At 33.0% G+C, this 111,634-nt stretch overlaps 6 protein-coding genes and 5 long non-coding RNA genes across 12 annotated transcripts; 4 read left to right on the plus strand and 7 right to left on the minus strand.

The window, feature by feature from the left end:
* Positions 1–3,443: 3,443 nt before the first annotated feature.
* Positions 3,444–7,657, minus strand: LOC105341063 (F-box/SPRY domain-containing protein 1). The gene is made up of 3 exons (XM_011447359.4): positions 7,030–7,657; positions 6,189–6,264; positions 3,444–5,832 (listed from the first exon to the last, which is right to left on the minus strand). The coding sequence occupies exons 1-3, from the start codon at positions 7,600–7,602 to the stop codon at positions 5,723–5,725; spliced, it is 759 nt and encodes a 252-aa protein (XP_011445661.1). The 5' UTR covers positions 7,603–7,657; the 3' UTR covers positions 3,444–5,722.
* A 160-nt stretch (positions 7,658–7,817) lies between these two features.
* LOC105341064 (mitochondrial intermediate peptidase) lies at positions 7,818–21,282 on the plus strand. Its single transcript, XM_066068514.1, has 20 exons — positions 7,818–7,957; positions 8,229–8,393; positions 8,768–8,941; positions 9,214–9,302; positions 9,727–9,877; positions 12,614–12,732; positions 13,546–13,609; positions 13,963–14,119; positions 14,317–14,365; positions 14,582–14,645; positions 15,825–15,877; positions 16,160–16,313; positions 16,818–16,895; positions 17,295–17,499; positions 17,835–17,905; positions 18,018–18,116; positions 18,848–18,982; positions 19,248–19,369; positions 19,716–19,789; positions 20,256–21,282. The coding sequence occupies exons 2-20, from the start codon at positions 8,241–8,243 to the stop codon at positions 20,321–20,323; spliced, it is 2,079 nt and encodes a 692-aa protein (XP_065924586.1). The 5' UTR covers positions 7,818–7,957; positions 8,229–8,240; the 3' UTR covers positions 20,324–21,282.
* Positions 21,283–21,868: 586 nt separating this feature from the next.
* Positions 21,869–25,798, plus strand: LOC117690254 (uncharacterized). Its single transcript, XM_066068515.1, has one exon. The coding sequence runs from the start codon at positions 22,979–22,981 to the stop codon at positions 24,980–24,982; it is 2,004 nt and encodes a 667-aa protein (XP_065924587.1). The 5' UTR covers positions 21,869–22,978; the 3' UTR covers positions 24,983–25,798.
* A 576-nt stretch (positions 25,799–26,374) lies between these two features.
* Positions 26,375–27,018, minus strand: LOC136270874 (uncharacterized). The gene is made up of 2 exons (XR_010708752.1): positions 26,756–27,018; positions 26,375–26,411 (listed from the first exon to the last, which is right to left on the minus strand). It is a non-coding gene; the product is annotated as an uncharacterized lncRNA (long non-coding RNA).
* A 13,144-nt stretch (positions 27,019–40,162) lies between these two features.
* LOC136270568 (uncharacterized) lies at positions 40,163–41,787 on the minus strand. The gene is made up of 5 exons (XR_010708360.1): positions 41,647–41,787; positions 41,396–41,492; positions 41,127–41,261; positions 40,928–40,992; positions 40,163–40,759 (listed from the first exon to the last, which is right to left on the minus strand). It is a non-coding gene; the product is annotated as an uncharacterized lncRNA (long non-coding RNA).
* A 10,569-nt stretch (positions 41,788–52,356) lies between these two features.
* On the minus strand, positions 52,357–54,573 carry LOC136270567 (uncharacterized). The gene is made up of 3 exons (XR_010708359.1): positions 54,415–54,573; positions 53,952–53,997; positions 52,357–53,647 (listed from the first exon to the last, which is right to left on the minus strand). It is a non-coding gene; the product is annotated as an uncharacterized lncRNA (long non-coding RNA).
* A 12,787-nt stretch (positions 54,574–67,360) lies between these two features.
* LOC136270809 (uncharacterized) lies at positions 67,361–71,270 on the minus strand. The gene is made up of 5 exons (XR_010708668.1): positions 71,205–71,270; positions 70,801–70,866; positions 70,299–70,395; positions 69,613–69,744; positions 67,361–67,535 (listed from the first exon to the last, which is right to left on the minus strand). It is a non-coding gene; the product is annotated as an uncharacterized lncRNA (long non-coding RNA).
* A 905-nt stretch (positions 71,271–72,175) lies between these two features.
* On the plus strand, positions 72,176–74,688 carry LOC136270566 (mitochondrial intermediate peptidase-like). The gene is made up of 6 exons (XM_066068516.1): positions 72,176–72,406; positions 72,516–72,614; positions 72,941–73,075; positions 73,343–73,464; positions 73,813–73,886; positions 74,348–74,688. Exons 1-6 carry the CDS (start codon positions 72,380–72,382, stop codon positions 74,413–74,415), a joined length of 525 nt encoding a protein of 174 aa, XP_065924588.1. The 5' UTR covers positions 72,176–72,379; the 3' UTR covers positions 74,416–74,688.
* Positions 74,689–83,447: 8,759 nt separating this feature from the next.
* Positions 83,448–85,165, minus strand: LOC117690256 (uncharacterized). Its single transcript, XM_066068518.1, has 4 exons — positions 85,047–85,165; positions 84,147–84,278; positions 83,954–84,018; positions 83,448–83,779 (listed from the first exon to the last, which is right to left on the minus strand). The coding sequence occupies exons 2-4, from the start codon at positions 84,238–84,240 to the stop codon at positions 83,561–83,563; spliced, it is 378 nt and encodes a 125-aa protein (XP_065924590.1). The 5' UTR covers positions 84,241–84,278; positions 85,047–85,165; the 3' UTR covers positions 83,448–83,560.
* A 7,388-nt stretch (positions 85,166–92,553) lies between these two features.
* Positions 92,554–106,548, minus strand: LOC105331686 (alkaline ceramidase 3). 2 transcript variants are annotated; one of them, XM_066068519.1, is made up of 12 exons: positions 106,180–106,548; positions 104,467–104,556; positions 104,036–104,146; positions 100,689–100,741; positions 100,470–100,522; positions 99,647–99,728; positions 99,481–99,516; positions 98,760–98,815; positions 98,505–98,606; positions 93,553–93,657; positions 93,046–93,091; positions 92,554–92,747 (listed from the first exon to the last, which is right to left on the minus strand). In XM_066068519.1, exons 1-12 carry the CDS (start codon positions 106,271–106,273, stop codon positions 92,694–92,696), a joined length of 882 nt encoding a protein of 293 aa, XP_065924591.1. In that variant the 5' UTR covers positions 106,274–106,548; the 3' UTR covers positions 92,554–92,693. The 2 variants fall into 2 exon arrangements, with proteins under 2 accessions (XP_065924591.1, XP_065924592.1); XM_066068520.1 differs by lacking the exon at positions 104,467–104,556 and having other exon boundaries at positions 92,560–92,747.
* A 113-nt stretch (positions 106,549–106,661) lies between these two features.
* LOC117690258 (uncharacterized) lies at positions 106,662–108,676 on the plus strand. The gene is made up of 2 exons (XR_004602353.2): positions 106,662–106,842; positions 108,190–108,676. It is a non-coding gene; the product is annotated as an uncharacterized lncRNA (long non-coding RNA).
* The last annotated feature ends 2,958 nt before the right edge of the window (positions 108,677–111,634 follow it).

Raw genomic sequence — 111,634 nt, forward strand, 5'->3', positions numbered from 1 at the left:
AATGACAATATTCGAGCTTTGTTTACAAAACAAAGAATTATGAACTCTGCATCTTGCTTATAACGTGATATTTGACTTTCAAATTTTGACAAAGCATTAAAAACTTCTATATTTATCAGTATAATGATTGAAAATGGAAAAATAAAATTTGAAAATTTTAAGTCAAATCGTGTCCAAGTCCCTTTTTAAAAGCCATTGACAACTGTTTGCATACAATATTCCTTCTTTCTGGAGATCAGTTAGATAATGAGTGGTCAGTCTTTGCTTTTAGATCCGCCAGTGGAAAGTCAATACAAGAAAAATGTAATCACCTCATTGTGATTCTAGGTGATGATGAGAATGTGGACACAATGGGGGAAGAGGTACGGGCGTACGCGAAGACACACGTTTCTCTTAAAGTGAGTGAGTAGGGTTTTATCAAACGTTTTTCTGAATGCCCTTCCTGATATCGACAACCACGAGTTGTACATCAAACATGACAACAATAATTTTTTGGAATTTGAAAACAAAAACTTTCACAATACGAAGATAAAAAGCAGACATAGCAGGATAGTTGCCGATGTGTTTTCAAATGAGGAAAAGAAAAATGGACATGTGCAAATAAATGGTCATGTTGAATTATTAGATTCATTACTTGAATCCAACTTTTTAGAAATGATGCAATCGATATTGGTGAAAATGAAAGGAAGAAAATGTGATATGAGATGTACAAAATATGATTTCATGTTGTATATTTCAAGTTTGTATGTCTACATTTTATCGGGCACTTTTTGTTTACCGAATCGAATAATTTAAGGTATTCGATGTTAACGACCATATTTTGTCCCTAATAAATGAATGGTCCAATATTCTTAATCATGATATTGTGCATTAAGGTGTTTTCAAATTAAAATACTCAACCAAAAGAATTTTCAAAATTTTGATTATGGTCCAACTAATTACACCTTGAATTTTGCATGGAAGTATATGGGCAACGTATGTTTTATAATAAAGAAATTATAAAAAGTAACTTAAAATTCGTAAAACTCTCTTGGTTAATACATGCATAAACGTTTTCTTTATTAGAATATGAAATAAATTGAATCATTTACCGCAGATATTTTGACGAAATCAATTTGTTCTTTTTTTCATCAAGGGGAGATAACTCTTTTAAAAAAATTAAGGTGCAAAATGACCGGCTTCATATATGTTGTCAGGCATGTGAATTTGGTTTATTTCACTTTCATTGTTATCTAGCAATTCATATTTAACTAGTTTAAAATGATTCAAATTTTTTAATATCCCTTCATTATACATTGAATACCATCAAATTGTATTTTATTTCTTTTGTCAGATTTGACTTTTCAAGAGAGTGCGCTTGTTTTGAAATGTTCAAAAGCTTGTAAACAGAATTTTGACATTATGCAGTATTTATTATGACGTCATATAAACTCTGTGCATTGCTTGTTGATTATTGTGTACTTCCTCTCTACCTCTTATTTTGTTTTTGATACTTTACCGTCTAAACCCTAGAAAAATACCTCTTTTGTTATTTATGACCATGAATTGTAAAATGATAGAAAAAAAATAGCGGTCAGGGGGGGGGGGGGGGGGGCGAGTTGTAGAGCGTCTGATCATTTACTTTGTGGCAATTCTGTTTGATTTTAAGTTGGATGGAGTTGCCTTCTTGTTTTATATTTTAATTTTTTAATAATTTGTCATCGCCTGAAATATATTAAATAGTTTTACAATTATATGTGTGGCGTGTATCATGCTTCACACGTTATGATTGTATTAGTATATACAAAATTAAAAAAAAACATCTTTTGTTTTTACATAATGTTTATTGTTACATTTTCAAAATATGATATGTTTCGGACTTTTTTTTAACATATCTTAGTATCGCGTTTATAATACAATCGATTATATGATGTACATTTTACCTGTTATTTACAGGAATAAAAAGAAGAAACTAATCAAATGACAAAGTCATGTTCCTTCTTGTACTCAGTTAGAGTATATTACTGATAAATACATTTGTAAATGAACGAAGTTTGTTTCTTTGGACAAAAAAAACCCCACCAAGTATTCAGTGCATTAATTTGAAAAACGCTAAGAATGCTTTATAGAGGACATGTTTAAAAATATCAAATCTGTTCATAAATTCTATATGATCAGTTTACATTAATAAATGATTAAACCTGGTTCAATTCGGCTTTGTCAATGGCATGTACGAATAATTTCGGATTTCTTTAAAAATAGCGGAGAAAATACTCCGTTGATGTGAAAATGAATTGTTATTTTTTTTAATAAAACACCCCTCCCATGCCTGTGGTAAGTTTTATATATATGAATAAATATATTATAATAATGACTTCTAAGGAAGGTTGAGTAGTCAAAATATTACCCATCAGCTCTACCTGATAATTTAAGATATGATAATTCTAAACATAAAGTATTATAAAGTAGAGAGTATTTTCATATACCTATATAAAGCTCTTCTTCAAAAAGAGATCAATATGGTCTAAAAATAGTTACGGCCATCGAGCCCTCTTAAAATGTGGAAATTTGTGCTGAAGTATAACAGAGACGTAAGGAAGTAGCTCATCTTTATGACCCAACATTATCATTTATAACATCACAGGATTTATACAATATCCTGTCACACAGATTTTACATTTGGACAAAACCAGTCAATCTGAAAGATCTCGGTTATACCCACAATCACAATTTGAAAATTAAAAAAATATGCTAGAACCATTTTAGCAAGAGCTTGGACTTTGTGTACATGTAGTTGTGTTAAACAGCAATGTGACGTAGGCCTGTCTATTTCATTGACAGCTACTTAGCCATGGCTCCCTGAAATTAACAAGATTTGATTTGTATGGCTTTTGAGCCAAGACTATATACGCAATCGGTGAATATTTCGTTTGAAACCGCATCATTTTTAACTTGTGTTGATGCAAGAAATAGATAGCTACGTCCTACTGAAAGTCCAAGGTCTTATTAAAATGGTTCTATGAGAGCTCGATGGTCGTGGCCATTTTTCAACTATATTGGTCTCCTGAAGAAGAATAGCTCTGTATTAATTCAGATTTTAAGCTAAAATACATGAAATGTTTCTTTCCTAAATAATTATTTATGGCTTAAAAAATCATATCTAAAAATTCAAGGTAGATCTTATGGCTAATTGGTTGACAACCCAGCCTCTTTAAGTTAATCATCGAATTGAATTTTTTTTTAAAGTTCCAAAAAGAAAACAAGGTCAATTTCAACACATTCATAAGTTCTTATTTCTCTGTGAAAATATGAATGATTATAGTATCAAAAGTTTCAATATCATAAGGTTTTCCAATCTCACAATATCCCTATTTTGTATACAGTATTACTGTATCAGCTAAGTTACAGGCCTAATTCTTGGTTTCTCATCAGTTCTTCAAAGCTATCGAGTACGAAAATTTCCATTAAAATTTATTGAGAAATTTATTCAAAACTTCATAGAATAGTACAATGTCTTCACATACTGTATACAATACAAAGTTGTACCATTATATGCCTGACATCATTACTTTTACCTGACGTTTATTCCTTCTTTCTAATCATTTATTCTTCCCAATCATCCATCAATTCATTCATATCCACTCATTTAAATTGCTACACACATATACATATATATGCACTGGGCAGTCATCAATTTCTCATTCGCACCGTTTACATATACATGTACATCTATAATTGTTGAGGGCTAAAACATGTAAAAAAAAAAATTACACACATGTTCAGCATATTGACATGATCCAGCACATTTATAAACAAAAATGAAGATCATGTATATAGCACTATAAAATAGCGACCTGAAAGGAAACGAAAATAATAACTCACATGTATGTCTTTCTGAAAATGTAGGGAAGAATATATTAATTTTATGTAATGATTAAAAATTTCTTTTAAAACAACAGTTCAGCTTAGCTGCAAAGTTTGACATGTTTGAGTAAATACAATTTCCTAATGTAAGAAAATGATCTTTATTCTTTAACAATATTTCCTAATGTGTTTTAACATATATGTAAGAAAATGATCTTAAACAGTATCTACTACTTTTTCTATTACAATTCTCCATGCATTTTGTTTTATGAATATTCAAGATTTGCCAGTCCTACTGTCCTACATAAGAAAAGTATCCATTACTGGTAAATATATTTGTGCATATATCAAATATTTTTCAAAAACTTTCTATTTCTTATTCTGTAATAAAAATCTATACATGAAATGTTTTTAAAATTACTTTTTGATAACAACTTTTCCCCACATGCATTTAGCTTTTTTTGCAATGTTTTCTTTCTTGAAAATAAGTGAATAGATTTTCATAAATGTATGAAAAATTAATTGGGGCTGATTTAAATGTCAGTACACAGAGTTGGGACATAGAAAATATGTGTAGAAAAAGGGTGGTAACCAACTTAAACAACAATGCATTTGTGATATTTGAGTGGGATTGAAAAGTTGTGAGATTTAATTTCAGCTTTCCTATTTTCAAATGCAGCAAAACTATCATCAAAACCATTTTTTTTCTTTTAGCATATTTGGTAAAAAACTTATTATTCCTTGTAACAGTGGTCTATTGAAGAAAAATATGGATCCTTACTGGAACAAACCTAATGGCCAGCAACTTATTGTAAATAAAAAATTTCCAAATTTGTTTAGATCTAACAATCACATTTTTTTTTCTACAAAATTAAATTGAATTTTGGAACAAAACAACTATGAATGGGTATTTATAGAATACTTGTACCAGTAATAACTTGTTTTACAAATCATAGAACTTTACAATGTTTACTTATTATAGTATTCAAAAATACCATTTATGTGTAGTTTTTATCAATCATAGCAACATTTTAAATTGTTCCAATGTGCCTTTAAAAAGGACTGAACATCGGGAAGGATAACTCCTTAGGCATTCAAATAGTTGTTTGTTTTTGCTTAATTTTCAAATGAATTTTTTTTCAGACAAGTATTTCACTACAAGCAATTGGAAAAATTTGTTCAGCACTTAAAAAACTTGAAGCAACTGAAAAGAATGCATTATTCTGAAGCAAACTATTATCCTTTCTTTATCTACTGACATGATTATTCTGGGTTTTTTTTTTTAAATCTAAGGTAAGCAACAAGTGATCATAAATCTTTTTTCTTTCTAATTTTTTTTTTTACTGTTTTCCATTTTGCATTATCTTAATAATAAATAAAACATGATTACAGAGTTTGAGCATCAGGATATGAAGGAGATTTTTAAAAATGGATATTGTTTATACTGCTACAACACAGCTCAAAATAACAATCAATTTAAAAAAATCGGTCAAGACACAAAAACACATGCTTATACACTACATATCTACATTTACACACACATACACATGTATTCACACTCAGATTGATGTAAGCACTCATCTGGGTTATTATCCACTCTTTGTTCAGCAGCAATAATGTAAACGCACAGATTGGATAATTATATAATATATTCACTACTTTTGGTCCAGCAAAAGTAACATGGAAATCTCGGTTTAAACTTGCACAATTCTCATCACTACTTCTGACGTAGGCCTCACAGTAATATCCAAGCTACCTATATGATGTTCATGAAATGCACAGCCTCTTTTCAACAGAGACGTGAATCTCCCTGTAGGCCTTGAACAAATCCTTACATCCACTCGCATTGGTTAGTTGTGCTAGGGGGGTGAGGCTAATGTTATCCGTCAAGTGGAGGACCTAGATAAACCATTGAGATCTCGGTATTTCCATAGACTGCTGACACGGAAGGATAAAGGGGGGTGTCGGGTAATCCACGGAAAGCTACACCTACAATAAGAGAAACAGTTACCTCTAATGAATTTCGTAGTAAAATCAAATTAAATAATCGATTATTAAATATCAATACTGAAAGAATGTAATTCTTATTTATGGTTCATAATCTGCAATCTGATAATAGTAAAGCGGAAAGATATTTTAATTTTAATAGTAAAAGTCGAATAGAATATCAAGTCTTTCAATAAATCTTTACTTATTAGATGTTGGGCTCAAAGTGAGTCCACTGGTCTGAGCTAATATTGGACTATTAAATTTCATGCTGATATGACATTATATATATAATTATGATGAATATAGGATTACATTCAATGTATAATCTATATTTACACACTCAGCTTGTCCTTTACCTAAAAATTCATAATTCTTTTCAAATGCTAATGTATTGTCTTCACAGTCCAGTATCACTCGTATTCTTTCTCCAACCTGCAAAGAGAAATAAAACGTATGATTATGTACTTAAACATTTACAATTCAACAACCATGACTGGCATGAGTGATTCCAGAAAGAATAATCTTACTGTGACCAGGCTACGTTCAGGTCACAGTACTAAGAATTCGTCCCATATACTTGCAATGTAGCAGCCGCGAAGCGGATCAGCTTCGCGTCGATTTTAAGTCTGTTAAAAATAATCTGCAGGGGAAAAACACATTTTTATACATTACAAACCTTTTTGAACATGCATATGTAGTTTAGTCCACAAATTATCCATTTAATGAGTCGTACCAAGGCATCTTGTTAAAATACACGTTTGAATTTGCCTGCCATTTTGTCGAAAATTGCATTCGGAATGTCTCGGATTTTATCATTAACATGGCGACCATAAACAACGAATTTTGAAACGTGATGTTAAAAGTGGCAGCGATTTCGTTGTAAAAACAGTTAATGTGGAAATATGGGATTATAAAAGAGCAACATTGTAGGTATTTGAGACTAATCATATGAAAATTTATGCGAGATACAGCCGATATAAATTTTTTATTTGCTACGAAGCGAGTATATTGGATGAATTCTATCGTTAAACCGGGTCCGTAGGACATCTATGATTTTAACGATAGAACATTCTATCTAGAGTGATTCCATAATTGATGTAAATGACTTGACAATTATAAATGAGGAAAGCAATGCACAGTGAAAGAATTGTTCATCGTTGAGAGGATGCTACTGAAGTTGCACATGTGTCCCATCACCTGATATTTTGGTGCATTGTTCACTGTGGGATAATTTCCCTGGCTATCCCCATTGTGTAGTAGGAAATTGTCCACCAAGTTCCATCCCCATGTTTGGTCGTTCCCACCGAGTAATCCTACATATCCATGACAATAAAGAGGAGCATACTTTGTGGCAAGTCCGATCATTGCGATTGTTCCCAGTGGCCCCTCCCACCACACCTCCCAGCAATGCCGGCCCGACCGGAAACCTATTTTACCCCGTGCACCGTCCGTGCTTTGTGCGATGGGGTTCCGATGCACCGAGAACCCATTGGATTTAACGTACATGTTTTTTGAACAATCATTAGGGTTCCAAGCATGGTAAAATGCTCGAAGCTTTGCTTTATACGTTGGAACGTTTTTCAGTAAGTCAGATTTTAATGCCTCCTCGGCTAGTTTTCTCACACAATGAAATCGCCACACATCGTTATCTTCATCGTTTAAATATTTGTACCAGGGTTTACACACAAGTGAACAGTTCCTAAGATCGGATATGCTCAAATATGAAAATATTATTTCTAAAATATCTGATGATAACTTAGCGGCAGCCATCGTCGTTTGTGACAGGTCACCCTCGTGAGTTTTTGCGAGAACTCAGTCGCATAAATTTATTCTGCATCGCGATCTCGATCAATAATATTAAAATCATTCGAATCATTATGATTGCAATTTTTTAATGGATCTACTCATATAAGACACAACATTGAAATTCTTCATAATATGTCACGAGTCCAGACTTCTAAATTTCAAGATATTTATTTATGATATATAAACTATTTGATCGGGCTCTACATTTGAAAAATTAAAAAGAACAAGATGTCTGCGCCCTTGAGTTACAAAATCTGAAATCTTAAGCCGAGACCGGGGACGAGATGAACTTTGTTGCTAAAAGCTCGTGTAGATCCAGGTTTGCAACATTCATTTTCACTTTATTATATTCCAGTTATGACCTTTATTCATTTTAAAATTAGTTCAATACTTTACAGTGAATTCTGATGTGTTTTTTTTTTTATTTTTAAAAGTTATGTGAACTGCATATCAGAGTGTATATGTAGAACTTTGGTAAAACATTTGTGGAACTTTGGTAAAACATTTTTAAAGATGTGCCTTACATTTGCCACGTTACTGTAGTACTTATCATACATACATGTAATTGTTTTGTTAATTTTATTTTACAGATAAAAAGAAAGATGAGGCTATTAAATAAAAGGTCCTTGGCATTAATGGGTGCCTTCGGTGGTGCACAGAAATATGTGTCCACCTTGTCACCACTTGGATCAGTGTTCAACTCCATTCCTGCTCCAAAGAAAACTGACTGGGACTCTACTAGCAAAGAAAATAAGGTAATAATATTTGAATTCTTCCGTTAAAATAAATTACATAAATACGCTAATTATCAATATTGTAAATAAAACTCTTGAGTTGAACACACTGCCACCCCTCAATTTTTTTTTCTTCAAAAATTAGAATTCAGTATTTAAGACATTAATTAATTTCATAGGCATATATTGAAAACAGGAATAACCCAAAATTCTATTCTCAAACACATTAAAAGATAATTTTGAGTTATTCTCCCTTTCAGATTCTCTCATAAAAAAAAAATGGAAAGCCTGCATACTGCATTTTGGTCTCAAAAAATGAAGATTTACTTTATTTTGCCAAACGTAATCACTGAATGTCAATATATTGATTAAACTTGCCGTTTTGATGTTCTCAGGGATTGTTTCTCATACCAGAGCTGACGTCTCAGGTAGGATTTGATTTGTTGAGAAATTCAGTGGAACATGAGGTGGACCGCCTTGTGGTGGAGGCACTATCACCAAACAGAAAGCGAAAAATCGTCACCATATTCGACGAAATGTCAAATACTCTCTGCTGTGTTGCAGATATGGTAAGATTTTGTTTCTCTCTAAGCCATCTGTACAACCATGAACATGATAAAAGGCACAATATACAAAAATGTTATTGCATTTTTACACATTTTATAAGACATACGTGTACATGTATGTAGCTATATGTGATTTGCCTTTTCTTAGCAAGAGTTGACTACTTTATTTCTCAAATCACTGACATGAGATACAAAGATACACCTATTTGCAGTAAATATATAATCTATGAACATGCATGTATGTAGATTTGTGATTGCTGTTTTATCCAATGCAGGCAGAATTTGTGAGAGTATCCCATCCAGACCATGATTTTAGAGTTGCAGCAGAGTATGCGGTAGTTAACTTATCAAACGTTGTAGAGAGGTATGAAACAGACAATTACAGATTATTATAATACATTTTATTACAAAAAGAATGCTAATGAGAAAAATGATTAACAGAATGCAAGTGACGTTTTACTGTGCCAAGATGTCAGTTGTAAATAGCAAGATTAATTTCACTAGTTTGAAGATTACGGTACCAATTGTTTACAATTAACCTAACCTTCTAAAGTACTGTAAATGTATTAAATTAAGCTGTTTAATCTATTTAGCTTTTTTGGGCCAAAAGCAGCTTCCGCTATATAAAGTTCATTGTCAAATTCTATGCTTGCATATGTATAAATATATCAATTTAGAAATGCGCTTAATCAAATCCCCACCGACTTATTGAAAATCCAAATTCTGCAAAATAATTTACACACTAAATGTAATAGGTTTGCTGTACTACTCTTTATTTTTCTGTTAAGTCTGAATACAAACACGGCCATTTATAATGTCCTGAAGGAAGTACTAGAGTCTGGAGAAGATGTAGTCCCAATGGACGCAGTAGACCAACGTGTAGGACACCTATTTAAGTTTGACTTTGACCTGAGTGGTTGTCATCTGTCAGACAGTAAGGTACGTACAGTTATACCATGATAAAGTTAACAATTATACCTCTTGGTCTTAAATAGGCCTAAAAAAAAAATTGTGTGTTTAGGGTAACACTGATGAAAAAATTAGGTTAGGTAGGTAGGGATTTTTTTTTATTTTATCATATTTTTTTGGCATGAATCCTAAGAATGTTTCTTTGTTTCATATTTAAAAACGTATTTTTTAACGGAAATAATATAAAATTCACAATCGGATAAAATCAGACATCTAAAAATGGTAGGATCGGGCCATTTTTGTAGGTTAGGTCGGGTTACCCGAAACACACAACTTTTTTTTTTAGGCCTTATGACTTTATGGGTCATTCTCAAAAAAGGTGGTATTGGGTTGTTCAAGGGCACTAGAAAGTATAATCCTTGATTTTTGCCAAGTTCCACTTTTGTGCTACCTTTGGATATATATTAGCATACATATTGGCACATAAACAGTTAATTCTTACAAAATCTTAAAAATTTAGAAAGTTTATAAGTTGATTTTTTCACATTATTTGACTGTTCCCACTCAGAGTTTGCGACTTTAAATAGGTTTTGTAAGGTAGTAAGACCATTTTTTATTAAAATAATAGGGTCAAGAGATAAAAGGTAAGTAAAATACCTCTCTCAAACAAAAAGACGAAGAAAATATATGAACAATAATTTTCAGCGAGATCAAGTTTGTCTGTACATGTTTTTATGTCCATGGTGTAACGAAACAAAATATTGGTGTGTAAGAGTTGCTATTCTTAGTAATTTGAAAGATAATTGATGCCTCCTTATTCCCATCGTATAGCTATAAACAATGATAGAAGACAAAATAGCTGAAGATGAAATTTACTCAATTTTTTTAATGATAAGTAAGTAGAAATAAATGTGTAACTTTTTATATTGTCTTTGGGCTAACAGGAAATACTTAGGAAAAAGAAATATTTAGACACTCTGGAAAACAGACAAACTGTTGCTATGTGTTGTTGTAGCAGATAATATGCTCTTTTACTCTGAGGGAGCAGTAATTATTTAGCAGAGACAAGTTAATTCATAAATATGTCCTTTGTGTAACAGTCCTTGGTGTAACAAGAACAAAAAGTTACACCATAGACTATCACTGTTATCCCAGAGACTATAATTTACATAATTTATTTTTTTGGGAAAGATATGATGAAATTATTCAATAAATATATCACAATGTATCACATTTGTTAGTTTATGCTTATATATAATGTTGAAGCATCTGTTTGCTGTAGATCTAGATTATTTCTCAATCATGTAATATTTTGTTACTCCAAAGACACATACAATTAACACCAAGGACATATGACCTAAAATATTCATTTTAAAAAAATTCAGCATTGTCAAATCAAATCAAATTTATCAATTCAAGTATAATTAATATTGAATTTGATATTGGACTTACAGCTTAAGACAAATTTTCCCTAAAAAATATTATTTGACTTTAAACAAAATGTGTTACCAAGGACTTTTAATGTTACACAAAAGAGTATTTCAATTCCCATGCATGTATTTCTGATAGAAAAATTAATAAAACAAGTATTGTATAAATACATTTTATGACAGATTATGCAATGTAGTATAATAAAATACTAAAATTATTCATCAACTGGATAAAATGGTGTCCATGGTGTAACATGTTGTGTCTTTTGTATAACAAACTTAAATTTTACGCCTGAACTTGTAGAGAATAACAGAAACATGTATAATATATCCGCTGAAAAGTGCATTTGGTAATTTTGAATTCATTTAAAATACATTCAAGCTTTCAAAACAAATTGAAATATTAAAACTTTGATTCTTATAATAGACAATGTCCATGGTGTAGCATAAGTGTCCTTGGTGAAACATGCTGGAACTAAATTGTGTAAATAATTTGACTTTAGGGGCACTATTATGCACATTGATAATGATTACTGTTAAATATATGCATTCATAAGTTATAGCTATGAAAACATTCAGTTGTCTCTATTTTGAAATCTGATATTTTTGTGTTTAAATAAAGGTTGTCCTTGGTATAACATTTGGACTAACAATAATTGTCCTTAGTGTAACATCCCTTATTTTGTTTTTATTTTCAAAGATTTTTCAAGAAATATTGAGGTTTTTTCACTTAAGATTATTTTTCATATCACTTACAAGTGTCTCCCAAAAAAAAATCAGACATTAAATGGAGAAGAAGTTTTCAGTGTGCAATACAATGTCATGAGATAGATGCATATTTCTCATTCACAAACCAAATATGAAAAATTAAGGAAAATACATTATCAAATTCTTTTTTTATGATTAAGTTCAAGAAAAACTTCAAAAAATATAACTTTAACACCAAACCAAATGCATGAACAATAAGATTTAATGAAATTTATGAATATTTCTTATGCGTTACACCAAAGACTGTTTCCTTTTCATGTGTTTGTAAATATCATATTTTTATAGATTTTCATTTGATGTACTGTTGGCATATTTTAGCAAACAAACATCATGATATGCCCGATACAAACTATGATAAATTCAATCTGGTTGTAAGTACTTTGTTTTTAAACAAGTGGTACTTGAAAAAATCCACCTTTTTTGAGAATGACCCACATGTTCAGAATAAATGAATTTCGCATCAACAAAAGTTATTTCCCTATGCAGCAATTAATGTTAAGAATCTTTGATATATTGTCTATTGCTGATCAATCTTAATGCTTTTTTTGGTTTGTGTTTGCTTTAACAGAAGAAAACCTATGTGAAGTTATCAGAGAATGTTATAATGATGGGGAACATGTTTATGGAGGGGTGCCACGCATCAGTGGAGATCCCCAAGGACCAGCTACCAGACCATCTCAGACACTGGTAGGCACGCCTTACTTAGTATCATTTCTCTTAAGACATTTTAAAGCGTTTTATGTCAAGTCTAGGCATGCACAGTTGCCAATTATTTGTGTAATTGATAGCTTTATGCACAGTTTTTTCATGCACAGTCACCAAATTCATTTGTTTGCAAACATTATTACACATTGGTGTAAAAAGCAGCAAAAAACCATCGATTGCTTGCTATGAATATTTATTGCCATGGTAACTATCGATACTTTGGAGTATGTGAGAAATCCTCCACTTACATTGTAAAAGCTTTGATGTTTTGTCTTATTTTTTCCTTTCATACAATTATGTACATGTATGTGAACACAGGTTTGTGTTATTTGTTATTTGTGGGTCATGTAACTGTATATTAAGCAGAAATATTCGTGGAGGATTTAATTTTGTTATTTTCGTTGGCAGTATAAATCAACAAAATTAAATCCATGGCGAATTTTTAACTCAAGCATTAATAAATACAGAGGTAATACATGATACATTTTAGGGATTACGATATATGACGAAATTAAATGCCATTGAAATTGTATTTGGTTAAAAACAACAAATTCAAATTTTAACCCAACGAAAATATCATCTTTGCTAGCCAAGGGTGATGATCCACTGTGTTTCTCTATTCACCATCTTCGTTAGCCAAGGGTGATGATCCTGGGTGAATAGAGAAACAAAGTGGATCGTCACCCTTGGCTAGCAAAGATGCGTAAATATGTGCTTCTACAGTATTTGAAATTTTGCTTGAAGTCACAGATAGTTATATGTAGGTTCATGCTGTTATTAATTTTCCTGTTACAGCTTTAATCTGGATGGAGATAACGTGGTTGTAAGTGGAGCTCATCTAGACCACTGGAATGATCAGGTATGATTCTTATGAACAAAATGTGTACTGTAAATCAACTTTTATTTTCAGCAACTTTTATAATTTTGAATTTAAACAGTCATAAATATGCTCAGGGTGACTTTATTTTTGTGATCAAACATATCAAACAAGATTGGGAGACAAAAGATGGATTACAGTACATGTATTAAGAGTTGATTCTATTAAATCAAACTGCAAGAAATCAAACTACAATGTACATGTGTGAGAAGATCATGTGCGATGGATACACTGTACATCACACATTACCTTTTCATGTGTTTTAATTCATAAATCCATGAATTTTTGCAACAGAAGATGCCTTTAAGAAAGAAGAACCATTTGTTGTTTTGTAGGTGAGAGAGGCAGCTTACAGAGTGTATCATTATCCCATGGAGAGCCAGGCCAGGCTGTTGGATGCTCTGATTTTGAATCGTCATAAGCTGGCCACACTTGCTGGGTTCCCCTCCTTTGCTCACCGAGCCCTGAAGGGTACACTGGCTGAAACACCAGGTAAATTCTTAATAAAATCAGTAATTAATGAAGGGAATATCTCTAGTTGGACTACGTTCCAACAATTTTACATATATTTATGTATGTGCTTATCATGCTTTAGAAGTTTAAAGCAAACCCATTAAATACCAAAATTATATATGGCTTTCAGTCCAGCACTGTTGTCTTTAAACATGCATCTTCACTTGTGTCTTCAGAAATGGCAGAGGAATTTTTGAATGCTCTCTCAGAAAGGATTAAACCAATGTAAGTACCAGTTGAGATAAACAGTAAATGTCTTATTTATTTGTTTTATAACTACATGTACCTACCGGTAAGTACTTTAGCACTAAGGAGTAAAAGATTGTACACTTATCTTGGCAGGTAGATCTGTATTTTCATAATTATACATACATGTATGGAAAGCATTTTGTCAAAATTATTATCAAATTGCATATGTATATTTCTATGCTTTCCTCTCAGAGCTGAAAAAGAACACAAGCAACTTTTGAAGCTGAAGAAGGAGAAAGCCTCAAGTAACGACAAGGTAACAGCAGAGAGACAATTCATGTACATGTATTTCGCAGCACAGTTAAGGCTGTCAATAAACTCCGTTCAGACAAAAAGTACGGGAAATGTGCATTATGACATCACAGTATATTACAAACCTCGAAAGTACTTATTAATCTATTTATTAGAAAAATTAACTTATACTAATCTTTTATTTAAAAACAACAAATGCTATTACTTACAATTTTGATGTCTGTTATATCGTACACACTGAAAAATAAGCGAGATGTCGTTCTCGCTGTACTACAAAATATGACGTCATATGCTTCAAAATGACGCATTAAGTTAAATCATTGAAGGCTATCGTGCAGTTTTATAGCGAAGAAAAATAAATGTCATACATTAACGGAAAAGTATAAATGAATATTTTGTTTAAAATTATTATTAGTAGAATGCTACCTATATAGTCTTATTTTCATTTTGTTAAAAGTATGCATCGTATAAAGAAGCCACCTCGGTTTTGTATAAAATATCGTATATCTAAAATCTGAGTACCTAAATAAATCACTTAATTGCAAGGGCATACACTTACCTGATCCCGACAAACTTTTACATGTGAATTTGAAATATGCTATGTAACTTAAAAACTTCTACGATCCTTGTAAAATCTTACAAATTAATTATTTTTTAATGAAATTAACCCTGTGACCTTCAAAATTATTCAAAATATGCATTATAAATTACGGTTTCTACTAACAAATATTCTTATCTTAAATAGTTCGCACCGTTTTTCAAAATCTACGATATAACATCAAGTTATTTCATAATTCAGTTGTGAATTTTAACATGATTATGCCCTTGCAATATTGAATTTTTTAAATGACCTCAAAACCACAAATACATCTGCTTGTACCATGCGACTGCCATATCACGTGACCACTATGAACTTAAAATATTGTACTGTTATATATATATTTTAGAAATATATTGCATTTGAGCGACTGTTATTGATTTTAAAAAGGACATGCCAGTTTAACTAAAATATACGTGTTTTCATCACAAAAATTTGCCCATATTTTTATTGACCGCCTTAACTGTACTGCGTTGTTCATAAAAGGATAGGGTTAAAATAAAATACAATGGTTTACAAACCTCTGGCTTGGTTTCTCAATGCAGATTTGTGCATGTTTTCACACAGTACATTGTATTTTTGCAGGTGCTAAGACCATGGGACACTCCATATTACTCCGCCCTTGGGCGACATCTCAAGTCAGTAAAATTTATTTACCATCAAAATACTGTAAACATATTACATTTGGCTGCATGAGGATTTGGTTAGCATTTATTTGGGGGGTAAAATTGCTTCTTCTAAACGCCATGCAATTATTTATGTTGTTAGGTACATTAAAAAATAAAACAATTTGAAATCAGATCTACATGTATCCTATCCTGCTAAAAATCAATTTCTGCCAAATATCATGTATTCTAAACTTTTTGAAGGTAAATTTAGGAGTTACTGATTGACATGCATTGTGGCATTATTCTATTTAGATACAACATAAGCGGTGAGGAGTTTGCGCCCTACTTCTCGCTGGGGAACTGTATGGAGGGGATAAACATTGTGCTGAGGAGTTTGTATGATGTGTCGCTTCAGGCCCTGGAGCCACAGAATGGGGAATTATGGTCCAATGATGTCTATAAACTGGTATATACTGAAGAATTCTTCAAGCTTGTGGTGGCTCAAAATTCATGGATAAGCATTTTCAATGAATTATGAAACCTAATTTATTAATCTGAGAAGTAAATCTACAAAATTATGAGCCCATGTCAGATCCTTTGAAACACTGTCATTCCATTAAAATTGACCCCCACAGATTTTAATGTGATCACTTTAAATTGAACAAGTATACATTTAGCAGTATACATTGATACTGTAAATTCCTAATTAAACACGCGTAATTAATGTCCACGTAAAATCTCACTTTAATTTTTTTTGACAGATGTAAACTATTAAGAAATATATAATAAAAAATTGGTGTTCGCAATTTTATATTCTTTCAATTTGATGCATACCGAAAGAATCATGGAATTAAGTACTCGCATAAAATAAGGAATCTACAGTAGTTGTAGCCAGTATGAAAGTTGCAAGATTTTTATTACTTGTTGTACAATTTAGTTTAAAAGAGATTGTTTTATTGATTTGACACAGGCAGCTGTTCACAGAACAGAGGGAGTGCTGGGCTATATCTACTGTGACCTGTTTGACAGACCTGGAAAACACATGATGGTAAGAGCTTCATATTAATCATCGTCAAGCAAAATGGAAATGATATATCATTTGATTTTGTATTCGCATACTAATTTACTGGATACTAAGGTTTAGTCACTCTAGGCATACGCTTATCATTGAGTACAGTGAAAAAAAATGATGTTCATTTTAGGGGGCCATTTTAGGCCCTTATCAACTATAGTTCTTTTCACATCTACAGATTAGCCTTGATATAGACAAGAAACTTCCATGTTAACTGGTTTCAATCTTGCATTAGCATGTTTTAACATTAGTGGATTATAACAAATCAAAAGACCAGTGCTAATTCAATGTACGTTTATTACAGTACCAATAAAAGGTTTTCCCCACAGTACATATCTAGTACAACTTTTGAGTCTGATTTCTCTCACTCTGTAGGACTGCCACTGTACAATACGTGGCGGGAGAGAACAAGACGACGGAACGTATCAGCTCCCTATCGTGGTTTTGAACTGTAACCTGAACCGGCCCAGCGGTAACATCCCCACACTGCTGACCCCGGGCCTTATGAGGAACCTGTTCCACGAGTTTGGCCATGCCATGCACTCCATGCTGGGCAGAACCAAGTATCAGCATGTCACAGGTTCATCTTTTTTTCATAATTCATTTTATTTCCAACAATTTCAAAAATAAAATTATTAAAAGTAACAATTACAAATTCAATTAATGAAAACAAATACCTTACACATGTTAACTTTACTTTACTTTACTTTACTTTGGCACTGACACATTCAATCATAATATTCAGGTTTATCTATTTATGGTGATATACTTACAGTATGTACCGTTAGATGGTGTAAGATGACTGTGGGGAAAGAGTGCTTGAGTAGAGAAAGTTGGCTTATATATTGTAAAATTTTCCGTTGGGGCTATCCTAATCTTTGTTGCTGAAGTTTTTTGGGGATATTTTATTGACAGGTACAAGGTGTCCGACTGATTTTGCTGAAGTTCCCTCGGAATTTATGGAATTTTTTGCTACAGACCCAAGGGTGAGATTAATCTGTGAATTATTGAACAAACACAATGCATCCGTATGAACTTGATTTTTCCATCATTTTCATTTGTTTGTTTTTATTCTATTTTTTTTTTTCATTTCTTTAGGTAATCAGTTTGTTTGCTAGACATTTTCGAACAGGAGAACTGTTACCCATGGAAGCCATTAAGAAGTATTGTAAAGCAAGCAATATGTTTTCAGCCACTGTAAGTACTATAAATATTTTGATAGAAATAGGCTCGGAAAAGATAGCTGGATATCTAGGAGTTATTTCTTCCTTTATGTTTTCCACCACTATCAGTTCATGCAGTATTTCAATGTTTGGTTGGTTTTTTTAATAAAATCTACATGTTAATTTAAACATTTAATATAAAGATATGTTGCATGTCAACCATTAAATCTGTAGAAAAATAAATTGCCTAAATCTTGGAGACAGAAATTGTGAGACTAGATACTGTACTCCATCCATGCTGTAAGTGATATTCAATAGCACAGTACGCAACCTAACACCAGAGTAAACCCCAACTAAACCCTGGGTTTACTTTTAGGGTTTACTTGGGGTTTACTCTGGGTCTGCTTTTTGAAAGTTTGTGTCCACTTGGGGTTTCCTTTGGGTTTGCTCGTGATTTGCATTTGGGGTCAACTGTACGCACTGAAGTGTCAAGCAGACCCGTCTCTTATCTTACCATCTTACTGCCTGTAATTCCTGCCCCTTGTATATTCCAAATACACATGTAGTGTCTGCTTTCAGGGGTATACTTCTGATCATGGTCTAGTGTGTTCACTCTACATTGGGTTTACTCTGGGTCCACTCTAGTAAACCCAGAATAAACCCTGAAAGTAAACCCAGGCTTTAGTTGGTGTTTGCTTTCTGTTTGATGGGTCTGATCGTTACTGTATGTTGTATCAAGATCAATGACATTTTCCATTTAATAAGGAAATGCAAGTTCAGATAGTGTACTCCATGCTGAGTCAGAAGCTTCATGGGAAGAACCCTCTGGAAAAGTCTACCACTGAGCTATACGCAGAAATCCACAACCAGTACATGGGGGTACCCTACGTGGAAGGCACAGTAAGTGGAAACTACAGTACAGTAAAAACAGTTTAAGCAAGCATGCTTATAACAAAATTCACGCTTACTGGGAAGTCAGTTTTAGTTTTATACCCATAATCTTCTAATGTTCATGTACCATAAACCTATAGGGTTAAAAAAAATTGTTTGTAATGAGTGAATAAATAATTTAAAAGCAAAATGAGAATTTAATATGCCAATATTGATACAAATAAACAAACATATAAATGTTTTTGAAAGATATGATATTTTTTTTAACTTTCAGGCTCCCCACTTGCGCATTGGCCACTTGAATGGTTATGGAGCCCGCTATTACTCCTACCTGATGTCCCGGGCGGTGGCATCAGAAATCTGGCAGCAGTGCTTCAAGGAGGATCCCCTAGACAGGTGGGTGACCATACTTCGGTGTGCATAGTTAGCGGCAATAATTAGACTACCTGACTCACTTTGTTTCAGAAGCGATGTAAATGGTATTAGGATACACAGTTTTGCAGTATCTTCAATATTTTCAGTAAAAAATGCAAATTTCATACAGTTGATACTATTTCTGAAATTTAAAATTGAAATATATATTTTGCACGCCTTCTAGCCGTAGATATCAAAATATACCAGTACACATGCATGAACACACGCATAAATGTATACATGTACATGTCTTTTGACTAACTAACAAAAAGAATTATGTAACAATGAAGTGGATTTTTATAAAATATATTCACAACTTATTTCACAGAGAAATGGGAGAGCGTTTCAGAAGGGAGGTCCTAGCTCACGGAGGAGAGATTCCACCCAAAGATTTAATCAATGGTAAGCACATGTACAAGGATCAAAATCTCAATGTCTTTTTATATGAGTAATTGAAAATCAAGAGGTAACTTCAGCCAGTGCTGCCACAATTATAGTAAATTTTACTACTATGATATCTAAAAATGAAAAGACAAATATTCTATGTATTGAAAGTACACTGTCGGAAAGCCAAATTCAGTTCTAAATGGAAAAAAATCAGGGCAAGCCATTGTGTTTGATATATCTTCACAAAAAAATTTATTTACAGGCATATATCTTTTCCTTTTAAATTTTACTGGAGATAGTCCGATTCTGATTAATATAAGAGCTGAAACAATCCAATATTTGACACTTCTATTAGAATTGTAAAATCTGATTGATATTAATAATTCTCACTAACATCATACAAAGACAAATTCCAAGACTATGATACATGTACAGAGAGATGACTTTACAGCATACATGAATGTTTATATTTCAATTGCAGCAATGCTTCAGAAACCACTGACCATTGATGATATGGTTGACGCTCTGGTGGAAAATATGAATGGTTGAACTAATATGCAGTGTCTAGTGAAGATTGAACAGAGTTTAATCCTTACCAGTGATGCATTGTGCCACAATAAGAAGACTGTGATACAGACCTTGTATATCATTGTCCAACAATCATGATATCCCACAGCTGTGATATATTTCTGGTAGAGAAGCGAGTGGAGAGAACATTTTAAGACAGTGTCAAAGGATGGAATTGATGAACACTCTACATGTACATGAATATTCATAAGTTTATCTTCAAAATGGGTTTAATAATTTATGAACTATTTATTGGATTTATTTAGTTATTATTATGTTATACAGTCTAACTAAAAAGACAGCTGCAAATAGAAGCTGTGAAAACATTGATATAATTATATATTAAAGGAGTTAACAAAGTTATTGAATTGAATAATATGGTTGCTTTTTATTAGGAAAGTTCTTTCAACATACAAGGTTCCAACCTTATATTACAGTCTTTTACTATGGGACACAGAAACATTTGTGTTCGAATATGTCACTACCTTTGTTGAGTGGACACACATTTATTATTCCAATCTTATTTTGACAAGTGTATTTATGTTAAAGGAGTGAATGAAATTGTAATCTCATTGGACAGTGAACAGGTGTTTTTACATTGTTAAAAGTGTAAAAGGTGTTCTTTGATCAAGTACATGCATATTATAAGCTAAAATTTGTTTTGCTGTTTCATAACATGCATTAAAACCTAGCAATGTTCAATTTTCATGTTATAAATAAATACCTGTTACTCTTTAACCATTAATTTCATTAAAATGTGAAATTCTTAAAGTTGAAATAAAATATGGCCTGTAGTAAGTTAAGAAAAACATAAATGTCGGAATTAACGTTTCATTTTGCAGGTACATTATCTTTGAAAAGTGGACCATCATAAACTATTAAAAATGTTTTATGTTCATATTGCTACCTACATTGGTCAATAATATACCTTCTCAAGTCTCTTTGTTTAATAATTTATGCTGTCTTTAATATCTTGAATGATGCCAATCCTAGATGTTTTATAACATTTAGGAAAGGAAGAGATAAGAAAAAAAAATTACCACCACAAGTACCAAAAAAAGCTATATACGCCTAATTTATGATAGTTTTTTTTTAAATATAAGTTGATATTTTTAAATTAAAATTTGTTAAACAATGCATATACATGTAAAAACGTTTTTAAAAATAAGAACAGTAATCAGATTCATAAAGATTTCAGTCTTGTCAGATTCTATATGAACCGTCCAGTAAGCGACTACAGATAACTGATCGTAAAAAAAGGGGCCGTTTACAATTTAGGAAAAGGGCTTCATAGACATCGTAATCATGCATTTGGTTTTTAACCAGGTTTTCCGTAAAAAAGATCCAGCTACTACTAGTAAAGTGATGAAAATGGCAGGCAGGCGGCTGCCAAAAGAGTATCAAGTATATTGTACAGATCTCCAACGGTTTTCAAAAGGGGAGTTTTTGTTTTGCATTCAATTGCATTTATATAGAATTATATCAGAGTTGTGCATATTACTTGGACTTTGATTTTTGATACTTTTTCCGAAAAATACCAGCTGTTTAACGTATTCATTTTTTGATTTTGCATAATATTTTATATAGAGTACCCCTTTTCTCTGGATAGGTTGTTCATCAATTCAGGGTATTTTTGGGATCTACTAGTATATAGTAGAGGAGACTAAAACATTTGTAAAACATGACCATATTGGCCCAACGCTAGGGCCTTAACCCCTTACCCTGGAACCATACATTTCAGTTTAGAAACATGAACATTATACCCATGCATTAGGTTTTTCTCCCACACATATTGCATGCAGAAGTAGCAATTATTTTTTTTTCGAAAACCTGGCGTGTTTTGGATATTTGGTCACGCCCATGAGGCCCCTGACAGGGAAGCTAGGTTTATAAACTTCAAAATTTACCTGCATCTTGCACTACAGAAGCTTAATACCAAAGATGGTTGTAGTGGCCCTGTACATGTATTGAAAAAAAGTTCAAATTGTAACGTTTTGACCTGAATGACACACGACGATGGCTAGAAACCAATGACAAAAGGTCACCTGGGTGAGAATAAAACAAGGTAAAAATTTAATTTTTTACTTTAATAATAGAATTGCCATACTTTAATTTGGATTTTTCTTTACATTGCAGTCTGAACAATTCACAATCTAGTCTGGACAAGTCTAGTCTGAAATTAATTCTTTTCCTTAAACCAAAAAAGGGAAGGACATAACTGTAGGAATATGAATCCTATGGTCAGCTATTACTCTGAAAACCTTTAATTTCTAATTGGAGTTTAGCGGGGTTTTTTTTATTCTTTACATACATGTACATTTATACATTCAATTACATCAAAATTTAATCCAAACATTTTTTATTTCCTTAAATGTCAAACTTCCGTTTTCAAGATAGAGTTGTATATGAACATAACACCATTAATTTCCTCAGATTTTTTATTTCTTTCAACATGGAGTCTTTCCTCCCACAAATGTAAGTGCATTAAATTGTTATCTTAATTAGTTTATAAAAGATTTAAGCAATAGAAGTACTTCTTCCAGTTGATGATTTGTAGATATTTGTGAATAATGTGAATGAAAAACAAAAAAGATAAGTTTCCAATATATACATTTCAATAACGACAGATGTGAGGGAATGCAACACATGTCCAAGTCCGTGTTTGTGGTACTGTGTCAGTTAGTTGGGACATCACAACAAGTGACCATGAGGAGGGAGATGATTGACATCGCGGAGATGATCGATAGACGAATCACGCATCAGAATACGGACATGTTGATGCTGAGTGGAAGCTATAGAGAAGGATTCAGACTGAAGGGATCAGATATTGACACGATGATCTGGCCAAACAGCCACCGAGTAATCATGGACGTGTCTCAGTCTGAGTATTACAACACAGCCAATACAGCCTTGATTCTCTCTGAGAGTTCTGAGAGTCCACCAGGATTCATTTTACTTCAGTTACTGACACCATTTGCAAGCAAAACCGCCAATTCAGCATGTGTCAGAATGAATGGTAGACCTTATATATCTAGTTCTACATACAGAGAGTTAACTTTATCGATCTTATCAGATCGTAATTCTACACTACATGGACCCTGCAGTAGTGGTAACATAGCAGGTGATGAATACGACATTGCTCACTGTTTTGTTAGTGACTTTTGGCCTCCCTCTGTTTCCCTATGGACAGACAGATGTCACTCATGGCCTAATCCTCAAGTTGTTGATGACATTGTCAGAAATGGATGTCATTTTGTAGCAATAGGACACCCATTAGGACCTCATGAAAATGAAGAATGGAGAATTTCTTTTTCTCGTGCAGAATATAAACTTGTGTCGTCAATGAACCACTGTCAGTTTTTGACATATGGGTTGTTAAAACTTTTCTTAAAAGAAGTTCTAAACCAACAATCAGATGAAACCAGTAAACTGCTGTGCTCCTATCACATGAAGACAACAGTTTTCTGGACAATTCAACAAAACACATTACCTTACTGGAGTCCACAAAATCTCCTGGGTGGTTTCTGGCTCTGCTTTAAACTCCTCCTTAAATGGGTGTATGAGGGGATCTGTCCAAACTTTTTCATCCCACAAAACAACCTGTTTCTGACAAAAGTCCATGGCTCAGCACAAAACAGATTGTTCTTACAGTTACATGAATTGTACAAGAAAGGTCTGGCCTGTCTGTTACAGAGTTCCTCTATCAGGTCCTACATCATTGAAGTCCTGTACAATCCTAGACTTTCTATTTGTATGATGATGTCCGAAGCTGCTTATGATGAAGAAGTGGCCTTTGAGTCCTTAAAATGTGTACATGCAATTGTGAATCCATGCCATATTACCAAAAAAATACACATATTAGAACAGTTTGTAGAGTCGCCAATGACACAATATCAAGTTTTGGTCTTACAGAAATTTACATCCTCTGTCCTTCACCGAACCTCTTTTCTCTTACAAAATATGTACACATTCGCAGGTGTCAATAAACAGCTGTATATTGTAGACAAAATTTCCTGTCACATGCTGAAATTAACAGCCAAGTTTGGGTGTATTTCTGATATGTTGTACATTGCCATGTATTATTACAAGACACTCAGATACAGAGAAGCTTTATCTGTTTTAGAGATGACAAAGGTCAAGTTAGCACAGCCATATCTGATGTATAATAGACATGTAGACAGAGAGAGGTATAATGAGTCTGTAGGAGGACAGTCCTGGTCTACAAAGATGAGACAGGCTGTAGCACAGGATATCATACTTAAATCCGAAATCTGTTATATCAATGAACTATTACCAGAGCAAAAGTGTGTACAGAAAGGAGGGAATACATTACAAATTCCAGTGTTTGTAATGTTACATTTCCTAAAGTTTTTGTGTTACAGACACATTGATACGACATTATCACAGGCAGCTCTAGATGAGTTACAGGTCGTAGTCCACAATGATCAGGGGATGTATGTAGATGATCTACTCAGAGACATCTCCTGGGAAATCCTGGGGATCTGTCAACAGATGACAGGGAACCTTCAGGCTGCTCTTTACTCGTATCAACAATCACTCACACAGTATCCACTCCAAAGGATACAAACTGCTACACAGAGGAGAATACATGAGGTGGTCCAGTTAATACTACACCAGTAAATATTTACATTTTCCCGTGTCGTTGTCTTAATAACTACGAATCGATTTTGTAACGTATCGCCCAGTACAGTTATCATTCACGTGGTTCGGGTGCAAGAAGGGGTTTGGATAATTATACAAAATAAAATAAAGTGAAAATGTCAAGTACTTAATATTTGATTGAAAAATATTTTAAATAATATAAATATAGGTAGTATGTAATCATTTTTGAGTATTATAAGGTGATCAAATAACGTTAGGGCGTAATCGAATCTATCATAAAGCCCCTTGGGCTTTATTGGATTTGATCACCCCGGCCTTATTTGATCATCCAAAAATACTTCAAGAATGATTCCTTATTTCTTAAATAAATCAGTAATTTGGGTTATGGATCTGTCATATAGTAAGAATCCATCGACAAAATCAATATGTATATGTAGATTTATGCGTAGATTTCCATGCAGTTACGTTATGTGCAACGTAAAATCCATACAGATATACAGTGTATATAAACATGCATGTACGTAGGAGTGCAGTGCAATTGTTGCCAATGAATTAGAATTAGGTTAAGAAAACGACGTGTTGTTCGACAAGATTTAATACAATGTGATTCGGGGATTTTTTTTGGTTTAGATTTGATGTTCCATTTCTGTGATTTTTCTACAGCCAATTTTTCTCAATTATAAAGCCACGGGTTTATTTAAAAAACGGAGGAAAATCATTACATTTCTGAATAGCTGAATTCTGTCATATATCACAGTGCGTTGCTTTAGTGTGGCTCGACACATCAGTGCATTACATGTATTTGCTAGATTAATTAAGAATCATTTTTGAAAATTTGTTGTCTTTTTTTTTTTTTTTTTTTTTTTTTGTTTTGTTTTGTTTTGTTTTTTTTGGGGGGAGTGGGGTACTTTTTTTTTTATCAGAAACCGGAAACATTGTTTCCAAGTCACTGAATGTTTGAGTAAATGAAATTATTATATATATAGATATCTGTATCATTATGTAGCGTACATTAATCAACACTTCCATTGTATGGATTATACCGAATTTTAACTCTCTTTGAGAACCCATGCGAAAAATACCTGTTGTATGTAAACATAAACACTGTTTGCTAATCAGACTGCCATAATGCCCACAAATCATACAGAAAACCCGCTGGGCAAAAGTTAACCGGCCATGCTGAAACTCTAGCGCCGAAAGTATCGGAGAAAAAATCCTAAAATAACCATTGAACATCTAGGAAGAAAGTGGGTGATTGTAAATTTCCAGTAAAGATCATATAAATTATAATCTAACAGTTAAGAATTTCATGATTGGGGGGGGGGGGGGGTTGGTAGGAAACATTTTTTTGGATAGGTATACTCCCCCCCTATTCTGCCTTTGCCTACAGATAGTTAACCAACACAACAATCCAGTGCTTCGTATTTATTGTGTATGCGGTAAAAAACTGAAACAAAAACAAAGTATGAATTACTCATACGTTCTCAAAAACAATGTACATGTAAAGACAAAATGCATATAATAATAGTTGTAATGAAAGAATAGAAATGAAAAAAATAACAGTATTGAAGATAAGGTCCAAAACAATGAATTTTAACACAAATGGGTTTCCATAGAAAATTGTAACAAACGTACGTTATTTACTTAGATTGACAATGACAATAATGGCGTTCCATACTTTTTAGAGATAATGAGAAATTTACTTATAAACTGCATTTATATAAAATACAAAACAGTAAACATATAAATGAATAGCCGCGTATGTAATATAAATCAACAGAAACTACTTACAGTGTGTGGCAGCATAGGAATACGAAAAACATGTTGGGTGAACTAAGTGTCCTTGTGTGGGTCACACAAACAACAAAACAGGAAGTCAACAATTAGGAAAAGTAACTCTAAATCATATAATGAAAGGATAACTCTAGGTTCAAAAAAGAAAGATAACTGCAGAAAATACATATCAATATGATAATGGAAGATAACTCTAAATGTTTTTAGATAATAATTAAACTTTAGCAAAATACACATTTCAAAATCTTGTAAACAATACACCCCCCCACGCACGGATTAGGATTTTCATAATTTTGGAAAATAGGTTTTCTGTTCGCAATAATTCTGAGGATTAGTCTAGCCCCCCACTTTCAATTTGCTTCCGACGCCAGTGCATGTAGGCTCTTATTATGAGATACAACGTTAACTGTTTTCGGTATACGTCAGAGTTTGATTGATGATGTGTTTGTGAAAAACATTTTTCGCGACAAAGCCAAGTGATGTATACAGTTACTCAATATATTATATATGGCTTATAGTGTTTGATACGAAAGCCGAGAAGGATCATTCGAGATTCGAGATTCAAAATACGAGATTCGAAATACGAGATTCGAGATTCGAAATTCGAGATTCAATATCTAAATTAACCAATCAAATCATGGATCTGAAACCTGTATCCTAGCAACATCAAACTGTTCTAAATAAAGATCATTCGTACATGCTCTTTCCTACAAATAAATGTCTTAATAGCTCTTATATTGTGGTTATAAAATGGTTAAATTAACATTGATAAATTGACCCCACACAGGATAAACAATTAAATTAGTGATAACACTGTGGGCTTTGCAAATCTATGTGATTTTGTTTGTCCTGTATGTATTTTCCCCCCGAACCATATTAACCCGTTGTGTATTCGCCCCAACTGTGTAAAAATCGGCTCGCGAAGAAAGATCTGTTTAATCCAAATAATAAAAACTGAGTGTGGTTTTAGCTATGAAACGAAATTCATTGAAATAATCGACATGTCAAAATATAGGTTATCATAAAGTTTTAAACCATAGAAGATATAATGATTTACAACCTCAACGACAACAATCCAGATAGGAATAGGAATATTTCATGTTTTTTTTATCATTTTCGCTAGCTAATGTAAGACATCACAAATACCCCAAACCCCCTCACGGAAAAGAAAATGCTAGGTGATGCATTCCACACACCACTCATAGTTTCTTTATTTGATGTTCTGTGTGTATGGCGACAGAAAAAATTAGCTACGCTTATGAAGTTCTCTACCATAACCGCATTTTTACACAAAAGGGGTGAATAAACCCGGGTTTTAAACTATTACTGGTGGTGAAATACCCCAGGGTTCAAACGCATCAGGTGGAAATGCACCAGGGCAAACAAAATCACTTAGATCCGCGAAGCATTATTACTAGTCTACTTAGATATTCTGTGTAAAAGAAAATACAAATAATTATTTAGTTAGGTAGGGAGAAGTGAACATAGCATTTATTTGTAGGAAAGAGCATGTACCAATGATCTTTATTTAGAACAGTTTGATGTTGCTAGGATACAGGTTTCAGATCCATGATTTGATTGGTTAATTTAGATATTGAATCTCGAATTTCGAATCTCGAATCTCGTATTTCGAATCTCGTATTTCGAATCTCGTATTTTGAATCTCGAATCTCGAATGATCCTTCTCGGCTTTCGTAGTTTGACGCCTAACATCGTCCTAGATTACGTGAAAATAAAGTCTTGGGTCAAAAGATCTTAACTCTTGGGGTTCGATAGCTATTGTTTTGTTTAGGGACTGTCTGTCTCTTAAATGTTAAAATTTTAATCAATTTATTTCTGTTTTTGCTTGTTCTTGAGCGATGCTAAATGGCTTGCAATTTCTGATTAAATAAACAAATATTAAATGTTTTTATTAAAGAAATAAAATTTTTTTTCACAAGTGTCTCGTTTCTAGCTTGTTCAATACCTTATCTAGTAAATATCATTATATCAGAAATTCCTTTTTAAGTTCCGTTTTCTACGAAAGCTTCATTATCAAAATAAAATGAAAATATCACGTAAAAATATTTTACTTGTTAAATCTTTTTTTTATTTTAAAGATTAAGCCGATTAGACTTTCGTAGTTTTCCCGTTTCGAGTTTTAGCGGCATCCGGTAGATTCCCAGCCATCGCACGGATTTGGAATAAATACTCTTTCGGGAAATGGCATGCTCGATTTTGTGTTCACTATTCTTTAATTAAACTAGACTTTGACCCGTGCGTGCACGGGTAGACATTGTATATGATATCGGACATTTACGAAATAGAAACATTGACACACCGTATTGTTGCCATTTACATAATAAAGCTTTAAGCCTACAATAAAACTATTAATTTTACTAAACTCTGCTTAGTTAGAATAATCTAACTGTGTCTCGGGACACCAGGCTGAAGCTAGCAGCCACTAACAGCAGCCACTAAGCCCGTAGAAGGTAGCAGCCAATAAGGATATTCATCAAAGTACTGAGAGTACTCGAACAGAAAAATATATAATATTTCCTGGTCTCAAATTTGGGCTATAGGGGTACCACCAATTGGCTTCCAGGGGTTCTGGCTCATTTCAGGGGTTTACATCTCACTTACGATTGACCACAAGAACTTGAAAACACTAAGATTAGGTAGAGGACCTCAGGAGGTATTCATAATAAGCGTAAGAGGACACCTATGACCCCTACAAGGGTTCAGTTAGATAGCTCTCCCGAACTTTGTTATATTTTAGCATTTCACAATGATATAGGGGTGAAATGTTAAAAGATGACAAATTTCGGGTGAGATAGTTAAACTTATGTAGGGGTCGTATGTGCCCTATGACGCTTAAAGTGACAACCTCCTGAGGTCCTCTACCTAATCCCAGTGTTTCCAAGTTATTGTGATCAAGCTTAAGTCAGACATAAACCCCTGAAATAAACCAGAACCCCTGGGAGCCACTTGGTTGTAACCCTATTGCATAAATTTGAGACAGGTAAATAACAGCCCCATAGGTCCTCTACACTACCCTGGTATTTGTTTGATGCACACTTCAAAGATAAGGTAGATAATGAACCACTTTTCACCCCTATATCATTGTGAAATGTTAAAAAATGCAAAGTTTTGGTGAGCTAACTGGACTCTTGCAGGGGTCATAGGTGCCCTCTAACGCTTATTATGAATACCTCCTGAGGTCCTCCACCTAATCCCAGTGTTTCCAAGTTATTGGGATGATATGATTTCCGGATTTTTTAAAGGAATTTCCGTTAATTATTAATTAGCGAAGCTTGATTGAGAAAAAATAAAAACAAATTGGTAAACAGATCTTGGTTAGTGCCAATAATGTTTAGAATATATAAATCAAATGACAGTACTCTTCCGATTTCTCGGTATTAAAGCCCAAAAATTCGAGCCTACTATTTTAATATAATAGTACAGATTCTTTGAAAACAATCCTTGATTTATACAAAATTTATGCACACACTGCAAAACTTTATTTTGTTGTTACCTTACATTTGTATCCGCAACAAATAACCCAGGTCTACACTAGCGAGATCAGAAACCATTGCATAACCATTCCGTCATTAAAAAATGAAAGAAAAACATACACTCATACACAGTTAATAATTGAAATTCTCTCTCGAAAAAGATTGTGATAAATAGCAAACAAAAAACATGAAAGTAATATGTTAGTAACTGTTGTGATAATATCAGCAATATTCATTGGTGAAAAACTGTCAATCCTAGAACAACCAACTAGTATATTTCCGTGAAAAAGATTGAGGAGGCAGCAAGCGTAGGAATATTTACATTACGGAGGGGGGGGGGGGGGTATTAAGAAATCGTTAATTTTGTTTTCTTTCATGTAAGACCACACTGATATCATTTTTTGATCGTCGTACCTCGCGCGCTCGTATTTTAATAAAACTGTACATGTAATACAATGTATTATAATCAATTTCCCCTTCCAAGAAATAATGCGGCGATTTCTATATTATATTTCCGGCCTATTTTCGTATTTTCATTAGTTTTTAATTTAGAAATCAGAAACAAGTAGAAAAAAAAAGTGCCGCCTGAAAAATTTTGCCTGACAAAAAAAACCCAACATTTTATCGCTCGCTCGCTCCTACCTTTTTCCATTCAATGTCCGACGAACAAAAAAAATTATATTGCTGTGGCCTAATGCGTGCTCAATCTAAATCGATATTCAAAACACTTTTTTAATGTTGTACCTGATAATTAAGAATGTAACTATATTTTTCTGATCAATTGTGTAAAGAGTAACTATAGTAATATATCTTGAATAGATAGCAAGTATGGTGACATACTTTTGCTCCTTGCACACAGGTCATTGATCTATCAAATATGTCGACATGCAAGAAAAATAAAAACATGCTCAGGTGCAGAAAATGGGAGGGGGTTAGTTGAATGAAATTTATGTATGCATTCGGGGTTCTTTTCACAGGAATAGGAGTGAATAGAGAAGTTAAGAGCAAAGTATTGGAGGATACAGCCTTTGGAATCTCCTGAATTTTTGACATGTTATAGAATAAAATGAAAACTTGGAATTAGCCTCAATATTGGTGTTCCCGTAAAGCATTATTCAAACTGAATGACTCAGCTAGGTGACCTAATAAATCTGAGTTGATAATCTTCTGCTCATAACTCAAAATCTTTATACATACATGTATACTTAAAATAATATTTCTGAGTATATTAACCCATATTGTCTTGTGCAGAAATAAGGACTAGCTCGCAAATGACAAAAAAGCAAGTAAATTAAAGCTTCAAAGATTTTAATAAGAGAAAAAGAATATTTTACATGGATGTTTATTATAAATTAAATGCTGGTCAGAGTACTACATGTAGCAATACATGTATTTTTAATTCAGTTTTAAAACTAAGACTTGATTGATGAATTTTTCGGCGTATACAATTATATCAACAATTTTAATGGTTGTGAAAATGTCAAAGCATTTGTAAGTAGGTATTATCGATTAATGGGACAAAAACAAAAACAGAGAATTTAAGAAAGTTTATCGGTGACTTAAACGCCATTATTGTATATAGAATTATATCAGAGTTGTGCATATTACTTGGGCTTTGATTTTTTATACTTTTTCCGAAAAATACCAGCTGTTTAACGTATTCATTTTTTTTTTAATTTTGCATAAAATTTTATATAGAGTACCCCTTTTATCCTGATAGGTTGTTTATCAATTCAGGGTATTATAGGGATCTACTAGTATATAGTAGAGGAGACTAAAACATTTGTAAAACATGACCAAATTGGCCCCACGCTAGTGCCTAAACCCCTTACCCTGGAACCATAAATTTCACAGTTTAGAAACATGAACATTATACCTATGCATTAGGTTTTTCTCCCACACATGCGGAAGTATAGCGAATATTTTTTTTTTGAAAACCTGGAGTTTTTAGGATATATGGTCACGCCCATGAGGTCCCTGACAGGGAAGCTAGGTTTATAAACTTCGAAATTTACCTGCATCCTGCACTACAGAAGCTCAATACCAAAGATGGTTGCAGTTGGCCCTGTACATGTAGTTTAAAAAGTTCAAATTGTAACGTTGTCACCTGAATGACACGACGATGGATAGAGACCAAAGGCAAAAGGTCACCTGATTGAGAATAAAACAACGTAAATATTGATTACTTTTTCTTTATTAATAGAATTGCCATACTTTAATTTGGATTTTTCATTACATTGCAGTCTGAACAATTCACAATCTAGTCTGAACAGTCTTGTCTGAAATTATTTCATTTCATTAAACCAACAAAAGGAAGGACATAACTGTAGGAATATGAATCCTATGGTCAGCTCTTACTCTAAAAACCATATTTCTAATTGGAGTTTAGCGGGTTTTTATTCTTTACGTACACGTTTATTTATACAGTTACATCAAAATTTAATCCAAACATTTTTTATTTCCTTAAATGTCAAACTTCCGTCTTTAAGACAGAGATGTATATAAAAATAACACGATTAATTTCCTCAGATGTATTAATTTTTTCAACATGGAGTCTTTCCTCCCACAAATGTAAGTGCATTAAGTTTATAAAAGATTTAAGCAATATAAATACTTCTTCCAGTTGATGTTTTGTAGATATTGTGAATAATATGAATGAAAAACAAAAAGATAACTTTCCAATATATACATTTCAATAACGACAGATTTGAGGGAATGCAACACATGTCCGAGTCTGTGTTTGTGGTACTGTGTCAGATAGTTGGGACCGCACAACAAGTGACCATCAGGAGGGAGATGGCGGACATCTCGGAGATGATCGGTAGACGAATCAAACATCACGGTATGTTCATTTCGATGATGAGTGGAAGCAATAGAGAAGGATTTAGACTAAAGGGATCAGATTATGACATTATGTACTGGCCAAACAACCACCGAGTGATCATGGACGTGTCTCAGTCTGAGTATTACAACACAGCCAATACAGCCTTGATTCTCTCTGACAGTTCTAAGAGTCTACCAGGATTCACTTTACTTCGTTTTTTTACACCATTCGCTAACCCATTCGTCATTTCAGCATGTGTCAGAATGAAAAATAGACTCTATATATCTAGTTCTCTTTACAGAGAGTTAACTTGTTCCTCAGTAGTTCCTAATTCTACAGTACATGGACCCTGCAGTAGTGGTAACCTAGCAGGAAAGGAATACGACATTGCTCAGTGTTTTGTTAGTGACTTTTGGCCTCACTCTGTCTCCCAATGGACAAACAGATGTCACTCATGGCCTATTCCTGAGGTTGTTGATGACATTGTCAGTAATGGATGTCACTTTGTAGCAATAGGACACCCATTAGGACCTCATGAAAATGAAGAATGGAGAATTTCTTTTTCTCGTGCAGAATATAAACTTGTGTCGTCAATGAACCACTGTCAGTTTTTGACATATGGGTTGTTAAAACTTTTCTTAAAAGAAGTTCTAAACCAACAATCAGATGAAACCAGTAAACTGCTGTGCTCCTATCACATGAAGACAACAGTTTTCTGGACAATTCAGCAAAACACATTACCTCACTGGAGTCCACAAAATCTCCTGGGTGGTTTCTGGCTCTGCTTTAAACTCCTCCTTAAATGGGTGTATGAGGGGATCTGTCCAAACTTTTTCATCCCACAAAACAACCTGTTTCTGACAAAGGTCAATGGCTCAGCACAAAACATATTGTTCTTACAGTTACATGAATTGTACAAGAAAGGTCTGGCCTGTCTGTTACAGAGTTCCTCTATCAGGTCCTACATCATTTATATCCTGTACAACCCTAGACTTTCAATTTGTACAAATGAGAGTATGATGATGTCTGAAGTTCATTATGATAAAGAAGTGGCCTTGGAGTCCACAGCTTGTTCTTATAGCCTTGCGATTCGTTGCCATATTACCAAAACCATACACATAATAGAACAGTTTGTAGATTCTCCAATGACACAATTACAAGTTGTGGTCTTACAGAGATTTACATCCTATGTCCTTCACAAAATCTCTTTTCTATTACAAAATATGTACACTTTTACAGGTTTCAATAAACAGCTGTATATTGTAGACAAAATATCTTATCATATGTTGAAATTAACAGCCAAGTTCGGGTGTATTTCTGATATGTTGTACATTGCCATATATTATTACAAGACACTCAGATACAGCGAAGCTTTATCTGTTATAGAGATGACAAAGGTCAAGTTAGCTCAGCCTTATCTGATGTATAAGGGAGGTGTACACAGAGAGAGGTATAATGAGTCTGTAGGAGGACGGTCCTGGTCTACAAAGATGAGACAGGCTGTAGCACAGGATATCTTCCTTAATCCCGAAATCTGTTATTTCAGTGAACTATTACCAGAACAACAATCTGCACTAAAGAGCGATTCATATGTGTTAACTATCCCAGTGTTTGTAATGTTACATTTCCTAAAGTTTTTGTGTTACAGACATATTGATACGACATCATCACAAGCAGCTTTAAATGAATTACAGTTCCTAATCCACCATGATCAGGGGATTTATGTAGGTAATCTATACAGAGACATCTCCTGGGAAATCCTGGGGATCTGTCAACAGATGACAGGGAACCTTCAGGCTGCTCTTTACTCGTATCAACAATCACTCGCACAGTATCCATTACACAAGATACAAACTGCTACACAGAGGAGAATACATGATGTGGTCCAGTCAACACTACACCAGTAAATATTTACATTTTCCAGTGTCGTTGTCTGTGATAACACCACGAATCGATTTTGTTATGTATAGCCCAATACAGTTCATCAATCACTCAATCACGTAGTTCGGGTGCAAGAAGGGGTTTGGATAATTATACAAACTAAGATGAAGTGAAAATGTCAATTACTTAATAATTGACTGAAAAATAGTTTAAATAATATAAAAATAGGTAGTAAGGAATCATTTATAAGTATTATAAGGTGATCAAATAACGATTGGGCGTGATCGAATCCATCATGAATGGAACACATGTGATAGTGTAAAACACTTACATTATATTCGAACATTTATTGGATTTGATCACACCGGCCTTATTTGATCATCTTAAAATATTTATTTAAGAATGATTCCTTATTTCTTAAATTAATCAGTAATCTTGGATTATAGATCTGTCATAGTAAAAATCGATTGACAAAATTAATATGTATATGTAGACTTATGCGTAGGTTTCCATGCAGTTAAAATTATGTGCAAAGTAATATCCCTAGTATATATCTCTCCTTAATCATATGTACATGATATACAGTGTATATAAACATACAGACATGTACTTTGGAGCACAGTGCTTCAAATATGGTTTATTGTTTGTATCTGTAATATATTTTTAATGACTTTCTTTCTTTGTAATATATTGAATAAAAGCAGTGTGTCTTCCTTTCCTCAAGTTGTTAATTTAGATTGTAATTGTTGCCAGCGAATTAGAATTAGCTTAAGAAAACGACGTGTAGTTTGACAAGATAAATCAATTTAATACAATTTGATCCGTTTTTATGTTTAATTGGTTTTGATGTTCCATTTCTGTGATTTTTCTATAGCCATTTTATCTCAATTATAAAGCCACGGATCCATTTTTAAAAAAAACGGGGGAAAATCATTTCATTTTTTGAATAGCCGAATTCTGTCAAATATCACAGTGCTTTACTTTAGTGTGGCTCGATACATTAATGCATTATTTGCTAGATTAATAAAGAATCATTTCTGATTTTGTTGTTGTTGTGGGGTTTTTTTGTTTTGTCTTGTTTTTTTTTTTTTGGGGGGGGGGGATACTTTTTTTTTTATCAGAAACCGGAAACATTGTTTCCAAGTCACTGAATGTTTGAGTAAATGAAATTATTATACATATAGATTGCTGTATAATTATGTAGCGTACATTAATCAACAGTTCTATTGTATGGATTATGCCGAATTTTAACTCTCTTTGAGAACCTATGCGAAAAATACCCGTTCTATGTAAAAATAAACACTGTTTGCTAAACAGACTACCATAATGCCTACAAATCATACAGAAAACCCGCTGGGCAAATGTTAACCGGCCATGGTAAAACTCTAGCGCCGAAGAAAGTGTCAAGAAAGTGTGTGATGGTAAATATTCGGTAAAGATCATATTAAATCCTAATTTAACAGTTTAGATTAAACAAAATTAAAAACATTTAAAATAGCAGAGTTCCTTGCAAAGCACGAGTTTTTAAGGTCTTTCGTTGCAGCGTGATGTGACGCATTACAAAGAAATAATCTGGCCACTATCCTATATTAGAGGTTTGTTCATGTAGGCCCTTATTATGAGATAGATTATAGTTTATTACAGTAACTATATGAGATACAATTGTTTTCAGTATATGTCAGAATGTGGTTCATGATGATGTGTTTGTGAAATACAATTTTCGCGACAAAGCCAAGTGATGTATGTATAAACATATACAGTTACTCGATATATTATCGAAATGATGATATTGGACATTTTTGTATTATATAGCTTATAGAGTTTGACGCATAACACCCTTAGGTCAAGAGATCCTAACTGTTGGGGTTCCGATAGCTATTGTTTTGTCTAGGGACTATCTGTCTCTAAAATATTAAACTTTCAATCAATTTATTTCTGTTTGTGCGACTATCTTGTTTTTGAGCGATGCAAAATGGCTTACAATTTCTGATTAAATAAACAAACATTGAAAGTTTTTATGAAAGAAATTAATTTTTTTTTTCACAAGTGTCTCGTTTCTAGCTTGTTGAATACCTTATCTAGTACATGTTAATATCATTATATCAGAAATTCCTTTTTTAAGTTCTGTTTTATACGAAATCTTCATCATCAAAATAAAATGAAAATATCACCTAAAAATATTTTACTTGTTAAATCTTCTTTTTTATTTTAAGATTAAGCCGATTAGACTTTCGTAGTTTTTCCCGTTTCGAGTTTTAGCGGCATCCGGTAGATTCCCAGCAATCACACGGATTTGGAACAAATACTCTTTCGGGAAATGGCATGCCCGATTTTGTATTTACTATTCTTTAATTAAACTAGACTTTGACCCGTGCGTGCACAGGTTGACTTTGTTTATGGCATTTACGAAATCATGAGATACACCGTATTGTTGCCATTTACATAATAAAGCTTTAAGCCTACAATAATGCTATTAATTTCATTAAAGTTTGCTTAGTTAGAATAATCTGTGTCTCGGGACAGGCCTATGCTCACGTTTACCCGTAATATAGCATAAAATTGCAGAATCGCTCCGAAACGATTTTGGAGAAAATTAATGAATCTGCATTGAAAATGACAGTCAAATTATTCATAATAAACCATTTTAATTAAGGCTGTAAATACCTTTCATCTAAAAAAATTAACTCATATTAATGAAGAAATCAACACTTTCTCCAGCAACGTTTTTCACTCGCTGCGAGTTGACATTCGGAACTCTCAGGATTTTGTCATATTAAATGCACTGAGTTAGAGTTATCTCACGTATTTCCTATGATGAACAGAATATATATTATATATATGACAAATTTTCAATGAAAATTTACACGTATTTGTTATATCGTGTCCGAGTTTATCCATGCAATTGTAATATAGTGGAAACAAAACTAAAGGGCCTCCCGTGATTTAGCGTGAATGTAATGCGCATGCGCAAGATTGTAAAATCCGAGAAATCCATATGATTTCCGGATTTTTAAAAGGAATTTTCGTTGTCATTAATTAGCGAAGCTTGATTGAGAAAAAATAAAAACAAATTGGTAATCTTTAAATGCCAATAATGTTTAGAATATAATGATCAAATGACAGTACTCTTCCGATTTCTCGGTATAAAAGCCCAAAAATTCGAGTCTATTATTTTAATATAGTAGTATATATTCTTTGAAAACAAAATTTATGCACACACTGCGAAACTTTTTTGTTGTTATTACTTTACATTTGTATTCGCAACAAATAACCCAGGTCTACACTACCGAGAACAGAAACCGTTGCATAACCATTCCGTCATTAAATCAAAGTACTGAGAGTACTGATAGACGGGGTCTTGAAAGATTGAATTCGTAATTGTACTGGATTTCCTCGAATATGCTTCCAAAATTTATGAGTTTGAATTAGTTGTTACAATCTATGTTAATTCAGAGATTGTCAACTCCGCCATTATAGCGTGTAAATGTTACGGGACCAACATTACTTTGAGAACTACAAGTGCAACAGCAATCTTAATTGTATAAGTCATTAAATTTGAACCTGATAGTGAACATGAACATGAACCTGTAAATATTTTAAGCATTTTTATTTATGAAATATTTACAAAAACTCTTTATTTAGTTTTTAAATTACTTTTTTAAAACTTATCGACTTTTCACAAAGTAATGGTAATGCATTACTTTACTCATGTAATGGTAATGTAATGCATTACTTCAAGAAAATTAAGTAATGGTAATTTAACGCCTAATTCCTGAATTAATGGTATTGTAATGCATTATTTTACAATGTAATTCACCCCAAGCCTGATTCCAACTAAGCCGGAAAACATGAACATTAACATTTAACTTGGTTCTTCAATCGATAAGATTGTATATATAATATGATGTATGAGTCTTTCAAAATGTATAATCTATTATAGATTTTGCTTACAATGCATTGTTTAAAATTTAAATTCAGTTTAATTAACTAAAGAGCTAACGAACGAGAAGGCAAATTCAGACTTGTTTTTATCTTCTTTGTACAAAATTCCTTTAGAGACAATCAGCAGAACAGAAGCCAATGAAACACCTATTTAATTTGTAAAACATCTGTGTATAACCCGTCCCGATTTTAACTTCGACTTTCGCATGAAGTTTGGTAGTATTAAGGTGAAAGATTGTCAAAATAAAATTCACAACTTTTCAAAAATGGCACATTGCGTTTGGGAACTTTAATTCTGATTCCATCATCAACCTCTTCTATTGATTAATGAGCTCGTACATCAACTGAATCGTCAACGTGACCCCGTCTAAAAATGAAAGAAAAACATACACTTATACACAGTAAATAATTGAAATTCTCTCTCGAAAATGATTATGATAAATAACAAACAAAAAACATGAAAGTAATATACTAGTCACTGTTGTGATAATATAAGCAATACTAGTATTCATTTGTGAAAACTTGTCAATCCTAGAATAACCTACTAGAGAAGGCAGCAAGCGTAGGGATATTTACATTTCGGGGGGGGGGGGATTATCAAAAAATCGTATTACGTTAATTTTGTATTCTTAGAAAAAATATAACTGCCTGCAGAATTATTCAAGTACTGCCTACAAAAAAAACAACATTTTATTGCTCGCTCGTACCTTTTTTCATACAATGTCTGACGAACAAAAATTATATTGGTGTGGCCTAATGCATACTCAATATACATCGATATTCTAAACATTTTTTAATTTAGTTGATTTAGTTAATTTAGTTTAATTTAAGTTAGTTGAATGGAATTTATGTATGCATTCGGGGCTCTTTTCACAGTAATAGGGGCCACCTAGAGATGTGAAGAGCAAAGTATGTGAAAGGGGAAGCCTTTGGAATCTCCTGGATTTTTGACATGTTATAGAATAAAATGAAAACTTGGAAACAATATCGGTGTTCCCGTTAATATATTTGTATTAAATAAGTTAAGCATTATTCTAACTGAATGATTCATGTGACCCAATAAATCTGAGTCGATAATCTCCTGCTCATAACTCAAAATCTTTATACATACATGTACATGTACTTAAAATAATATTTCTGAGTATATAAACCCATTGTCTTGTACAGAAATAAGGACCAGCTGGCAAATGACAAAAAAGCAAGTAAATTAAAGCTTCAAAGATTTTAATAAGAGCAAAAAGAATACATTAAATGGACGTTTATTATAAATTAAATGCTGGTCAGAGTACTACATGTAGTAATACATGTATTTTTTAATTCAGTTTTAAAACTAAGACTTGATTGATGAATTTTTCGGCGTATACAAATATATCAACAATTTTAATGGTTGTGAAAATGTCAAAGCATTTGTAAGTAGGTATTATCAATACGGTATTAATAGGACAAAAACAAAAACAGAGAATTTAAAAAAGTTTATTGGTGACTAAAACGCCACAACGATATTCAATAGTATGTTGACTAAAACGCCACAAAGATAATCCACAGTCAGGTGACTAAAACGCCACAACGATATTCCATAGTCAGGTGACTAAAACGCCACAAGTAAGATCCATAGCTAGGTGACTAAAACGCCACATAATTTACTGAATGTCTTGGAACTTCAGCATCAAGAAATCTCTCGGATCTCCGAGACCAAACGGGTATTCTTCAGAGACACTGTAAGTCTCTCAAGGAGTCTGGGTCTTCTGAAGCAAAACGGACTAAATCCAATCTTTGTCACGTGACTTTTGAAGTTTGTTATGTCTTCTGACTTTGGCTCGCTTTTTTCATTCTCTCTAAATTTCGTTGAAATCGTTTGATCTGCAAGATGGAGAAAAATCTAATTATCAAATATATTTTACAATGTTGTTAAAAACTATTAGGTAGGAATGACAAAAAAGCATTGATGTTGACAAAACTTATTTACAACGGAACATTTCGGTTAAGATCTAATTCAAAGTTAGTGAAGTTGAACACTGAAATACTTACGTTAAAAACTGTTTCAATGCTGATATGAAGAATTCTTTCGTATTTCTCAGCTATGTTTGCCTTATCTGTAGGAGTGAAACAAACATGAATGAAAAATGGAGAACAAACTACGTACTAGTATATCTAATAACAATTGTGTTAAATATAACAATCAATATAATGAATGCCAAATAAGAACTATATACATAATGTTGCATACCGCTGTTGACCAGGGACAGGAGGTGCTGCCCCCACATTCTCTGGAGTGTGGTCAAGTCGGTCTCAGTTATCGTGTTTTTCTTCAACGCCTTTTTCTTAAACAGATAGCCATACAAAATGTACTACTTCTGTTTGTCTGAAATTGATATATATATAATTTCAATTAATCAAATAGCCAATCAATTGGAACCACTATATATCATCATTTTAAAAAAAGGTAGCCGATATTTATTCATTGGATTTGAATTTATGCTTTGTACATTTACATACCAGCAACATCTTTGTTCTAAGAGTAAGAGAATCCACCAGTTTCCCTGAAATTCTCTTCTCCGTACAGAAACTTCAACAGCTGCAGGATGTGTTTTCTCTGTAAAACAAACAGTAAAAAATATTGAATTTCATAAACCAACATGTAATTTCATGGAAGTTAATGCAATCACAAAAGCCTGTTTCAGTAGATCGTAGACCAAAAAACTCTACAAATAAAGTAAGAAAAAAGGTAAGAAAAAAAGCAAACACACCACCGGAGTCATTGCCCGTGTGTTTGTGGTGGACACGTATTCCGTCAGGAGAGAACGCAATCGAATCTCGAATCCAACTTTCTCATATTTACAAATCAATCAAGCTTTTTAGACAAGGTTCCAACAAGAGCGTGTGTTTTGGTGTTGTTTGACAACAATAATATCTTGCAACGTTTGTGGCGTCATTATACTATGATGCGTTGCAAGACGACGTCACGAATAAAGAGAGAAAGAAAACCAAAAAGGTCATTTTCGAATTGCAAGTTAATTTTTCATGTTTTCACTAGCGCAGTATGTAATAATTTAACTGGACCTACTGTTGGCTAAAATAATATTTAATTTTTATTGCATTCAATATATCACGAAGTTCAATTTCAAATGCACAGATTGTTTGATCCATCCATTTCTTTAAAGAATGAAACTTCAGCGTCCATAATAATTCATTATCTTCCGTTTTGCGTTTTCGTCAGCAATAAAAAAAGGACACCATATAAAACAACTCTATAAATTTTGAAATAAAGCTTAAATGCGGTATTCAAAGAAATCCATGTTTTTTAATGAATTATCAATCTTTTTTTTATATAAGACTGACGAGAAGGAGAAATTTTTGTGATGTATTCATTTTTTCCCTTAACGAGTATTTAAATTTTAACTTTCTTTAGCTTTCGCTTGTTTTTATTTGTTTACCTTCAACATTAGCCCACAGAGATCTTTTCGTTCGCTTTTAATAAAAAAACCCTCTTCTACCTAAGTTCCAATTAGATTTAAAGTACATGCAAGAAAAAAAATAAATATCTTTAAAAACCTTCCTCCAAATATGCATACAATTTTTAATATACTTGATATCCCTATGGACATTCTATCCCAACAGTGTAGATTCAAATCGGAAAATTTTTTGGTGGTGTCAATTTCATAAATAAACAGCGACGTAAAAAAAAGTTCACTGGAAAATGAACTTGGTTTGTCATGTGATACAATGCGAATGGCTCATGAAAAAGATTAACTAATTTGATGCAAACATGTAAATCAGTGATAAACAATGATCGTTTAAGCTCATATATAAAACATATTCAAAAACGTTTTCAATCAAACTTACTTTTCTTTATTCGAAACAGACGACTGAATTAAAAAATCTTGGATTGTCACGTGCTATTAACCCAAACTATCAGTTTAGCCGATAACTGGTACAGTACCAGTATGCTGAATACACATTACACGGACGTTAATGTTAATATTTAATTTCAAACGGAAATATGCATGTGGATGTACATTACAATCTTACAGATAATGAAAACATCACCAACCATTGTAAATATTATACGTGGTGCAAAATGGTAATTTTGGCAGCAATCTTGAATACCATACAAAGCACTTTGGTTTTATAGGCTATGCGATTTACTATGGATATATTGGAGTATGTTTCAAGGTCAAAGCGGCCACATAGGTCTTTCTTGGTGCTATAATCTTGCAAACAGCCGTCTCTGTTATCAGACTAACTTGTCTTTTGATATTTACTACGCTTAGGCATCTTAGAATTTATTATACCCAACTCCATGTACTTTAAGAGTCCATAATTGATGGTATTAAGAAATATACAAGTGAAAAGCTATCAATGTGACAGCAAACCGGGTTTTCTTTTATGTGAACTGTATCCATAATCCATGTCATCCCGTATCCAGTGAAATGGAGTACCCTATATGCAATATTTTGCTAAAAAATGACTCAGTTCAAAAGCTGGTATTTTTTTCATAAATTATCGGAAATCAAAATCCTAGCAATATGCACACCTCTGATATATGTACAATTGATATGCAAGAGAACAACTTCCTATCTTGAAAACTGTAGGATGAGTTATCCGTACAATGAGGGTACCCTTTTGGCAGCCGCCCACCCGCTGTATATAATGTACGGAATTAAAGGCACCATCAGGCTGAGGAGAAAGTGTGGGGGTGAGAGGGGGGGGATTATTAAGGCCAACGCATGCATTTCTTTTAGTCATAAGGAAATTTATTTCATGAAATAAAAATATAATGTTATACATGTAATTATCACAAAAGCATTTTGTTTTTTTCTTTTAAGAGATACAACTCATAAAATAGTTGCTACAGAAACCAAACAAAACACAAACAAATTATATTTGATTTGATTCGCATTGTTCTGCTACTTTGCACATATTAAGTTGAGCATAAAACAGGAGAGAAATGTACAAGTTTGTAAGTCTGTAATATAATGCCTACTGAACGAAACCTATAACTTTAATTTGCTAATTATATCTGTCCTTTTCTATACAACTTTTGCCCTCTTCAAATTTTACATATTTCCAATAATAATTGCATTACTGAACATCAACATATGCCATCTATAGCTAAATGTAATATCTATGAAACTAGAAGGGTTACAATAAAGATGACTTTGTATTTAAAAAAAAAAGAAATATACAGATAGTGATCTAATTAACCCTTAATTACAACCACTTTATATATGTAATCTAAAATAATCAATAGAAAGACCAAAATTGTTTTAAATAATGCATGAAATCAGAAGAAGATTGAATCCAAACAATGTTATAAATTTTCAAAACAACAAGTAATATTAACCAAAAACAAAAAAACAAACAGAACAAGCAAATGTACACTTCACTATTTTCATGTTTCATGCTTTTAAACATGTTTTCAAGTTTCAAAGCTTTCTAAAATTTTAGGCACGATAAACACAAATATTAATGAAATTGATTTTTAAAAAAAATCAAAACCTATAGACTTATTTAACATTTAATTTCATTTTGTGATATGTTTCTTCATTCACCACTAGTTTTCCTTATTTCAAACAAAATATCAAACTCGATTTGCTTTTCATGTAAGTGAACAACAAAAACAAAACATAAATGTACGTGTAAAGTTAAACATGTACATAAAGCACAGTATGTGTACATTCATAAATTGGAAGCAACAAAATTATAGCTGCATGGTTTAAATAGACGAAAAAATTGGACATAGGCACCAGGTGTATTTTTATTACTAGTACATCTACATGTACATAGCTCTGAATAAATACATATGCATGTGTATATATTCATCCTTTTGATCTTCTTAAGTTTGAAATTAAAATTGAACACATAAGTTCTTTTATATGTATTTTTTTTTCAGCAAAAAGTTATTTTTACATACACGCATAAGCAAATAAAACAAACTAGATTTTAGGTAAGTTAAAAAAAAAAGAAAAGAAGATTTAAACAAATAAGATACAATTCACGTACAGGAGTAGGTCACATGAAGGTTTAATTATACAACTGAATCTGTAAGACTGTCTTGATTACTTTAAGAAGCACATAAAATATACCAATTGCTTGTAACGGTATACATATGCATATTCTGTTTTTCATTTTGATACATAAAAATTTGATACAATTAATTTGATTTTACAAAAAAAAAAAAAAAACATACACATTTTAAGAGCAATTTTTCATTATCAAGAGAAGAAAAACACATGCATGTAGGTGAAATTAAGAACACTTCTTGCATGTGACATTTTACTATGAAATTGTCAAATTTGTCAAATTTATAGGCCTAGATGTGAACTATCTTAGATTTATACCTCCTAAATTCTAATTATCCCCCTTATTCTTAATAATTTAATGTACATGTATGTTTTTACATGTAAAACATGTATGCATACATGTATGAATTTATCTTGGACATATGGTAAAACATGTATTCATACATGTATGAATTTATCTTGGACATATGGTAGTATTATAGGAAAAATATATGGAATGAATGATGAAATAATAACTTTGGCTGAGGTATGACTTCATTCAAACCTGTACAACTGACCCTAGCATTCATCCTCACCCCCCCCCCCCCAACACACACACACACACAATAACACATCAATATCATTTTATTGAATGTCTCTCTTTGCCTGATAAAACATCCATTGACAAAATCATAGCATGCCCTGTCTATGGAAAATGGGTTATTCTGAATGTAACAATTTATTGTCCCCAGCAGGTGACTTTAAAATTCAAAAACTAAGTAGCATTTCAAAATTTTTCAATACATAATATACCTTTTTAAAATATACAATGCAAAATTCAGTTAAATAAAAAGTGAAAAGACCAAGAGTGTTGGAATATATGAAGAGAGTCATAAGATCCCTTACATATACCATGTATACAGCAGTTTACTATTTATAATACAAAAAATTTAAGAATAATACAAAAATACATATAAACATTTCTTTAATCTTACTGCACAAGACTCTAAAAGTGTATTATTTTTTTTATCTTATTTACTTGTATGACTATATGTATACATGTAAAATGAAAAAAAAAGTGTTCTACCTTATTTACTTTTATGTATATATAGATATATATATATAATGTAAAACAAACTAATGTTACGAAATTTATTTCTCACATCCCAATCCACATTCCCTGTTGCAATAAAAGTCCACATACACAATATCAAGAAGTGAATTTCCGTTTAATACATCGTATGATGATCATTCGCTGTGTACTAAGATATTTCATTATTCATGTGTTCTTTGTTTACCAATCAATGTCGAAATTATCGGCGAGAAATTATCCCGAGTTTCCTCGACGATTCATTTGGTCCTATTTATAGTTCCATGCATCGTTTAAACCCTTTCGTTTCAATTAGTTCCTCAATCACAACTCCCTCTATTGCCTTTCGATTATATATATCGTCAAAACGCCGTTATTCACGTGTTTCAGTTCTCCCATCTTGTTTACTGCTTTCCCCATAACGGCGGGTTTGTATAGCATGCGGTATGACGTCATAACGGCCGAGCCCGATGCCTTAAATAACGAGCTCAGCTGTTTGCACGGCAGTTGGTTTGGTCTGCCACGGCAGATCAGACGGTCGAGTCCACATCTGGACAACATCCACACATTGGAAATGACCATGGAAATATCCCGTTGGGTAAATGCTGAATAATTTAGCAGTGGGAGCTGATGCAATAACCTTCTTTTATTAATCAATTTATTATATTTAAGTATATAGGCTACAGGGGAAAGATTGTATAGGAACGGGACTCCCGCACGGTTAAGCGGGATATTTAGAGCTATATTTATTAAGGGTTTTGGCTATTTGTAATATTTGTATTTTAATCCCATCAAGTTGGGAATTAATTTATGTTATATTTACACTCCCAGAGTCTTGAAACTATCCTCGTTTAATAAACTGAAATATCTATATTTTATTTGAATCCTGACTTTGAGTTTTCTTTGGTACCAATATACAGATTTGGGAGACCCACAAGTTGCGTTTCACAACATCCCGGGTTATATATAAAACCCAACTTCAGTAAAATATAATTTATAAGCGGGACAGTTTTAAAAACGCAACATTGGTGTCAGAAGTGGGATATTTTTTTATTCCCAATATATCTGATTGGACAAAGAACATAAACTCAAAATAACATTTTTTTAGTAGTAATTTTTATATAAATTTTTGTGTAAAAATGTCCAGGGAGAATAGTCCATTGGGAGATTCCGGTGAAATAATCTTCAATCCAAGATCAGTTGGGATAAGTGAAGATGCATCTCAAGGGGGAAGTGACTTCAGAAATTCTTGTTCTCCCGATTTATCATCAGCTCCCACAGCATCTGAAAATGTAAATGAATTATTGTTAAAAGCTATTGAAACAATGAATAGGGATGTGGTTTGCATGAAACAAGATTTGGGTGAAGAATTGTCCCACATTAGGGAAACGTCCCGAGGTTTACAAGAGAGAATTGGGATGCTGGAAAACAATGTTAATGGAAATTCCCAGTCAGAGTATGGGAGACATACAGAACATGTAAATCCCAGGCATTTACCATTTGTAGGGGCAGGGGAAAGTTTCCACTGTGACAGAGTCACATACCCCCCGTTTCAAAGGGTCAATAGAAACGAAAATAGTCGTCAAAATATGGTGTTCAATCCAAAACCCACAGTATCTCTAAAACCTCAAACATATGATGGGTCTGAAGATTTTGAAGAATATTTATCCCAATTCAAAATACTGGTTGATTTGCATGGGTGGGATTATTGTACCAAATCCCTTTATCTGGCCAGTAGTCTTACTGGGAGTGCTAGAGCAGTATTGGGAGAGCTAAGTGAAATTCAAATAAGGGACTTTGATTCCCTAGTCAAAGTTCTCAGCATGCGCTATGGGTCAGTGGAAAGATCAGAAATGTTCAGGGCAAAACTGAAAAATAGAGTAATGGGAACCAAAGAATCTCTATCGGAACTATCCCATTCTATTAAAAAGTTAGTCCGTCAAGCCTATCCTACAGGTGACCCAAACTTGTTAAACATTTTGGCACTTGATCATTTTATAGATGCCCTCCCAGATCCTAACATGCGGTTACGGCTCAGAGAATCCCGGGTAAGAGATATAGGGGAGGCCGAAATTATGGCCATAAGATTGGAAACGTACAAAATGGCAGATGCCCAGAGGCAAAGACCAATAAACGTTGTTTCTTCCAATGCCCCAAAAGATGAAAATAAGGAAATTATGTCTCTCCTGAAAAACATTCAGGATACCTTAAGTCAAACAAACCAGAACTCCCAAAATTTTGGTAGACTTCCACAAATGCAGAGAAATCCCGGTTTCAGAAATTGTGACAATGGGAGAAGTTATCAAAATAGGTATAATGGGGGAAATCATCAGTTTAGAAACCATAATATGGGAATCCCTCAGCGGCAAAACCATAGGTTTAATGACAGCTATCACTCTCAAAATAGAGACCAGTCAAACGGTCAAACGTCGGGTTTAAGGGGCGAAAGTCGGCGTCCTATGGGAACAAGCCTCGGAAACAGTCAATAAAGAAAACTAAAGGGGAAGATCCTGTATCAAGAGATAAGAAAACAGAGTGTACAATTGAAAATGAAAGTATTGAGAAGAGTAAAAATAATCCCATCCCTACACTTCCTAAGTCAGTTCCCAAGAGCATAATAGTGGGAGATGTAAAACAAGGCAATGAAGGAATTTTTATAACAGGGAAGATTGGGAATGCTAATACAACAATTTTAGTGGATACCGGATCAAGTGTGACAATTATTAACCCCAAATTATTAAGAGAAGTAGATTTAGAAAATAGATCAGATTTAGTTATAACTGAAAGTAGCCTTAGATTGAAATCAGCTAAGGGAGATGACATCCCAGTAGTGGGAGAGTGTACACTCAGTATTTTTCTTGGAAATATGGAATATTTCCACAATGTAGTCATAGCGGAAATTGAAAATAGTTGTATATTAGGAGTTGACTTTATGTCAAAGTTTGCTTGTGGCATTTGCATGAAGCAGAGATTTTTTAGGATACAGGGAGTAGAGATCCCTTATTTTAGTGACAAATCAGAGATTACGGAATGTAGCAGAATTGTTTTATCAGAGGATTTAGTTGTTCCTCCCAATTGTGAATTTGTAGCACCCGCTAGAGTAGAGAGCCCTAATTTTTATAGAGGGCCAGCTATTGTTGAACCAGTAGAGAAATTTATGGAGAAGAAAAATGTACTTGTGGCAAAGTCATTAGTTAAGGTGTCAGGGAAGAGTGTCCCATTAAGATTTTTGAATTTTAGTTGTGAGAGTTTAAAACTCTACAAAGGGAGTGTGGTAGCTGCAATTGAAAGAGTTGAAGATGTAGATGTAGAAAATGCTGATACAGAAGTAGTTAGGTTAGTGTGTTACAGAGATGAGGGGGATCCCTCGGCTTTACCAGATCATTTAGAACAGATTATTGACAAGGTTCATGAGGGCATAAGTGTGGAAGAGAAGCAAAAATTAGCAAACTTTTTGAAAGAATACCAATCAAGTTTTTCATGTTCATCATCAGATATGGTAAAGACAGACTTAGTTAAACATTCTATCAATACGGGTAATGCAAGACCCATTAAACAACCCCCTAGGCGTATTCCCTTAGCCAAAATGGCCGAAGTGAGAAGGGAGATAGATGATATGTTAGAAAGGGAAGTTATTGAGACATCAGACAGTCCATGGAGTTCTCCCATAGTCCTTGTTAAGAAAAAGGACGGGACAATCCGGTTCTGTATAGACTATAGAAAAATAAATGATGTCACTGTTAAGGATAGTTATCCTATACCTAGAATTGATACTACGTTAGATGCGTTGTCTGGAGCAAAATGGTTCTCCACTATAGATTTAAAGAGTGGGTATTGGCAGGTGGAGATGAAACCTGAAGATAAGCCCAAAACTGCTTTTTCAATCCCAGGGGGTAGTCATTGGCAATTTTTGAAAATGCCATTCGGCTTGTGTAACGCCGGAGTCACTTTTGAGAGATTAATGGAGAGAGTATTGTCTAACCTCTCCTGGAAGGTCTGTTTGGTGTATTTAGATGACATTATTATATTGTCCAAAACTTTGGATGAACATTTAGAGAATCTGACACAAGTTTTTGAGAGGTTAAAGGGTGCAAATTTAAAAATGAACCCAAAGAAATGTATTCTTTTACAAAAAGTGGTATCCTGTTTAGGAGATACTGTTAGTGAGGAAGGGGTTATACATGTAGTAGCTACTGACCCTCCACAAATAGAAGAAATCAAGCATGAGCCTATTCATAGAAGTATTAATGAAGTACCCAGTCATCGAGGTCCTTGCTTGTACCATCGGAACCTTATTGATAAAGCTAGACCACTGTATAACTTGATGGAGAAAAACATTGAATTTGTGTGGAACAAAGACTGTAATAAAGCCTTCGACAAATTCAGGAGAGCCTTGATAAGTTCTCCTTTCAGCATACCCCAAGGAGGAAAAATTGTCTACCCTAGATACGGACCAGTCGTTTAAAAGCGGATTTCAACTGAATAAAGACTGTGTGATAATTTTTCAGAAACAATAAATCCATTTGATATTTTAAGAAATATTACCAGGACTGAAGTATTTGTGAAGTACCATCAGGAAGTGTCTGTCATCACGAACAGCTGAGGATGGATCTTTCAGGAGTTGGAATATTCTGCAAGTGAAATGAAACAATGGTGATATGATATATTACATGTTTATTACCTGTGATACTATTTGTATATGTGTTGATATTATTGATGATTTGTTTTATATGTATTGTTATGTTAAAAACAAGTATAATTACCCTTTTCTACGTTAGGTAAGAAATTCACTTGAGATCAGATGGTTGATTCCATTCAAGGACGAATGCTTTTCAAGGGAGGGAGCTGTGTTACGAAATTTATTTCTCACATCCCAATACACATTCCCTGTTGCAATAAAAGGTCCATATACACCATATCAAGAAGTGAATTTCCGTTTAATACATCGTATGATGATCATCCGCTGTGTACTAAGATATTTTATTATTCATGTATTCTTTGTTTACAATTACCAATCAATGTCGAAATTATCGGCGAGAAATTATCCCGAGTTTCCTCGACGATTCATTTGGTCTTATTTATACTTCCATGATTATTTAAACCCTTTCGTTTCATTAATTCCTCAATCACAACTCCCTCCATTGCCTTTCGATAATAGATATCGTCAAAACGCCGTTATTCACGTGTTTCAGTTCTCCCATCTTGTTTACTGCTTTCCCCATAACGGCGGGTTTGTATAGCATGCGTTATGACGTCATAACGGCCGAGCCCGATGCCTTAAATAACGAGCTCAGCTGTTTGCACGGCAGTTGGTTTGGTCTGCCACGGCAGATCAGACGGTCGAGTCCACATCTGGACAACATCCACACATTGGAAATGACCATGGAAATATCCCGTTGGGTAAATGCTGAATAATTTAGCAGTGGGAGCTGATGCAATAACCTTCTTTTATTAATCAATTTATTATATTTAAGTATATAGGCTACAGGGGAAAGATTGTATAGGAACGGGACTCCCGCACGGTTAAGCGGGATATTTAGAGCTATATTTATTAAGGGTTTTGACTATTTGTAATATTTGTATTTTAATCCCATCAAGTTGGGAATTAATTTATGTTATATTTACACTCCCAGAGTCTTGGGACTATCCTCGTTTAATAAACTGAAATATCTATATTTTATTTGAATCCTGACTTTGAGTTTTCTTTGGTACCAATATACAGATTTGGGAGACCCACAAGTTGCGTTTCACAACATCCCGGGTTATATATAAAACCCAACTTCAGTAAAATATAATTTATAAGCGGGACAGTTTTAAAAACGCAACACTAATATGAACAAAACCTGAGTTACGGGAATTCCTAGTTTCTGCTAGGTACTATAATATATATCAACTGTAAAATCATGAACATTAACAGCAAGAACTTAATATACAAACAATAAACTGATGATAATAAATATAGCACCTAGCAAATAATAGCCCCACAACCAATAAATAAAATAAAATGGATGATGGAAGAGCTCTATGCATGTACATGTGTTTCATACATGTTATCATACACTATAGATGCCTAATAAACGCAAGGAATTAATACCTCCATAAAATCGCAAGAAGCACGTACATGGCGCTATTATTTTTCAGACATATGTAAACTAAACGAAACAAATAATATGATTAAAATTTGGCATTCACAATTTTAGATTCTTACAATTTTATGCAAAATGCTTGAATTGCAAAAACTAAGTTCTTGCATGAAATAAGGCATCAACAGTGCATGTATATCATATGTATTTTTTTTCATATACACATGCATGTCAATATCACATACCACATAAAGACGAAAGAACACTATACTGTAAACGTGTCATATTTGTTGGAAAAATAGTTTTTCAACATGTTCACATGCATATGAATTAGCGTTTTCCTGATGTTTTTGTTTTTGGCATCTAGCCATGTATTTGATTTAGCAGCTAGAAGTCGCATTCTGCCAAATATGCGAAATAGAATACACAGCCAAATATAATGCGCTTACAGTGACTATTAAATCTGAACACTACAGATGGAGCAAGTACACAAAAACAATTTGCATTGGACAGGAGGACAAAATGAAAATTTACAGCACAACATGTAGAGCGTATTCTGAACACATAGACAATGTACCGTACATAACATGCATGTGTCAACGTGGATTATTTTTACAAGTAAATTATCAACTCATGTATTCAATCAACTATTGAACGAATAAACTTGACTCTCGATCTAGTCACCTAAAAAGTTTACAAAACAACAACTAATTTGGAAGTTGGGGATCCACTGATTTTGACTAGATGGAATTAACAAACTCCCCTAATACTATTTTTATTTGTAGGGAATTATCTTCCCCCTCCCCTCCAAAAAAACCCCTGTACAAGTATATAAATGTAACTATCAGTCAGTTTAAAAGTAAGCTTGATTACATTAAGTTTCAGTTTCATCACAGTATTTGCATGCAATTTTACGGATATCAAGACATGTGGTAAAGCCAATTGTGTGTATAGTTTCGTGGAAAGGACTGAATAGGGATATTTGACTTATGATCTAAATCATATTTGACACAAATTTTGATGACAAAAATTGACGTGTACACCCTGATGTTTCATTGATTATTTTTGCTACAATTGAAATATGTCATAAATTAAATCAATAAATAAGATATGCTAAGAATCAAATTGTATGTTTGTGCTAGTAGAACATGTACTATGTGAATATGTCGCGTACATTACCAGTACATTTTATGTGAAGAATTGAACAAATATACAGGTAATACAAAGGGGGAAAACTTGTTTAACACCTTCAGTAATGTAAGGAAAAAAATATGCTTGAAATAAATATTTGAATAAATTAATATTGGAAGGATTTAGTTTCAAATTGGCAGGATAATATAATATAATACCTTACCCACCAAACCCACCCACCCACCCCCCCAAAAAAAAATAAAAAGGAAAATATAAGATTGATTCTTCCCTTCAAAGCTTAGATACCATCAAACAGATGATAAACACAATGCAAGATCTGTCTTGTTCTCTGATTTCAGAGTCTTTTTTAACATTTTGGAATGAATCACTACTCTTTCTTTTGCTTGCGAAGTCTCAGGTATGGCCAGACTTTCATCCAAAACTACAACACAAAAGCACAAATTCTTATACATTAACCTTTATTTATAAATATTGTGAAAAAATAAACCAAGAGAAGCTTCATGGATCTGTGGTCAATAATTGGTCCATATACAATTTAATTTAAAACAACAAAGTGACATTTTGACACAACAAAATGACTTGCATTCCATTTAATAGATTATTGGTTTTCATAATTTCACAAGTTGTCAATAAACCCTCATTAGTTTTGAGGTGAAAGAAATAGTATTGAATGGCCAAAGTCCATTAGTCTCACAGAAAAATTGAAAAGAAGACAATAAACAAACCTTGATTTCTGGTTTCATTCCAAGGTATAGGTATCTTGTATGAGCACTAAAAAGAAAGTAATCTCTTTTTACAATTTCAATTTATGTGTATTCAAACATCCTAATTGTTGACCATGGTGATGTTTATGCAAAAAGAAAATGTTTCTTATCGTATACATTTTTTACTACATGATTGTATAATAATATCTACCATGTGAAAAAAGCTTAGTGATACTAAAGCTTTCAAATATATTTTGCCATTCTTTTTTACTTTCCAAATAGAAACATAGCCTGGTTGATAAAATTAACTGAAAATAAGCGTAGGCAAGGTTTCAATATGCTTAAAGTATTGCTGACACTTACTATGTAGAAATACCTATATCAATCAACAAATATTAATTTTCAAAATCGTTAATTGTCCGAGAGTAAATCCTACTAATATGCTATTTCTCCTAAGCCCTTTAGCACACTGCACTTCTTTTACCTGAATAAGACAGAGAGATATGTCCCAGTCTCTGCTAAGATGTGCCACCAGGCGTGGAGCTGGAAAATAGGGGCGAATACTCCTAGGTACTCTTTTCTGATTAACCTGCAAAACAGACCGAGTTCATTACTATAATTACCAGTCATCACCTCTCAGAAATCAAGCTTGAGATGGAAATACAGATACTAAATGACAGCCGATACATACCGGTACTGAGAAAATATGATTTTTGTGATGGCTCCAATTTTATTGATTAGGTATCATATTGTATATCACAATTAATATCATATCCTCAATGAATTCATCTTCGAAGATGCAATGAATTAGAATTAAAAGTAAATCCTCAAAGTCACACCCCAAAATAATTAGGGTCTTCCGTTTCCAACGGAAGACCCTTTTGTTTTTCTACGGTTTCTTTTTTTTCTTATTCTTATTATTATTATTCTTTTTATTTTTTTTCCAGCTCAAATATTTCAAAAACGCTTGCATCGATTGTTTTCAAATTTACAGCTTTAATGTGTATTTAAAAGATCTCTATGATATGAAAAAATTATTTGATGACGTCATCAAATTCGTCAGATATTGACGTTTTTCACGTTTTAAAAAGTGATTTTGTCCAGAGATTTTCTCCTTTTTGATCTAAGATAAAGCTATGAGATTTACAGAGTAGGTAGAACTACTGTTATACTTATGACATAAGGCTGGAAACTCAATTTGGACACTTCCGGTCGAAACCGTAAGCAAAACCATTTTTTTTTAAATTTTCATGTTTTTCAATTTTAAAACTTTTACGTATATTTCTTACAGCAATTTTCATGCTGAGTTCAAAACTGAAATCCGTTTTTAAATCGGACTATGCATTACAGAGATATCGGGGTTTAAAAATTGATTTTTCCGGAAATTTTGATTCCGCGTCCTTGGTTTAAAAAATAGCGTAATGTTCAAAGTAAAATTAACTCGTACCAAAAATAATTGCAAAGTCGTACTTGAACACATTCGGATTTTTTTTGTTAAGTCGTTCTTGAAATCGGAAAGGTTTTTGTTAAGTCGTACTTAAAATCATTCGTATTTTGTTAAGTCGTTCCAGGAATAATTCGATTTTTTCATCTTTTTGTTTGAGTTACTCTTGTTATTGGTTTAAGAGCTCAGCTTCTTACAGGAACTTCCATCTTTACTTCCGACAATAACGGAAGACCCACTCGTTGCTTTGCAACGAGCTTTGCTCTAGTTTTAAGATATATTTACTTTCCATAACAAGCTCAATGATTCTACAGAATACCATTAATTCTAACCATCATTTTCATATCTCTCCCCGAAATCTAATTCTATTCGAAAAATCAAATAACAAAAGGCTCAGGGGCCACATCACACACCTGAGCAACAATAGTCATAACTCTTATCAAATCATCTTTTATGGTATCAAATACGACAAGAGATATTGGTGAAACACTCATGCCCCTCTCCCTTGGACATACATTATAAGGTGCACAAGCCTTTATTATATATAGGCAGTAAGCATTATAGGTAGTATACATGAAAATGAAATTGTCATGATGAGCTTTTGACTGAAAAATAAATAGGGCTCATTTACATTTACAGTTTACATTGTTTACACTTCCCTGTACTAAATGAATGATATTCATCTTGCACAGTAGTTTTTTTGTTTTTTGTTTTTTTAAACCAGGTTTTTTATTCACAAGTGGTATATAATAAACAAGACATTATGGTATGTTTTTATTGCAATATTATTGTCACAAATTGAAACAGTTTACAAGGTTGTTGTTGTATTATACCAAATTATAATAGTAAAATATAGATTCGATTTTTTTTTTATAAAACATTAAACAAACTCTATATTGTAAGTGCATGATGATAAACTTCAATTTTTTGTTCATTTTTATTTTCTCCTTTTATTTGCAATGTACATGAATCAAAACTAGAGGTACTGTGAGCAAAGCTTACAAATAATACCCCCCCCCCCCCCACAAAAAAAATATAACTCAAGTCTTTCTCAATGAAAAAGTAATGGATACACTTTTCTCTTAAAGTAACCTTGAACTTGCACAATTGACCAAAGCTAAAGCTTGGACATGTTTACAAGACACAATCAATCTTTGTGTCAAATTCTAGCTTCTTATCATTTTCATAACAAGATATGACATAGGCAGGAATTATGTATTCTTGAACAATGACCTTGACCTTCCCCAAATGTCATTGGAACAAAATCATTATACACCCTCAGGTCATATATTTTTTTTTCATATGGAAAATATAGACTGGACACAAATTTTAAAATTTTCCTTCCAGACACAGTGACCTTGCCCAAATGATTTTGAGGCAAAATCATGACAACACCCTAAGGTCATAAGCAAATCTTAGGTTTGTGTGAAGCAAGAACTTCCAATGACTCTCCAAAAGATAGATATATATGGACTGGACACGACTGCACAGACAGATGGGCAGACGGACAAACAGACAGACTGACGGACCGACAGACGGACAGACAGACAGACGGACTGACGGACGCAGAGGAAAGCTATAGTTCCCTTCGGTGAAAACCGGTAGGGGACTAATAAGACTAAGCCTATATATATAACTATATAGTTTTAATTTCCTCTGTTCTTTTATCTCTGATTAAAGCATGACATCTCGTTTACAATAGCTCTGAATTAGTTGTGTGCTTGGAACCTTTCATAGAGTAATACAAACCGGTAGGGGACGTGTATTGCTTATGCAATACTCTCAGAATGCTTGTTTTAAGTTATATCCTTAATTGTCAAATGATCTATTAAAATCAAAATATAATTTGGGTGTCTAAAAACTTTTATAAACTGGTAAAAAATGTTATTCTAGAAAAAAAAATACATTACACCTTGCATAATTGACAAATGATCTATTGAAATATTATCAGAGGTCATATTTCTACCTTAGGATCAATAACTAGTATTCATTGACAAGTTAAAATTAATAACAATAAATGATTCAAATTATAAATGTTTATACTCAACATTCACACCCCCCTCCAATCTAACCTGGTTCTAAAGATTCAGTCTTCTTAATACATTCTTACATGTGTACAGTAGCAAAATTTTAAATCATTTCTTGATTGCTTTTTCTCTCCAGATGCATATTAACATTTTGAAATGGCTTAATTCAATTTTTAAGTTTTATAAACAAATTGTTATATATATGCATTTGTATTTGCCTATTTGGGGCAATTGTTAAGTCAATATCTCCTCAACAAAGCAGTACTGTCATATCATTAGGCTAGGAATTACCCACATGGATCAAACACTACATATGAATAAGATAAAATATTTTATTATTTCTAGTTCTAGAATGTCAGAGTGTCTTCAAGGGGGCATAATCTATATACAATTTTACGTGCAATGACACAAAGAGCAAGAATAAATTATATGGTTTGATTAGGGATGAGGATCTCAGATCTCAAAAGTTAACAAAATATACAGTGTATGCATCATAATGACATTAGAAGATATTTTGTATTTTCCTGTTTCATAGGGTCAGACCAGTCCCATAAGATCATGACCTACATTGTATTTGATGCATTATAATACATTAAGAAAGAAATACTAGATCCTTCCTTCCTATTATAACTCATATAAAAATGATAAGTGTCTACACTTACTTACATGTTATACATAAATTTAATCCGAAAATGTTTATACAGGGTCAAGATGGGGTGAACTCAATAGTGCAAGCCAGACAATAAATGAAAAAAAAATAACTTTTGCAATTAAAATGACAGAAACTTTACAAATACGATAGGATAGGTAACGATGATAAGCTTATTCCAATAATAAAAGATATGATACAGTATGCTGTCAAAGGGAGATCACATTTAGAAAGTGAAAGTAGCTAGAACTTAAAATTATGTATGCTGGCATCTCATTATATTGTGCTACTGCTACTACATGTATTATGCTTACCTATATTCGTCAACATCATAATGATAATCCAATTAAAACACAATAATGAATTCCTTTAGCTGATCTTAACTAATCTTTTTCTGCATATGGAAAACACATACATGTATGCATACACGTGGACCCATCTAATCGAAGAGCTGGGTAAAACTAGTACCCGCTAATGAGACCTGCAGACCTGTGTTGTGTACGTAACTTCAGACAAAGATCAGTTATTTGTAACATGCATGTATTTTTATGACTTAATGTTCAAATCCACTTGCACTATTTTATTAGGTAAATACCAGCTTTAAGGTGGTGCAGGACACCTGCATATTGTGATTTATACTTCCTTATTGAGATAAACAATAAAGTATATTAAATATTAATTAGATATTTACCCCCCCCCCCCAAATAATGTTACCTAACATTGAAGCGCAATGGGTTAGAGCGTTTACATGTCTGTAAGAGCATTGGGGTCCAAGGTGAGGGTATTTTTGGTCATTTTACTATTGATATAAATGAATTTTCATGGGGGGGGGGGTCTGGACCCCCTCACTCCCACCCCTTCTCTAAATCTGTGCACACGATGATGTGCTTGTAGGCACACAGAAGCAAATCTAAAACCGGCAACCGCCACGGGGAGGGGGGCATAATCTAATTTTTAATTTTGTTTGTAATAATTATATAGATCATTATACTTTCTATGACATGAAATGTCAAGATTATTGATTGAATGAAAATTCACTGCAAACAGTTCAACCCCAAATTGCACATTAAGTGCTGCTCATGTGTATTATATATATCATATATATGGGAAGGGATCTCATCCTTCAGTTATGAAAATTATAATTTTTAAATGTATTACCGGAGCTTGAATGTGGCCTTCATTGGTAACTAAACTGGTACAAAACAGTGTTATTTAGGGGGAAACACTTGGTGCGGGTATTACTGTCTATATAATGACAGCATCTATTTTTTTTATTGCTACATGGTGATATACTTACTGTATGTACCAGAAGCTAGATTGTTTAAGGTGACTGTAGGGAAAGAATGTAGGGAAAGTTGGCTAGTAAATTGAAAAAATTTCCATCAAGTCAATCCTAATCTCTGTTGTTGAAGTTTTTTTTAATTGACAGGTACAAGGTGTCCAACTGATTTTGCTGAAGTTCCCTCGGAATTTATAGAATTTTTTGCTACAGACCCAAGGGTGAGATTAATCTGTGAATTATTGAACAAGCGCAATGCATCCACATGGACTTGTTTTTTCCATCATTTTTATTTGTTTGTTTTAATTTTTGTTTATTTTTCCATTTCTTTATAATTAGGTAATCAGTCTGTTTGCTAGACATTTTTAAACAGGAGAACTGTTACCCATGGAAGCCATTAAGAAGTATTGTAAAGCAAGCAATATGTTTTCAGCCACTGTAAGTATTAAAAATAATTCATCAGATATATAAGGCTCCAAACAGATAGCTGGATAGCTAGGAGTTCTTTCTTCCTTTATGTTTTCCACCACTTTCAGTTCATGCGGTATTTCAATGTTTTGGTTGTTTATTTTTAAAATGTTAATTTAAACATTTATAAAGGTATGTTGCATGTCAACTAATCTGTAGAAAAATAAACTGCCTGAAGCAAGGATACAGAAATAGCAAGCCCAGTCAAGTCACTACTTTACTCCACCCATGCTGTTAGATGTGATATACAATCATATGTTGTACCAAGATCAATAAAAATTTCCATTTTGTTAGGAAATGCAAGTTCAGATAATGTATGAGTCAGAAGCTTCGTGGGAAGAACCCTCTGGAAAAGTCTACCACTGAGCTGTACGCAGAAATCAACAACCAGTACATGGGGGTACCCTACGTGGAAGGCACCGTAGGTGGAAACTACAGTACAGTAAAAACAGTTTAAGCAAGCATGCTTAAAACAAATTCACGCTTATAGGGAAGTCAGTTTTAGTTTTAACCCATAATTTTCTAATGTTCATGTACCATAAACCTACAGGGTGAAAAAAAATATTTTGTTTGTAATGAGTGAATAAATAATTTAAAAGCAAAATGAGAATTTGATATGCCAATATTGATACAAATTAACAAAAATATTTTGTTTGTAATGAGTGAATAAATAATTTAAAAGCAAAATGAGAATTTGATATGCCAATATTGATACAAATTAACAAACATATAAAAAATTTTGAAAGATATGATATTTTTTAACTTTCAGGCTCCCCACTTGCGTATTGGCCACTTGAATGGTTATGGAGCCCGCTATTACTCCTACCTGATGTCCCGGGCGGTGGCATCAGAAATCTGGCAGCAGTGCTTCAAGGAGGATCCCCTAGACAGGTGGGTGACCATACTCAGGTGTTCATAGTTAGCTGCAATAATTAGACTACCTGACTCACTGTGTTTCAGAAGCAATGTAAATGGTACTAGGTTAAACAGTTTTGCAGTATCTTCAAAATTTTCAATAAAAGATACAAATTTCAAATGGATGATACTGTTTCTGAAATATGAAATTGAAATATATATGTTGCATGTCTTTTAGTTGTCGATAGTAAAATATACCAGTACATATACATGAACACACACATACATGTATACATGTACATGTCTTTTGACAAACAAACAAAAAAGAATTATGTAACAATGAAGTGGATTTTTATAAAAATATATTCACAACTTATTTCACAGAGAAATGGGTGAGCGTTTCAGAAGGGAGGTCCTAGCTCATGGAGGAGAGAGATTCCCCCCGAAGATTTAATCAATGGTAAGCACATGTACGAGGATCAAAATTTCAATGTCTTTTCATATGAAAATCAAGATGTAACTTCAGCCAGTGCTGCCACAATTATATTAAATTTTACTACTTTGATATCTAAAAATGAAAAGACTAATATTCTATGTACTGAAAGTACACTGTCGGAAAGCCAAATTCAGTTCTAAATGGAGAAATATCAGGGCAAGCTATTGTGTTTGATATCTCTTCACAAAACAAATTATTTACAGGCATATATCTTTTGCTTTTAAATTTTACAGGAGATAGTCCGATTCTGATTAATACAAGTGCTGAAGCAATCCAATATTTGCCACTTCTATTAAAATTGTAAAATCTGATTGATATTAATAATTCTCATTGTTATACTTTCATGTTAAATACTGAAATCTGATTGGTTAAGACGCAGTTAATATTATTTACTATTACCCTCAGCGTTAGCAACGCACTTGGCAACGGGTAACATTAAAAAATGTTACATGCGCGAAAATTATGCGCGTACGGTTCGCTGTAGAATTCACGTTATTCCTATATAAAAGCAGTAAAATTTTCTTAAAAATTTTAAAAAAGACATTCAGTATAACAAAATAAATAGTGCCTGTTTGGGAGGATAACAGTTGAAATTGACACCCCTCGAAAACCTTTTTCAATCTTAATTTTGACATGTGTATTTATGTCAAAGGAGTGAATGAAATTGTAATCTCATTGTACAGTGAACAGTGTAAAAGGAGTTCGTTGATCAAGTACATGTATATCATATGCTAAAATTTGTTTTGCTGTTTCATAACATGCGTTAAAACTTAGCAATGTTCAATTTTCATGTTATCTATAAATACCTGTTATTCTTTTACCATTAATTTCATTAAAATGTGAAATTCTTAAAGTTGAAATAAAATATGGCCTGTAGTAAGTTAAGAAAAACATAAATGTCGGAGTTTATGTTTCATTTTGCAGGTATATTATCTTTGAAAAGTGTACCATCATAAAATATAAAAAAAAATGTTTTATGTTCAGATTGCACCTTCATTGGTCAATAATATACCTTCTCAAGTCTCGTTGTTTAATAATTTATGCTGTCTTTAATATCTTGAATGATGCTAAACATAGATGTTTTATAACATTTAGGAAACATGTGTTATGGAATCTCATCATTTTTATACGTAACTACTATAGGTTACAAAATCAAAATTTAAGAAGAATACATTGTGGACATAATAACAATGCATTCAGTTGATCTACCCCTTGCTCTCGGAATAAAGAAGAAGGTATTGTTAGAATAATATACATGTATGTATGGCCATATTGGCCTGAACCCCTGACCCAGGAGCCATGAATTTTATCATCTAGGAAAAGGGCGTCATAGACATCATAATCATGCATTTGCTTTTTAACCAGGTCTTTCGTAGAAAAGATCCAGCTACTAGTATTGAAATGATGAAAATGGCGGGCATGCGACTGCCAAAATAGTACCTAGTATAGTGTACGGATCTCCAACGGTTTACAAGAGGGAAGTTTTTGTTTTGCATTCAGTTGCATGTATGTAGAATTATATCAGAGTTGTGCATATTACTTGAGCTTTGATTTTTTTATACTTTTTCCGAAAAATACCAGCTGTTTGACGTATTCATTTTTTTATTTTGCATAATATTTTATATAGAGGACCCCTTTTCTCTGGATAGGTTGTTTATCAATTCAGGGTATTATTTGGATCTACTAGTATATAGTAAAGGAGACTAAAACATTTGAAAAACATGACCATATTGGCCCCACGCTAGGGCCTAAACCCCTTACCCTGGAACCATAAATTTCACAGTTTAGAAATATGAACATTATACCCATGCCTTAGGTTTTTCTCCCACATATGCGGAAGTAGCGAATTTGTTTTGAAAACCTGGCGTTTTTAGGATATTTGGTCACGCCCATGAGGCCCCTGACAGGGAAGGTTTATAAACTTCAAAATTTACCTACATCTTTCAATATAGAAGCTTTATACCAAAGATGGTTGCAGTTGACCCTGTACATGTAGTTAATAAAAGTTCAAATTGTAACGTTGTCACCTGAATTATGGAGGGTAATCGTGTTCAAAAATTCAGACATGTAAACTTATAAATATGAATTTGCAATCGTGTTGATGTGTGAGCCTGAGTATGAGTAGGTGTAATTCTGATCGTGTAACCTAAAAAACTCGGGCATACATGCGTGTAAGATATGACTCAGTTCCTTTGCATGATGCACATTTTGCAACTTAATTGTTTACATTAGTTAATTAAACCTTCAACTTTGCACACTTTCAATCCGTAGTTTCTGCATTTGTAACTCCAAGCTCGGCAATAGCACATCTGACATGATACAAATTGACAAATATAAGTCTACAAGTTTGTCGAATTTTGACATGACCTTATATGGCAACTGCCTCGCTGCGGGAAAAGGCATGCCGTAACCGCCGGAATGAACGAAAAATAAACATAATATTCAGCTAAACTGTTGCAATAAGCTTTTAATGAACGACACCTTTTCTATCGAAAACACCAGTATTATTTATTTTAAAAAAGAGGTAAGATTGAAACTGGACCAAACAGGAAGAGGTTCATGTAGAAAAAAAATCGTTGCCGATGTGATGAATGCGCTAATTTCCGTAATATAAATCTCGTGGTATTATAAACATGATAAAAGGAAATGCCTAATATCTTATTTCTATAAAAAAAAATTGACATGTAATTTAAACTGGAATATAAGTTAATGCGTACTCTTTTTATGAAAATGAGACGGATCAAGAAATTTCCTAAGGGGGTAAATATATTTTAAGCGGCATTGGGTTCGAAGACCGCCGTGAGGTCCCATGTAACTCAATTGCTTCTGAATTCTACGAATTTTGAGAGAGAATTTTAACCGGGTTTCCGATTATTGAAATAGTAAAAATGGCGGGCGGGCGAGTGGCTGTCAAAAAGGTACCCTTATTGTACCGATAACTCCTCGAACAGTTTTCAAGATAGGAAGTTGTTCTTTTGCAGATCAATTATACATATATCAGAGGTATGCAAATTGCAAATATGCAAATACACATTTTAATTTCACGACAGTTAACCTAATCTTTGGAAGTTTTATTCATTTATTTAAGGGGGTGTCGCTTCTTATGTCTCATATTAATCACAATCTCAAAACCAATTTCTTTAAATAGTTTGTTTTTCTTATCGATAACTTTGCAACTCAGCTGGCCGACCCCGTGTAAATTTTCGCGGGGTATGTGGCGCGGGGGGGGGGGGGGGGGTCTTGTCACAACTTTGTGGTAGCGATAAGGATGTATTTGGATATATTTTCTTAATTCAACCGAGGCCTATACTTTAACAATTTGTTGCATGTACTCTTGCTAATAACAGTGGCGTCGGAAGCAAATTGAAAGGGGGGCTAAAGTTATCATAAAAAATCTTGACAAGAATTCCCAAAATCATGAAAATCCTATATAATCCGGGGGGGGGGGGGGGAGGTATACTTATAACTCCAATCTTACCTCATAAGTCCCCCCCCCCCCCCCAAATTATGAACTTCCTAATCCGTGGTGGTGGTGGTGGGGGGGGTGTGTGCTAGTATACCTACTATAACTCTAATAGTATACCTACTATCACTATTAATATTTCATTCTCTTTAATGTCTTTTAAGGAACAATTTTGTTTGTTGCGAGGAAAAAGTGTGGGAGGGGGGGGGGGTGGCTGAATCCACCCTGTTGTCATGTTCCTAATGGTTAGGTCTAACTTGGCAAAAAAAGTGGGGGGGGGGGCTAAGCCCCCCGAGCCCCTCCCCCGGTTCCGACGCCAATGAATAATATATATATATATATATATATATATATATATATATATATATATATATATATATATATATATACACGTATATATCTTTATACACGTGTATTCATACAAAGTCATTAAATGTATTTATACAGTTCTTAAATGTAACTGAACTTTATTTATTTTACAACGATTGATAAACAAGTTCTACAACTTATATTAATATCTCTCGTTGGCACGGATGTTAGCGCGAGGGGGTCATTAGTATGGGAAGAAGCCGGATTACCCGGAGAGAACCCACGTGTCCAAGCGGGCGACCGCCATACCCTATCACATACTACCTCTGTCGACCACGGGGATCGAACTCGGGTCGCAGCGGTGAAAAGCAAGTGCATTGTCCACTACGCTACCTGGACACCTGCACACTTTACAGTTCTAAGAGGATATCTGAGGCAGATCGAATTCTTTACTCGCATCTTTTATACATTCTCTTGATAAAATGTACACCAATCTAATAATTTAATTTTCTGAAAAATGATACTTTCTATGAAACATTGTTATTCAGAGATGTTATGATTATAGGCATACCTAATATTTTTTTTATTTATTCCGTCCCTATTCCGGCGATTACGGCATGCCTTTACCTGCAGCTATCCTTTTTCTATCGGTGACGTCACTGTTTCCATATATGGTCATGTCAAAATTCGACAAACTTGTAGACTTTACATTTGTCAATTTGTAAGATGTCAGCCGTGATATTTCAGAAAACGGAAATACAAATGTAGAGATTACAGATGGAAAGTTTGTATTATAGTGGCAGGTTACATGTGAATAACAAACAACATTTTACAGCTGCAATTAGCATCTATAGGAAAAATTAGATTATAGGCATGCGGGGTCAACTCTAAAGTGTTTATCCCTGAGTTTTATAGGTTACACGATCAGAATTACACATATTCATACTCAGACTCACACACCAACACGATTACATATTTGGATTTACAAGTTTACATGTCTGAATTTTTGAACACGATTACCCTCCATAGTACATGTGTGTAAGTCGAGATTCGAATCGAATGGATTAAAGAATACGAAATAAGAGATGCACACTAGTATTTTAAACAATGTACGTGTAATAAAATGAATTTGTTAATCCAATGCCATGTATACATATTCAGTCAAATAAAAAAGGACGTACGTATTAAATACAATAAAAGTGGTTTTGCTTGTCTGAAAACCCAAGAAGTTGCGATTTTCAGGTCTCGGGATCTTGAAACAATTTCAGTCAGCCATGATAGAATTGTTAATCTTAAAATGACGATTAAATTTTTTGATAAACAACTTTATATCGAGGCACTTTTAATGGCATTTCAATTGTTTCGGTGTTTTCAGTCAAGATACATAAAGACAGTGTACAGTTTTTGACTTAAGTCTAAGATTGCTTCATGATCCTTGGGTCTTGTTCATGTAAAATACTTATTCTTTCTTCACCGATAATGACTGAAAGAACCCTTGACTCACTCGTGTATATGTTTAATATTTATAGCGCTCTCTTTGATACATTATATGCACAATGCCAAATATAATTTATGTTTGATAACAGCGAGAAGGAATTTATATTTCCGAAACACAATAAAGCAAGAAATATAAAAACATCAAAATATAGAGACTTGAGCAATCTAAAAGAACCTTACAACATGAACATTAATGAACATTAATGTACAACTATCTCTTCTTTTGAACAATCATTCATTCATTCATTCATTCAATTTATTCAGGTAAATATATCACAAAATGCCGTGCTAAGTCATATTAAATACATCAAATTAAAAAAAACCCAGACATTATCACAGCACTATATGCAAGTTCATTAGAATCAATTTGTTCAGTATTGTTATTATATAGATTACATGACATACAAATTATAATTTTTACCTAAAAAAGCCTTCTTAAAAAGCTTATTCTTAATGTGGTCCTTATATGACAGTTAGGTTAATAACAACAAAAGTGCACAACTTTACATTATGGAATTTAGGCAGGATACTGAAAAGGAATATAGCATAATGCTTTGAAAAATGACATGTTTCCTTAATTATTTGTATAACTTAAAAGTACTAACAATACATAAGATAAAAATGGATTTGGACAAGCAGTCATATAGTACATGTATCTCTTGCATTAGAAGACAAGAAAGATTTTACGGCTTTCTTAAATTTTTGTTTAAAATTAATTTCCTTGACCTCCAAAGACAATGCATTCCAGTCTTTGATGCCAAAGTTGCCAGACTAATAACATAATAGAAGGACAGTTTTTTCGCAAGATTTTAAAAAAGAAAAAATGCCATTTTTTTTAAAAAAATAAATACGAATACATATAACAGTTAAATACAGAGGTACATGTACATACATATCGTTTAAAATTAATATCAATAGAACACATTTGTATATAATAAGATCAGACTGTGGGCTTTGCAAGCTATGCTTCCCTCGTTTTTTATGGAGTGTTTGTAATAGAAAAGAACGCGCCCGTTTTCTGCATAAGCATGGATCCTCGCCAATATATCCTCTACTTTCGTCACATTCACAAGGCAACTTACAACCTTTCTCTGAGAAAGTCCTTTTCGGTCTTGCTTCTGTTAAAGACAAAATATAAATGAACGAATGAATTTAAATGAAAAGTAAATGAATGAATAAATAGATATAATATATATAAGAAATATTAATAGATAAATGAATAAATAAATAAATAGAATTATTTTCTTAATAAACAAATAATATAAATATATTGAAGAAGGAGAAAAACCATCAAGTTATTTTTGTAAACTGGAGTCCAGGAATTTTATTAGTAAGATTATACCAAAATTGGAGTTGGATTCAGGGGAGGTAATATATGACCAGACAAAAATCCTGACTGAAACTAAAAGCTTTTATACAAAATTATATGAAAACAAGTTAGATAATGTCAACTTTGGTTTAAATAATGAATTAATATATGCTGACATTCCTAAATTGTCCGAAACGGAATCAGATTCTTTAGAGAGTGAAATTACTTTTAGTGAGGCTTCAAAAACACTTTCTAGTATGAAAGCTAATAAATCACCTGGATCTGATGGTTTTTCTTCAGAATTTTTTAAGGTTTTTTGGAAATACATTGGTGTTTTTGTTGTTAGATCTATAAATTATGGATATAAAAATAATATATTATCAGTCACACAAAGACATGGTGTAATTACTTTGCTACCTAAAGGTGACAAAGCTAGACACTATATTAAGAACTGGCGTCCTATAACTTTATTAAATACTATGTACAAAATTGCATCTGGGTGTATTGCTGCTAGATTAAAAAAATATTTACATGAAATTATAAATCCAGATCAAACTGGATTTATGTCTAATAGATATATTGGGGAAAATACAAGGTTAATATATGACATAATGTAATATACTGAAGATGAAGAAATTCCCGGTCTTTTATTGCTTATCGACTTTGAAAAGGCTTTTGATACCTTATCTTGGAATTTTATACAACAAACTTCAGATTTTTTTTAACTTTGGTCCCACTATTAGACAGTGGGTTAAGATTTTTTATACAAACATAACATCTGCGGTTAATCAAGGTGGCAATCTCTCTGAAACTTTTAATATTCAGAGGGGGTGTAGACAAGGAGATCCATTATCCCCTTATATATTCCTGATTTGTGCAGAAATTTTGGCGATAAAACTTAGAAAAAATGAAAAAATTAAAGGTATAACAGTTGGTAATATAGAAAAAAAGATGACACCTCGATTATCCTGGATGGAAGTGAAGAAAGTTTATTAGAAACCATTTCTACATTACATAGATTCTCGGAGATGTCCGGCTTGTGTATAAATTATTCAAAAACTCATACTGTATGGATAGGTTCCAAAAAATATAGTAATGATATACTTATTCCTAATAGCAAGTTGAATTGGGGATCTACTAAATTCACCTTGCTTGGAATAAATTTTGATGTTGATTTGCTAAATATGCCTAGTATTAACTATGATCCAAAACTGGTTAAAATTAAGTCTATCCTTAAACAGTGGGAGAAAAGACATTTAACTCCCATTGGCAAGATTACAGTTATTAAGACATTAGTGCTGCCTTTGTTGAATCATATACTAATGTCTATCCCAAACCCATCTGTCTTTTATTGTAAAGAATTAGAAAAGCTAATTTTTTCATTTATATGGAATGGCTCAACTCACAGAATAAAGAGGGATGTTCTTGTTCAAAAATATGAAGAAGGTGGTCTTAAGATGATAAATATCAAAGCATTTATATCCTCCATGAAATTATTCTGGGTGAGACAGTTTATTGTTACAAACAGGGGGTTGAGTCAATTCATACTTAATTTTAATCAAAATAAATTTACATCATGTGGTATTGAATACATTAATATACTTTTGACTTCTGCAGCAGACAGCGGTTTTAATGGGATAAAAACGCTTTTTACCGAGTTTATTAGGAATATTTGAGTGTGAACGTGTTTTTTGACAACATTTGCAACATTGTGTGCGAGGATTTGCGTAACTTTTGTGAAGTAAGTTGTTTTTGACATTGTTTACAAATCGTGTCCTACTTTCGATTCTTCCCTTGTGTATTATTATATATATGTCATAGAGTGTAGAGCGGATACGATGCCCCTGTGCTTGAGGGGGAAATAAAAAACAAAAATGCCATCTTACCGGGCGGACATGAATATCTACGGCACTGGAATGGAAAGTGAGAGTCCGTGCGGTCAAACATGAACGACCCCGCGGGGCAGGGCTCACAGGTGTCGCCAGTGTTGTCAACTTCACATTCTTTCACGTAAAAATCTGAAATTGTTATAACAATCTAATCAATTTCTCCATATATGTATAAGAGAAGTGAGTGTTCAAATCTTTCATTTTCAATAGATGTTAACATTACAATCACTTAAAAAAGACCGAGGAATTTGGATTAACGTCTGCCACACAGCGGTCTGGCACATAGGTCTGTCTATATCATTGTCGCTGACTCATTAAAAATCATCATTGGGCGTACCTTCAACTTTCGATAAGTAAATAGACATTTCAGGTAAGACCATATTGCGTATTCAATGATTTTTTTTTAGCTTTATACCTGTGTATAATGTACGTTATTATGTACGTTTCACTTTCATCTTGTTTCATTGCGAAAGTCACACTTTACCTGTACACTTTTAAAACATCTGATACCGAAAGTCATCGGCATTTGTTGTTAAAATAGATCTTACATCAATATCGATTATAAAAATCTAATATTCTTAGCTTTGATCATTGAGGCAACATGAGTAGAACACGATTTGTAAAGGAATAAGTCGTTTAAATACTTAGAATTCGAAATAAGATTAATCTGAAAAAAAAATTACTTGGTTGACATTCGACATAGATACGATATCTGGTCTCCCCCGTCCAGAAGTTAGTCCTTTCGACATGTGAACAGGCGATGGCTACCTGTATAAAGATCTGAAGAAAGATAACAATTATAAACGTTTACTGATAACAAAAAAAATAAAAATAAAAAAATTCTGATATGAATAATTCGGGTCAAATTTCTTCTCTTGGGGTCGGTTTCCTTCTATATAATTGTGTTGTACTTAACTTCGAATAAGTAATTGATCAAAGAGATGATTTAATGGCATTCATGCGTGGGTCCAGAAAATTATTCGGGGGAGGGGCGAATGAGAGGTTGGTTCGAATGAGAGGTTGGTTCCGATGCCTATTAACGGCATTTTACAATGAAGATTGTACTAATTGAATTTTCCGGGGGGGGGGTCGTTATCTGCACATAAATATAAAATCAAATCAAACAGAAATATGTGAGTCATTCAGGACAGCGGTCCCTTGACAAAGAAGGTGTTGCATACTTACGGACACTGTGATTAGGTATGGAAGAAGAGACACAGTTCCTATAGTCATTTTCTGTTGTTTCATAACCTGAAAAATAATAACTAAATAATAAATAAATGAACAAATAAATGAAAACATAAATAAATAAATACATAAATAAATACATACATTCATAAATAAATGAATTATAAAAAATACAGTTTTTTCAAATGAATGCAAACTATTTTGATATGACTATGTAATAATGTTCAACTAGAGAGCGAAGCAATTTGTTTATTAAAACAATGTGCCACATTGCTGTTCAAAAGCAAAATATACAAATGAATGGCATTTATTACGACAACAATTTGGATCGTAGTTTTTTTTTAAAAATGAAACATAAAAAAATGTGAACTTGATTAACTCTCAGGATAGTGAATGTTTACCTTTTTATGCCTGATGCTTTACGAATAGGCTCTGCTAGACAAACCTTTTAGATGATCTGAGCTCTTGTATAATTACTAGCTCAAAAGAAACAAAGTGTTCCATTTATACACTTCAGCAGGGAAAAAACAAATTTACCCATGCTTGACCCTTCATTAGTCCTTATTTTTGGTTTTAGAAACCCCCTCCTTAATACCATTGTATCATTGGAATATCCCAATTCCCTGCATGATGTATTGCAACATTGATAAGGTTCTCTGAACACTGACACTAGTGGGCAATATATATGTACGTGTACGCCTACCCTGTTACGTATTTTTATCTTTCCGTACTTACACTTCGTTTGTACTTCAAAGTACGCTTGAGTGACTCAATTTCCAGGATATTATCGATAAAGTACTTAATAAACCTTTTATCTAATATAGATTAGGTTACAAGAAATGCTAGTAGCTTACATATTTTCAATGAATATTCTACGAATTTCTCATAATCGATTGAATGGTCGCCTTTATTTTTCACTGAATATTCATTCTAGTGCTACTTCCACTTTCCGCCACAGATTATCTTTCCCATTGAATTTTCGCAATCTCTCATTGATTTTTGTTTTCAAAGTTAAGTTCTTTTTTTACTCAATGAAATACATTGATGTTATCATTTATGTTCTAGATAACTATCAAGATAACCATCTTTATTAACAAAACTCTCGAAATGATGAATAAACTATTAAGATAAGCTATTATAGTGTATAAAGCGTTGTAGTTTTATAATAATCTTTTCACCTGTATTAGATAAAACTTCTTAATGATCTGTATTAAAAAAATGTTTATTATTTTTTTTAAAGTTGTTATTCATTCAAGTAACGATTACGAATTCAATCAATAAAAACAAATACCTTACACATGTTAACTTTACTTTACTTTACACAGGCACTGACATATTCAATCATAATTTTCAGTTTTATCTATTTATTGCTGATGATGTACACATAGTATATATATACTGGTAGATGGTATAAGATGACTGTGGGGAAAGAGTGCTTGAGTAGAGAAAGATGGCTATTAAATGGTAAAATTTTCCGTTGGGTCTATCCTAATCTTTGTTGCTGAAGTTTTTTGGGGGTATTTTATTAACAGGTACAAGGTGTCCAACTGATTTTGCTGAAGTTCCCTCGGAATTTATGGACATTTTTGCTACAGACCCAAGGGTTATATTAATCTGTGAATTATTGAACAAACACAATGCATCTGTATGGACTTCCTTTTTCCATCATTTTCATTTGTTTGTTTTTATTTATTTTTTTTTCATTTCTTTAGGTAATCAGTTTGTTTGCTAGACATTTTCGAACAGGAGAACTGTTACCCATGGAAGCCATTAAGAAGTATTGTAAAGCAAGCAATATGTTTTCAGCCACTGTAAGTACATGTATTAAAAATATTTCATCAGAAATAGGCTCCAAACAGATAGCTAGATAGCTAAGAGTTTTTTCTTCCTTTATGTTTTCCACCACTATCAGCTCATGCAGTATTTCAATGTGTTTTTTGTTTCCTAATAAAATCTACATGTTAATTTAAACATTTATAAAGGTATGTTGCATGTCAACTAATCTGTAGAAAAATAAACTGCCTGAAGCAAGGAGACAGAAATTGCAAGTCCAGATACTGTACTCCACCCATGCTGTTAGATGTGATATACAATCATATCTTGTACCAAGATCAATAAAGATTTTCCATTTTATTAGGAAATGCAAGTTCAGATAGTTTACTCCATGCTGAGTCAGAAGCTTCATGGGAAGAATCCTCTGGAAAAGTCTACCACTGAGCTGTACGCAGAAATCCACAACCAGTACATGGGGGTACCCTACGTGGAAGGCACAGTAAGTGGAAACTACAGTATAGTAAAACAGTTTAAGCAAGCATGCTTATAACAAATTCACGCTTACAGGGAAGTCAGTTTTAGTTTTGTTCCCATTTAAATCTTCTAATGTTCATGTACCATAAACCTATAGGGTTAAAAAAATATTTTGTTTGTAATGAGTGAATAAATAATTTAAAAGCAAAATGAGAATTTAATATGCCAATATTGATACAAATTAACAAACATATAAATGTTTTTGAAAGATATGATATTTTTTAACTTTCAGGCTCCTCACTTGCGTATTGGCCACTTGAATGGTTATGGGGCCCGCTATTACTCCTACCTGATGTCCCGGGCGGTGGCATCAGAAATCTGGCAGCAGTGCTTCAAGGAGGATCCCCTAGACAGGTGGGTGACCAAACTCAGGTGTTCATAGTTAGCTGCAATAATTAGACTACCTGACTCACTTTGTTTCAGAAGCAATGTAAATGGTATTGGGTTACACAGTTTTGTAGTATCTTCAATATTTTCTATAAAAGATACAAATTTCAAACAGTTGATACTGTTTCTGAAATATGAAATTGAAATATATATTTTGCATGCCTTCTAGCCGTAGCTATCAAAATATACCAGTACATATACATGAACAAACACATACATGTATACATGTACATGTCTTTTGACAAACAAACAAAAAAGAATTATGTAACAATGAAGTGGATTTTTATAAAAATATATTCACAACTTATTTTACAGAGAAATGGGTGAGCGTTTCAGAAGGGAGGTCCTAGCTCACGGAGGAGAGATTCCACCCAAAGATTTAATCAATGGTAAGTACATGTACAAGGATCAAAATCTCAATGTCTTTTCATATGAAAATCAAGACGTAATTTCAGCCAGTGCTGCCACAGTTATAGTAAATTTTACTATTATGATATCTAACAATGAAAAGACTAATATTCTTTGTATTGAATGTACACTGTCGGAAAGCCAAATTCAGTTTTAAATGGAGAAATATCAGGACATGGCAATGTGTTTGATATATCATCATACAAAATTGATTTACAGGCATACATCTTTTCCCTTTAAATTTTACTAGAGATAGTCCAATTCTGATTGATACAAGAACTTGAGCTATCCGATATTCTACACTTACATTAGAATTGCAAAATCTGATTGATATTTATTATGCTGCTAATAGTATACTCACAAAGACAAATTCGAAGACTATGATACATGTATCAAAGAAATGACTTTACATCATACATGGATGTTTACATTTCAATTGCAGCAATGCTTCAGAAACCATTGACTATTGATGACATGTTTGATGCTCTGGTGGAAAATATGAATTGCTGAACTACTAGTATAATACTGTGTCTGGTTAAGATTGAACAGAGTATAATCCTTACCAGTGATGCATTGTGCCACAATAAGAAGACTGTGATACATACCTTGTATATCATTGTCCAACAATCAAGATATCCCACAGCTGATATATATTTCTGGTGGAGAAGCAAGTGGGGAGAACATTCAAAGACAGTGTCAAAGGATGGAATCCATAAACACCCTACATGTACATGAATATTCATAAGTTTATCTTTAAAATGGGTTTAAAAATTTATGAATTATTTATTAACGAGGCCGAGTACAGAACGAGTACGCACGCTTTCGCGCAGCGTTTCATTTGTATTGTGACGTCATCTTTTTGCTTGGTTGACGCCATGGCGTGATAGTTTCAACTGCAGATATTCAGCGAAAATTGTTGAAAATATCTCGTTTGATGCGTAAAAATAATGTTATATTGTGGAATAAACATAAATATCTCGAAGTATAAGCTATATTTGGGCTCGGGTCGAAAACGTGAAGAGGGTTCAGCAAGCCCAGCCCTCTGTCACGTTTTCTTAACCCGCCTAAATATAGCTTAATTCATATATTTCAAGAGAGTAACCATGTATCTTATATTAATGACCCTAAATATGTGATGCTATACATTTTTTTATTACTTAAATATATCTGAATGTTTTAATAATACTAAGAAAATTACCTTTTCCGCCTTTGTCAAATAAAAAATAGCCATTATCTGACGAATCTGGGAAATTGGGCATACAAAAATCAACTTTGATAAGACCCCTGGAACAAACCAGGAGGTAAAAGGTTTTTTTTATTTGACAATTTGATGCCTTTTAGCAATAACTTTAACATGTAGAACAGAAAAAGAAATCCCTAGGGCAGAAGTTTTGAAAAAATGTAAAAAATATGCAAAATTGATACATTTCAAGCAAAATCCCATAGGGTCCTATGTTAAAGATGAACAAACTTTGAGATGACCCCCTAAACAAACGGTGTGGTAAATGTCTTATTTTTTAATCTTAAAATAATAATTATATCAGTAGAAATTCATGTGAAAAGTTTCATCCAAAAATCTAGGGCAGAACAAATTAGACCCGGCCTCGTTAAATTTATTTAGTTATTATTATGTTGCACAGTCTAACAAAAAAGACGGGTGCAAATAGAAGGTGTGATTTACATTGATATAATTTTTAATTAAAGGAGTTAACAAAGTTATTTGTTATACTTTCATGTTAAATACTGAAATCTGATTGTTTAAGACGCAGTTAATAATATTTACTATTACCCTCAGCGTTAGCAACGCACTTGGCAACGGGTAACATTAAAAGATATTACATGCGCGAAAATTATGCGCGTACGGTTCGCTGTAGAATTCACGTTATTCCTATATAAAAGCAGTAAAATTTTCTTAAAAATTTTAAAAAAGACATTCAGTATAACAAAATAAATAGTGCCTGTTTGGGAGGATAACAGTTGAAATTGACACCCCTCGAAAACCATTGTCAACCTCCGCTTCGCGTCGGTTGACAATGGTTTTCTCGGGGTGTCAATTTCAACTGTTACCCTCCCAAACAGGCACTATTTATATATGAATTGAATTGAATATTTTTATTAGGAAAGTTCTTTCAACATACAAGGTTCCAGCCTTATTTTACAGTCTTTTACTATGGGACACAGATACATTTGTGTTCAAATATGTCACTACCTTTGTTGAGTGGACACACATTTATAATTCCAATCTTATTTTGACGTGTATTTATATCAAAGGAGTGAATGAAATTGTAATCTCATTGTACAGTGAACAGTGTAAAAGGAGTTCTTTGATCAAGTACATGTATATCATATGCTAAAATTTGTTTTGCTGTTTCATAACATGCATTGAAACCTAGCCATGTTTAATTTTCATGTTATCAATAAATACCTGTTACTCTTTTACCGTTAATTTCATTAAAATATGAAATTTTTAAAGTTGAATTAAATATGGCCTGTAGTAAGCTAAGAAAAACATCAATGTCGGAATTCATGTTTCATTTTGCAGGTACATTATCTTTGAAAAGTGGACCATCATAAAATATAAAAAAAATGTTTTATGTTCAGATTGCTACCTTCATTGGTCAATAATATATTTTCTCAAGTCTCGTTGTTTAATAATTTATGCTGTCTTTAATTAATATTTAAATGATGCCAAACATAGATGTTTTATAAATTTAGGAAAGGAAGAGAGCAGAAAAAAATTAACATCAAATTAGAGTACCAAAAAAAAACTATATACACCTAATTAATGATTGTTGTTTTTTTTAAAATATAAGTTGATATTTTTAAATTAAAATTTGATAAACAATGCATTTACATGTAAAAACGTTTTTAAAAATAAGAACATTCACAGATTCATAAAGATTTCAATCTTGTCAGATTCTATATGAACCGTCCAGTAAGCGCCTACAAATGACTGATCGTAGAAAAGGGGCCGCTGACGTGTTATGGAATCTCATCATTTTTATACGTAACTACTATAGGTTACAAAATCAAAATTTAAAAAGAATACATTGTGGACATAATAACAATGCATTCAGTTGATCTACCCTTTGCTCTCGGAATAGAGAAGAAAGTATTGTTAGAATAATATACATGTACATGTATGACCATATTGGCCTGAACCCCTGACCCAGGAGCCATGAATTTTGCAATTTAGGAAAAGGGCTTCATAGACATCATAATCATGCATTTGGTTTTTAACCAGGTTTTCCAAAGAAAAGATCCGGATACTTGTATTGAAATGATGAAAATGGCAGAAAAATAGTAGAAGAGTCTAAAACATTTGTAAAACATGACCATATTGGCCCCACGCTAGGGCCTAAACCCCTTACCCTGGAGCCATAAATTTCACAGTTTAGAAACATGAACATTATACCCATGCATTAGGTTTTTCTCCCACACATGCAGAAGTTGCGAATTTTTTTTTTTTTTGAAAACCTGGCGTTTTTTGAATATTTGGTCACGCCCATGGGGCCCCTGACAGGGAAGGTTAACTTTATAAACTTAAAAATTTACCTACATCCTGCACTACAGAAGCTAAATACAAAAGATGGTTGTAGTTGGCCCTGTACATGTAGTTTAAAAAGTTCAAATTGTAACGTTGTTACCTGAATGACACGACGATGGATAGAGACCAATGGCAAAAGGTCACCTGATTGAGAATAAAACAACGTAAATATTGATTACTTTTTCTTTAATAAAAGAATTGCCATACTTTAATTTGGATTTTTCATTACATTGCAGTCTGAACAATTCAAAATCTAGTCTGAACTAGTCTTGTCTGAAATTATTTCATTTCATTTAACCAACAAAAGGAAGGACATAACTGTAGGAATATGAATCCCATGGTCAGCTCTTACTCTAAAAACCATATTTCTAATTGGAGTTTAGCGGTTTTTTATTCTTTACATACACGTTTATTTATACAGTTACATCAAAATTTAATCCAAACATTTTTTATTTCCTTAAATGTCAAACTTCCGTCTTCAAGACAGAGATGTATATAAAAAAAACACGATTAATTTCCTCAGATGTATTAATTTTTTCAACATGGAGTCTTTCCTCCCACAAATGTAAGTGCATTAAATTGGTATCTTAGTTTATAAAAAATTTAAGCAATATACTAGTACTTCTTCCAGTTGATGTTTTGTAGATATTGTGAATAATGTGAATGAAAAACAAAAAAGATAAGTTTCAAATATATACATTTCAATAACGACAGATGTGAGGGAATGCAACACATGTCCGAGTCTGTGTTTGTGGTACTGTGTCAGATAGTTGGAACCTCACAACAAGTGACCATGAGGAGGGAGATGAATGACATCTCGGAGATGATCGGTAGACGAATCAAACATCACGGTACATACACGATGATGGTGAGTGGAAGCTATAGAGAAGGATTTAGACTGAAGGGATCAGATTATGACTTTATGATTTGGCCAAACAACCTACGAGTGATAATGGACGTGTCTCAGTCTGAGTATTACAACACAGCCAATACAGCCTTGATTCTCTCTGAGAGTTCTGAGAGTCCACCAGGATTCATTTTACTTCAGTTACTGACACCATTTGCTCACACACCCGCCCTTTCAGCATGTGTCAGAATGAATAACAGACTCTATATATCTAGTTCTCTTTACAGAGAGTTAACTTTTTCCTTATTGGGTCCTGATTATACACTACATGGACCCTGCAGTAGTGGTAACCTAGACGGAATGGAATACGACTTAGCTTACTGTTTTGTTAGTGACTTTTGGCCTCCCTCTGTTTCCCTATGGACAGACAGATGTCACTCATGGCCTAATCCTCAAGTTGTTGATGACATTGTCAGAAATGGATGTCACTTTGTAGCAATAGGACACCCATTAGGACCTCATGAAAATGAAGAATGGAGAACTTCTTTTTCTCGTGCAGAATATAAACTTGTGTCGTCAATGAACCACTGTCAGTTTTTGACATATGGGTTGTTAAAACTTTTCTTAAAAGAAGTTCTAAACCAACAATCAGATGAAACCAGTAAACTGCTGTGCTCCTATCACATGAAGACAACAGTTTTCTGGACAATTCAACAAAACACATTACCTCACTGGAGTCCACAAAATCTCCTGGGTGGTTTCTGGCTCTGCTTTAAACTCCTCCTTAAATGGGTGTATGAGGGGATCTGTCCAAACTTTTTCATCCCACAAAACAACCTGTTTCTGACAAAGGTCCATGGCTCAGCACAAAACATATTGTTCCTACAGTTACATGAATTGTACAAGAAAGGTGTAGCCTGTCTGTTACAGAGTTCCTCTATCAGGTCCTCCATCATTGATATCCTGTACAATCCTAGAATTTTAATTTGCACAAATGAGAGTATGATGATGTCTAAATTTGATTATGATGTAGAACTGGTCTTGGAGTGCACAACTTGTTTAATTGGAATTGGGAATCAGTACCATTTTACCAAAGACATACACATGATAGAAAAGATTGTACAGTCACCCATGACACAATATCAAGTTCTGGTCTTACAGAAATTTACATCCTATGTCCTTCTCCAAACCTCTTTTCTATTACAAAATATGAACACTTTCACAGGTGTCAATAAACAACTGTATATTGCAGAGAAAATTTCCTGTCACTTGCTGAAATTAACAGCCAAGTTCGGATGTATTTCTGATAGGTTGTACATTGCCATGTATTATTACAAGACACTCAGATACAGCGAAGCTTTATCTGTTTTAGAGATGACAAAGGTCAAGTTAGCACAGCCATATCTGGTGTATAGGGGAGCTGTAGACAGAGAGAGGTATAATGAGTCTGTAGGAGGACAGTCCTGGTCTACAAAGATCAGACAGGCTGTAGCACAGAATATCACCCTTAATCCCAAAATCTGTTATATCAGTGAACTATTACCAGAACAACAATCTGCTCTAAAGAGCATCACACCTGTATTAACTATCCCAGTGTGTGTAATGTTACATTTCCTAAAGTTTTTGTGTTACAGACACATTGATACGACATCATCACAAGCAGCTTTAAATGAATTACAGGTCCTAATCCACCATGATCAGGGGATGTATGTAGATAATCTATTCAGAGACATCTCCTGGGAAATCCTGGGGATCTGTCAACAGATGACAGGGAACCTTCAGGCTGCTCTTTACTCGTATCAACAATCACTCGCACAGTATCCATTCCACGGGATACAAACTGCTACACAGAGGAGAATACATGATGTGGTCCAGTCAACACTACACCAGTAAATATTGACATTTTTCCGTGTCGTTTTCTGTGATAACACTACGAATCGATTTTGTAACGTATAGCCCAATACAGTTAATCAATCACGCAGTTCGGGTGCAAGAAGGGGTTTGGATAATTTTACAAACTAAGATAAAGTGCAAATGTGAATTACTTAATATTTGATTGAAAAATAGTTTAAATAATATAAATATAGGTAGTAAGGAATCATTTATGAGTATTATAAGGTGATCAAATAACGTTCGGGCATGATCGAATCTATCATAAAGCCCCTTTAGGCTTTCTTTGAATTTGATCACTCCGGCCTTATTTGATCATCTTAAAATACTCATTGATTCCTTATTTCTAAAATTAGTCAGTAATTTGGATGAAAGATCTGTTATAGAGTCAAAAATCCATCTACAAAACCAGTATATGTAGACTTAAGTGTAGATTTCCATGCAGTTAAAATTATGTGCAAAGTAACATCCCTAAATATATCTCTCTCATTAATCATATGTACATGATATACAGTATATATAAACATACATACATGTACGTTGAAGTGCAGTGCTTCAAATATGGTTTATTGATTGTATAGAACTGTATTCTTTTTTAAGAACTTTCTTTCTTTGTAATATATGGAATAAAAGCAGTGTGTTTTGTTAAATTTGGTTTGTAATTGTTGCCAATGAATTAGAATTAGCTGAAGAAAACGACGTGAAGTTCGACAATATAAATCAATTTAGTACCCATGAGATCCGTTTTTGTGTTTAATTGGTTTTGATGTTTCATTTCTGTGATTTTTCTAGACCAATATTTCTCAATCATAAATCCACGGGTTTATTAAAAAAAAACGGAGGAAAATCATTCCGTATATGAATAGCTGAATTCTGTCATATATCACAGTGCGTTGCTTTAGTGTGGCTCGACACATCAATGCAGTATTTGCTGGATTGATAAAGAATCAGTTTTGAAAATTTGTTGGGGTTTTTTTGGTAAGGGGGAGTCAAAAACCGGAAACATCGTTTCCAAGTCACTGAATGTTTGAATAAATGAAATTATTATACATATAGATATCTGTATCATTACATGTATGTAGCGTACATTAATCAACACTTCCTTTGTATGGATTATGCCAAGTTTTAACTCTTTTGAGAACCCATGCGAAAAATACCTGTTCTATGTAAACATTAACACTGTTTGTTAAACAGACTGCCATAATGCTCACAAATCATACAGAAAACCCGCTGGGCAAATGTAAAGCGGCCATGCTGAAACTCTAGCGCCAAAAATATCAGAGAGAAAAAATCTTTAAATAATCTTTGAACATCTTGGAAAAAAGTGGCTGATGGTAAATTATCGGTAAAGATCCTATAAATCCTAATTTACCAGCTTAGATTAAACAAAATTAAAAACGTTTCTAGCTTGTTCAATAACTTATACAGTAAATATCATTATATCAGAAATTCCTTTTAGTTCCGTTTTCTACGAAATCTTCATTTTCAAAATAAAATAAAAATATTGTTAAATTTAGCCGATAAGGCCTACGTAGTTTTCCTTTTCGAGTTTTAGCTGCATCCGGTTGATTCCCAGCCATCGCACGGATTTGGAACAAATACTCTTGCGGGAAATGGCATGCTCGATTTCGTGTTCACTAAATCATTTGAAAACAATCTTTGATTTACAAAATTTATGCACACACTGCGGAACTATATTTTGTCGTTACTTTACATTTGAATCCGCAACAAATAACCCAGGTCTACACGAGTGAGATCAGAAACCGATACATAAATAATTGATTTTATATAAACATTTTGGAGTCTGAAAAAAAATAACACGTATCCTTCTTAATTATTGACACATAGTTCAATGAATTTTTTAATCAATTTGCTTTGCTAATTCTTCTGAAATTTCTTTAAACCTGCTTGGTCCGATATTATATCAAATTATGCGTTTTAAACGATGATCACATGTGCTAAGTAAGTGTATATTAATAGACATTGCAGTAGTTCATACACTTTATATAAAAAGAATAGAATAATGAAACGCGCCATTTCAAAAACAGATCTTTTCTCGTAATTTCGAGATAATTAACTCGTAATAACGAGATCTTTTCTCGTAATAACGAGATCTTTTCTCGTAATTACGAGATCTTTTCTCGTAATTACGAGATAAATAACTCATAATAACGAGATCTTTTCTCGTAATTACGAGATCTTTTCTCGTTATTACGAGATAATTAACTCGTAATAACGAGATAATTAACTCGTAATTACGAGATCTTTTCTCGTAATTACGAGATCTTTTCTCGTAATAACGAGATAATTAACTCGTAATAACGAGATCTTTTCTCGTAATTACGAGATAAAAATATTTTTTTAAGTGGCCCTATTCGTCTTTCGTAGCTAATTAATAATGGAACTATATTTTTCAGAGCAACTGTGTAAAGAGTAACTTTAGTAATATATCTTGAAGTATGGTGACATACTTTTGATCCTTGCACACAAGTCATTTTTCTATCAAATATGTCGACATGTGAGATAAATAAAAACATGCTCAGGTGCAGAAAATGGAGGGGGGGGGGTCGTTGAATGAAATATATGTATGCATTTGGGGTTCTTTTCACATGCATAGGGGGCCACCTAGAGATGTTAAGAGCAAAGTATGTGAAAGGGCAGCCTATGAAACCTCCTGAATTTTTGACATGTTATAGAATAAAATGAAAAATTGGAATTAGCCTCAATATTGGTGTTCCCGTAAAGCATTATTCAAACTGAATAACTCAGGTGACCTAATAAATCTGAGTTGATAATCTCCTGCTCATAACTCAAAATTTTTATACATGCATGTACATATACTTAAAATAATATTTTTAAGTATATAAACCCATTGTCTTGTGCAGAAATAAGGACCAGCTCGCAAATGACAAAAAAGCAAGTAAATTAAAGATTTTGATACGACTTAAGCAAAGAGCAAAAAAAAAAAAATTAAAATGGACGTTTACTAGTACTTTATATTAAGATGCTGGTCAGAGTACTACATGTGGTAAGACATGTATTATTTAATTCAGTTTTAAAACTAAGACTTGATTGATGAATTTTTCGGCGTATACAATTATATCAACAATTTTAATTGGTGTACAGGTGTCAAAGCATTTGTTAGTATGTATTATTGTTACGGTATTAATACAACAACAACAAAAAAACAGAGAATTTAAGAAAGTTTATTGGTGACTAAAACGCCACAGCGATATCCAATAGTAAGTTGACTAAAACGCCACAACGATAATCCACAGTCAGCTGACTAAAACGCAACAACGATAGTCCATAGTAAGGCGACTAAAACGCCGCAAATATTCCATAGCCAGGTGACTAAAACGCCACATAATTTACTGAATGTCTTGGAACTTCAGCGTCAAGAAATCTCTCGGATCTCCTCGGCCAAACGTATTCTTCAGTGACATTGTGAGTCTCTCAAGAAATCTGGGTCTTCGAAAGCAAAACGGACTAAATCCAATCTTTGTCACGTGACTTTTGAGTTTTGTTCTGTCTTCTGACTTTGGTTCGCTTTTTTTCATTCTCTCTAAATTTCGCCGAAATCGTTTGATCTGCAAGATGGAGAAAAATCTAATTATTAAACATTTTTTTACAATGTTGTTAAAAACGATTAGGTAGGAATGAAGGAAAAAAAACATTGATGTTGACAAAACTTGTTTACAATGGAACATTTCGGTCTAGATCTTATTCAAAATTAGTGAAGTTTAACACAATGAAATAATTACGTTAAAAACTGTTTCACTGCTGTTATGAAGAATTCTTCCGTATTTCTCAGCTATGTGTGCCTTATCTGTAGGAGTGAAACAAACATGAATGAAACATTGAAAACAAACTACGTATATCTAATAAAGATTTTGTTAATTATAGCAATCAATATAATGAATGCCAAATAAGAACTATATACATAATATTGCATACCGCTGTTGACCAGGGACAGGAGGTGCTGCCCCCACATTCTCTGGAGTGTGGTCAAGTCGGTCTCAGTTATCGTGTTTTTCTTCAACGCCTCCATGAACAGATAGCCATAAAGAACGTACTTCTTCTGTTGGTCTAAAATTAAATCAAAGTACTGAAGTACTGAAAGCCGGGCTCTTTTGGTGTGTCTTTATGCATATTGTGTAGTAACGACTGAAAATATCTCTCTCTCTCTCTCTCTCTCTCTCTCTCTCTCTCTCTCTCTCTCTCTCTCTCTCTCTCTCTCTCTCTCTCTCTCTCTCTCTCTCTCTCTCTCTCTCTAGAGCGACCAAATTTTGTAAGCGGCTATAAACAAAAAATAAGTCTGTCAAGTAGAAGTTAAAAAGTTCAACAGTTGCTGCCATGAATATTGCAACAAGCATTATATATTCAATCCCCGTTTCTTCATCGTGCACCAAGTAGTTCATGGAAATTCATGCGCATTGTATGTGTCCAAAATGCATAGTAATGTTATAAAAACACGTTATTAATAAGAAAACTAAAAAAGAGAGACAATTCATTCGAAATTTGAAAAAAGAAACAAAATGCCAACACGTTTGACAAAACGTGGCTCTTTGGGTAACTATTTGGTATAGCTGAAGCTTTACCTTGACGCTGTTTGGTTTTTTGTTTATTTGTGCTATTTATAGTAACATTGGCTATTGGCCTGCCTATAGCCAGGACTCTGCTTTCAGCAGAGCCCGGCTAAAAATATAAATAAACAATTAATTGAAATAACTATGGATCATCATTTAAAAAAAAGTAAACGAAATTTATGTATTCATGCTTTGTACATTTACATATTTTGTAAGTAATCAAGATAGTTGGAATAAATTGTAAGTTTCATTTAGTATATTTACATACCAGCAACATCTTTGTCCTTAGAGTAAGAGAATCTAACAGTTTTCTCTGAAATTCTCTTCTCCGAACAGAAACATCAATAGCTGCAGAATTTGTGTTCTCTGTAAAACATTACAGTTCAAAACTGAAGTCCACAAACCAGAAATTTAGATTTTGTGACCAGACATGTACATGTATATAATCGATAAAGATATTAAAATATGCCATAACAAAAATAAACAGGGTAAAAAAAAGCAAAACACACCACCGGAGTCATTGACCGTGTGTTTGTAGTGGACAAGTATTCCGTCAGAAGTGACCGCAATCGAGTTTCGAATCCAACTTTCTCCATATTGACAAATCAATCTAACTTTGCAAGCAATTTTCCAACAAGAGCGTGTGTTTTGGTATAGCATTGAATCATGATTTTTTGAAGTATACACTCTCATAACTGCAGCGGTGTGTACATACAAATTGAGTAACGCGCGTTAGCGCGTTATGAAAATTTGTATGCACACACCGCTGCAGTTATGAGAGTGTATACTTCAAAAAATCATAATTTAATGCTTATATTTACATTTGTTAACTTCTTGCTTTGTCTGCAAATGTGATTCATACCTTAAAATTCCTATCTTATCCTAAGGGTAAGTTAATATTAATGGAAGAGCCACAGTAACAGCCACAAGCGTGAACTTTGATTTTCGCTTGTGACGTTGCAGTTTACAGCGTTCAACGTTTGTGACGTCATAATAAAACTCGTCAATTTGACCTTTGACTACTTGTTGCATTTAGAGGCATTTAAAGATCACAGAATTTAATGGGAAAACACAGTAGAATGTAAATATTGTCAATTGACAACGATAATAGCTCGCAACGTTTGTGAAGTCATTATGTTATGATGCGTTGCAAGACGACGTCACGAATGCAGAAATAAAGAAAACCAAAAACGTTATTCTCCGAATTGCAAGTTAATTTTTATGTTTATGGCGAGCGAGGTGTGTAATTATTTAATTGAAACAGCTACTGGCTTAAATAATATTGAATGAAAAATCAGTATTATTTCAGCCAATAGCTGGTTCAATTTCAAATGCACATTTGGTTTGATTCACCCATTTCTTAAAGACTGAAACTTCAGCGACCATAATAATTCATTATCTCCCTTTTAATCTATGTTTCATTTTTCAGTCAGCAATAAAAAAAAAAAGAACAGAATATAAAACAACTCTATAGTTTTGAAATAAAGCTTAAATGGTATATTTAAATATTTACATTTTCCAGTGCCTTTAATAATTTCCTGTGATAACGCTACGTATTGATTTTGTACTATAAACCCCGTAACTTCAAATGACGCTAAATCGAGGCGCCAGCGGGGTTTTCTTATTTATATTTAAAAATCTAATCGTACATTTGAAAAAAATTATATAAATATAAGTAATAAGGAATCATTCTTTGAATATTATAAGGTGATACTTTCGGTCGGGGCTTGATTAAATCTATCATAAAGCCCTTCGGGCTTTATTGGATTTGATCACGCCTCGACCAAAATTATCACCTCATAATACCCAAAGAATGATTTCTTATTCCTTAAATCAATCCATGGTTTTTTTTATATGAATTATCGGTCATTTTTTACGAAGGACTAATGAGTACGAGGAATTCTGTGATGTAGTCACTTTTTCCCTTAACCCATATTTAATTAACTCATACCTTTTTTTTTAGCTTTAGCTCGTCTTTTTTACCTTCAACATTAGCCCACAGATGTTTTCAACTCCTCTACTTTTAAAGGATGAATGCAAAGTTCATAATAGATTTAAAGTACATGCAAGAAAAAAATTAAATATCTTTAAAAATCTTCTTCCAAATGTCTACAATTTTTTAATATACCTAATATCCATATACATGCACCTTGATACTTGCAGTGTATATTCAAATTTTTTTTAATTTGGTGATGTCAATTTCATAAATAAACAGCGATATAAAAAAAAAGTTCACTGAAAAATTAACTTGGTTGGTCATGTGATACAATGCGAATGGCTCACGAAAAAGATTTACGAATTTGATGCAAAGATGTAAATCAGCTGTAAACAATGATCGTTTATAAGCTCATGTATAAAACATATTCATAAAAGTTTTCAAACAAACTTCCTTTTCTTTATTCGAAACAGACGACTGAATTAAAAAAAATTTGGATTGTCACGTGCTATTAACCCGAACTATCAGTTTAGCCGATAACTGGTACAGTACCAGTATGCTGAAGACACATTACACGGACGTTAATTTTAATATTTTTAAATTTCAAACGGAAATATGCACGTGGATGTACATTACAATCTTACAGACAATGAAAACATCACCAACCATTGTAAATATCACACGTAGCGCAAAATGGTAATTTTTGCAGCAATCTTTAATACCATACAAAGCATTTTGGTTTTAAAGGCTATGCGATTTACTATAGATATATTGGAGTATGTTTCAAGGTCATAGCGGCCACATAGGTCTTTCTTGGTGCTATAATCTTGCGAACAGCCGTCTCTGTATCAGACTAACTTGTCTTTTGATATTTACTACGCTTAGGCATCTTAGAATTTATCAACTCCATGTACTTTAAGAGTCCATAATTGATGGTATTAAGAAATATACAAGTGAAAAGCTATCAATGTGACAGCAAACCGGCTTTTCTTTTATGTGAATTGTATCCATAATCCATGTCATCCCGTATCCAGTGAAATGGAGTACCCTATATGCAATATTTTGCTAAAAAATGACTCAGTTCAAAAGCTGGTATTTTTTTCATAAATTATCGGAAATCAAAATCCTAGCAATATGCACACCTCTGATATATGTACAATTGATATGCAAGAGAACAACTTCCTATCTTGAAAACTGTAGGAGGAGTTATCCGTACAATGAGGGTACCCTTTTGGCAGCCGCCCACCCGCTGTATATAATGTACGGAATTAAAGGCACCATCAGGCTGAGAAGTGTGGGGGTGAGAGGGGGGGGGGGGATTATTAAGGCCAACGCATGCATTTCTTTTAGTCATAAGGAAATTTATTTCATGAAATAAACATATAATGTTATACATGTAATTATCACAGAAGCATTTTGTTTTCATTTTCTTTTAAGAGATACAACTCATAAAATAGTTGCTACAGAAACCAAACAAAACACAAAAAATTATACTTGATTTGATTCACATTGTTCTGCTACTTTGCACATATTAAGTTGAGCATAAAACAGGAGAGAAATGTACAGGTTTGTAAGTCTGTAATATAATGTCTACTGAACGAAACCTTTAACCTTAATTTGCTAATTATATCTGTCTTTTTCTATACAACTTTTGCCCTCTTCAAATTTTACATATTTCCAATAATAATTGCATTACTGAACATCAAGATATGCCATCTATAGCTAATATCTATGAAACTAGAAGGGCTACAATAATGATGACTTTGTACATATAAAAAAAATATAAAGGTAGTGATATAATTAACCCCTAATTACAACCACTATATATATGTATTCTAAAATAATCAATAGAAAGACCAAAACTGTTTTAAATAATGCATGAAATCAGGAGAAGATTGAATCCAAACAATGTTTTAAATTTTCAAAACAACAAGTAATAATAACCAAAAAAAAACAACAAAAAAACAGAACAAGCAAATGTACACTTCACTATTTTCATGTTTCATGCTTTTAAAAATGTTTTCAAGTTTCAAAGCTTTCCATAGTTTTAGTCAAGAAAAACGCAAATAATGAGAATAATTTTTCAAAAAAACATCAAAACCTACAGATTAGCATTTAATTTCATTTTGTGATACGCTTCTTCATTCCCCACTAGTTTTCCTTTTTTTTCCAAACAAAATATCAAACTTAATTTGCTTTTTATATAAGTGAACAACAAAAACAAAACATAAATGCACATGTAAAGTTAAACATGTACATAAAGCACACGATGTGTACATTCAAAAATTGGAAGCAACAAAATTATAGCTGCATGGTTTAAAAAAATGAAAAAATTGGACATAGGCACCAGGTGTATTTTTGTTACTAGTATATCTACATGTACATAGCTCTGAATAAATACATAATATGCATGTGTACATATTCATCCTTTTGATCTTCTTAAGTTTGAAATTAAAACTGAACACATAAGTTCTTTAATATGTATTTTTTTTTTCAGCAAAAAGTTATTTTTACATACACGCATAAGCAAATAAAACAAACTAGATTTTAGGTAAGTTAAAAAAAAAAGAAAAGAAGATTTAAACAAATAAGATACAATTCGCGTACAGGAGTAGGTCACATGAAGGTTAAATTATACATTACAACTGAATCTGTACGACGATCTGTCTTGATTACTTTAAGAAGCACATAAAATATACCAATTGCTTAAAACGGTATACATATGCATACTCTGTTTTTCATTTTGATACATAAAAATTTGATACAATTCATTTGATTTTACAAACAAAAACAAGAAAGCATACAAATTTTAAAAACTATTTTTCATTATCATTGGAAGAAAAACGCATGCATGTAGGTGAAATTAAGAACACTTATTGCTTGTGATATTTTACTACGAAATCCTATAATTCATGTCAGTATTGTCAAATTTATAGGCCTAGATGTGAATTATCTTAAGATTTATTCCTCCCTAATTCTAATTATCCCCTTTATTCTTAATAATTCAATGTACATGTAAAAAACAGTATGCATACACATATTAATTTTTCTCGGACATATGGTAGTATTATAGGAAAAATATATGGAATGATGAAATAATAACTTTGGCTGAGGTATGACTTCACTCAAACCTGTACAACTGACCCTAGCATTCATTCCCCCCCCCCCCCCCCCACAATTACACATATCTTTTTATTGAAGGTCTCTCTTTGCCTGATAAAATATCCATTGACAAAATCATAGCATGTCCTGTCTATGGAAAATAGGGTATTCTGAATGTAACAATTTATTGTCCCTAGCACGTGACCTTCAAATTCAAAAACTATGTAACATTTCAAAATCTCTTCCAAGTTTTCAATACATAAATATACCTTTTTAAAATATACAATTCAAAATTCAGTTAATTTAAAAATGAAAAGACCAAGAGTGTTTGGAATATATGAAGAGAGTCATAAGATCCCTTACATATACCATGTATACAGCAGTTTACTATTTATAATAAAAAAAAATTAAGAATAATACAAAAATACATATATTATTTTTCTATCTTATTTACTCTTATGACTATATGTATACATGTAAAAAAAAGTTTTCTACCTTATTTACTTGTATGTATATAGATATATATATATAATGTAAAACAAACTAAATTAATATGAACAAAACCTGAGTTACGGGAATTCCTAGTTTCTGCTAGGTACTATAATATATCAACTGTAAAATCATGAACATTAACAGCAAGTACTTATTAAATATACAAACAATAAACTGATGATAATAAATATAGCACCTAGCAAATAATAGCCCCACAACCAATAAATAAAATAAAATGGATGATGGAAGAGCTCTATTCATGTACATGTGTTTCATACATGTAATCATGCATACACAGTAGATGCCTAATAAACCCAAGGAATTAATACCTCCATAAAATCGCAAGAAGCACATGGCGCTATTAATGTAAACTAAATTAAACAAATAGTAGGATTAAAATTTGGCATTCACAATTTTATATTTGCATTTCTATTGTTCTTTCCCACTGTAAGCCCATACGGAGGAGCTGCAATTATTTCTCTATAATCGCAATTGCTCTGTCAGTATACTATGACGTCATAAAGGTGTAACGTTATATATACTTTTCCATGACGTTATAGATTTAAACCACTATACGATCCATTAAAATTGACGTATTTACATGTAATATTAAAACATGTTCTTGATAACATTTTAAAGGAATTACTGTTATAACATATCATTGATTCTGTTAACAAATCTATGTAAATTAAAAAGATACATTACAGTCTGAATGTTTACTTTTGATGTAATAGCTAAATGTCAAGGTCTAGGCTAATACAGGGTATTTGCGAGTGGTAAAATGCAAATATAAGTAATAAACAACGATTATTTGGTGAACATGGCGTTATGAATAGCAACTGCTCTGCTGGCATATTTTCCATGATGCGCTAGCGCGCATCATTGAATATGCCAACAGAGCAATTGCTATTCATAACGCCATGTTCACTAAATAACGTTGTTTATTTCTTATATATTCTCGCAATTATATGCAAAATTCTTGAATTGCAGAATTAAGTTCTTGAATGAAATAAGGCATCTACAGTGCATGTTATCATATGTATTTTTTTTATATATACACTGACATGCATGTCAATATCACATACACAATAATGACGAAAGAACACTATACTGTAAACGTGTCATATATTTGCACGCACGATATTTGTTGGAAAAATAGTTTTTCAACATGTTCACATGTATATGAATTAGCATTTTCCTGATGTTTTTGTTCTTGGCATTTAGCCATGTATTTAATTTAGCAGCTAGAAGTCGCATTCTGCCAAATTTGCGAAATAGAATACACAGCCAAATATAATGCGCTTACAGTGTGACTATTAAATCTGAACACTACAGATAGAGCAAGTACACAACACAATTTGCATTGAACAGGAGGAGAAAATGAAAATTTACAGCACAACATGTAGAGCGTATTCTGAACACATAGACAATGTACCGTACATAACATGCATGTGTCAACGTGGATTATTTTTACAAGTAAATAATCAACTCATGTATTCAATCAACTATTGAACGAATAAACTTGACTCTCGATCTAGTCACCTAAAAAGTTTACAAAACAACAACTAATTTGGAAGTTGGGGATCCACTGATTTTGACTAGATTGAATTAACAAACTCCCTTAATACTCTTTTTATTTGTTGAGAATTATCTCCCCCCCCCCCCTCCAAAAAAAAACTGTACAAGTATATAAATGTAACTATCAGTCAATTTAAAAGTAAGATTGATTACATTAAGTTTCATCACAGTATTTGCATGCAATTTTAAGGAGATCAACACATAGGGTAAAGCCAATTGTTTGAATCTATAGTTTTGTGGGAAGGAATGAAAAAGCATATTTGACTTTGAATTTGAATCATATTTGATACAAATTTTGATGACAAAAATTGACGTGTACACCCTGATGTCTCATTGATTATTTTTGCTACAATTGAAATATGTCATTAATTAAATCAAAAGTAAGATATGCTAAGAATCAAATTGTATGTTTGTGCTAGTAGAACATGTACTAAGTGAATATGTCTAGAATATTACCAGTGCATTTTATCTGAAGAATTGAACAAATATACAGGTAACACGAAGGGGGAAAACTTGTTTAACACCTTCAGTAATGTAAGGAAAAAAATATGCTTGAAATAAATATGTGAATAAATTAATATTGGAAGGATTTAGTTTCAAATTGGCAGGATAATATAATATAATACCTTACCCACAAAACCCACCCACCCATCCCCCCCCCCCCCCCAAAAAAAAAAATAAAAAGGAAAATATAAGATTGATTCTTCCCTTCAAAGCTTAGATACCATCAAACAGATGATAAACACAATGCAAGATCTGTCTTGTTCTCTGATTTCAGAGTCTTTTTAAACATTTTGGAATGAATCACTACTCTTTCTTTTGCTTGCGAAGTCTCAGGTATGGCCAGACTTTCATCCAAAACTACAACACAAAAGCACAAATTCTTATACATTAACCTTTATTTCTAAACATCGGAAAATAAACCAAGAGAAACTTCATGGATCTGGGTTCAATAATTGGTCCATATACAATTTAATTTAAAACACAAAATGACATTTTGACACATTAAAATCACTTGCATTCCATTAGATTATTGATTTTCATAATTTCACAAGTTGTCAATAAACTCTCCTTGGTTTGGAGGTGAAACAAATAGTATTGAATGGCCAATGTCCAATACCCTCAAACAGAAAAGTTGAAAAGAATACAACCAACAAACCTTGATTTCTGGTTTCATTCCAAGGTATAGGTATCTTGTATGAGCACTAAAAAGAAAGTAATCTCTTTTTATAATTTCAATTTAATATGTATTCTAACATCCTAATTGTTGACCATGTGTGTGTTGATGTTCATGCCTCAAAAAAGTGTTTCTTATCATATACATCTTTACTATAATCATGTAAATAAAGACTGTAGTGAGATTACATATCTACCATATGTCAAAAAAAGCTTAATGATACTAAAGTCTCCAAAGAGATTTTGCCATTCCTTTGTCTTTTTTTTTTCCAAATAGAAACATAGCCTGGTTGATAAAATTAACTGAAAATAAGCGCAGGTAAGGGTTCCAATATGCTTAAATAAAAAGTATTGCTTACACTTACAATGTAGAAAAACCTATATCCATCAATCAACAAATATTTATTTTCAAAGACGTTAATTGTCCTAGAGTAAATCCTACTCATATGCTATTTCTCCTAAGCCCTTTAGCACACTGCACTCCTTTTACCTGAATAACACGGAGAGATATGTGCCAGTCCCTGCTAAGATGTGCCACCAGGCGTGGAGCTGGAAAATAGGGGCGAATACTCCTAGGTACTCTTTTCTGATTAACCTGCAAAACAGACCGAGTTCATTACTATAATTACTAGTCATCACCTCTCAGAAATCAAGCTTGAGATGGAAATACAGATACTAAATGACAGCCGATACATACCGGTACTGAGAAATTATGATATTTGTGATGGCTCCAATTTTATGGATTTTATAGGTATCATATTGTATATCAAAATTAATATCATATCCTCAATGAATTAGAATAAAAAGTAAATCCTCCAAGTTACACCCGAAATTTTTTTTAGAGATATATTTACTTTCCATAACTAACTAAATGATTCTACAGAATACCATTACACCTGACTATCATTTTTATATCCCTCCCCGAAATCTAATTCTATTCGAAAAATCAAATAAAAAAGGCTCAGGGGCCACATCACACACCTGAGCAACAGTAGTCATAACTCTTATCTAATCAGCTTCATGGTTATCAAATACATGTACAACAAGAGATGTTGGTGAAAAACTCATGCCCCCTCCCTTGGACATACATTATAAGGTGCACAATCCTTTACTATATATAGGCAATATACATTATAGGCAGTATACATGAAAATAAAATTAAGCTTTTGAACATAAAAATCAATAGGGGTCTTCTACATTTACAGTTTGGTTGTTTACACTCCCCTGTACTAAATGAATGATATTCATCTTTCACAGCAGGTTTTTTATTAACAAGTGGTATATAATAAACAAGACTTTATGGCATGTTTTTAGTGCAATATTATTGTCACAAATTGAAACAGTTTACAAGGTTGTTGTTGTATTATACCAAATTATAATAGTAAAATATAGATTCAATTTTTTTTATAAATCATTAAACAAACTCTGTAATGTAAGTGCATGATGATTAACTTCAATTTTTTTTTTGTTCATTTTTATTGCCTCCTTTTATTTGCAATGTACATGAATCAAAACTAGAGGTACAGTGAGCAAAGCTCACAAATGACACCCCCCCCCCACTAAAAAAAATATAACTCAAGTCTTTCTCAATGAAAAAGTAATGGATACACTTTTCTCTTAAAGTAACCTTGAACTTGCACAAATGACCAAAGCTAAAAGCTTGGAGATGTTTACAAGTCACAATCAATCTTTGTGTCAAATTCTAGCTTCTCATCATTTTTATCACAAGATATGACCTAAGCAGGAATTATGTACATGTATTCTTGAACACTGACCTTGACCTTCCCAAAATGTCCTTGGAATAAAATCATTATACACCCTCAGGTCATATATTTTTTCCATAAGGAAAATATAGACTGGACACAAATTTTAAAATTTTCCTTCCAGTAACCTTGACCTTGCCCAAATGATTTTGAGACAAAATCATGACAACATCCTAAGGTCATAAGCAAATCTTAAGTTTGTGTGAAGCAAGAACTTCCAATGTCTCTCCAAAAGATAGATATGGACCGGACACGACTGCACAGACAGACAGACCGACAAAAGGACATGGTGATTTCTATATATCCCCAAACTTTGTTGGCAGGGGGGTATTATAACGATGTACAAATTGATGCTTCAAATAAAATTAACAACATCTTAAGTAGTGTCCTACATGGATCTAATGCACTAAAACAGTGGCAAATATGAAATATATACATATACTGAAAGTTTCATCCTTATTGTTGTTGCATTGGTATTACAATGGTAAGTCAACTGTACAAATTTACATGCATTTCATTCTCTTCAAATTTATTTTAAAACATCCTCATTATAGGATCATGTCAATTAATGTAATTCCAAGTTTCATAGTACTGAAACACTTTGACAAGCCCATGTTTGTTGCCTACCCACAATGTGGGTTGATACAGAGACATGGAGCATGGCTTTGTTATTTCATTCTCAGTCAGTAGGTACTTCATAAACTCCCCTTCAGGACTAACGAGATGAACCTGACTATTAAAACAATCACTAACAATGAGGTTACAGTGTGAATCACACACCACATCAATTGGATTAAACTGAAAGCCCTGGTTTTTGCCCTGGTATATTGACTTCAGAAATCCAGAAGAGGAAAGAATCACCAGTTCACCGGCAGCCATGCTTGCTCTGTTCACCACACAGATATCAGTGTTATTGTTCTGTCTGACTCTCCAAGGTAAAATAAATAACCTGGTCTGGCCATCCTCGTGGTACTCGTACTCACGGATGAGATCACCGGTGAATGTTACGTGTATGACTAGTCGTCTGCTGTCCGAGTCCGGTTGAAATGCTTCTGACGGATTGTCTCTCAATGTGACCAGCAGTCCTCCTTCTTTGAATCGACCGATTCCTCTAGGCACCAATGGAGCTGTTCTGAATACTTTAGAGACTGAGCCTGACGGAGACAAACGAACAATGGAGTCGCTATCATAATCAGTGGCATACACATCACCATTGTCGGTTACACATACATCGTTAACATTTACATTAATAATCATTTCTTTCTTATTCCTTTTATCAACTTTTTCAATGTAACCCGAAATCAAACCTCCTACAAAACATGTATCTTTTTTTATTGCCTCCAAAACAACAATACTTTTATCTCCATATTGGAAAGAATCTGTCTCTGTAACAGTAATGTCATCCAAATCAAGGGTTTGCCCCATCATAGACTCCAGAATTCCTTCATTGATGACCCCTCCTCTGTATCTTGCTGGAAAATCCCCCTTCTCTTTATCACTGTCCTTGTTAGACTTGAGGTTGGTCATTAGGTCTCTGTGGTTGTCTATCAAACAATAGTCAGACATGGTACTGTGTTTTTCTTCCAGGAACTTTACATAATCCTTGATTTGTTTCGATTTCTTTTCTAAGTCTAATTTTGTCTCACTTACTTTAGCATTTTTTCTTACCGAACCTTCCCTCAATTCAGTTTCCAAATGTATCTTGATTTTATCAAGTTTTGACACAATCTCATCAAACTGTTTCTGAAGCATAGAGACCTCATAATCACAACATTTCTGATTGTCTTCCATTTGTTTTGCTGCCTTCTCTATCTTCTCAGAGCTTCCATCTCTTTCACATCCTCCTCCTTAATCTTACTCAAAATTTCATTTAGCTCTTTTCTCCTTTGACTTCCTGCTTAGTTTTCCAGTCATGATCCTTGTGGTCTGTTTTGGCACATTGTGAACAAATAAACTCATCACAGTCCTCCCATGTCATGTCTATTCTTAAATTGTGTTTCTCACACATTTGGATGTGCACTTGAGCAGATCCAAGTGGGTATTCAGGAGCTCTAGTCGCCATGTTTCTGTATCAGTATACACCTACTAGTGACCTATATTTAGTTTCAGATGTCATGCAGGTAATAATACAAAACTGATTTTTTTTTAGTGAAGATTTTAATACAGTACCGATCAGACCCAACCTAACACTAAAGTAAACCCCAACATGACCCCGGGTTTACTTTCTGGGTTTACTTTTTGAAAATTTGGGTCCACTCGGGGTTTACTTTGGGTTTACTCGGGGTTTACTGAGAATTGCTTTTGGAGTCAACAATACGCACTGAAGTGTGAAGCAGACCTGTATTTTATCTTATCATCATACTGCCTGTAATTCCTGCCCCTTGTATATTCTGAATACACATGTAGCGTCTGCTTTCAGGGTATTCTTCTGATCGGGGTTTACTCTCTGTGTCCACTCTGGGTTTACTTGGGGTTTACTCTGGGTCCACTCTAGTAAACCCAGAGTAAACCCAGAAAGTAAACCCGGGGTTTAGTTGGGGTTTACATTCTGTTAGGTTTGGTCTAATCGAGTGATCGGTACTGTAAGTGTTTACAGGTTGGTGCAAAAATGCACTTTGCAATCATTTTTTAAGAGGTTTGTACAGGCTGATGCAAAATTGCATCTTGCAATTTTTTGGCAATTTTCATGAAAATGCATGCACATTTAACTTAGATATGATTCTATGTTATAATGAATCTCCCTGATTTTCATCTAAAGTTTAGAATATTTATATTTTGATCTCCAAATACTTCAACTCTTGATAGATTCTCAGTGTTTATTTAAAAAAATATCACAATTTGTTAAGTTCAACTGTGCTTAAATTTTGGTTGTAGCTAGAATAAACATTTAGAGTTCAACTGAATCTATTGATTGAAGAACCACTGTATATAAGGGACTTAGTTTTGCATGCAGATATTCTCAGATTTCAGGAATAATATACCAAATAAACAGTATCTTGACAACATAATACAGCAATTCTACAGACAAGTACAACAATCCAACCATTTTTATTGATTCTAATGCTTCAACAACACACTTCAATATGCTAGTCAAAGTCAGCAGTTCAAAATTTCACATTTTTAACATTTTATTTATTCAATTGAAATAATACATGTATGTTGTAACACATCTTTACAAACCTAATTTACAATCTAAAATTTTGGTTTAATAGCTTTTTCTTTAATATTACCACACAATTGATAGTCTTTTGATTCTTGGAAGAACTATCTAAGTGTGGTTTTGTACTTAACAATGCGGGTCATGTTAAAGTTGGAATATTACAGGCTATTCGGTTCTTGAGAAGAAAATTTTTAAAACACCTCCCCCTATTTTTACTCTTTCCTGAGTTTCTCCCCCTTTCAAAAAAATCTGGCCCTATTTTTGATCAATTTAAGAAAGCCCTTTTCTAAACAATGCTTTAATTGTGCCAAGTTTGGTTGAAATCGACCAAGTGGTACTCTAGAGAAAAAGATGAAAATGTGAAAAGTTTACGACAATGACAGATTAAAGACAAATTCTAATCAGAAATGTCACTCGAGCCTTCAGTTCAGGTGAGCTAAAGATACCAAAGCCACCAAAACCATTTGCGTTGTGATTATAGTTTGGAAGTTCTCTATGAAATTTACAAGTTGTACTTACTGCAGATTGCCACAAAAGTGCTGGTCCAAGTTCCACAACACAAAACCACTCATGTATGTGACCAGCCCAGTAAGATAGAGAAGAGTGTTATGTTCATAGTACCTGAAAAACATGTGCACTGTGAAAGCTATGCAAGAAAGTATGACATTAAGACAGTAATTCAAATGTAAATTGTGTGCTAGTGGAATTGCAGATATGATGAGATTTGCAAAAATTAATATTAATTCATTGCAGCCAAAGATGTATTATACTCACAACATTAACCTAACACTGGAGAAAACCATTAAGGTAACCAGCAATCCATATGAAACCTGAAACAAACAAAATTTAATTCATAAGATATAGAACATTAAATACATTATACATGTACTGTATAATATTTGCCCCTGTTTCAATTTTGTTCCATTGTCAGCAGGAGAATTTAAGAGTGGGAAAATTCCGGACGGGGAGAAGTAGCTTGCAATTGTTGAAAAGTGAAAGCACTGAGTGAAAATAACCCTGTATACTTGTCTTTGTATAAAGAAACATCTTATAGTTTTTCAGAAAATGAGCTTGAATAGTTGAGTCAGGGATAGAAGACTTCATCCATAATTTCTGAGAGAGTCACAAGAGAACTTCTATCAATCATGTAATTGCCATGTAATCATTTGGTATTAACAGCAGTCATGAAAAATAATTGCCACAGAGAATTTTATCACTCTTTAAATAGGAAACTTAAGTCATCACAAATAAAATCAAATTTTGGTACTGTAAATGTATTACATTTGGCTGTGTATTCTATTTAGCCCTTTTGACGGAATGTGGCTTTCACCAATTCAACATCAAGTACATTGCCAAATGCCATGCATATATGTATCAGAATAGTAACATTCAGGAATACACTCATTCAAATCCAAGCCAACTTGTTCAAAATGTTTTTTCCCCCAAATATCGAACAAGCCAAATATAATATGTTTACAGTTTCAGTTAGACTTACCTGAAAAAATATCACATGTTGGCTTAACAAGTAAAACTGAAAAGAAAAGATTAAAAGAAAATTATGCACACATCAAATGCAGCAGCTTATATAAAATATGTAAAGGGCTATCATCAACTTTAAGGAGTAGCTTGACGGTGTAAGAATGTGTGAATTATCTCCTTACTGCAGTGACAATGGCACAGTATATAGCCAGCCCAATCTGTAGAGGCCTGTTTTTGTGGTTCAGTGGACTAGTGACCTCAATGCTGTCAGAAAAAAATATTATACAACTTAAAATATATTCATGTACATATGTACATAACAAAACAATGTATTTATATAGGATTTATTTATAATAATTTGTGATGGCCTGTGATTGTTTCCCTGTGAGTTGTAAAACTAGGGTAATTAATTAAGCCCCAACTTTCTTAACAAAGCTACTCATCTTTACACAATTTTAAAAAAAAAATACCGGTAAGGCGGTATCCTAATTGTAACAATATAGACATTCCTGATTTATACTATAATTTTGTATCTATAGTGGGACAACTTCTACACTCACAACAAAGAATATATGGCCATGGCGTACAGGACACTTATTTTTCAGATTTTAGGATTATTACTGTAGTGGTTATTTTACGAGGAAATTTTTTTTATTTTTGTCATCTAAAGCTGATTACAGAAATGAACCAAAAACAAAAGAGAATAGCCAGTATAAGACTAACTGGTTTTTAAGATTTCTTTGACAAATTGTCAAATTTTTTTAAATTTCAAAATTTAAAAACCCAACAAATGAACATATTTTTTTTTTTTAAATAATCTCATAACATCACCCACATTTTTCTTTGATAATTTTTAAATGATTCTCAATGACAGTCATACTACATGTATTAAGTATAAAAAGAACATCTGAAATGTTTTATTATTTATCTTAAAAATGTCAATGATCAGCTTCAAAGAACCGATTTCTCATGCATGCAACAATTATCCGTGTCCAATTGACTTACTCTGAATAGAGATGAAATGCTGCTCCATAGATCATGGGTAATTCATCTAGAAGCTGAAATAAATAAATCAAACCAGTTAAATGATTTTTTTGAAAATGTACAGGTAAGTGTATTGCATCAAGCGTTTTTCTTTGCGATAAATGATCCATACACACAGTAATGGAACTTTAATACCCGGTACATGAATATCTAGGACATGAACTACTGATACACTCATACCTGCATACTATACAGCAATGTCATGTGAAAGCACCATGAACCAAATCCAACCGCTGAAAGTAGAAGATAAATAACACTGCATTATTATTTGAGAATTCATATGAATTTTTTAACATGGACTCTCTAAAATTGCATGGTAGTTAGTTTTACTTCAAATATTATGAGGAAAGTTTAGCTTCAAAGTATGAATTATTGAGGGGGAAGGGGGATTAGTTTTTTTTCATTTTGTATTTCATTCTTTATTTTTCTATTCTCAGGTTTATTGCTCTACATCTGCAAAAATTGAAAAAACTGCTTACATTGCTTTTTACAACATTGTCATTCTCAAGACTTAGTTCAGAATATCAATATGATTTTTTTTTTTTAAAGTACATGCATTCAGTAATCAAAAATTCTTAATGAACATTAATGAACAAACACCCAATAATTATCAGGTTATATATATGTTTATACTGTAAAACTTGTCTAATCTGGCGGGGATTGGTTCTGTAAATTTTCACCTGATACGACAACATCCGGTTTGTAGGACCTTGTTGTATATTAATTTCACATTGACTTGCATTTTATATTAATAATCACATTCACAATATCACAACGTAAACACTTGAGTATTTTAGAAGTCAAATCTATGCATGTTTAAATACATCATGTTCATAATATTTATAAAAGTTATTGATATTCATTTATTTTGAGTAATTTTTCCTTGATATTATATTGTTTTGATTTATACGTCCAAGAAATGGCAACAAGTACAGTCGTCTGTTTGCTAGATATGCAAAAGAGGCTTAATTGGAATATACATTACAATGTAATATAACAGTAACTGCATGCACCAAGAATCAAATTTATATTTTGGGATATGTCATCTGACTGTCAGTGATAAGCTAGACTAAGTCTAATCAACAGAGCATATCTGCAATGTGTGTTTCCAACATAAATCAATGATAGCGCAGTAAACAAAAATGATGGAATATATAGGAAATGATTGAATTGTTCTATAATTATTGTTGATACAAATTCTCAACATTCATTCAACCAAAAAGCATACATGATACATGTATAAACTAGCTGGTTTAAATCTACAAGTATGATAAATAATGGATAACATTTCTTTCATAATTTCCTTTCAACTTTAGACTACACAGAAAACAAAGATTTTCCTCTGATTAAGAAGACTAGATCAGGAATTAAGCTGGATTAACTGTTCAGTTGATAAGTTGAATGCCATGTTTGCAGGGGGGCCCAATTAATGGTCTTGGGGTCAAGCTGTGTACAGAGCATCGATCAGGAAAAGATATAACATGAGGAAGATTGGTTATATCACAGACTGTAATGATGTAGTTCTTGGTTAAAGGATCTCAAAAGTCTCCCCCCCCCCTAAATACCCAATAGGGGATGTTGACTCCCCCCCCCCTCCCTTGGAGTCCCTTTATTAGTACCACTTTTACATGCTAGTATTAGAATGTTCCTGTAGAGCTACAAATCTGCAGCTAGTACATGTATATACACTTACGAATTGCACACATTGTATAAAATGTAGCATCGAAGATTTTAACAACCATTCGTGTTTCAAATGTTCCACCCTTTAAAGTGGCTGGAGTGTCCTTAAGTTTTACAGACTTGAATGCATTGATAAATAGTGCTTTTTGCTAAATTTGGCAATCTTCTATTTTTAAACTTCATGGGTCCAATGATATGTTGAATTGGGAAAACTGACACGTAACTTGTTCAAATTGTAAAAATTTCAAAAAATGATATTTACATTATTTATGCTCAATAATAAAAAAAGGTGAAGAAAATGTTATGGACACTTAATTCGGAAAAAAAGGATCTTGTATTTATAGAAAAATAACAATGTCTTTTTTAATAGGGAATAGTTTCTGGTAAATTGACAAAAAAGTTGAAACTGATCCAGATGTTATGGAGAAAATGAAAATGGGAAAAGATATAATTTACACAACAGGGACAACAGCGACGTAGATGACAACTGTTACGGAATGATCAACAACCAAAATATTTCATTTGAGTACTCAGCTCAGACGTGCTCAATTCAATCTACTTCTTCAATGTCTATGTCATAACAATAAATGAGTAATTGAATTTAAACGTTAATTTCATAATTATGTAAAATGAGCATTTATTTAATTTATTGATATGGTTGTACATGTAAGCTCCTTGGTAATGCAATTCTCTGGCTGATCTGGAATTAGGTACATAAAATGTGTAAACTGGAAAGTAAAACTTTATTTCTATAATGCCAAAATTTTAAACTCCTGCTGTGCTGTTATTTTTTTTTTTAAGTTTTGTAATTGATACAGGAGGTAATTGAAATGATATTGTGCTACCCAGGCTTATTGTGATATAACAACCCTAGTTTAAATGGTAATGGTACATTGTTTAGTTTGACTCACGGTGAATCAATCTTCCCTCCACTGGGCTTAGGCAAACATGGACAACAATGAATTTCTATCGAGTCAATTTGATCAAATCTAAATAGAAGCATTTCACAGAATTGTGCCTTTTCTTATCCAAGCAGGTGTGATACCAAATTGTTTTGTCTATAACTTAAAATGATCAATATGAGCGATCCAGGTATGTTTCATGCATGAAGCGATACATCAGCACAAAATTTTCGAAACACAAAGATACAATGTATTACACTGCTTGAAAATTAGAATTACATGCAAGTATGCATATACTGATTCATAAATTCAGTTCACAAGTTTATACCAATTAACGTCATTAAAAAATTTAAAGTGAACTCAACAGATTAATTCTGCATCATTTACACTTCAATTATGAACCATTAAATTCGTCCATTTAAAAAAAATATGTATAGAACCATTTTAACAAGGCCTTGGACTTTCAACAGGACGTATCTATCTATTTCTTGCGTCAAAACAAGTTAAAATGACGCTGGTATTAAGTGAAATATACACAGATTGCGTAGTCATAGCTCAAAAGCCAGACAAATCGTGTTGGTTTCAAAGAGCACCGGCTGGGTGGTCGACAATGAAATAGACAGGCCTACGTCACAATGCTGTTTGACACTAACTACCCAAAGTCCAAGCTCTTGTTAAAATGGTTCTAATTCAAAATACTAAAAAGTAATCTGAAATTTATAAAATGTTACAGTACATCAAATACATCAACCACATGATGACACGTACATGCATGTGTACACATGCAAGCATTGATCCATACAGTACTAAAGCACTGTGAAGAGGGGCACTACATGCAAACATTAGAACATAAAACAGCGCCTAAGTGTTGAGTGACAGACTAGAATACAGGTATCAGGTAGTTTTTAAATAATATAGTAGCTAGTACACTGTACATGTACTTACTGAACACAGAGAAATGGCACCACTGGAATCTCTCTTCATGCCCTTCAATGGTCCCTATCCCCAGCATCAACAGGGAGGGGACAATAAAAATCACATTGCTGATGGTGTTCCCTACAATATAGGCGAAGAATGCAAAAAACTATATATATTTTAAAATGATTCCATCCACATTAATAATGGTTTATCAAGTTCTCTATATAATTACATGATATAATAATTCTTACATACATGTACATGTAATTTTTTTCCCCACCCAGGCTGTCATTTTCACATGCACAAAGTTCACTTATATAAAGAGCATAATGGACCATCAATTTTTTTCAGCATGTTTTGAAAACTTATGATATAATATCAAACATTGATAAGTATTGTTTCACAATGTTCAATTGATTTTTATGCTATATATGTAAACACATTTTAAAGTGAACAACCAAACTTTGAGGAAAGACAAAACATTGTAGGAAGATAAGTCGTCCATGTTCTGTTTGATCCGGTGTAGCTTCCGGTCGTCACAGGAAGTACTAAAAAAATTGATATGTTTTTTTTTTTTGGTCTTGTATTACATCGAAAAAATAACTGGAAAATTCTTCACAGTATACATATAATATACATTTTCTTTTTAGCAGAGGAATGCAATATTTTACAGACTAATACATGAGGAATGGAAGACCTTTTTGTTGCTATAGCAACAAGAGTCTAGTTTAAATTATATTTGTAAGGAATTGTATCAGTATATTTACCAGGTACAATTATAATTCATAATTGTGTCAACAGGAATACTTGCACTCATATACATATAACTATAAGTTTTAAGTATTTAGAGCTTGTGCATGTCCTAATCTTTTAAATATCCAAATGTCAATAAAAAATGTTCATTTTAGATCTTAACGTGATACCATATCAGTGAAAAAAAAACAACATCTGGCAATCTCTAAAGAAGAGAAGTTTTGATTTTATCCAAGATATATTTTTGAGCTAAAATCTATATCTTCATTACATCTATATATTAGGTATCTCTATCAAAATCAGTATTAAAAAAAATTACCGGTAGTTATAAGCTTCTTGATTTCAGTGTTAAAAACCATTGAAAGTTAAAGTAAGTGTTGTACCCTGAAAGATTTAAAATGTTGTTGTGTCTTAGGATAAAGACTGCTGCTCATGAACTGCTAAAGCATCAGGGACATTCAAGATCAAAGTAAACACAGAGTTTATGGTCTTAGACATGTCAAATATTGACATCTCCTGTTAAATAATCCTTAAGTTTACAGTCTTGCAGTTCTTGCCATTTTACACTAAGTACTAAAAAATACCTCATGTACACTTAGATCAGCTTTCATCATGGAACATGTTTCTGATGTCTGTGCTGTGTAATGTGCAGTGATATGTTGTGTAATGACCTACTAGACTACTAGTACATATGTACAAAATGCATGAAGGCAGAACCAACTACAAACTATTTAGACCATTTGTTACTTTTCATGAAGTAATTTATTTCAGTTCTCTAAGCATGCTAAGTCAATACTTAAATCACATGATGTTTCAACATAGAAAAAGTACTGATTTTGAAATGCCAATACTTGTATGGATACTCAGATTTATTTAAAAGTGTTTATAGAAACCAGGTAATATAGTAAGACTATAAGTATTTAAATCTCTACAGATTGTTGAAACAAAACAAAACTAACATTGAACCCATTTCTCCTATTATTGCAAATACCTTTTCTGTAAAGCACACATTTCTAACTATTTTGAAAATAGTAGCTCTGCCGTGTGTGACCTTTTTTTCCGCCATCATTGCATTGTATTTTAAGACATCCCACATTTTTAATGTGTATAACATAAAAAATATCAATATTACAATTTGTTGTGTATTTTTTAAGTAGGACCAGAATCAGCGGTAAAAACAAAAGGTTCGACCCTTTAGCATACGTGTTTATACATAAATTTATGAGCCTATACATGTACATCAGTACAAGAGCGATGTCAAATTATTTTCACTGAATTGAATTCATACTTTTCCACAAATCTGCAAAATTGGACTGTAACAGCACACAATCGAGTAATGCACAATATATATGCAATCTGTTAATAGCTTTGAATAAACTTTAATAAATTTCAATGAATTGATGAGTACGTAGACTTACAGAATTCCGCGATCAGCGGAGTAACATGATAGTTCTCCTCACACCAATCAATGGTTGATGTTGGAGTACCCCAAATCCCATCCACGGGTGGCATCTTGGTGAATGGTCAGTCAAATTCAAGGAAACAACCGTCTGTTCACTTGTTACAAAACCTCAAACCCGACTCCTGCTTATCGTGCATGTAATGTTATATATTGCGTAGTCCCCATTCCCTTGGGTTTTTTGGTCCGTTTGCTCTTTAAACGTAAACAATGCTTACATATGTTGTGTCTTAATCCTCAAATATTACTAAATCAAACCTCAAGGTATCGACACATGTAATTATAAGTTTGAAAAATACACGAGAAATTAGTGATAGATATCTCACAGCACCCTAACAATATATATGACGTTAGTCCGTAAGGATGAAATCGAATGATATTTAATTGTAGTACGAGTTACTAACGTATATAAACAAAGCCCGAATTTTCTTAGTTTATAATTTCGAAAATCCTCGACAAGTATTTGTTAGGTTAAACTCATTGTTTCTCGAAGGTGACTAGGAACATACGCTCAACTATAAACAGTTACGTAAATACACGGCTATTACATCTATCTTGATGCCTAATCAGAAAAGAGATCCATGCCAAAAGCAAGCTTGTGATATTCAGCATTGCTTTGTTGGTAAGTGTAAAAACATGTATCACTGTTCTCATGGGAGTACAGGAAATGAAGTGTGTAAAAGTTTAAAACTATTGTTTATATAATAGTTTACGTCCCTGATGGTACATTAGCTTATATTTATATGACAAGAGAATCGTCAGTTATGAGGTAATCGTTCATAGTGCTACTAAATATTATCATGTACAGCTTTGCATCTTAGTCTAAGAATTACAAAATGTTAGAGTATCAGAATTGACAAATGCAAAAATAACCAAGTGAACTTTTATTCGTACTAACTTTATTTCGCGATTAATCAGTGATGAACTTGTTCGCAGTGACTAATTTTCGCGAACACGCCTATGTTAATAATATTATAAACAAATACGTGTACATACACGAGAGACACTGATTCGCGGCGATAAATATTCGTGACGAAAAGGTAAATATGGTATGTTCATCGCGTGGTATAGGTTTTTAAGTAAATTTCTTTAAAAGTCGGTTGAGAATAAGTTTCGCCTTTGTATATACTGTAAACCTATTTCATTTCGCTATGTTTTTAATTTAGCTCTTTTTGCGGAAAGCAACAACAAGTAAATTATTGTATTGAAACCTGAAGCGGTAGAGGGGGCGTTTCAAAACAGACAATCTGGACATTTTTCATATTTAATTTAGTAGTAGCTGCAGGTCTGTAGTTCCCGGTCTGAAAAAAATCGGAATTAGGACGATCTGGCCGATTTTTTTTCAGACCGGGAGCTACACACATGCAGCTAATTTAGAGGATGAACATGGTATGATTATCGAAATATGAAGCAAAAACTTGGAACATAGTATAGCTGAAACAGTGAATGAATCTAATACAGTTCAACTAAAGCTTTTTATCCTTGATAATTCAATAGCCCAGTGTTTCATTGATAAAAAATTTCCAACCACATCCATTGAACCTCGATCTAGGCATGCAGCGGAAGATTTTTTTCAGACTCGTAACATCGGGGGCGACTCGCAACAAACATTTTTACATTTTCCTTAAAATAGAATTTAGAATTTTAAATGAGTAGAGATAATTTTCGTGGTGCCTGTAATAGACCCATGCACCTTTAACTGTTATATTAATCTGCTTGTTTCACTACAATTTTTTCTGTGAACATTTAAATGTTAATTTCGTTCATTTCACTATATACAAATTATTTTATATGCTTCCATGCGAAAACAAGAGTTGGAGCCTTCTTTAACTTTAACTTTCTATATGTTAATTGTTTGCTGCAGAGAAAAAGACCCCCCCCCCCCACACACACACACACACCGATGCTACGTGCTTGTGCTGTCCGTAAATTAAAATATAATATTTATTATATTTTGTTTGTTTTGTAGTTCACGGACACAACAGGCAGAAATGTCAGCCCGTAATAGACGCTCTAAAGAAATGTTGCGAGCAACCAGGGACAGAGAACTCCGTCGTCTGTGACGGCATGAGACCCGCCAACAACCCGAACATGAAATCCTGAACAGTTTATTCTGTAGAATGATACAAATATATTTGTTAGATATAATATTTTTTTTTTAAATAATTGAATCCAACAAAATGCCGAGATTTTGGAAGACAATAAATATGATACGTACGTAACTTATATATACAAATTGTGTACCTTCGATTTCAATACGATTGTTGTGTATAATTATACATGTACATGTATATAATATACACAGTGTTTTTGTTCGATACTTGTGTTTGCGCTAAAATATATAAGTACCTGTTCGTGCCAAATTTTTTTGTTTAAGAGTATTTATATGTACAAAACTTCATATCAATAAACATGTAACAATGATATATAGTAATTAAAAGTTTGTTGAATAGAAATGTGTATGTATATATATATTTTGCCTCCGTGCTTCCCTCTTTCACTGCATCGTTGTTCAGGCGCCTATTCACACCAACTCCTGCAGGTGGTCAAGCTGAACTTAAAGGAATGATACGTATCCGTTTACTTTCCGAAGCCTCTATTATATAGAGGCTCTATACAATCAACTCATTCCGCTATTTTTCAAAAATATTTTTCACACCTCCGGGGATTTTTTTTTTTTTTTTTTTTTTGGGGGGGGGGGTTGTTAATTCTTTCTACACTCGCCATGCACGCACTCGATCCTACCAAAAGTGTCGAAAGTCATTGCAAGTTCAGTAGCCTACATGCCCCTACACCCTTTTCCTGCTGCAAATCGGATCGTAACTTATACACATGGGACCAATATCCCATCATCGGTGTCCCCCTAGATATATATAAAAGATCCATTAGAATCACTCGCATGATTTCCGGGGCCGCCACCGAAACATCTAATCAGGTCGTTATAAGGAACCCTCATTATTTGACGTCACGGTCAAGACATGCAATCACAATATGCGGAGGCTAGCTGTTATATATCCTCCGTCTAAAAAGGAGAAAAATGCAGGAGCCTGCAGAGACATATACAACATATATACATGTGTATGTGTCATGTTGTAAATTTTGAATTTACGGGGATACATGGTCACAGGCACTTAAAATTGTTTCTGAGAATAATAATAAATAATTATTATACTATATATAGGGTAATTTTTTTTCTCAGAAACAAGTGCCTGTGAATCTCATGCATGCAATGATGTAACGTACTTCGATTATCATTATGTGAGTTGTGTTAGCTTGCTTAGTTTTTTATGATGAACGAAAATAAACAAACTTTGTTTTGTGCGCCATCATAGAAACGACAATACAATAATTTATACCGTTAATTATATAATTTCAAATCCAATAATGAAACCACATCTGAGGTTAATTTACACCCCTTCTTTTCGATCGAATCCGTCGCCCTAATTTGAAATGCGTTCCGACGCTTCGATATTTTTTTTCTGCAATGTTATCACCTTCATATATATGTACTATATATAAAGTAATACGACGGCAGAAAAAAATATTAAAATCGTTTGTACGATTTTTAAATCGTTTGAACGATTCAAAAATTCATTTGAACTATTTTAAAAATCGTTTAGACGATTCAAAAATTCATTTTTACGATTTGAAACTTTGTTTGAAAAATCGTTTCAACGATCGATTCAGAAATTGTGTGAACAATATATATTTAGGACGATTTTTAAATGCGTTTCCGATTTAGAAAAGCGTTTGTACGATTTTTAAATGCGTTTGTACGATTTCAGAAATCGTTTGAACTTTAAAAAAAATAATCGTTTAAATGGTTTAAAAAATCGTTTGAACGTTTTAAAAAATCGTTTGAATGTTTTAAAAAATCGTTTGAATGTTTTAAACGGTTAGAAAAAAGGTGTTGCAGTTCCTATGCTAATTTTCCCTAAAGGAGTTGCAGATAAAATAGAAAAATCAAAGTTACAGATAGAATTTGAAGTAAATTTTTTTTCCATGCAACGTTGTACATAAAGCAGTGTAGAATTTTATTTGGGAAGTTTGTACTAACTTTTTTAAGACCATGAAATAAATTTAAAAATGGTTACACAGACAAAATATGGCAGAATTCACGCTATATAAAAGGGGAATCCTCATCATTGTGAAAAAATGCCTCCTTGAAACAAAACTAATTTAACCTTAACGTTTAGAGTAAGACAATTTCTTGAAATCTGCCATTTACGATTTTTGTTTCAAAGAGGCATATTTTTAATAAATCTGACTTTTGGAAAAAATCATTAATACCTTTGAAGTCTAAAAACGACGTATTAAATTTTCCCTACTTAATGCATGTCTAGATTAGTCGAGTGGTAACGCAGTCAGAATAGACTAACACCGTGCCTTATGTTTTTGACTGGGTTCGAATCCCGAGAATGTAGGAATTTTTTTTTTAATTTTATTTCTTTTAATCGCATGGAAAGGTAATGTATAGAAATAATCTAAGAATGTCAGAATAAAGTTATTTAAACTCTTATATATTTTTTTAACATTACTGTGTGAAGTCCCCGTTAAAAACTTGAAAACCATTTTCTTCTGAACAAGAGATTTTAAAGCGATGTACTTAGTATGCATCAATGTAGAAAGTATATTTTCCACCCTTTTTATGAAATAAAGGGTATGCTGATTTCAAAGATACATGTACAGGTTGTTAACAGCAAACAAAATCATTTTAGAAAGTTTGAATGGGTGATAAAGCAATAGGTTACTGAAAATATGTACGTAAAAAATGTACTTTTTTACTAGACTTAGCGTTTATTTAGATACTATAGAAACACATGATGATTATAACTACAACTCTGACGGATTTGAAGAGCCAAAATAAGATTTATTAATATATGGTTATCTTTCTAACTGTATTTGGTAGCTGCTGTGTTCGATAGAAATGCGCGTAAAATGTTTGTTTGTTTTGCCTCCGTACGGAACATACCCGCTATGTAAATATAGTCGTCTAGTACTATACGTAATGTGTCTATATTTAGATGTGGCTCTCTCTAAAGGTCCTTTCTACGTTAGGGAATAGTCCCACTGTTTTGCAACACCTGGCTTCTTTGTTTGTACGATTTATAAAATCGTTTGTACGATATATATAATCGTTTAAACGATTTATAAAATCGTCGATTTTCAAATTCGTATGCACGATTTTTTTGTACGATTAGAAATTCGATTTTTTAAATCGTTTGAACGTGTACATTTTTCGAACTGGCGTCGTAATCAGGTAATATCCCGCATGAATCACCAAAAAAAAAGCTATTTGCATTTAGAACTATTCTTTTTGTAGAAGTGGACAGGCATAGCTTTCATGGATGAAGGTTCTTTATGAAAAAAATTTGCATAGTACAAGGATATTTTTTTTTAGCTTTTACTCTGTA

This window comes from Magallana gigas, chromosome 8, assembly GCF_963853765.1.
Source record: "Magallana gigas chromosome 8, xbMagGiga1.1, whole genome shotgun sequence".
Taxonomy (NCBI): Eukaryota; Metazoa; Mollusca; class Bivalvia; order Ostreida; family Ostreidae; genus Magallana; species Magallana gigas.

Excerpts from the sequence above, each read along its gene's own strand:
- LOC105341063 (XM_011447359.4), bottom strand. The coding sequence starts at position 7,602 with ATGGCTGCCGCTAAGTTATCATCAGATATTTTAGAAATAATATTTTCA. Across the intron at positions 6,265-7,029 it reads ACAATGCACCAAAATATCAG|GTTGGAGAAAGAATACGAGT; the intron begins GTGATGGGACAC and ends TTCTCTTTGCAG. Across the intron at positions 5,833-6,188 it reads AAAGAATTATGAATTTTTAG|GTGTAGCTTTCCGTGGATTA; the intron begins GTAAAGGACAAG and ends CTCTTATTGTAG.
- LOC105341064 (XM_066068514.1), top strand. The coding sequence starts at position 8,241 with ATGAGGCTATTAAATAAAAGGTCCTTGGCATTAATGGGTGCCTTCGGT. Across the intron at positions 12,733-13,545 it reads CCAGACCATCTCAGACACTG|CTTTAATCTGGATGGAGATA; the intron begins GTAGGCACGCCT and ends TTCCTGTTACAG. Across the intron at positions 14,366-14,581 it reads TCAGAAAGGATTAAACCAAT|AGCTGAAAAAGAACACAAGC; the intron begins GTAAGTACCAGT and ends CTTTCCTCTCAG.
- LOC117690254 (XM_066068515.1), top strand. The coding sequence starts at position 22,979 with ATGCAACACATGTCCAAGTCCGTGTTTGTGGTACTGTGTCAGTTAGTT.
- LOC136270566 (XM_066068516.1), top strand. The coding sequence starts at position 72,380 with ATGGACATTTTTGCTACAGACCCAAGG. Across the intron at positions 72,615-72,940 it reads GCAATATGTTTTCAGCCACT|GAAATGCAAGTTCAGATAGT; the intron begins GTAAGTACATGT and ends CCATTTTATTAG. Across the intron at positions 73,887-74,347 it reads ACCCAAAGATTTAATCAATG|CAATGCTTCAGAAACCATTG; the intron begins GTAAGTACATGT and ends TTTCAATTGCAG.
- LOC117690256 (XM_066068518.1), bottom strand. The coding sequence starts at position 84,240 with ATGGAGGCGTTGAAGAAAAACACGATAACTGAGACCGACTTGACCACA. Across the intron at positions 84,019-84,146 it reads CCTGTCCCTGGTCAACAGCG|ATAAGGCACACATAGCTGAG; the intron begins GTATGCAATATT and ends TCACTCCTACAG. Across the intron at positions 83,780-83,953 it reads GCAGTGAAACAGTTTTTAAC|ATCAAACGATTTCGGCGAAA; the intron begins GTAATTATTTCA and ends TCCATCTTGCAG.
- LOC105331686 (XM_066068519.1), bottom strand. The coding sequence starts at position 106,273 with ATGCCACCCGTGGATGGGATTTGGGGTACTCCAACATCAACCATTGAT. Across the intron at positions 93,658-98,504 it reads CACTTTTGTGGCAATCTGCA|GTTAATCAGAAAAGAGTACC; the intron begins GTAAGTACAACT and ends TCTGTTTTGCAG. Across the intron at positions 93,092-93,552 it reads TATCTCTCCGTGTTATTCAG|TGCTCATACAAGATACCTAT; the intron begins GTAAAAGGAGTG and ends CTTTCTTTTTAG.